Source organism: Arvicanthis niloticus, chromosome 3, assembly GCF_011762505.2.
Source record: "Arvicanthis niloticus isolate mArvNil1 chromosome 3, mArvNil1.pat.X, whole genome shotgun sequence".
In the NCBI taxonomy this organism is placed as follows: domain Eukaryota; kingdom Metazoa; phylum Chordata; class Mammalia; order Rodentia; family Muridae; genus Arvicanthis; species Arvicanthis niloticus.
Genome location: NC_047660.1, coordinates 45,387,889 through 45,532,067, shown reverse-complemented (window position 1 = coordinate 45,532,067; position 144,179 = coordinate 45,387,889). Strand labels below are relative to the sequence as shown.

The 144,179-nt window shown below is 40.8% G+C and overlaps 1 protein-coding gene across 1 annotated transcript; it reads left to right on the top strand.

The window, feature by feature from the left end:
- The first annotated feature begins 72,627 nt into the window (after positions 1-72,627).
- Positions 72,628-137,876, top strand: Htr2a (5-hydroxytryptamine receptor 2A). The gene is made up of 3 exons (XM_034497059.1): positions 72,628-74,149; positions 76,785-76,985; positions 134,006-137,876. The coding sequence occupies exons 1-3, from the start codon at positions 73,738-73,740 to the stop codon at positions 134,806-134,808; spliced, it is 1,416 nt and encodes a 471-aa protein (XP_034352950.1). The 5' UTR covers positions 72,628-73,737; the 3' UTR covers positions 134,809-137,876.
- Positions 137,877-144,179: the final 6,303 nt, after the last annotated feature.

Sequence of the window (144,179 nt, the reverse complement as noted above, 5' to 3'; positions counted from 1 at the left end):
AGACTCACTGCTACTTTCCATATCTATTTTTTTAATTTTTAAATATTTGTTAATATTGCACATGTCCATAGAAATACACATGCTATGGCACATTTGAGGAGGTCAGAGGACAAATCATGGAGTCGGTTCTCTCCTTCCATCACATGAGTACCAGGAACTGCAATCAGGTCATCTTGCTTGAGGGCAAGCACCTTTTTCCCACTGAGCTATGTCACCAGCCTCAATATATATTTGGGGGCAAAATAATATTTTACATGGGGAAGATGAAGATAAAGACAGCTTAACTTTCAAATCTCCTTAATTCCTGTCATTAAAAGAAAAAAAAAAAAAGGCAGATAGGCAACCAGAAGAACAAGCTAAAACAGACTGTCAGCATCCTCATCCACCTTCAGAGACAAGTTCATGTACCCCAAAGGTGGATGAAGCTCTAGTGACTACAACATGCATAGCATCTATACCAGGGGAAGCACAGTGAGGCACAAAGCATGCAGTAGTTCTAAGACTTCTAAAAGAGTCCATAGGAAAGTACTGAAAATCTCATAGGGGCAATGTGACAAGAGAACCCACTGGGTGGGGATTTGCATAGTCACTCTGGAGCAAGTGCTGAAGAGGCCTAAGGGATCTATGTTCCCAAGACACTGGAGACTCTATAGCTTCTTTCCTGGATGAAGTCTGACCCTGTGGGCAAAATGCCAGGGATGAAATTCAAATTGACAGGACAAGGACATGTAAAAAATAAAAGTGCAGGGCCATATCAATTTGGGATTATTAGGAATGACAACGGAGCAGAAAAAAATCATAGAAAGTAAACCATCACACTTTTAACGCTATATGAAACAGTAGAATTGGCTTTGGGTTATGAAGCAGACACATCTTAATCCCCTCCTCATTAAGAATAGTCTTACATAGAAATACAGATAAGAAATAAGCCGTCCTCACATCAAGTTAATGTTTCTAAAATGGAAAGAATTGAGCAATTTGCCGAATCATGGGGTGAAGGTCAACATGACCAGAAATCGGGTTTTGAGCACTTGTCAGGTGATCTGGGGAGCATGGGAAGATGCTAGACTGACAGACTCTGAGACCACAGAAACAGTTCTGTTAGCTTCATACAGTGGTTTGCACAGCCACAAAAGTTAACATTTATTCTGACGTTTGGAGTCAGTCCTAGAAAGACCAGACCTACTTTCCCCCATTTTAGAATGGGAGTGTGTAGACCACAAGGCTTCTTTGTGATCAAATCATTTGAATTGCTAGAAAGTGCATGCCAGAGCATCATGCTCATAAAAAAAAAAAAAATGTATAAGAACTATTTTGAAATAAGTTAAGCATGTTATAAAGATGATGAGAAACAAAACATGAAAGAGAAATATCAATCAGAACAAGAACTCAGAAATGAGTGTGAAATAGCACGGCTAGGCTGACACTAGAAACCTGAGCCCCTTTCAAAGGAATGTGCTCCTTCCTACACACAATCTGTCACAGGACCATAAGGGACAATCAGATCTAGAGGAAATTCCACTGACTAGTGTCATTATTATCTAAATTGCTTGACAAGAAGTCATTTTTTTAATCTAGTATGTATACACACAAATTTAAGTCAATGGAACCTCATTATCTTTGATGCACTGTATTAAAACTCTAGAAACCTTTAATTAAAGGAGAGGTTGGAACACCCAGCAAATGTCTGTGTGACCTCCCTACCTCCACACATACTAAGAGCTCTTAAATTTTTGATTTACCTTCATATTTCCTATGTTTAATGCCAAGATTGCATGATGCATGTTAAATTTTTGTGCAAAGCATGCAATTCTCTAATTTTATGATTCCAGGGTTTTTTTCTTTAAAAAGCAGCCAGAAATTGCCACAGGCACAGATTTCAGCAGCCTGAAAATTGTGTTCAAGAGGAACGCTACTTTTATCAAATAAAGACATAAGTCATTAACCAAATTGTATTTTATGTCAAGCCAAGAATTTGAAGGGGGATAAAACAAAATCAAAATGACTCTTTCATCTTAGGACTGTCTCCATTATGGAATTTAACAAGATTTGGGTGTGTTGGGCTTTTTATTTGAGGCTTGTTTGGGTATATTTTTATCATTTTAAGAGCTGAAGGTTTACTAAATAATCAACTCTGTAGTTTCTTTTATGTATAGGGTCATCTTTCCCAAGGATGTATACATAGTAGGTGTTTGAAGTAGTGAAGATTTATGGACAGTTATTGTCAACAGCTCATACCTCCTGAAGTATCCCATCACTAGTTGGTTTCTGTTGTTTTCATTGTACTTGAAGGATATGAATAGACCATACATTCATTCATAGGAAGTACTACATCACAAGAATTATAGAAAGAAAGTCAATAAAAAGTCACAAAACCTTGGATGACTCAGTAATGGGTGAAATGTGAAACTGGTTCCTAGCTTTTTCATTCTACATTTGCTCTGGAGATTTTCTGTAGACTGCCAGCAGGAGCCTCTCCACACACCCCACCTCCAGTCCCTCTGTATTTCCCAGTGTATTGGTTCAGAGCCCTAGAGCCCCTAGCTATTTCCTACCCTACCCTCTATCTGGGCCTTTCCTTTCAGCCCTCAATTCCTTTCTTTCTTTCTTTTTCTTTTTTTTTTTTTTTTACTTTTCTTTTTTATTGAATATTTTATTTATTTACATTTCATATGTTAAAACCCCTTTCCCCATTCCTCCCCAGACACTCCATCCCATCCCCCTTCCTCCTGCTTCTATGAGGGTTTGCTCCCACCCACCCACCCCCACCTCCCCACCCTCGAATTCCTCCACACTGGGGCATTCAGCCTTCATGGGACCAAAGACCTCCTCTCCTACCCATGCCTGACAAGGCCATTCTCCCCTACATATACAGTTGGAGCCATGGGTTCCTCCTTACATGCTCCCAGGCTGGTGGTTTAGACCCAGGGAGCTCTAGTTGGTTGGTATTGTTGCTCTTCCCATGGGGCCACAAACCCCTTCAGCTCCTTCAATCTTGTCTCTAACTCCTCCATTGTAAACTCCCTGATCAGTTTAATGGTTAGCTGTGAGCATCTGCGTCTGTATATGTCAGGCTCTGGCAGAGCCTCTCAGGAGACAGCTATATCAGGCTCCTGTCAGCATGCACTTCCTGACATCCACAACAGAGGCTGCTTTTGGTGAGTGCACGAGGAATGGATGGATATCCAGGTGGGGCAGTCTCTGGATGGCCCCTCCTTCAGTCTCTGCTCCACACTTTGTCTCCATATTTGCTGCCATGAGTATTTTGTTACTCCTTCTCAGAAGGACCAAAGCACCCACACTTTGGTCTTCCTTCTTCATGAGCTTCATGTGGTCTGTGAGTTGTATGTTGGGTATTGTGAGCTTTTGGGCTAATATCCACTTATCAGTGAGTACATACTATGTGTGCTCTTTTGTGATTGGGTTACCTCACTCAGGATGATATTTTCTAGTTCCATCCATTTGCCTAAAAATTTCATGAAGTCATTGTTTTTAATAGCTGAGTAATACTCCATTCCTCTCTGTCAGCTGCCTTTACTCAGAAACCTTTCTACCAGGGACCCTCAGTGGTCACACTGGGCTGAGACACAGGTAGGTAATTTTCACTATCTTTCCTCTCCCAAATTCTAATCTCTCGAGACTAAGTCTTAGTCCTGCTGTAGCCTGCCTGTAGGAGCCCCTTCCCACCTCCACCTTCAGTCACCTGTGGTGACTCCATATTTTAGTACAGACCCTGGCTCCCCTGGCTTTTTCCTTCTGCCCCTCTCAGCATTTTCTTCTAGTTCATCTCCCTTTCTTTGTGTCACTTGTTGACCTACAGAAGCACTCTCTACCAGGGATTCTACAGTCACCACACTTGACTAGGAACCAGTGTGGGCAACATCAACCAAAGAACAGAACAAATAAATAAAACCAAGACCAGATATACACACTAAGAAACACCATAACTTCAAATACCAAGAACGCAAACAAGAAAACGCAAACATGAATATTCAAGACAACAGGCCTCCTCCTGAGATGAGCAATCCTACTGCAAATATGCATTAGTAACTGCAATATAGCTGAAGCACAAGACAATAATTTAAAATTACAATTGTGAATGTGCTCAAGGCATTTAAGGAGGATATAAATAAAAGTTTGATGAAGAAAGTGAAAACATGAACAGTAGAAAGAAATAATGAAAGATTTTCAAAATACAAAAGTAAAAACAGAATAAAGAAAACTCAAACAAATAAAAATGGAAGTGGAAAACTTAGGATATACAAAAATTAATTTTTTAAAAAAGTCAGAGAATTATCTCACCAACATATTACAAGACATGACAAGGATAATTTCAAGTCTTGAAGACAAGCTAAAAAAAAAAATAGATAGCTCAGTCAAAGAAAATGTTATTCTAAAAAAAAATTCCAGGTACAAAACATTCAGGATGTCTGTGATACAATGAAAAGAACAAATGTATGAATAACAGGTATAGAAAAGGGAGAAACAATTCAAGTAAAAAGCACAGAAAATGTATTTGAAAAAAATCATAGAAAAAAATGTCTTCTACCTAAAGAAGGAGATATTTATCAAGATATAAGAAGCATCCAGAACACCAAACAGACAGAACCAAAAAGGAAAATTCCTCATAACACAAAATAATCAGAACAACAACAACAAAAAAAGGCGTATTAAAATCTCTAAGGGTAAAGACTAAATCCCATATAAAAGCAGGCCCATTAGAATAACAACTATCTTTTAGTTGGAGACTCTTAAAGCCAAAGGGGCCTATTCAATGTCTTATAAACTCTGAGAAACTACAGATGACATCTGAGACTACTATAGCCAGCAAAACTATCAATCAAAATCAATGTAGAAAGAAAAACTTTCTCCCTATAAAGCTAAATTTAAGCAATATCTGTCTACCAATCCAGATTTATAGAAGGTACTAGAAGGCCGGGCGGTGGTGGTGCACGCCTTTAATCCCAGCACTTGGGAGGCAGAGGCAGGCAGATCTCTGAGTTCGAGGCCAGCCTGGTCTACAGAGTGAGTTCCAGGACAGCCAGGACTACACAGAGAAACCCTGTCTCGAAAAACCAAAAAAAAAAAAAAAAAAAAAAAAAAAAAAAAAAAAAAAGAAAGAAAGAAAGAAAGAAGGTACTAGAAGGAAAACTTTTCAGTCTAAAGAGGTTCTGATACAGACTCAATAATTCAAAAGCAGGAAAAAAAAAAAAAGAGGTAAAAACTCACACCATAACAACAAAGTAACAGGAATCAACTAGTAAACACTACTCACTCATTACTTGTCTCAATTACCTAAGAAAAAGACACATATTAACGATTTGTTTTAGAAAATTTGATTTCCCTTTTTTTTCTTTTATAGGATATTTTCTTTATTTACATTTCAAATGTTATCCCCACTTCTGTTCTCCTTTTTGGAAGCCCCCTATCCCATCACCTCCTCCCCCTGCCTCTATGAGGATGCTCATCCCTGCCTTCCTGGAATTCTCTTACACTAGGGCACTGAACCCCCACAGGACCAGGGGCCGCTCCTCCCACTGATGTCCACATACCGGCTGGAGCCCTATATGTGTACTCTTTGGTTGGTGGTCCAGTCTCCAGGGAGCTCTAGGAGGTCTGACCAGTTGACATTGTCATCCCCCCCCCCCATGGGGCTACAAAACCCCTCAGTTCCTTCAGTCCCTTCTCCAACTCCTCCATCAGGGACCCTGTGCTCAGCCACTTGTTAGGCTCTGGCAGAGCCTCTCAGGAGATATCCATATCAGGCTCCTGTCAGCAAGCATTTCCTTGCATCCACAATAGTGTCTGGGTTTGGTAACTGTATATGGAATGGATCCCCAGATGGGGCAGTCTCTGGATGGCCTTTTCTTCAGTCTCTGCCCCACACGTTGTCTCCATATTTCCTCCTGTGAGAATTTTGTTCCCCCTTCTAAAAGCACTGAAGCAGCCACACTTTGGATTTTACCTTTCTCCTGTATCCACAAAACACATCTCACCCCCAAGGATAGACATATGTTCAAAAATTACAATGAAAATGACTATTCCAAGCAAAATTACCCAAGAAGCAAGCAGGTAGAGCTATTTTAATATCTGGCAAAATAGACTTCAAACCAAAACTAATCAGAAAAGATAGGAAAGGACATGACATACACATTAAAGGAATAATCCATCAAGAGGATATTGTGATTCTAAAGATTAACTCACCAAGCATAAGGAACACAAGTTCATTTTAAAAAATCTACTACAGTTAATATCATATACTGTTCTTCACACAATATAGTGGATGACTCCAATACCCCATTTTTGCCAATATATAGGTCATCCAGACAAAAAGTAAACAGTGATATGCTGGAATTAAATATCAACCCAACTCAAATGGACTTAGCAGACATCTACAAAATATTCCACCCAAACACTAAAGAATATACTTGTTCCTCAACAACTCATAGAACTTGCTCCATATTCGATCACATGCCTGGGAATATAGTAAATTTCAGTAGATATAAGAAAATTGAAATTACATCCTGAGTCCTATCTGACTACCGTGGTTTAAAGCAGGGTGCCAACAGCAATCGAAACAGCAGAGATCTTACAAACTCATGGAAAATGAACAACTCACTAACGAGCAACAAATGAGTCAAAAGACAAAAAGCAAGAAGGAATTTAAAACGTTTCAGAATTGAATAAAAATGAAAACATGCCATACCCACACCCATGGGACAAAACAGACAGTTCTAAGAGGCAGGATCATAGAAGTGCTTACCTCTCATATCAGTAACTTAACAACATATCTCACAGATATAAAATAACAAGAAGTAACAACCAAAAGGAGCCAATGGCAAGAAATAAACAAACTCAGGCCTGGAATCAACACAGTAGAAATACACAAATACAATGAAGAAATGGAATGAAGAGTTGATTCCCTTTGGAAACCAATATGATTCATAAATCCTTAGCCAAAGTAGCAAAGAGACAGAGAGAACAGTTCAAATTAATAACATTAGAGATGAAATGGGGTAAGTTACAAAAGAATCCAAAGAAATTCAGAGAATCATAAGGATATACTTTAAAAATCTGTGTTCTACTCAACTGGGAAACCTAAAAGAAATGGATGAAATTCTTGATATATGAGACCTATAAAATACAAACCAAGATCAGATAAACAAGTTAAACAGAGCCATAACACCTAATAAAATATAAATAGTAATTAAAATTATGCCAACCAAAAAAAGCCCAGGACCACATAGACTCAACTCCGAATTCTACCAGATCTTCAAAGAATTAACTTTAATACTTCTCAAATTATTCCCAAAAAAGAAACTGAATGAACATTTTCTAACTTGTTTTACAAAGCCACTATCACCCTTATATCAAAACAACAAATTCAACAAGATTATAGACCAATATTTTAATAAACATAGATGCAAAAATTATCATTAAAATACTTGCAAAGAAAAATCAAGAATACATAAAAATATTACCTACCAAGATCAAGTGGCTTCATGTCAGAGATGCAGTTACGGTTCAATATATGAAAAACAAAAAACATAATCCATAATTTATTCACAGACTGACAGACAAACTACAGGATCATCTCATTGGAAGAAGAAAGGGCCTTTGACAAAATCAAACACATCTTCATAATAAAAGTACCTGAGAGACTGGATTGCAAGATAAATACCTCAATATAACAAAAGTAATATACAGCAAGCCAACATCCATCTAAACAGAAAGAAACTCAAAAAATTCCTACTAATATCAGAAGCAAGACAAGGATGTCTACTCTCTCCATACCTATTCAATGTACTTGAAGTCTTAGTTAAAGCAATGAGAAAAATCAATGGGATACAAATTGGAAAGGAAGAAGTCAAAGTATCCTTTGCAGATGATACAATTTAATACATAAATGACCCTAAAAGCTCTACCAGGAAACTTCTGCAAATGATAAATACTTGCAACATAATAGCAGGCTACAAAATTAACATTCAAGATTAGTATTTTTTAACATACAAATGAAATAAATGAAAAAGATATCAGGGCAACAATGCATGTCAGAATAACTTCAATGATATACATCTTGAAACAACTCTAAACAAGCTAGTGACAAACCTGTATCATAAAAACTTAAAAGACTGAAGAAAGAAACTGAAGATGACAGCAGAAGGTAGAAAGCTTTCCCATGTTCATGGATCAGTAGGATTAATATAATAAAAATGTCCACACTGCCAAAAAGTATCTATAGATTCACCATAATCTCCATAGAAATTTCAACACAATTCTTCACAGAAATTGAAAAAACAACTGTCAACTTCACATGGAATCACAAAAAAAGTCAGGTTAGCTAAAACAGTCCTGAGTCCTAAATACTAGTACTACTACTAATAATAATAATTAATAATAATAATAAAAACATTGTTGGAGGTTCACAAGGATCACTATTCTTGATCTCAAATTGTACAAAGCTTAACAATTTTTTTTAAATCATGGTATTGGCATAAAAGTAGAAACGCCAATCAACTGACTCAAACTGAATGCCCAGAGATAGCTCCACACATCTATGAACTCCTGAATTTGGACAAAGAAGTCAAAAAATACATACTGTGGAAAACACAACAAATGGTGCTGGTCATGCTGGATGGCTCCATGTAGAAGAATGCAAATGGATTCATACTTATCACACCACAGGAAACTCAACTCCAAATGGATCAAGAACTTCAGTGTAAGACTAATCAGTCTGAATCTGGTATAGGAGCAAGCAGGGGATAGGCTTTAACTCATTGATCCAGAAAAGGATTCCTGAACTAAGATCAACAATTAATAAGCAGAACTTCATGAAGCTGAAACATTTCTGTAGTACAAAAGTCACCATCATTTGGACAAAACAGCAGACTAAAGAATGAAAAGATCTTTGCCAATTATTCATTCAACAGAGGTTAATATCTAAAATATATAAAGAATGAAAAAAGCAGTACTTCCAGAGAACAAACAACTCATTTTAAAATTGTGGCACAAAACTAAGCAGAAAGTTCTCAAAAGATAAAACACAAATGGTTGTGCAGCACTTGAAAAATGTTCAACATTCTTTCTTACTTTTGGGGAAAATGCATACCAAAATGACTTATACTTATATTTCATCTTATACCAGTCAGTATGGCCAAGATCAATAAAACAAATGACAGCTTATGAAGGCAAGAATATACATTATGGAAAACCCATGCATCCTTTGCTGGTGGAAATGTAAACTTATACAACCACTCTGAAAATCAGTGTGGTGGTTCCTCAGGAAGTTGAGACTCAATCTACCATAATTTTCAGCTATACCACACTTGGGCATATATCCAAAAGGACTCCACACCCTACTGTGGAGGCACTTGTTCATCTGTATTCATTGCTGTACTATTCATAATATTCGGAAAGTGGAAACAGCCTAGCTGCCAATCATGGATAATGGATATGCCCATAATGGATAATGAAAATGTGTTAAATGGAATATTATTCAGCTGTTAAGAAAATGAACTTTGCAGTTAAATTGATGGATCTAGGGAAAGAATTATCCCTGGTAAGGTAACTCAAAAACAAAACGATTAACATTATATGGTTTCTCTTATATGTTCATGTCAGCTTTTAAGATTTCAAAATATGTGCTACAATAGGAATAACTGCACAGGTTAAATACCTACAGAGGAGCCAAAGGGGAGGAGAGACTCTCGCAAGGGAACAGGAATAGAATATAGTGTTATGGGGAGGGTGCTTGGAGAAAGGGGTAAAAGGTGAATTTGGGGAGGGACAACTCACACTAAAACCCATTTGAGAAAGTCTCCAAATAATAGGGGAGACAATGTCTCAACTAGAAGTCTTTTGCTGCCATGTAAAATTTTCAGTACCAGGAATGGGTGCATCTTGTTGAATCACTAGCCCACAAGGCTTCATGGAAATGCCCAAACATCACAGGCTATTGCAAAACCTATTCCCAAGGCTATTAGCTGCTCTTCACAACCTGGTGGTAAGGCCTATGATAAAGACAACATTATCAATATCAGCCAGATACAAATCCTGAGACATAAAACACTAACCTGCCTACAAGATACATTGTTGTAGTACTGGCAAAAATGTTATGAGAGAGAGTACACAACCACTCCATGAGATGGACTCCATACCTGACACTGCTGAAGTAGCTGAGAGCCTGAGACTAAATAGGTCATGGACTTAGGGGAAACTTAACACTACTGTCCTGCTAAAGGACCACAGTAATAAAAATGACTCCTAATGACATGCTGCTGTACCCACAGATCAGTGCCAGGCTCATCCCACATAAGAGTGACCCACAACTGGACAACGTGCAGAGCAGAGAGGTGAAGTGTTCAGTCCTAAATGGGATGTCTTCATCGAATCCCACCCCTCAGGGGTCATGCAAAGAGGAGGCAGAAAGATTGTAAGAAGTGATGGGTGCTTTCAAGGAGCGAGTGTCTCCTAGGCACAACAGGATTCACTTATGAACTCACAGAGACTGTGGAAACACTCGAGACCTGCACAAGTTCAAGCTAGATGGGGGTCGCAGTGCTGAGAAGGGGAAATTACACTGGTTCCTACCCCATGAAGCTATCCATAATTATTAACTGCTGACAAAGGAAAAATCAGTTTTCTCCAAATGAGCGTTTGACCCACACTCAAGGGCTATCCATGCCTAGGAGTAGATGTCCAGCACCAAATGAACTCAGTGGTGTTTGCGTTGCTCTATTCTTTGATTTTGTTGTTGTTGTTGTTATTGTTGTTCTTTTTGTTGCTTTTTGGTTTTTTTTGTTTTTGTTTTGTTTTGTTTTGTTTTGTTTTGTTTTGTTTTGTTTTGTTTTTGAGACAGAGTTTCTCTGTGTAGCCCTGGCTGCCCTGGAACTCACTCTGTAGACCAGGCTGGCCTCGAACTCAGAAATCTGCCTGCCTCTGTCTCCCAAGTGCTGGGATTAAAGGCGTGCGCCACCACCACACGGCTTTGTTGTTGCTTTTACTAGTCTTTTACTTATTTGTTCTGATTTTCATACTTGCGTTTGTGGGTTCTTTTGGGGTGTTTTTTTTTTGTTTGTTTGTTTGTTTGTTTTGTTTTACAAGGAGTTTTGTTTTATTTTTGCTTCTTTTTCTGGAGGATTTGTTTGGTTTGTTTTTTGAGAGAGAAAGACATAAAGTTGGGAGGGTAGGGATGCAGGGAGGATCTGAGAGAATCTGGGGGAGGGCAGAATGACTAAAATACATCGTATGAATTTTCTAAAATAAAAATAAATAATAGGTCCTGAAGAAAGGCTTATTTTTGAAATGGACAGTGCTTTGTAATATCTCAGAAGTTAAACTCCATCTCAGTGTCATAATGCACATTTTAAAATAGACTATGCATCAGGACACTTCAGCACAAAGATATTTCTAATAGCAGCACTCAGATATTTGGAGTCAGGGTTTCACTCCTACAATGGACCCCAGAAGAGACTGTTAACTCTGGCCTTGCTCAGGGTACCAGGTACCTCTGGAAAGATTTTTAAAGACCCAACCTCTCTTCTGTTCTGTCTCTTTCAGAAGGATTGTATTAGTGGGAAATTTTAAATCATTCATGAAGGGAAATACATCATAAATTGCGGGACAGTTCTGAGTCACTGTACATTACAAGTCTCTTTGACTCTAAAATTCAATCTCCTTTTTACGCGTTCGTAACAGGTTCTGTCACTTTTCAATTTAAAAAGCAGTTCTTAATTCTTTCCAGTTCTTCATTTGTTTCATTCTTAAGTCAGTGTCTCTTCTATTTTGCTGTATAATATGGGATGTGAAATCTAGATCTCTATCTAGCTTTTCTCTATTTTTAAAAGCCAATATATTTTACAACACGAATGAAAAATGAATCATTAGCGTAAATGTGGAAAACTGAGGCCAGCAGTCATTGCTGGCTCAGTCTGGGACCCTCAGCACTTCTTAGAATAATGTCAAATAGCAGTGACTTCCTCCCTTTTAACAATTGTACTAAGCAAGCACACACTTTGAACAATCAAACCTCTGAGAGACTATCAGGGACCCTGTGTCTTGGTCAAAGAGAGTCCACTCCCTTGACCATAGGTGTGGATCCTGTCCCCACAGATTTCTCTTCTGATCAACTGACCAGTTCATAATTCTCTGCCACTAACTGAGTATCCAAAATTCATACTGAAACTCTGACAGAAGTTCCTGGAGTTAGCAAACACACAAATTAAGGGTTCTGTCAGTCAAGAATCTCATCACTTCAGATATTACTTGCAAAAGGTGACCAGACTACTCAAAGGCTGCTCAGAAAGCTACAAATGTAACATCTTCCCATCAGAGAAGAGGGAAGGAGTCCACAGGACTCAAGTAGGTGACTCACTTAATATTACTTCTTTATTATAAAGGACAACTTACAGAGATGCATAGGGCAAGGCATGGAAGAAAATACAACTTGCCGAGTATTGCCACTATAACTTCAACATATACACCTCTTGGAAGCTTCTCCTACCTGTGCTTTCACCCCAAGGTATGTGGAGGTCTCACTACATGGGCAAGATTACTTACAATCATTGATCACTGATGACAGAACTCAACACCCATCTACTCTCACCTCCATGGAGGTTGAAGTGTTGAACTTTAAACTCCAAACTTCTAATCAAACACCCTCAAGTAGAGATATTTCAGCTTAAAACAGAAGCTACCTAAAGCTCTGTCAGAGAAATCACCTTATCAATGTAAACTTAGTATGTATTAAAAGAGTATATTATGAATAACAAAAGATACTCTACAATAAAAGATAATATGCCTTAAGTGGGTCAAAGTCCAAGTCAACGGATGATATATTGCAACCTTGTGCTCTTAGCACCAACATGGCCTAAGATTATACATAGCTCCTTAATATTGCTCATTAGAGCCCCATTATATACTACCCTGGATCCCTATGTGGCCTTTTTAAGTAGAATTTTCCCTGAAAGATCCTCAAAGAAACCCTACATCATTTTCCGCATCTCCTGTCATCTCAGAAAACTATATAAACAAGATTTATAAATTGACTACATGTTGCCTTTCAAAAACATTTTCCCTATCTTTGGATACCCTTCTCTTTAGGATACTCATAAGGCAGCCCACACACTTAACATGTCATGTTTTTCAGATAGGTAAAATAAGTATTTACTATATGGCATGCATTATACCCACTGTTTATTAATTAAAACATAAAATTATGTAAGACATGTATATAGGGAATGTCATGACTGAGAGACTAGAAAGGCAATGAGTCTCCAATGAAAGCTTAGTCCAGAAAGCCCCTTCAAGGGAAATCTTGGCTTAAGACAGGAGCCAAACTCAGCCTCTATCTAAAACCCTTTCTTCTTCACTGAAAAGTGGCTCTTGCTGCTTCCTATGATACAACTTGACAGTATATTTATAGTTTTTCTTTATCCTGTACCCATGAAGAAAAGGCTTGCAATTAGTCACTGGCTAAGCAATGGCCTGACAGGCTAAAAGCCAAATGAAGCCCCTCTGGGGAGGATATGGTTTCTTTATAAGACATAGGTAGCCCTATTAGAATACAGATTTTGGGAAGGGTACCATGATTACATATTCACATGATAAATAAAATGTGTGAAAATAGCAGTAATCAAATATGTTTGTCACACCCAAAGAGATAAGTCAAAGTTCCATCCAAAGTCCAGCTCTGTAACACCCAGACTGCCTGAAGCTACCTATCATAGACTACCCAACTTGGAACTGAAGAAGGGTTTACCATTCTCAGAGTGTATTTCATGAGCCAGGCCTTTCTAGACATCAACCAAAACAAAAGCTAAACAAGAGACCCAGATCTCTTTCCCACTATACTAGTCATAGACTTCAAAGCTCACTAAACCAGGAGGAGCCCTCAAAGACAAAAAAGGAAAACAAAGAATGAGGTATGCAGAACAAAGGATCAGATAGGTGGCAGCTGCCACAACTGGTTCCATTTCCATGCCGGAATACCCTCGGGTACCTCTCTTTGTGATACAGCCCAAGGTTCCGTATCCTAGATGAGGAGTCCAAGGTCAAATAAGGGCCTCTCCCTAACTCCACAGAGACCCTGTATATGCTCCATCTGTAGCCAACAAAGACACTGTCATAACTGTCAAACCCCCTCACCCATCAGCTGGCATGTGCCCATTTTGCACACTCAAAAGTGACTCTAGAATCAAGGCTGTCCCTCATTTTCTCAAATGGGAAAGTTACCCCATTACCAAAAGTCCCAAGGACACTCTACCCATGGGGCTCAACAGTTACCTGAGACTCTTCCTGGTTTACGAAGATTCCATGGAGAATGGAGCCATGCCCAGCTCAGAGGGCAGCCAGGGAATCTGTTCAGGCTCCTGTATTTCCTGTCTCTATGGAAGAATCCTAGGTTAGATGTTTAGGAACTATCATTTAATATTTAATCAATACAGAGGCTACTTACTCTGCTTTAATCAGCTTCCCTAAACTCACCTTTTGGTTCTCAATTCTCCTTGTTGGGTGTCAGGATCGACAGGTGATGCTACAAAGTTGCTTCACATCCTTCTAGATGCCTTACAAAACATATCTGTACCTTCATTCTTAGTGTTACCTAGATGTCTGACTCCACTTCTAGGAAAAGATAACTTACCAGAACTAATTCCGAACATTTCTGTTCAAATCACAAGCTTACCATCCCTATAAGCACTCCTTGATTCCCACATTCACGTATGCTAGAGTCTAGGATAAGCCCTTCTACTACCCAACAAGTTTCCCCTGAAATCTGGCATTTTCTTTCCTGTATGGTCTGCAAGCCCTGTAAAAATGTTCTCAAAAACATTTTTTTAATAAAAATCTGGTAGCAGCTCCTTTCTCAGGTACTCCAAATATTGGGAGCTTCACTTATGGAACTTCAGTGAGTTCTTTGTGAGATGAAAGCTGGGTTATTATCTAACCACAGAAGGAAAGGGGGACCAAAGAAAACTATTGTTTATGAAATTTCTCTGTACCCTCTGAGACCTTTTCAGTCTAACTAGAAAAAGTGTCTATAAAGACAATGAATGGGAAGATGTGAGGGAAATCTGCCAGTCTCCCAGTGGCAAAGTGCCTCATCTCAGGGTGGACCAGAAGAATTGAGGAGTTTGGTGTAGCCCTCTGGTTTTACATGGCAGACTATTGAACAGGATCAAGAAATTGACTACTGAATTTGGGGATAGTCCTCTGCCTATAAATAAAGATGGTCCAAAATCTGCAGAAGCATCCACAATTGTGAGGAAGGGTAAAAAGAGCCAGTCAGATGTTAACAAGGCCCCTTGTTAACCCAGGGATCCCAACAGACCTGGATAACACTTTTTTCAGGGGCACTCTTGAGGTCTTGTGTCATTCCCTGAGTGTCAAGCCTGAGGCACATTTCAGGGCATCCAAGGTCCTATACTGAAAGCCATTCTTTCAGGTAGCTCTTTGACTAGACTCTGCCCAGTTTGTCACATGTCTAGGACTAACCATCAAAATCTCAATGATTATCAAGTTCATTATAGCCTTAAAACAGATCCCTCCTCACCCAAGCAAAATAGCTTACCCCTTACCCCTAAAAGTTGGGTCTGACACAAAGTTCTCCCTGGTCTAGCCTCACCACGTTCTAACAACATGCACCACAGTTAAGCATCGGTACCTTTCTCCCTGAGTCTGCTCCTCCCGTGGTTCCTCATTCCTCTACCAGCACAAGCTTCACCAAGCTTCTATACTGTTTTAGTCACTGGTATATTGCTGTGAAAAGGCAACATGATCACAACAACCCTTACAAAAGAAAACATCTGACTGTGGCTGGCTTGCATGGTAGGAAGTCTAGTGGCACAGGCAGACGTGGTCCTGAATGAAGAGTTGAGAGTGCTACATACATACAGATCCATAGGTAGCAGGGAGAGAGAGCCACTGGGCCTAGCTTGAGCTTTTGAAACCTCAAAGCCCACCCCCAGTGACACATTTCCTCAAGGCCACACCTCCTAATCTGTTCAATGGTCCCACTCCATATGGGGAGTTAGTGTCTAACCTACGGGAGCCTTTCTCATTGAAACCACCGCACACATTTGTCGAACCTGTGTATGATCTCTGCTTGATGCACAAGAAGATTTCCTGGTCTTCACGACTCAGACACAGAGACCCAACTTTATTTAAGTTCCCCCTATGAGCTTAACATACTCATAATCCTTCCTTCTTAGTGTCTACCTACCACTTGAGATCTCTAGCTCCAAACTTCAAGAATTCCTCCTTGACCCATTTCTCCATAGTGATTCATGGCTGCTCCAACGTTTGCTTGTAGAGACTAAATGGTAAATTATCTGTGATAGTCATAAACCACTCATTTGACAATCAGTTTTGCTTATTTGCTTCCAATTCCTTCTCTCCTGTTCTTCATTCTTCCCCCCCCCCCTTTTTTCCTACCAGTTCCTACAAAGAGAAGATCATAGACAAACACACTTCTTTTCAGTGACAGCTTCAGAAAACATTGTTGAGGAAGGTTCACTGGAGATATGGACAAGAGTTTCAGAAAACAGCCTCTTCCAGCTCACAACGGATGTGAAATCTTAGGAGGTCACATATCCTCCAGGGCTTTGCACAGGAAGAACCATACTTCACAGTACAATATGAAGTTACCAGTTCCACTTGAAATCAAGACAATACATATCTTCTGGTTTTCTTTTTCCTTCTTGCAATTTCCAAGAATGCTGTTTCTTTGTGTTTCTACGAAGCAAAGAAATTAAATCACCAGAGTACGGCTAGGCCTTGAATGTTCCCCCAGGTCAATTCACCAAACACATTTGTTTCGACACTCACAGAGTCTTTAATAAGACGTACTTCTAATTGATTTGTGTGGCCTGGGGACAATGTGAAAGAGAATGTTTCTGTTTACCCTGGACTAATAGCAGCAACCTTTCCTATGATAAATAGCCAATATTCTGTTCCTCTGCCCACATGACTCACTTAGAAATGTCAGCCTTCCATTATTAATGCGGCCTCTTTATCCATCATCTTCTTGGATGACACCTAAAGAGAAGGCAGCACTTTTAAGTGTGTTTATGCATCCAGGCTGGATAATGAGCCAGGTAGCTGTTCCTCCCGAGTCCTGTCAAAAATGCAACATTGAAAAAGATATAGGTGAAAAAGTGTTAGTTAAAGGAGTCTTGTCACATAAGAACAAAACAAAATACTAATCAGCAGAAAGAGTGAAAAACGACGATAGCCTCCAATTTAGAAAGTAAACCCATGGTGCTTAAATGCCAAGTGGAGCGTAATTGGAAGACGCAGCACAGCGCTTGGTAATCCTCCGGTGTTGGTGTTTCATTTCCTCCGGTGTTGGTGTTGCATTTCCCCAGCAAGCCTTTGCCTTTCCGCATCCCTGCTTCTTCCCCGCCTTAAACAGAGGCTGGCAAACTCTTCTCCACAGGCCAGCCACCTGTTTTCCAAAACAAATGCTCCTTCATTTATATACTACCAACACCTGCTCTCAAACTGAAACAGGAGAGTTGAGTAATTTCATCAGAAACCATAAAACCCACAATTGTAAAATATTTACTATCTGGATCTTCATGGGGGAAAAAAAAAAGCCAGCCTGTGATTTATATTTTAAGCCAGTTTCTAATTGTAGGCGGCTTATCGTAAACATACTTCTTGCTGTCGCCACCATTCAATTTAATTAGAAAACATGGACAGAATGTATGTGGAAACTATTGGATGATTCTGAAGAATGAATGACGGCAGAAAAATTAGGAATAAAGAATCCAACTCTCCTACCCCTCCCTTTCTCTCTCCCTCCCTCCCTCCCTCCCTCCCTCCCTCCCCTCCCCTCCTTGTATGTCAGCCTGGCTTCAAACTTCCAGTGATCCTCCTGCATCAGCCTCCTGGATACATGCAGAGGTTACATGTACAACATGCCTAGAGGTTCCAGGGCTGATTTTACTGTTTTTTCCTCTCTATTAGGACGAAGTAGGCTCAGATACTTTGGTCATTCTGATGAGCCTTTAGAAACAGTGATCACAGGAGTGTTCACGTATTTGAGTTTAATGCCTTGATTTTTCTTTGACTATTTGTGTTTATTGTATTGCTTGTTCCTTGACTATTTGCATCTATTGTATTGCTAGTTCCTCAACCTAGAGCTGACCTTAATACATGCATGTAATCAAAATGGTATAAAAGCATAATGGAGGAAAGGGGATGGGACAGGGTCTAGGGAGGGGAAATGGGGAAAGCAGATGACATCTATATTGTAAATAGATAAAATATCCAATTAAAAAAAAAGAAAAAAAAAGAATTCCTATTATTTAACCCAACACAGGGTTACTGCTGCAGAAGCCCAGAGCACAGCAGGCTGTCAAAGCTTTGTGTTTCTAGTCAAAGGGGAAAAGGAGAAATAAAGGGACCCAAAGAAATTTGTAAGGAACTGAAGAGTTTGTAGAGATAGAGAAACCTGTAAAAGCCACCTCTACATTGTTATTAAATTTTGAATTTACCTGTGTGATCCAAGCATGTGAACAAGATCTTAATCAGAACTTACTAGTACTTAAAATTCGGGAAGTAAACTGCTATTTCCTATGCATTAAAATCAACTCAAAATTTGTCAAGATTTACAACCAGCTCAAGACTCCGATTCCTACAGGAAAACATAGAATGGAAGTCCCTGATATTAACATTGAAAGCTCCGTGATACTGGCAATGATTGCATAATTGTGACATAAAAAAACTACATAGGTCAAACTGAAAAGCTTCTTAAAAACAAAACAAAAAATAATCAATAGAGTGAAAATCAGTACAGCAAATGGGTAAAGCATTTGTAAACTCTGCATCTTATAAAAGGTTAATAGTCCATTTAAAAAGGGTTACTAGTCAAAATACAAAAGGAACTCCTACTCCAAAGCAAGAAGATCAATAACCCTTATATATACTTAAATGAGCCAAGAACTTGAATAGACACTGCTCTAACGAAGTCATTCAAAAGACCTAATAGTATATTCATTGAGGAAATGTGAATTAAGATCATAATGGGGTCAATAGCATAGACCATATCTCTAGCAAGAAGAAAATGTCACCAAACAGATACAGGAGGCTTATAGATTCCCAACTAGGCAAGAAAAAAAAAACACAAGCATATCATACTTGTTAAAGATACTAAATATACAGAACAAAGAAAAACTACTGGAAGCTGAAATAGAAAAATATGCTAGACAGTGGTGGCGCACGCCTTTAATCCCAGCACTTGGGAGGCAGAGGCAGGCAGATTTCTGAGTTCGAGGCCAGCCAGAGATACACAGAGAAACCCTGTCTCGAAAACAAACAAACAAAACCACAAAAAAAAAAGAAAGAAAAAGAAAAAATATAAATTAAACATAAAGTAAAGTATCATAAATAACATCTGATTTCTCAGTGAAAACTCTGAAATCCAGAAGAACCTGGAGCAATACACTCGACATTCTAAAAGGCTACAACTGCCAACTTAGACTGCTGTACCTAGTATCTGACCAATACAGATGAGGGTGCACACAGCCAACCATTGGACTGAACACAGGGTCCCCAATGAAGGAGTTAAGGGAAGGACTGGAGGAGCTGAAGGGGTTTGCAACCCCATAGGAAGATCAATAATATCAACCAACCAGACCCCCGCCCCCCCAGAGCTCCCAGGGACTAAACCACCAACCAAAGAGTACACATGGAGCGACTCATGGCTCCAGCCGCATATGTAGCAGAGGATGGCCTTGTTGGACATCAATGGGAGGAGAGGCCTTTGGTCCTGGGAAGGTTGGATTTCCCAATGTAGGGGAATGCCAGGGCAGGGAGGTGGAAGTGGGTGGATGGGTGGAAAAGCACCCTCATGGAGGAATGGGGAAGGGGAAGGGACAGGGAGTTTGTGGAGGGGAAACTGGGACAAAGAATAACATTTAAAATGTAAATAAATTTTAAAAAACAATTAAAAATAAAACCTTAACAGAATCCTAGAAGCAATACTCAAACTGAAGAGAGGAATAAGCACAGCCAAGGGACTCTAGAAATAAAACATATGAAGCCATAATTTAATGAAAATAAACCACAGCTAAGAACACAAGCCAGCCAAAAATCCAAACAAGGTGTTTCATTAATATAAATGGCCTCAATGCTCCAATCAGAATTCCTAGACTAGCCGAATGGATTAAGAAACAAAACCATCCATCTGCTGTCTACCAAGAGCTAATCTTAGCTTTAGGCACCACCTTAAAGTGAAAGGATGGAAAGAGGTAGTCCAAGAAAATGGGATGATAAAGGAAGCAGGCATTGCCTTCCTGCCACCTGACTAAATAGACTTAGATTAAACCTAATTAGAAGAGACAAAGGGCATACTGCGTTCTAATCAAGGGAGCCATTAATAAGGAAACTATCCCAATACTAAACATAGGGGCACCACACTCCTCCACCTAATTTCATGAAACGCTTTGTAACAGAATTAAAGACTTAGACGAACACTAATCCAACAGTTGTGGGTGATTTCAACAACCAGCTTTCTCCAATAGACATCTAGACAAAAGAAATAAGCAGAAACCTGAGACTTAAGTAACATCGTACATCAAATGGACCTAATAATTATGTGCAGAATAGCCTACCCAGGCACCAAAGAATATACATTAGACTCAACAGCACATGGAAGCTTCTCTAAATTAGACCATACTCTGGATTAAGAAACAATCCTTAATAAATACTGTAAATGAAGATCGTCACAGAAAGCCCAAACTGGACACAACGCAGAAACCAATGGATTGTGGGAAGCCTAGCTCCAATGGATACGCCTACATCACTGCTCTTGGGGCTATATCTCAGGTAACATCAGGGAAGAGCCAGGAAGTCTACTGGGAAAAAGTCCTCCAAGAAGTGGCTACAAAAATAAGACCAGAACAATGACAATACCAACAAATGTCTATGGGGTTTCACCACTAAACAAAGAACTTAAGCACCATTCAGACCTTAAAACCCAGCACAGAGATATCAGCACCTGAAACAATAAAAACAAAGAGCCAGTCCACCTACAAAAATGGGAACAAAAGCTAAGCCAGTGGTTCTGGAATGTGGCTGAGAACATCTCTGAATGAAATGTCCCTAAATGTACTAACCTCAGTTTTTGGATTCTGTAGTTCTTCTTATTATTAACTGAAATTTGCCAACCAGGCTAGGGACTGCATGATTTGGGAAAATTCTGCATGCAGCTGATGGCCAGCAATAAAGATTTCTATTTGGGTTTAATAGTGACCATGTGGCAATCTCTAGTGTGCTTGCCTCACAAGAAGAGGTCAACAGGAATCCAGAATCAAGACACCTACCCAACAAAGATAGTACCAGATATTATCACCTAGAATTTCAATCATCCCAAACCCAGATGCCTAGACACTAGAATAAAAACATAATCAGTATCAACCAGGACAAAATATCTCCACTAGAGCCCAGCAACCCTACTATAGTAGACTCTGATAGATGCAACATAGCTGGAGCACAGGATTCAGAATACCCTGCATGAAGATGATAAAGGTCTTTAAAGAGGAAATTACTAAATCCTTCCTCTATGAAATAAGGGATCTATGGAAACCTCAAAAGCAGTAGGAAGAAATGAATAAAATGATTCAATACCTAAAAGTGGAAATAGAAGCAATGAATCAAACCTAAACTGAGGTAAATCTTGAGCAGGAACCTCATAGGCAAACATCACCAATAAACTACAAGAAATGGAAAACAGAATCTCAAGCATTTAAGACCCCAGTCAAGGAAAAAAATATTAAATCTCCAGTCACAAAACATCCTAAGTGAGGTAGGTAACCCAGACCCAGAAAGTTAAATGTGGTAGTTATTTGCTCATATGTGGATATTAACAGTTAAGTCAGTTATGAGCAAGTTTCAATCCATAGAAAGACAGGGGCTACATATAGAGCAAGGGATTAGAAGGGACAGATAGAGCTCCCTGGGAAGGGGATAGTTATGAATAAATAGGTGGGGGGATGAAACATGAGCATCAGTTGGAGAGAAGAGGATGATAAGGGAGGGAATATGGGACAGAAAGCTAAAACTGAGGGCCAATTTAGACAGAACGAAAACTTAATACATTAGAAGTTTCTTAAAATATATACATAGATGAAGGTGATCTAAATGAAATGGCCAAATAATGTGAGAGACAGAACCTCAACTGGGCATCTCTCGTCAGCAAATGAAGCTTCCAGTATTAGAAACAGGTTATATCTTAGCCAAAGGCATCCCATGGGAAATCTGCAGACAAGCCAGGATGTTGCTTCCCACAAACTGAAAGCAGGACCCTATTGCTAAAGATAATACCTACATAATTCATTGGATGTGGGGAGCTGGAGCCTACCTAGAACTTTTACTTTTACTGGTTAGTGTCCTTGGTACTATAAGGTATGCTGCATGCAAACAAAGGAAAAACATAAACACCATCCCTTCTACAATGCAGTAGTGGCAGAAAACTTGTGGGAGTAACCAAACAATACCTCAATCACTTAAAGTCCACTCCACACAATGTAATAACCCATATCAAACACTATTTGTGTGATCATGAACTTGAGACTGGGTAGCAAAGGGTAAAATACAATACTGTTCTACTAAAGTAGTGTAGCAATAAAATATCTCCCAATGACATTCTGCTATACTTATAGATTAGTACTTCGCTCAGCCATCTTCAGAGAAGCTTCCTTCCGTAGCAGATGGAACAAATACAGAGACCCACAGCTAGACAATAAGCAGAGCATGAAAGACCTTGGGACACTCTACCCTAAATGATGTGTCTCTATCAAATCTCTCCCCACAGGGCTCAGGGAACCCTATGAAAGAGGAGGAAGAAAGATTATAAAAACCAGAAGGGATGGAGGACAGCAAGGCAATAAGGCCTTCTAAAGGAAACAGGACCAGTACAGGATACACTCTGAGGAGGCATGCACAGGGCCTGCATGGGCTTGCACCAGATGGGGCCCTAGAGCTAAAAGGAGAAGTAGACAATGCCCTCAACCCTAACCCGGAAACAATCTCAAATTGACAACCTCTTTCTCCAAGAGAGTCTCACTGGGGAAACAAACTATTCTTAAGTGCAGGCCACAGGCCCAGGAGTAAAAGACTAACACGAAAACAAACGCAATGGGATCTTTCAAGGTTCCTTGTCTCATCGTGTCACGTCAGGGCTTTTTGGTTTTAATATATATTTTTTATTTTCCCTTTTTTTAACCATACAGGTCCATATATATATATATATATATATATATATATATATTATGGATTCCAGTGTTGTGTTTTTATGAGATTCTTGAATCTGAGAATGAATGGGTCTCTTTATTTCTATTTCTTGTGCCTTTTTTTAGACTCTTCTTTCTGTTTGTGTGTTTTGTCCTATAACAATGTGTCCTGTTTTGTTTTATATAATTATATTATTTGTACTTATTATATTGTATTATTATATTATCATTTACAAACCTGCTTGTTTTCTAGTGAGAGGCAAAAAGGTATGGATCTGGATAAAAGGGGATGCGGAGAGGAACTAGGAGATGCAGAGGGAGAGGAGACTGAAGACAAAACACGTGAAATGAAAAGAAATCTATTTTCAGTAAAAGAAAAAATTAACTACACCATTAAAAAAAATTACTCACCAAAGGAATTGGAATCAGGGGTTGCTGATGAGATTGAGGGCCAGGAGGACCTACAAGGACTTTAGCTGTTATGAAAATGTGATCTACCTTTTGTAAAGCCTCTTCAAAAGAATAAAAGGGACAAAAGTCTTTATACACACACACACACACACACACACACACACACACACATAAAAATAGAATGTATAAGAAGAACAAAATAGAAATTTTACACCTGAAAGAAGTCTTTCAGTGTGGGCTGTGTTATCCAATCACCATGGGTCGCATAGTTTAAAGAAGAGATTTCTGCTTCTTCTAGCTCTAGAGACAAAGATATCCACAGCCAGAGAACTAATGGGCAGACGCAATGTCTGGCAAGACACAGTTCCACCTCAGTGTCAACACCTTTAACTGTCTATTCCCATAGCAAATGAGAAGCTCCTGGCCCTTTGGATGGCAAGTAATTTGGGATAAGTCTGAGCCATCTAAAGCTTCCTGGGTTATGGATCTCTGCCTTTCCATTGTATCTACACCAGGAGGGGAGTGAGGTTCACTTCCTTCTTCTTATCCTCTTACTTGTAAGGGCCCAAGACCTAATAACACACCAAGGTCCTCCTTCCAAATGTCACCACATTGAAGCTTTCTCTTCAGCACATGAACTCTTGGGTGACACAAACATCCAGTCCATAGTGAGTGTTGTAATGAAAATGAAAAGAAATTCCAGACAAAGTGCTCATGGTTGGAATTCTTTAAGAGGTACCAAGGCAGAATTTTTATATACAGTTACTAAAACAGTATAATTCATCATTTCTGAGCTTTATATTAAACAAACATTTTCTAGTATTCCATTACTGTCCTTTTAAATTGCCTCAAAGACATATTTATTAACCACAAAAAAAGTTATTCGTTGCGTAGTATGGTTATGTTCTGGGCTTGTCTGCTTGCTTTCTTTAAACAAAATGAGTATCACCAAACTCAGCCCACCACCGTAGATAAAGAAACTTTCTGAAACACACGTCTCTAATTTAATTTCCCGTATGCACTGGGGCAGTATGTACCAGTCGGGAGAAGTTCATCAAAGGCAATCAAGAGGGTAGAAGCACTCATCAAAGAGTTAGTTTGCCTGACCAAAACAATATTTTAACACCCATGAATATTGTTAATTGTAAAAGAGAAAACAAAGGAAACACATCCTTGGAAGTAAACAGAACATAAATCTATTCTGAAAGTTGCTGACTAAAAACAAGGAATCCAAAGTTAAATGGCCATCCAGACTCCTCTTCTAAGTAGTTCAAGGCCTACTCAATGTTGGAAATCTTTACAATCAAACATGTATGAGCTAATCCATGGAAGAAGAAGAGTAGATTAGAAATGAGTGATTAAGAAGCCCCTAAGTGAAATCATTGATTCAGGTACCAAATAACAACAGCTCACTTGACAAGAGAGTAATGGGGAGGTTGAGAGAGGAGATATTTAATGTTCAGTGTCCTAAGGACTAAAACAACACCAGAATAAAATCAATTATTAATGTTCATATCCAATTATTAATGTTCATATCCAAGAACTCTCTCTCTTTCTCTCTTTCTCTCTCTCTCTGTCTCTCTCTCTGTCTGTCTCTCTCTCTCTCTCTCTCTCTCTCTCTCTCTCTCTCTCTCTCTCTCTCTCTTTCACACACACACACACATTATAAAATTTTACAAGGCCGGGCAGTGGTGGCGCACCCCTTTAATCCCAGCACTTGGGAGGCAGAGGCAGGTGGATTTCTGAGTTCAAGGCCAGCCTAGTCTACAGAATGAGTTCCAGGACAGCCAAGGCTACACAGAGAGACCCTATCTCAATAAAAAATAAATAAATAAATAAATAAATAAATAAATAACACAAAGATATCACAAGAAAGTAAGGAAAACCTACTAAAATTAGTACCTTCTACAGGTTTCCACACAAATGCTTCAGTATGTTAAAATGTCATTTAAAACAGGGGAGGAAGACAGTAAAGATAAAAGAATCTTAGGAAATACAGCTACAGAACCAGGGTGAAAGAATTGTTTGGTTTCTGACTTGAAAGATAAAGAGAGACAGGAGACAACTCTTTGAAATTATTAGGTATTATTAACTAATTATCTGTCATTTTGTTGAGTATTATAATGTCTTTGTAGTCACTGAAAAAGCAACATCACTACTAGATATCCACAATGGCATTGAACATATAAAATGACATGATGCCTCAGATTTTTTTGAACACTTCCAAACTTATAAATATGAGAAAATCCTGACATGAAAATCCTAATGTTGAGTATGTAAAACTGATTTTAGATTTCTCTACTCCTGTGTCACTCATAATACAGTCTAACATGTAGTCTAGCCTAATACTTTAGTCTATATATGTAAAATGTATAGATTCTATCACTGTCACAAATACATATTTTTTAAACATTCCATTAAAAATGTCATAAAAAATATTACATAATCTGTCAGCTAAATTCCAAATGAAATTATGTGTAAGAAATGGGAAAAGGATTTGAGCTTGTTTATAATTTCTCTCAAATGTATAATTGCCTTTTTAATGTGGATATTATGAGAAGGATCAGTTTTTAGGTACATGATCTGAATTGTTAACATGTGTCTACTGTGCAGGCTGGAGAGATGGCTCAGCAGTGAAGAGCACAGGGTGCTCTTGCAAAAGACCCATCTTCTTTCTTTTCACCCATGTGGTGTCTCATAACCATCTCTAACCCTAGTTCCAAGGATGCAATAACCTCTGCAAGTCACCAGGCGTGCACGTGGTATCTGAGCAAAGAGCAGACAGATATGCATAATTCTCCTTAAAGTCACCTTTACTTATAGTCTTAAATGCCAATGTTTATTATAAGGTACAGCCATTATGTCTCTTAAAATCAAGCTGCAGTTCCTCACTGCTGATGCAAAGAGCAAGGGGAAAGGGAGAAGAAGGTCATCAGTTTCTTAACCACCTCTTATCCAGAAATTGGCCTTTCTACTCGTACAACTGCTTCCTGTCACATTCTGTTCCTCTTGCAGTCTAGTCTTGGCTAGAGCACAGGATCTTTCTTCCTCATCTCCAAGAAAAACTGAGGCAAGGCTAAAAAATTTGCCCAAGAGTTTAAAACATTGGGAACAAGAAGAAAATACACAGAGAGGATCATCTCGGAGGCCAGAACCAGCAGCAGCAGCTGTAGTATCTGTCAGAAATCAAACACAAACACAAAATTCCTGGCACCAACTCCAACATTACTGAGTCAGAACAAGCCTGGTATAAGGCCCAGAACCCACATTTTAATCCCTTTTAATTGCTAAATAATTTTAAATTCTAAACTTGAGAATCTTCAGATCCTAATTCATTTGGTTTATGAAAATTGTTCCCAAACTGGATAAGATACTAGTATCATGGAAGGAAGTGGTTTAAAGAAAACGACTAGATGTAATTTTTATTTGCTTTTATTAAAAATTTTCAGGTAATATATTTTAATAATGTTTCCCCTCCCCCAACTCCTCCTGGATCATCACCACCTCACCTCCCATCCAATTTTATGTTTCTCTTCCTCTTTCTCTCTCTGACACTATAACAATCGAAGAAATGAAAATAAAAATAGGGGTGGGGGAGCCAATAAGACAAAATATAGCAAAACCAAACAAAATGTCCACAAGAAATACCATTGAGTTTATTTATTTATTTTTTTGTTTTGGCCAACTAATCTGGCATGGGACCTGCCCTGGAGTGTCACTGATATACTCAATCACACTCCATTGGGGAAGGCTGATTTTTTTTCTTTTGCCAGCAGGTATCAGCAGTCAATAGCATCTAGGTTAAGGTGGGATCCCGTGCCTTCTTCCCACTCTCAGTGATAGAATTCCATCTGGCTTGAACAGTCTGTAGCTCATGACTGCTGCTACAGTCTCTGAGTTCTTAAAGTGTAAGAGCCCTATGGGTCTGGAAGTCAGCCATCACCTGTGTCTCTTACAGTCCTCTGCATGGGCGTTTGATGAAAGCATCCCATTTAGGACCAAGTTCCCCAAAGGATCTGTTAGCACATGGCCCAGCGGCGGGTCTCTGTGTTATCTCCCATCTACTACAAGAAGAAGCTTCTCTGATATGGGGTTGAGTGATGTGGGCACTGATCTATCTCATTAGGAATTATCATTTGTTTCTACATCCCTTTTTGCAGAATTATGATATTAGATTTTCCCTGAAGCCCATGATCTACTAGTCTCTCTGGTTCTTGGATACGTTAGCAGCATCAAGTATGGGTTCTATCTCATAGAGTGAGCATTAAGTCTCATAACCTTTGTGGCACTATTGCACCAGCGTATCTTGTAGGCCCATTGCTGCTGTAGGTCTCAGTGTTTGTAGCCAGGTTGATGAGTACCTTTTTCCTCTGGTAGCAAGCAGAGTAGCTTCCAGTACCATGAATTCTAGTCACTAGAAGTGAAGCTTCTAGTTAGGCAGGAGCTTGACTTCTCTGTGTTTCCTGATATAAATAAGGCCCCCAGCAAGAAGGCCTTACCATCAGGTTGTGGAGAGCAACTATCAGCTTAATGATAGACTGTGATGTTTGAGAGGTGCCATGGGACCCCTTTGTCCAATAACTCAAAGAGGTAACCTATTCCTGCCACTGGGTGTCTTACTTGGTGGCTCTTAAAAAAAAATAAGATTCAAACAAACAAATTCTATATCTCATAAGTATGTAAACGAACTAGTAGCTTTTAATCTCAGATATTTTGATGTATAGTCTCACATACCCAGGCAGCTGGATTTTATAAGAACCCCTTGATGATGCTCAGCTCCAGGCTAAGAACCAATGTTCAATGTAGGTTAAGTGCAAGATTCCTCACATTTATCTTCATCCAGGGGCTTTCTAACCCACCTCATGTCTGTTTCCATGTGGTATGAATTGTTTTTCCCTGAACACACTGGGAATTCCTACAAATATGCCTTGAAGTAATAAAATCCAAGAAAAGAAAGAGGATAACAGACTCTTTCATTTATTACTCAGTGTATTCCTTCCAACCTTTTATTTTCAGTTTGATAATCCTTCTCTCCTGCAGTGGGCATTCACCAGAACTATCCCTGGCCTTCCACCCACAGGGAGTGACATCAGTAAAGAACTCAACCCACCACAACGTAGATACTTTGATATCTGAACATGAGCTACCAACTTAAGAAACTGACCAAAAAAAAAAAAAAAAAAAAAAAAAAAAAAAACATTTCATTCTCTCTACAGACAGCAAAATAATGCATGTATCTGCACACCCCCTAGCATAAAATTAGCTAATGGTGTGTGTATATAGTACACACATATGAACTATTTAGTAGTTTGTAGTGGACTGACTAAGAATATGTGGTTGTGTAACACCTTAGATACAGGTTCTGAGCTTTCTGAGGTCCTTGGGTTCAGAAGAAGAAATCAGTTGTTAACTAATGTCATCATCGTTGACTCCTAATAGAGAGAGAACAGCACATTAAGAAATGTTTAGATTTGGTGGCCAGAGGGTAGAGCTCTTTGGGAATAATGAGGAGCCTTTAGAAGATGGCACCTCCCTGGAGGAAGTGGGTCACTGAATGTAGACATTAAGGCTTTTTAGATCAATCCTACTTCCTGTTCATTCTCTGACGTGGATGTCATGTGACCAGCTGGCTTCCCATTCTTACTGTCATGCCTGCCCTGTCATACTGTACTATTTCCTCTTACCTTAGAATTACTATTGCTGTCTCTGTGGAAAAACACTGAAACAGATGGCTATACGCTATTGTAAACAGGCAGCTTTAGTGGAAATTTACCAACCTGAGTAGTCATAGACCTTGTAGATGGGTAGCCTTGGTGGATAGTACCAACTTAGATAAGGACAAGTGAATCATAGGCAGAGTCATAGTGACCTGTCCCCTGAACCTTCACCCAGCTGATACCCTGTTCTGGAAGATATCTGTACTCCCCCTGAACACCTACTCTCCTGTGTCATTCCCTTCCCCACATCCTGCCTTTTTGTGTTTATAACCCCTGTGTGCAAAAGTAAAAATTACGATTTCATAAAGAAAAAAAAAAGAAAGCATGATAGAAAGAACATTTGCACTCACCATGCAATTACTTTCACTTTGTATATTATAGATGCTTTCCATGTTTAAAGATAAAATCAGATTTCAATTAGAAAATAAAAAGAATTACTATTGCTGTGATGAAACCCTGACCAAAACAACTTGGAAAGGAAAGGGTTTATTCAGCATATGTTATACACCACATTTCATCATCAAAGGACAGCAGGACAGGAACTCAAGCAGGACAGCAGCCTGTATGCAGGAGCACAGGCCATGGAGGGGTGCTGCTTACTGGCTTGCTCCCCATGGCTTGCTCAGTCTGCTTTCTGATAGAAAGGAGGACCATCAGCCTAGGGATAGTACTACCCACAATGGGCTGAGCCTCACCCACCAATCACTAATTTAAAAAATGCCTTACAGCCAAGTCTTATGGAAGCATTTTCTCATTCGAGGTCTCTCCTTTCAGATAACTCTCGATTCCATCAAGTTGACACAAAACTATCCAGCATACCTCTTAAAGTGTAAGCCAAGATAAATGTTTTCTCTATTTACAACAAGTGAATTATGGTCAGGACTTTATACCTTCATCTGCACCCAGATCCTCTGCTTATGAACTGCATCAATTTTAACAGGTATTTACTCTTTTTGAGCTTTTAGAATCTTATGTATAAAACATTCATGGTGCATGGTGACAATGGCTGTCCCGAAGGACTTTGGGAGGATGTGTGTATGTGGTATATTGACAAAGTAGTTGCTTAGAGTAAGATGTGTGGTCAACATGGGTAGTTACTACCATTTCTTCCAGAATACATGCCCTGTCATTCATGCTTCTAATGGCCTGACCATTTCATCTTCCTGGGATGCCTGTATGTCCTGTCAATGTGGTTTGTTCATTCATCCTTCCTGGGATGCCTGTATGTCCTGTCAATGTGGTTTGTTCAGTCATCTAGCAATTATTAAATACCTTTTATGCATTGGTCCTTTCTTAGGCATGAGGATAGAATAATAAACAAAACATATAATTCCTTCAAGAAAATATAACTCACTGATAAATGCCTTAATGAACAGGTATAGAATGAAATTAAAATGTATAAGGAGAGATATCTAATCTTAGAGATGTAATATCATACATATTCACTAGTCAGGTGACCTTGGACAGGCTATTTCAGCATCTGTGTTTCTGTGTTACCTAGCACATAATGTTGTCCAAAAATTTAAATGCTTTGAAATCAAGATAGTATATGGATCCTGGAAAGAACATAAGAGATCTCTAACCTATCGAAAACTCTTTTTAGGGTTATTGTCTACAAATATTCTCCTACTCTCATTGTTGGGCAATTGTGAGGCAGTCAGGTAGAAGAAATAGTTCAGAAAGCTAAGACTCCAGTGTATTGGACTATACACACATCCCTTTTCTAACAATGCACTTGGCAGCCCAGGGTCCTCATCTGTATGTGTTTTACACAAACACACACACACACACCCCACTAAAACAATGGGGTAATGGTCTCCTCTCAGAATCACCATCACGAACTCTCCTTTCCTAGATAGTATCTATTCAAAACATTCCTGGATAGCAGGGTACTGGAGTGAAGGACTAGTTTGAGGTACATGTATAATAAGTCTATGTTCTCCAAGTGAGAACTTTTGGGAGAATTTGCCTATGCGTAATTGGAAGTGTAAATCAAATGCATGATGGGAAGGAGTAAATGCAGTAGAAAAAAAAAGATTATACAATTTAAACTTGTTAATCAAAATAGAGAACTACCCAAATTACCCCCCTCAGTTACCAACCCCTCTTTTTTCAAGATTCCATAACAAAAAAACCCAAACAATAATCACTAAGTACTCTCAGATACCCATTGCTGAATAGAGATATATCTGACCTGCATCTCTTGCAGTCTGTGTGACCTTCTTTTTTAATTCTTTGAGTAAGATGCCAGAAACCTGCATACACTCCATTTAGACAGTGACCACAGGTAATGTTGGTAGATTATGTGTTGGTTGAGAGAACAAAATGTTCACATGCTGCAAGACAGATATATCAGACTTGCCTCAGTTTTACTCAGCTTAACATGACATTTATTTGCCATGAAACCTAATATCTTCATCTGACTTCCAGATAGTAACTGATATTGTACTTTCCCAGCATTTTCTCTAAAAGTTTCAAAAGGAAGCCAATTTAGCCAATAAAATAGATGTGATTCTTAAATAGCCTTTCTAAGCAAGGTCTTGCTTGATCATTAATTTAGTCTCTTTCCATAACAAACCATATTGTTTTTTATTATGAAATGATAGCAATGCTTACTTTATTTTACATATGGATATTATTATTATATTCACTTTATAGAAGAAACACTTCATGGGCTAGAATGTCTACATCCATGGCTAGACATAGGCTCCAAACTCAACTATATTTATGTTTTCTTTCATTGAACAATTCCAAACTTATAAAGCCTATGATTAACATTATTTTTAAAAAATGTATAAATGCAAAAAGGAAAAGGGGGCTTGGGATAGGGGTTTCCTAAGGGGGGTGGGGGGGAATGGGGAAAGGGGATGCCATCTGAAGTGTAAATAAAATATCTAATAAAAAAATTAAAAAAAAAAAAGAAGAAAGAAAACGACTTACATTTAGGTCTTATGGAGGCATTTTCTCAATTGAGATTCCCTTCTTTCAGAAAAGCCTAGTTTGTGTCAAGGTGACTTAAAACTATCTAGCACACTGACCTCTTGCCGACTTGACCTACGAACATATCACTGTTAAGCCATCTTTTCTTTCCTATTCATCCCCAAGATCACACATTAATAACATCACAATATAAAATATTTTACAAACTTGAAAATTCCTAGTCTTTAAAAATTTGAACATCCTTAAGTTGAATCATTTTAATAATCCAAAGTTTCTTTTAAAACCTAAAATCTCTTTAAAAATTAAGTCTCCAAGCTGTGTGATCCTGTAAAATGAAAAAAAAATAAGCTGAAGACGTCCTTACCTCAAGAGGAAAACACCAGGGCACAGTCACAATCAGATCAAAGCAATGTTCAATATCTAGAATTTACTCAGGATCTTCTGGGCTCCTCCTCAGGGCTTGGGTCACTTCCCCAGCTCAACCCTCTGTAGCACACACAGATTGTTTTCTAGGCACAGACTGGCTCCATTTCTACTGCTGCTATTCTTGGTGGTCATCCCATGGTACTTGCATCTCTAAAACTGCTGGGATACTCCCCTGTAAATGAGCTACATTTTTACCAATAGCCTTTCCTGGACTTTCTTCATGGTGCTAATCTCAATAACTTACTCATGCCTTCAAAACCAGTACAGCTGCCCTGATTCTTACACTACCAAGTTCAGCTGCCAGCATAAGACACAACCTTGGTTACCTCTGGAACACAGCATCTATGTGCTGTCTCTCAGGAAAGACTTCCCAGAAGCTTTCTCCTCAGTGATACTGGTTTCTTCTTAATAACAACCAAAACCTTCAGCTCCGACCAGCATCAATTGTCCCAATAAAACAAAGGTTTTATTTTAGCGGAACCAGTTCTTCAGCCCCTGCTGACCAGACACCGCAGATTCTCCACACAAATGACCTGGTAGAGTCTTTGCTCCCTCTGCAACTTCACAAGTCAGGCAGCCACCATCATCACAGCTCTCAGCATCCTCATCTTCCAAGCTCCTACAAAACATTCAATGGCTTTTCTAGCTCAAACTTCCGAAGTTCTTCCACAATCCTCCCAAAAGCAACATGGTCAGGCCGGCCACGGCAATCCCCACTATCCTGCTCCCAACCTGTCTTAGTTGCAATTACTACAAAACATCAGGACCCAAAAGCAACTTGGGGAGGAAGAGGTTTATTGAGCTTAGACTTACTTCCACATCACAGCTCATCAGGATAGCAAACATGTGCCAGGAACCATGCAAAGCCCTCCACACTTGTTATCTCACTTAACTCTAACACTAAAGCCTAAAAAGACTCAGTAATAGAGCTAAATTTCTGCTACATAGCTACATAACTTGAAAGCGTATGTTTTCGGCTTTTAGCCTATTAACTTTCTGTTACTATAGCAAAACAATTGAAATAACTTACAGAGAAGAAAGGTTTGTTTTGGCTAACAATTTGGAAGCATCAATCCTTAACTGATTAGTTCTATTGACAAGGTATTTGGAGAAGCTCAGAAACTGGTGGCAGGAGGCCATCATGAAGGAAGCCCATTCAGTTCACAATTACTAAAGAAGAAGAAAGGGCCAGGTCTGTCATTCTGACATTCATTTCAAGGGCACACCCTCAATGACCTGAAGACATCACACTAAGTTCCTCCTCTTAAATACCCCACCACCTCCCAAAAGTTTGGCTAAGGGGGAGATCAAGCTTTCTCATTAGTCTTTTGGGGATGCTTTTCTAAGCCACAGGCAGCCTACCTGTGCTTCCAGTTGTGGATAGGGCAACATCTGAAAATTCCCTGTGCTGCGTTCTCTTTTCTTGAAACTACATTTACACACGGTCTAAGCTTCTTCTCTGTCCCTAAATATTATATCTCTCCTCTTCAGTGAGTTTTGTCCTCTGAAAGATTCCCAGGCTGTCTCTCAGATTCTTTGTGTTGGGTCTGTCAGTTCTTATTCCTAAGAACATTGTTTTCTATTGTGGATCTGGCCAAGGATCAGTAGGATAGGATCTGGACAGATCTGACTTAGCCAAAAATAAATTTCCAATATCACTGCCAAACATATAAACTAGAACACTCAGAAATTAACTTAATCTCAAGCCATGATGACTCCTGGAATGTCACTTCCAAGTCAGATGGAACTTTTGAGACTAACCATCAGCATTAAAACTGTGAGCAATATGCTATGATGATTAATATTAATATTTAAGTATTCCAGATACAAAGTCAGACGATGGTATAATATGTAAGTCACCATATTGGCAACATCTTAAAGACTCCTTGTGAATCTCTATGTAAGCCAATTTCAACTGGCCCTGATATCTTGGTTGAATCACAGTTCCTAGCACTTTAGCCCAGCAAAGATGGAATTTCCCAAAGAGAAAGCTATTGTAGAATGTGATAGTTTGATTGAGAAATATCCCCCACACACAAGCAGGAGAATTACTCGGTTCTTTATTACCAACTCTGGCAACAAAAGCCCTCGAGACCAACCTAGAGTCAGAGAGGATAGGAGGCTCCATAATCTACCTCACTATGACGTGGGTGGTGGCAAATAACAAATGTGGTCAACTTAGTGACAACTTAAGCTCCCTCAGATTTAATTAATGTGAGACAAACTGTGGCTCAATACTGGAATTCTCCAGCATGCTGGAAGGTAGAAAGATCTGTAAGAAGGAATATAATGGGACCGTCACCATAAAGAATCTAGCCAGTTAACTAATGGGTCATTTTCCCTGGTAGAAAGTTGTGGGTGGGCCATTGGAGTTGCTCAGTGGGCACTGTAATGGTTAGTCATGATTGTCAACTTGATGGGGTGTGGAATTAAGTAAGAGACATGACTCTAAGCAGGTCTATGTGGACATGCCCAGACAGGGTACTGTTCATGTGCTGGATCAAATGAATTCAACCTGACAATACTTATTTACAATCCTTCATTTCTCAAGCATTTTAGAATATTATAGAATATTGGCTCACCCAAGGACATTGGTCTGCTTAAACTGTTCTAAAAGGTCTCAGGGTCAAGGGCATCTAGACTGAGAAAGAAACCACCTGAGAGATTGCCTCAGCTTAACTATGTTTGACCCTGGAGGAGCCAAGGACATGAATGGAAGGGCATAATCAAAGATTCTGTCAAAAAGGAAGTGGGGGGGAGGGGGACACAGTAGACGTTGCACAGTCCTTCACCAAACAATCCCCTTTCCTCCTCCTATTCTCCTGTAAGGTATACATTAAGACTCAGTCATTTGTCTGAGAGCCCAGTGGTTCAGTGTCCAGGGGAACAGCTGAACTCCTTTGGGTAAATCAAGGATTGTAGAAAGATGGTGGACAGGGTGGGTAGATGAGAAAGACAGAGAACAGAGTCCTACAAGAAGCTTTGGCTAGCTGGAGCCATGCTAAGCATGACATGGTTCTCTCATTCAGTTCTCTCTCCCCAAAAAATATACTCATAGGAAACGTGGGATTAAGGGTTATTCTGGGGCTTGGGGGAGGTTGGTGTGAGGAAGTGACAAAGACAGTGCTTTGCTGAAAGACAGCAGCAGGAAGCAGAACAGGGGCCAGCACATCATACTTCCAGAAGCGAGTTTGCAGCAAAAATGGGAGCCACATTCTCTGTTCCCCACCCTCTCTCCTGCCTCCTAACTAACGCAGACTCAAGCTGTGAAACATGTCTCCCTACTACCCGCCTCCGCACACAGCAGATTTCTTTAGCTGGCCTTAAGAAAGGATCTAGACTCTGCCCTGTAGGTCCTGATTCCTCTCCTCGGTGTTTCCTCCAAGCTGTCTATCGATCAATGGCTTTAAACTCCTTACTTCAACAATCTGTCTCTGTCCTTTTCAACCTACACTGAATGACTTTCAGTATGCAACTGACTTCAGGCACATGTATAGGATGGCAGGGGCACTAACAAAGGGGCCTTCGAAAAAAACAAACTCACAATGAAAACCAAAGGGTCTCAAGAGGTGAGCAATTTCTTCAAAAACATCAGAGCTATTGACTTACCTACCAACTGCTGGGTAACAACTATACCCAACACATAGAGGCTTTTAAATGGCTTCTTGATGACTTTTTTTTACTCTTGAACTGTTACTTTTATCTTTTAAGAGAAATTTTTAATGAGATGTTATGAGCAGCCGCGGTTAAAAAGAGAGTGATTGTAGGTCGAACTGTGTGAGCCTTGTCTAGGCTTGAACTCATGGTAATCCTCCTGTGTCCACCTTCTGTGTGCTAGGATTACAGATGTGTACCACTACGCTCAGCCTCTTGGGCATTTCTGTGTGCTCCATGCTCTGCTGCATGTAATCCTTCAGTCTCAGTTAGCTGCTGGTCTGATTCAGTATGAACATCCCAAATGTCTATACTTAGCTTCCTGTGGCTTTGGTGATGGTGTCTAGAAAGCTGAGTGCTGTTGAGCTCTGTTTCTCTACATAGTCTTAAGAGTCTCTCTCTCTCTCTCTCTCTCTCTCTCTCTCTCTCTCTCTCTCTCTCTCTCTCTCTCTCTCTCTCTCTCTCTCTTTCTCTCTCTCTCTCTCTCCAGGGTCCTCCCAGTAGGACAATGAGGCGCTGCATGGTTACACTCAGGCTCCAAGACAAGGTTAGACTGCCTACAGTGGTTCTCAACCTGTGGATCGCAACACCCAAAAGACCATCTGAAAACACAGGTATTTACATCATGATTCGTAAATGTAGCAAAATTACAGTTACGAAGTCACAACGAAAATAATTTTATGGCGGGGGGGAGGGGTCACCACAACATGAGGAACTATATTGAAGGGTCTGTGGCATCAGGAAGGTTGAGAACCACTGATTACAAGAGACAATCAGCAGGAGCTGCAGCCCCCTAGTGGCCAGACCCAGAACTGGCTTAGCATCCCTTCTCAGACTGTATCTGATCAATCCAGTTTCAATGATGTCGTTTTAATTGGCCATGGAAACAGATTTATTCTCAAGGACAATTACTTGTTTTTGAGAAGAAAGATAAACATGTACATACTATTGAAACTGTCCTAGATCCTGGCCACGGAGACCGGTTTTCAGAAAGAGAGGGATTGCAATGGAAAAACGGACATGGAAACTCAGCATGTTGAGAGGAAAAAGACAGTTTGATGTTAAGGCACAGTTTACACTGGGTGGGTTGTCTTGTTACTGCTCCATTTAGAGTTTGGGAGCAATCTGGGTTCTGAGCTTCCATTCTGCATTGCAGTAACAGACAAAGGTTTCCCCACAGGTATGGTGAGGTTGGCAATACTCTCACTTCACATGGCTACCACAGCCTGTGTAAGATCTCTCAAACCCCAAAGTCTCCAGGAGAAAATTCTGGAGCCCTCATAATTCTGTGGGTGAAAACAGAATTGGAGAGTATACATCTCCACTTCTGTTCTGTGGGTACACTCTTCCTCCAGAGAAAAGGTGCCAAGGCTTAGAACCATGTAACCATGTGATCGTCTCTTGTGGAGAAGGCAAAAGGGAAATTAGTCCTTATGTGTATTGTATGTTCACTCCTCTGATGGTGTGTGCATTCCAACACTACCATCCAATGTTGAGGATAAAGAATTTCTATTTTCCTTTAGTTTCAGGAGAAAATATCAGGGTGGGTTGCTAAGATGAACACTGGCACTCTCAGCCAGCAGACACAGCCTGAATGTGTAGTCCCACAGACCCAATTGTTTTATATACATTCAAGCAGTAAGACGGAAATGTGAGCACCAGAAGACAGCAAGCATGACTGTGGAGCCTTTTATTGGATATGGGCAGATAGAGCAATCTGATGGAGAAAAAGTCAGAAAGTTTAGATGCAACCAACATATTTCTTTACTAACTAATCTCCATTTGTGGGCTATCCACCCCCACTCCATGCAGACACGAAAATCCATCAGAAGGCCAACGGTTTTCCTTATGAGCATTGTGTTACATTGTAACTCCTTTAACTCTAACTTTGTTAGCTGTGTGTTCAAAAATTGTGTCAGGACCCTCCAGGCACAGTTAATAGATGCCCAAAGCAAAGAGAAGTGGCTCAGACAATTAGCAACTCCAAGGGAAAATGTTTGTCGAGAATAAACAGTCACAGAACCTGACCGTCGTCGTTCTCTGTCTTGGCACCGGCAGTCTTCTGTCTTTGTTTCTCTTCCTGCATTTGCCCCACTCTTTCTTATTTGGTGCTTCCACATCAGTCTCTAGACAAAAGAGTTCTTCTATCATGTAGCATCTACATTTAAATTTTTGTGTGACTCCCCAGTCTGTCTTCTTACACTCTCTGTGCACAGCTGGACCAGATACAATCATGACAGAGACAGGGCTCTCTCCCTTGGCCTGCACAGGTGCTGGGCTCACCTTACAGGTGTGCAGTAAAAGCGGGTTCATTAGAATGCCTAGACTCAAAGAGAGCAGATGCTTCAAGGAGACCGTGTGGACTGAGCCGGTGGAGCAACGCATGCGCACAGCACACAGCACATCCTGTGTTGGAATAAGCTGGGAGCTCAGCGTTAAAGGAGGTGGTAGGAAAAATACTTTCAAAAACTCTTGACAGTTTAAAGTGGAAAATTTTCTGTCAGTCCAGTCTTTTATCTGTTTTCTTTCATTCTCGTTGGTAACTTTAATCATCCGCGTAGCTAGTTATCTCTTCTGCCTCAGGATTTCCATGGCCCTCTCAATGCATCAATCCTGTCAGCCTGAAGCACTGTCCCCTAACTCAGTCCCCTGCCAGTTATGGCCTGACTTCCCCATCATTCTTCCCAGCAAAAGCCTATGTCCTAGCAGACTCTTCATTCCTTCTCAGCATTCTGTTCTAAATTCATCCCAACCAGAGTTCCAGTCGAGCTTCTCTCAAAATCTTCCATCAACAAGGTCATGGAATAAGCTCTATTTTGCAGATTTTTACAGGCAGTTCACTCTCTTCTCCTTGTTCCTGATAAACGACATTTGGCACATTCCAGCCCTCTTGGAGAATTCTGGCCTCTTGGATTTCTCAATTTCCTAGACTTCTTCCTAACCTCACTATCTGCATCACTTGCTGTCTTCATTTTAACCGCTTTACGTGTCAAGGCATCCGAGGGCTCCATTTTCTTTTCTTCACCCCTTATCCTCCTTAGACAACTTTTTGTTAATCCCTCTGCTCTGAAAAACTATCGAAGGCTCAGCCTCAGCCCCAGTCCCCTTTTGCAAGCACATGCCTCTAATCATTTACTTACTATCCCCATTTAAATATCTTAAAAACCACCCAACTTTGCATGACCAAGATAGAATTTAATACTTGAAATCTTTAAAAATAAAAAATGCTTCTCCACGGTCTTTCACAACTCGATAAATAGAAGTTCTGATTGTTTCTATCAAAAAATTCCAGATGTGTCATCAACTTGTTCTTCTCCTGGCTACAGGTAGAGCCTGGAGTGTTCCCCACAGGTGTTTAAATTGTCACCCTGTGACATTATGGATCCTGGCTCCTTAAATTATCCCTAGACGAAAGCCGAATGGCTCACAAAGCAAGTGATTTTTTTTTTTTTCCTACCTGGTAAGCAGAAGAAATTGAAATGACCCCCAGGTTTGTTCAACTCTGTATTGGTCATTGTTTTTGCTGCTGGGACAAAATGGTGACAAAAACAACTTTAAAAAATAATGTATTTCCGTCCACACTTTGACGGTACCGTCCATCATGGAAGGGGAGGCCTGGCAGCAGGCTCGCGAGGAAGCTGATCACATCGAGCCTGCAGTCAGGGTGCAGAGCAAGGCTTTCTCCTTTGTATTCAGTCTTGGAGCCGAGCCCATGGAATGACTCTGGTCCTGTTCCCCCCACCCCCAGATAATTCCAATCCACTGGAAGTACTTTTGCTTTTTCCAGGAAGGGGTTAAACCACTCTGCTGAATCCCCTTGTCACTTAGCCAAGCTGCAGGCCCTCTATAATCTGCTGCACACCCATTTCTCCAGCCTCATCCACCATGCGCCTTCACCCCAGTCTAGCTACCGAGGCCGTCTGCTGTTCCTTCAGTATCCCATAAACACCTTCGCATTTCCTTTTGACTCTGCCACGAAGAGACTTATTGCGATTCTCGATTCTCGGAGGTTCTTGCCGTCCAAATTAGCTGTTCAGTAAAGCCTTTCTCATGCGTCCTCCGTTCTCCTATCCCTCCCCACCCATCGCCCTCCATTCTCTTTCTTTCTGCCAGTCGCCTCACTAAGAATTCAACATCATTTGGCCAAATCTTTAATATTACTTTGCATATGTGTTTATGAGTTATCTTCCCAAATGGGATAGAAATGCACAGAAGATATTTAACTCCATGCAGCTTACTTCTGTCTCTGCCCAGCACCTGGAGTATGGATAACGGAAGACCCCGAATAAATTGTTAATAAACGAGGAAATGCCAGAGGCATTTAAAAAAAACTAGTGGTGGCATAGGGGATATAAAAAACCTGTCGGAGTAACTAGAAATGTAAACAGGTTACAGAAAAATAACCCTCTGTTCAATCTGAGAGTCTTTATCAGAGACAGAACATCTCTAACCTAATTATGTTCACAGGAATCTGATTTTTTTTAAGTACCGTTAAAAGGCACAGCAAACACTAGAGGGAATGTCAGGCTTCTTGACAAGAAAATGACAGTTGAAAGTTTGTCAGGAATATGTAATGAAGGTCTTATGAGTGAGTTGACTACAATTAATAAATTGTGCCTCAAATTACCATGTAAGCAATGCATATGGAATTTAAATGTTTTCAGTTATCTTTATAAATTCATGTTATTTCTCCTCTCCTTGCTTATTAAGAAAGATTATTGCTCCCCGTTATTTATAATTTAAAATTTGGTCATAAACTCCTGAGAGGCATTCATTCTGTTTTCCCAGCTCCATTCATATTTAATCTGTTCATTCATGTGGTGTTCAAATGACCTGAATACTGTAGAGATAAATCTTTGGCATCTTTGTCTTACAAATGAATCAGAACTAGGAAATAGTTCTTAGAAACTGTGAGAGTCTGTATAATAAACCAGCAACTAGAAGCCCTGCTAGGCAAACTCCCTCTCGAAGGCTCTGTTTCTCCCATGCCAGCCGACTTGGTAAACAGCCACAGCTCAGATGACTTCCCTGTAGACAAGCAACTGGACCGTTCACCCTGCACAGGTTCCTCAGCCTCTGCCCTCCATTCTGAAATGGTCTTCACAAACCTCCAAGGAAACCACTGTACTTTCAGAAATACAGAATAGAGATGTCCTTTATTCTATACCCTCTACTCGTGTGTGTGTGTGTGTGTGTGTGTGTGTGCGCGCGCGTGCGCGTGTGCACGTGCACATGTGCATACATAGGATGTGATAGCTCTGAAAGGTGATGAGAAAGCAAAAAAATTCTGGTTGAGTTGTTTAGCTTAAGGAACAAAACAGTGGTGATTTCTCTTTCTCTAGGGTTTATTTTGGCCTCATATATCTCTGAATGGGTACCTCAGAAGACAGCAACTGGGAAACCCAAGAAAGAATATACAAAACACACACACACACACACACACACAAAAGCATCTTCCTTAAAAAAGGGCCAGCAAAGTCACAGACTAGGTGTGATAGTCAGTGTTTGTCACTTAACTGGATCCGGTACCACCTAGAAATCTAGGTTCCAGGAGCACCTGTAAAGATTGTATTGGTTAGGTTTACTCAGATGGGAAGACCTAAGCAAGGGCAGCACCTTTCCCACGCCTGAGTCCTGGACTACATAAAAAGGAGAAAGCTGGCTTTCACTGCTCTTCTGTCTGAATTGATATGACCAGCTGCTTCAAGCTTCTACAGCCTTAAATTCTTTGCCATGACAGAGTGAACCCTGGAGCTATGAAACCAGAGGAAGCACTTTCTCCTTTAAGTTGATTTGGCCAGGTATTTTATCACAGCAATAAGAAAAATAATTAAAATACTAGGAAAACAAAAAAATCTTAACAACTACTCTTTTCCAGTCAAATACCAGTGAATTAAGCCCACTACCACCACCCAAGTAAATGCCAAATGGAGAACCTATGCTGCTTCCCTCGCTGAGAAAATTGAGGCACCCAAAGTCCTATGAGGGTGGGATCCAAGGTCTACAAGGTTTCCATTATGCTTACCATTGTGAGATGGCAAGTCACCTCATCAGTGTCAGATACAAGGGAGCTCCGGCCTCTACCCAGTGAAGAGCCTGGCTATTTACTTTCCACATGACAATAACAAGGTAGCACATCTTCCCCTGTAGGACAACTTCATAGATGCCAACAATAGGAGACTTAAGTAAAACCTAGAATCTCATAATCAAATATACAAACAATAGGTGTCAATGACAACAAAAGAAAAGCCCTCATCTTCCTACAGGAAGAGCTCAGAGTGATTAGAAAGGAGCAGAAAACAGGAACTGACACCAAGTCAGATATTTAGAATTATGAGCAAAGCTTTTAAAACAGCCAACATATGGATACCATAGAGAGAAAATATAAGCATAAGCACATGAATAAAAAAAATACATCAACTCAAGACAAAGGAGTAGAAGACTTAAAGAGTAAAGCCAAGAGGCAGATGTGGCACACACGTTTTGGGAGGCAAAGGCAGATGAATCTCTGTGTTTCAGGACAGCCTGGTATACAGGGCAAGTTCCAGGACAGCTAGGGCTACACAGAGAAACTCCCTGTCTCAAAAAGGGAGGGAGGGAGGGAGGGAGGGAGGGAGGGAGGGAGGGAGGGAGGGAGGGAGGGAGGGAGGGAAGACCATAAGAAACTCATGCACAAACAAAGGAACCATACACACACACACACATGTCCACATCTCACACACACACACACACACACATGTCCACATCACACACACACACACACACACACACACACACACACACACACGCTTATACAATAAAGGTTACGATCCCAAACCAAATGTATCAGTGAACAATGAAATCCAAATGAGAGCACCAAGATATAGTCCATGTAAAAATGTTCACTTGCTATTTGCAAAGATGAAAAAGCAAGTGAATAGAGGAACCGTAGTGGTTCTAACAGTGCTAGAACACTCAGGAACTATAGTCAAGGAACTTAATCCCTCACCTTATGCAAACACTGCTCAAAGTCTACAGGAAAACAGAAAACTGTGAAACCACCTAAAAAATAGTTGGAAGGTTTGAGGTCTAGGTAGAGGTATGAAAATGCTTTAGCGTGGTGCCAAAATTATGATCTCAAACTTTTTGAATGGTGGGTCCCATCAAAATTATAAATTTTTGTTCTATAAATGAATCCTATATAAAATATAAAAAAGAAACACTACAGTGTGGGGGAAATATATGTAATCTGAAGACAAACCACCATCTAGGGTATAAGTAAGCGATGATCAAAACCCAGTACTTTTAGTGAAATCAAATTTTTAAGTGGGAAAAATACATGAAGACAATTAGTTAACATAATATAGGACAGTGGGTAAACATGGAAGAGGTGGCCAGTACCACTAAGTATTAGGGAACTGGAAATTAATAGCATGAAGAGATGCCATTGCAATCCTGTCGAGCTAAAATGGAAAGCAAAAACAGCAACCAAATGCTGGAGAAATGTGGAGAGGCCACATCTCTTAGCTGGTGCCAGCATGACTCGAAATTATACAGCTGCTATTCACAGAGCTGGAGGCTGCACTCAGCCATTTGTCTCTGGGCATTAATCCCAGAGAAATAAAAACTAACATTCATGCAAATGTCTTTGTATTGGTATTTATGGATCTCTTATCTGTGTCATCAAAATAGTGGGAGCAACCTGTACTGTTTCACTAAGAGAAAAAAAAAGAATTAAATCCTGTAGCACAGCTATGCTACTTAATATAATTCAATTATGTTTTAAAAAACTGTTGATATATATACAAGAAAAATGAAAACATGGCAAAGCTCCAGAGAATCATGGTGAGTGACAAAGTCATTTCCTGCTATTGTGTAGCTACTGTCCTGGCTGCAACTAAGTACCTCCACCCATGCTTACACAAACTAGCATAACTCAGGGATCAAAATGAAATCATTTAAAGAGTGGGTCTATTTGGTAAGAAGAAAGGGTCCTGAGGAAGAAGACCAGAAAAGCATGGGTAAGAGGTAATACTGGGGTAAGGAGAAGGAGGCATCAATGTAAAAGCAATGTGTTCTATTCATATATTAAATTGTCACAAAGAAAAAAATAACCTAAAAGTGATATATATATATATATATATATATATATATATATATATATATCTTTTAAAAATATATAGGACATTATCACAGGTCAATCTCATTTCGGTTTTAGTTCTCTCAAAACACTAACACTCATATAGCAGGACAAAAAGTGTGCAAAAATATTCATATTAATAATTACTGATCATAATTATGAGCAAAACATCTCAGATTAATGTGAATATTTCTCTTCTTGCATTAGGTCAACTCATTTTCAGTGAAAAAGAAATCTATGGAATATTTTTTTGGTAGTTGAATCATCCATCTTAGACCTCTATAACTTTCCTTATATTAGTTTTTGTTCAATACTTAGGAAGACACAGAGTATGTGCATTCTAAGAGGACATTGGTTTTCAAGGAATGCCATGAATTTTCATACCTGGGCTATGTCAAACTGGTTCCTTGGATCCCAGCTCAAGTATATCTTTGTACTCTCAAATACAAAAGAATAAGGTAGTATCTTCTTACAAAACAAAAAATCATTTTATTTAAAAGAAATGCCCTCAAATGTAACTTAGAATGTAACTTCAGTCATTTTACCTTAAACAGAGTGATTTCTGCTGATTTTCCATGGACTCCTGCTCACCGAGGGCCATGAGGCTTTGTGCAGTCTGTGGGTTGACTACAGCTATGACTCCCTCTCTACCCTGTGAGTCTGTGTGTCTATGACTGTTTTGTAGACAGGGCCCTTGAAGAATGCCTGTGTGCTGTGGAGTGGACAGGGCAAGCCCCTCATAGACAAGAGCTGAGTGCTGAGACAGTTGTTGCTGACTGTAGCAACTGGGTATTAAGAGATGGAGTGGGCTGTGTGCACAAATCTGGCCTCATCCATGCGAAGGGAAGTACAGAGTCTAAGAGAAGTAGTTCCCAGCTCTCAACATGATACCGAAGACATGCCGAGAATGCTTGCCCTTTCAGGCAAGTGTCAGGAATTGAGTCTATAGGCAATGAGCAAATCACACTGAAAATCCACCAGGTTTAAAAATTAGAGACATTGAGTTCTGTGCCATCAGAATAAAAGTGTCTTCTGAATGGTAGCATGCCAACTCAATAGCATTACATTATACGAACTATAAGCAAGGCAGAGAGCTTGATCATTCCTTAACAGAAAAAGATGACTGGATCCCAGAAATGTTGTCTCCTGGCAGCTTGGCATTTTTAACTGGGTAAAATAAAAGATCCTTGTCCCTGACATTTTCTACGAACAAGACAAGCTTCCAACCTTCTTCTCCTCTCGTGGAAAGAAGACTGAAGTGGAAGGGACATTTTGACAAGTCTGCATGCTACCTGGAACTGCATTTAATCGTTAAAACAACCTACAAAGTACTGCTATCCCATTTCATATAAGAGTAAACTGAGGCTTAGAATAGTTTGTCCTAGAAGTACATTTTTAGCCACCATCATTATCAAAACCCTCATAGCTCCATTTATTGATGACCCATCACTTGTCAGATACAAAACCTGCCATTTTCTGGATGCTGCATTTAATCGTTAAAACAACCTACAGAGTACTATTATCCCATTTCATGTAAGAGTAAAACTGAGGATTAGAATAGTTTGGCCTATTTTTCAGGCTAATTTTTCAAGGTCTGAAAATCTTCTCATTAAAAAAATACCCAAACTTGCCTGATGTGTCCCTGGAAAATGGAGAAGATGATGGTAAGCTCTAAGAAGCCAGTATTGGAGGGCACACAAGCTTAACTCCTAAGTTTTTGCATTTTATGATTGGTTGCTTGATTGGTTGGTTGGTTGACTGGTTAGTGGCTTGATTTTGGTTTTTTGAGTTTTCCTGTACAACCCTGTCTATCCTGAACTTGCTTTGTAGACCAGGCTGGTCCTAAACTCAGAGATCTGCCTGCTTCTGCTTCCCAAGTCCTGGGATTAAAGATGAGTGCTACCATGCCTGGCAAGTCAGCTTTTCTTCTGCATGATGAGATATATAAAAATTTAAACCACAATTTAAAGAGAAAGGTCTTTCTGGGCTCAAATGTTTCAGTCCCACCTACTGGTTTCTTAGTTTAAGGCCCAAGGTAAGGCAGAAACATCATAGAGACTGTTCACTTAGTTATGGCTGGAAAACAGAAAAAGAACAGGGACAAGATAAACCCATCAAAATCATGCCCTCCATGAACTACTTCCTACTACTAGGCCCTCCCTCCTAATACCCCTGTGTGATCAATGGGTTAAGTATTGCAAAATCAGAGCCCTATGCTTTTGGTAGTACCATGAGCTGAGGACCAAGCTTGACAAACGGGAACCTTTGGGGGTATTTTATATCCAAATCCTGAGGTCTCTGGACTGTTTGATTCCCATTTACTGAGAGGATGGGTTATACTTACAATGAAAAGTGAATTCTTTGATCTGATTAGATACCTGCTGTATAAAAGCATGGAGTCCCTTGAGAGCGGAACACATAGAAAGGAATAAGCAGACACTAGATAGGACTGAACCTGCTTAAAATATGCTATTTTAAGAAATGAAAGGTAAAATAGAAAATACAGAAAATATCAAAAAATAATGTGTTTGTCATAACTCTAAATGGAATGTCTCCAGCAAATCCCTCCCCTTGGAGTCAGAGAGTCCCACAGAAGAGGAGAGATAAAGAGTGTCAGAACCAGAGGGGACCGAGAGCAAGGCCCTCTAAATCAACTGAGCAAAGCTCACATGAGCTCACAGAGACTGAAGCAGTAAGCTAAGGGTGTGCACATGTCTACACTAGATCCTCTGCATGTGTATTGTAGCTTTTAGCTTTGTATTTTTATGGGACCCCTGAGCATGTGAACAAGTAAGTCTCTGGCTCTAGTGCCTTCTCTTGAGGCTATTTTCCTTCTGTTAGTTTTCCTTGACCAACTTTGATATTATTTCTGTTGTCTTATCTTACTCTATTTTATTTTGTTAAAAAAAATAAAATAAATTTTAAAAAGAGGCACTTTGTTTGTGTAATTGATCATAAAGTGCCATAGAGTAATGTATATTTGGGTTTATAAGCTCATCTGTATATAAATTGCAGAAAAGATATTTAAACAATGTTACATTGTTCTGTCATAAAATATCAGGGAGTGTTGACTTCCACTGCATACATGTGTTTACCTGCATGTGTCTGTGTGTGTGTGTGTGTGTGTGTGTGTGTGTGTGTGTGTGTGTGTGTGTGTGTGACATAATTGAAATCTAAAACAAGTCTAAAACAACAGTTACAACACACACAATGGTTATTGGTCAATCAAAAAATTTTCTTATACCAAGACATAACAAAATGTAAAGGTACGGAGCCAAATAAAAGATGACATAATAGGAAAGGACGAGCGGAAGTAAGCACTGAGCTCTAGAACCTGCACTGGACCATGATGCAGTCTTGGGGACATCATTTTACTTTCCAAAGGCATGTGCGTCATAGATTCTACCTCTGTTATACAGAGCTGTCACCAGCACTGTGTGGTGTGAATGTGAAGCACGTGGCTCTATTAGTATTCAAGCATCTCCCCTCCTTGACTCTAAAACAAGATAGGAACGTGTTCCCTACAAAGCCAACTGCTCTATCCTTAATGCTATGAGGGCACAGAAGAACGTATCATCCAATAGGGAAACACTACAATGAAATGCCCATAGCACTTTCAGAATTAGGAAAGCTCCCAGAGTTTTTAAACCTTTCCAAATCTGTGTGCTTTTCTAGGGTGGACAAGCAATGGTGGGTGCCAAATGAATTACCAGACTGCCAAGCATCTCCTGCCACCAATCCATAATGCACAATGTGACATCTCAAAGAAGCCTGACTATGCTGCCATAGTTAACAATGTGGAGCTCCACCCTTGTCTCAATGGGATGTCACTAACCTATGTGTCAATAGGGTGAGTGATGATCAAATTCCAGCAGCCAGATTCAAGTGTGTCAGGAGAAAGGAACTCCTATCAGGTATTGAAGGGTTTCAAGGTGAATGGGACTCAGCAAGAACGTGTTTCCACTCACAAGCATCCCATTATTAGAACTGCAGAAGTAATGGAACATTAACATCCAGAACACAGTGACCAAGAATTTACTAGGTTGACGCTTCTGCCATTACTCCTCATTTCTCCTCCAGGCTCTAGAAGAAACAAGAGCCACAGAAGAATTCAAGGGAAATGAAGGCTGAAATCTGAGACAGGTCTTTATGTCAGTCAAAAGATCATGGATTACAGGAAAAAAATATCACAAGCACATCACTGAAAAAATGAAGCACAGTGATCCTTGTAGCATGCTCTCAGTACTGCCTATGGGCTGCATGACTGCTTCTCTGGTCAAAAACTATGCCGCCTTCCCTGGCTTGTTTAAGGTTTAGAATACTACAGTTGGTATACAATGGCTATAATTTCCTATTATAGGGGAAATTTATCTGGTAATAAAATAAAAACAAGCAGAGTAGAAGAGAAAAGAGTATATGGATAAATAAAATTGTTTTATACTCCGAAATCTTTCTTTATAGTCTTTGGCTGCTGGGGTCAATAGCAAATGATTCTAGAATGGATTATGATCATCCTTAATAGATGATAACAAAATTTAGAGACAGTTATACAATCATGAAAGATGACTATATTACAGGAGAACCTTCTAAACATAAAAAAGAGAGCCACAGCAAGGATCTTACAGATTTCTACTAAGTCTCTAAAAATTCAAATTTCTTGGCATTCTCCAAAAAGTAATCACTTGCCAAAATGGTGTCTGCTCTGTATCTAAGAAATAGCAGAAGAGATCTGTTTATATGTTAATCCTACATGCTACTTCCTGGGAGGAAAAACCAGAACCAGAGAGTTTCTGATTTACTCTAGAGTGACCTTGATTAAAAAAAAAAAAAAGAAAAGAAATACAAAGAATTACAAAATGATAGACAATTATTCTAATCAGGGCTCAGTAATTATTTTTCTGAAAAAAAAAAAAAAAAACCAATAGCACAGAATTGCTTTCACAACACTATGACACTTTTTCTGTGGAAACACGAACACACATCTACTCACCCCAGATAAGGAATCAGTGGTAGACCAAAGGAGAATACCGCCAAAACCAAACTTGGTTACTTGCAGGAATATGGGTGAGAACAGAAATGACTCAAAAGTTTTATACCAAAGCCCACCCCAGCATGAAAGTGGGAAATCTGGCATATGCTACACAGCCTGTAGGCAGATTAATAGTTTGGAGAATGTCCTTTCCAGGCTCTTGAGCTGGTCTCTGTTTTCTTCAGATAGATGTGCTGGTCTGACAATGTACCTCAGAGCCCTTCTCACTTATATATGTTTGGGGAAGAAGGATGTCTAGTAAACCTGCTCAGTTTCAGAGACTTCCTGAAGTTTAACAAGCTTCCCTGTGGGGTGGAATGTTTTACCTCCCTTTAGAACATCCTGTGTTTTAATGAGCTTCCCTCCAATATCCACACAAGATGTGATGATTCAATTATGCCACTGTAGCATGAAACAAATCACGGGTAATATATAAGTGAGTATGTATGGCTGGACTCTAATAAAACATCACATAGAAAATAGACAGCAAGTAGTAGCCTGCAGGCCATCATACGCAGACCCTTGCTATAGAGAATACACATTGATCCTAGTCATAGGAAGGTATCTGCTCTCAAGAGGCTATTGAAGCTGCACACCTGCTCTTTTTTTCTCTTTTTTTTATTTTTTTTAAATTTTTTTATTAGATATTTTATTTACACTTCAAATGCCATCCCCTTTCCCCATTCCCCCCCTTAGAAAACCCCTATCCCATGCCCCCTTTTTCTTTTTGCACATATACATTTTTTTTAAATGTTAATCATAGGCTTTATAAGTTTGGTATTGTTCAATCAGAGGTGTAACCCACTGACCAACCTAGCTATATCAACTATCTTTGACTGGTGGAGATACATGAACATCTGCCTCCCTGTCTCCCCCTTCTTTCTCTCTTTCATCACCTAGCTTCTCCTCTCCTTCTTCTCCTCCTCTTCTTACTCCTTCTCTTCCTCTCGGTACTCCTCCCACCTTAGCTCCTCCTACATATCACCCTTCCTGTTAAAATGAAACTTTTCTCTCAAAATACAATTAGAGCTTAATTATGCCAATTTGTACCTGTGAGGTACAAGATAGTCCTCATACCCAGTCCAACATTTTGTTTACTAACCAGAACCTCTGTCGTCTCTCCTAACTAAAACACTTAGTTCTGAACCTGGTTTTTTCCTTGGCTTTAGGATGAATGTCAGCTGATGACCATCCACTCAAATCTTTTCTCTCAAGGTAAATAGCCAGAATTGGCTATGAGGCTATAAATTTTCAACCCCGTCAGAAATCCAGAATGACTGAGTTAACTATAATTGTGGGAAGCACAAAGCATAGCTTCTAAAACTTAGCCAATTTATAGAGACCTCTGAACACCTGGACACTCCCTATACTACAAAACATTGGAGCATCTGTTCTTCCACCTTCTGGCCGAGGATCATCTGACAGACCTTAGTGCTGCAGAATTATTAAGGGCTGATTACTCTGTCTAGGCAGATATAATCAGTCGACTGTTCTGCAAGTGTGTCCTTTTCTGGACAGTAATTTGTCTGCAGATGGAAAGAAGCAATTCTTGTCTAGTGGCTGTCTCACCACAACTGGAGTAACTCCAAAGATGCTCAATTTCTTCTTAGAATTCAATATAGGAAGCTGTCAGGAGCAGACAGGTCTCTAATCAAAATGAACATTAATACAGAAATGTTTGTCATGTCAATTATGTGGATTTCTGATGTTTTGAAAACCAACTATCCATGTAAGGTAATCTGGACTGTTGCCTGTTAACTCCACTCAGCTATTTCTAAATAAAACATAGAAAACACCCTAACAATAAACTCCAACCCATGAACTTGCTGTAGTCCCTTAACTCACAGGCTGGCCATCTCAAATCAGTTTTAAAAAAGTTAAAGAAGGACTGGGTCTAAGCCTTGTATTCCTAAGTGTGTTATATTGGTACAATGCCTATGAGGGTAACAATATTCATCTCACTCTTATATCAATAAGAGGCTCGTACCAATGAAAACCTTAAAATTTGTAATCAAAGTAAATTGGTGCTGTTTAAGAATTTATATCTTCATCTTGATACTAATTATACAGATTTCTACTAATAGGTTATGGCTATGCAATAAACCCTAGCTAATCCTCTCTATTCCCACAAAACCACTACTTTTCCCTAGAAAGACAGCCCAACATTTACCACCTTGGTCCCCAAGCCCAGGGAATAGGGGCGCTGACTCTTCATTAGCTTCTTCAAGCTGATTATGGGCGTTGAGATATTAGAAGAGGAGTGGGGGGAAGAGCAAATTGATAAGCCTCTGATGCTGTGTCTTCACTGCCTCCAGATGGAATTCCCATGCACACCTGCTCTTAAGTGTCTGATCTCAGTACTTTAAAGCCCATTTCACATTGAATAATTTGTCTGCTAGAACCCAGGACTTTCATTGTTTGTGGGACACTGTCTTCTTTACATTTTTTAAAGACGCTACTTCTTGATGTTTGAACACAGATCTCACTTATTTTCATATACTTTAAAACTACAATATCAAAACCTTAAGACAAATGAAAGAAAGCCTTGATACAAAGTGTAACTCTTAGGGGAAGAACAACTAGTCTAAAAGATGAATTTAAGCATGACTCATTCCAACATAATAACACTTCTAATGTAAAACATGTAAATAGGAACATTATGCTTCTGTCTTCTTTCAGTGGTACCATTTTTTTAAAAAAAAAAAAAAAAAAGGCTGAGAGTTAGAAAGAAAGGCAATCTTCATTTTCAACATTGCTATACAGGACTTCCTGTATAAAGAGCTCCAAGATCAGAGCTGATTGAAGATGAAACTGTCAGCATCCATGTCTCCCCAAGGCCACAGACTGAGAAAAGGAAGGCTGATATCCCCTTTTGTGTAACAGGATGGAGGAGGACTGAGGAAGGCATGAGCTTTCTCCTCCCATTTGAAAGAGAAAAGGCTCTGAAAGGTTATCAATAAGTCTTGGCGAATGACTACAGGACAGCAACCATGTTTGCATCGCTCACAGCCTTCTATCATCAGTGTCTGCTGGCTAGGGAGACTGGAGCCACGGACACGGGTTGGGAGTGGGATAGAGGGAGAGTAAGAGCAAGTGGAGGGGAAGAAGGAAGAGAAAAAGGAAAAAGGAAAAGAGGAGGAGGATGGAGGGAAGAGGAAGAGAGGATAGGAAAGGGGAGAGAGAGAAAAGAAAGGAAGAAGAGGGGAAGGGAGAAAAGAAAGGAAAGGGGGATGAAGAGAAAGACAGAGGGGTAAGAGGGAGAGGAGAAGGGGAGAGAAAGGGGAGAAGGAGAGAAAGGAGAGGGGAGGAAGGAGGAAGAGAGGAATAGGGGGAGACAGTGAGAGATGGGGGAATGATAAGAGGAGAGGTAGATAGAGAGATGGGAGGGCAGAAATGGAGAGAGATGAGGGAGAGACAAGGAATGGAAGGGACAGGGATAGGGAAGGAGGGAGGAGGGAAAGAGAGGGAAAAAGAATGAATATGGACAAATAAGGAATTTGTCTAAACCAGACAAACATCCACTGAATAGGATCATGATCTGTTCTTGTGGAGAAATTTTATAAGTAATAGGAAGAAAACACAATAACAACAACAACAAAAAAAAAGGCTGAATACCAAGAAAATTTTATCCTCTCAAACACAATTCCATGGAGATTAGAATTTTTGATTAAACATTATGATGAGACCATCAAGGCCTTCATGAAGCAATCTCCCATGTAAACAAGGGCTGCAAGCTTGGATCTAAATACAGGATTAAAGAGGGACCTCAGAGGGAAACCTAGACCATCATCTTTCCTAGAATAAGGGAGAGCCATGGAAGCAATTGTGAAGAGAGACAGGACCAGTTACCCGTGTGTCAAAAGGCTACGGAGGCAGGAGGTTTTTCTCAAGTGTAAAGATTGGCATTTAACTCACAAAAGATAGTAATCATTAAAACAGCATCAAGAACAGCCTCTGCCTATCTGCCTATCTGCCTATCTATCTGCCTATCTATCTGCCTATCTGCCTATATCTGCCTATCTGCCTATCTGCCTATCTGCCTATCTGCCTATCTGCCTATCTGCCTATCTGCCTATCTGCCTATCTGCCTATCTGCCTATCTGCCTATCTGCCTATCTGCCTATCTGCCTATCTGCCTATCTGCCTATCTGCCTATCTCAGGTTCAAGATGGGAGAGTCCTGGGTTCCAGTAGACAAATTATTCAATTCGAAGTGGGTTTTAAAGTACTGATATCAGTCCACAATTACAGGTTCCAATGCTATGTTTACTTTTCCCCCATTCCCATGCCTTGGAAAGCAACCCTACTAAGGCATTAGCTGCATCAGTGTGTATACAAACTGAAGAGTCCTGAGGATATGGAGAATCTGACAAGCCTACAGACAGCTAAGTGTGACCAGCAGAGGCCCCTGGTGTGCAAAGGGATGTCAATAAAGTAAAAACAGCTGACAGATGATCTGAGTCTAATCTAGTCTCCAGGTTGGCCTGGATGGTCCTACCTGATACACAGCCGATTCACAGACTCCACTTTGGGATGCAGGAAGAAGATGTCCAGTACTTGCTTCCTTCGTCCCCTGCTTCTTTTTACTACCCCCTCTCTTTTAAACTCTATTTAATAGTAGTTGTCTGTAACGCCATGATACTTGTGTCTTTTTCCTTCCTTTGCATTTTTGTTAACACACTTTTGCAGGATGGAGCAGTATTGTTGTATCTCAAGTTCCTTTCCTTATTATCCTTCTCCAGGCTCATAGTTTTCTTGTTTTATTTACAACCCTGCTGCTTTTTGCTTCCTCTACTTTCCTCACCACCTACCTCTGCCTCATTCACGTCTACTTTTTCACAGACCTAAACACTTTTTAGCTTCCTAGCTCTCAACCTCTGTTCTTCTACTTGCTGTTCTACAGTCATCGGTGGGGCGGTACTTGGCTTCCTTCAATTTCGAGTCTATTTCTGTATCTTTTTTTGGCTGAGTTGTGTCATTCCTCTAGCATTTTTTTTCTCTTCTCTGAGGAGACTGGGGATTGAGATGCTGTGAGTAGGCTGCTCACTATTCTACTCCTGGGTACAAAGTTGGAGGACTGACTCAGTCACCAACCCCCAGGGATACTTATACATCTGTGTTTATTGCCTCACTATTCCCAAATAGGCAGGAAATGGAACCAGCTTAGCTGACTATCAACAAATAAATATCTGAAGAAGGTACAAAACATATGGGCATGCAAAATGAAACTTTAGGCAGCCACAAAGAAACCTGAAATAATAATAGTCACAAGAAAATGGGTATAATTGAAAATCAATATGTTAAATGAAATTACCCAGATTCAAAAATAAATATTGAATGTTATCTCTTGCCTGGATATAAAATGATGCATGTATGTATATATGTTGATGTGATGTAGAGACTCATGAACACATAAAGGGGACTGTGACAATGGAGAAAGTGGTAAGTAGAACGGGCAGTGTGGTAATTTTGCTACAAAAGCGGATGGGCAAAAAAGCAAGGGAAGGGAGCCTGGGCAAGGGGAAGGGAAGGGAAGAAATAAGGACACAATTGAATAAAGTGCTGTTATGGAATCCATTACTCTGTAGGTTCACCTAAAAACTTAATAGGCAAAAAAGAAAAAGAGGCTGTTCACTAAGATAAGCCCCCAATAAAACCAAATGCAGTGCCCAAATTAACAGATGCATTACTCACTATAGAAAAATGCAAGAGAAAGAAAGAACAAATGAATGAAAGAAATGTGATGCTTTCAAGATAACAAAACCCTAAGGGCAAGGGCTGTCTTTGACTCTCTTGCCTGCTTTTGGGACCCTTTTCCTCCTACTGAGATGCCTTGTCCAGGGCTAGCCTTACTGCAGCTTGATAAGCTATGTGTGTTTGATATCCCTGGAGGATCTGCCATTTTCTGAAGGGAAAGGGTGAGGAATGGATGAGGGTAGGAGCTGTGGGGGTGGGAGGGGAGATGAGGGAAGGGAAACTGCAGTCTGGATATAATATATGAGAGAAGAAGAAAAAGATACCAGAACTCCCAGAATTTAGGAGGCAAAGGCATGCAGATCTTTAGTTCAAGGCCAGCCTGGTCTACAGGGTGAGTTCCTGGACTACCAGAGCTATACAAGAAACCCTGTCCTGAAAAAAAAAAAAAAAAAAAAAAAAAAAAAGGTGAGGGGAGAAAAAAGAGAAAAAAAAAACAGAATTCTTGAATTGCTAAGTCTAAAAATTCTGGTTGAAATGTTCAACAGAGAATTCAAAGAGTATTGTTAAAAAATAATGGTTTCTAGAAGGAAATACACAAAAGAATAAGGCAAAAAGCTCAATGTTCTTTGTAAATATGAAAGTCGGAAACAGAAAGAAAAGTCAGTAACACTGATCAGAAGTTTAGTAAGAAAACTGACATCCTAAGAAAACAAATGTTGGAAATTAAAAACTAATAAAGTACAAAGTCAGAATGGAAAGTCTCCCCAAAAGACTAGAGCCAACAGAATGGAGAATGCCAAAGACAGAAGACAAGATTGAAGAACCGCTACATGTGTATAGTGAATAACATACAACCAAGCATGACCACCTAAGAATCCAAAGGACAGAAGGAGATGGGAGAAGCCAAGATTAAAAAAAAAAAATGACAGGGAAATTAGTTCAATGAAATCAGAACAAAACTTTCCCCAGTTCTGTGGAAAGAAATCGTTATCAAGCACAAGAGGCAGTCAGAACTCCAACTTAGAACCTCAACCTCAGTTAGAACATGGCTAGAGAAGGATCTTTCCATGGCATGTTATTGTCAACATGCCAAAGTCAAAACAAAGTGACAGATATAATAAATGCTATAATGTTAAGACACTAACATCCAGCTGCAGTGCTCCATACACATGTAGTCCCAGCATTCGATGATTGGAGGAAGAAGGCTTAGAACTTCAAGGTCAGTCTTGGCTAGACAATAAGTTCATGGCCAATCTGAAATACATGAGATCCTATCTCAAATATGCATACATCAACTTACTAAAGTAAATATATGAAAATAATATCAACTCTCCAATAGATACCCTAATATTCAGAGAAACATGAAATGATATATTTTAGGCTGGGGGTGGAGAAAGGGGAAGATAGAGAGAAGCAAGAGGAATATTTATTCTAAGGACATTTGAAAAACTTATAGAGATATCTTATGTTAACTGAAAATCATATAGAATACATGTGTGTGCATATACACAAATTCTCCCTGAAGTTACACCACTTGTATATGATAAGATTCCCCAAACACCATAGACTATTTAACAAAACTCCCAGTGCCAGGCATAGAAAATCTCCTTTCAAGTTGTTGGTCAGTATAAGAGGCCCCAAAATAATATAAGTTATTGCTGTTGCAGGTAAGACGTTAGTGCTGAAGATATCACACACACCAGACTTAGAGGAATCCATCTTGATATGATCTGACTTGGAAGCTTTCTCGCTAAGAATAGCTCACATAGTGAGAAATGGCTTGCAGAGCATCAGAAGGACCTATGTATACTCCATCAGTCAATAGTCCTATCCAGCTGTAGCTTATGAACCACAACAATGACCAGAGCAACAAGATATTCTGAGAGATGCAATAGTGGTATTTATACCATGGGGATTACTAATGGCCACTTAGTGAGACTTAATGCTGTTCACCAAGATGGAATTTATATTCAGTACTGTAAGCTTAACCAACTACCCATGGCTGATGAGGCCATGGAACCCAGAGGAGAACCCACTACTTCCACTGTCCTAAACCAGTATTAATTGCTAACTCCACTTAAACACTTCCCCTCATATCCACAGGTAAGCGTAGCTCTTGCCTCTCAGGGAAGCTTCTTTATGCAATAGAAAGAAACCATTATATATGTTACAAGCAGTCAAACTGCAGAGAACTAACCAAAGAGGGTCCATCCCCTATCCATGCACATTTACAGCACAGCATCTGTACCAACTGCTAGCAGCAGGATGCTCTCCTCTAACAAATGATGGTGTGAACTGGAAGGTTCAAGGGACATTGAAGGGTGAGGATGGGGTGCATATTATAAAAATACATTGGGTGAAATTCTCAAAGAATTCATAAAAATACATTTAAATCAACAAGCTGTTGGCCAACCTAACCAAAAGTCAGAGAGAAAACACAAATTAATAAAATTGAAGATGGAGAGAGAGAGGGAGAGAGAGAGAGAGAGAGAGAGAGAGAGAGAGAGAGAGAGAGAGAGAGATTGATTTCTACTGGTGCCAATGAAATTTGGGGAATCAATAGAAAATACTCTAGAAGATATTTTTTCTAAAACAGATGAAAAACCTAGCAGAAATAACAAACTCCAAGTGATATGTGACCTACCAAAATTAAATCAAGGGGACAGAAATAACTTAAATAGAAATATAAATAAAAAAAAGAATGCCACTGGAACAATAGCATGAGCCGCCCAAGAAAGAGAATCCATCCCAGGCTGGATGGAGTCACTACTGAATTCTCCCAGAGCCTGCAATAACAATTAGAACCTTGGCTCCTCCGTGTCTCCATAAATAGAAAGTGAAGGGGACATTATCAAACTCACTTCATAGTATTCACCATGTCACCAAAAACAAATAAGGACAACAGAGAGAGAGAGAGAGAGAGAGAGAGAGAGAGAGAGAGAGAGAGAGAGAGAGAGAGAGAGAGAGAGAGAGAGAGAGAAACACACACATGGCAGTGAGGGGGATGTGGATGAGTAAGGGAGAGAGACACAGAGACAGAGAGACAGAGAAGCAGAGAGACCCATATACTAATGAGCCTGATAAACAAAGATTCAAAAATTCTCAATAAAATCCTTGCAAACCTAATCCAAAGGCAGCTTAAAGTGATGAAAGGACCTGAGGAAATGAAGAAGAGAAGGACTATACTTCAGTATAATAAAGAATACATATGGCAAACTTACAGCCACCATTATGCTAAGTGGGGGGAATGGAGAGCATTTCCTCTAAAATCAGAAGTGAAAAAAATAAAAATGGATTTTTCCTGTTCCCCAGCTGTACCACCCCTAGGTATTTACCTGAAGGACTCTAAGCCAATATAGCACAAGACACTTGCATATCAATATTACTGCAGCATTGTTTGCAATAGCTCAGTTATGGAACCAACCTAAGCTGAGCCATAAAGAGAAGAAAATTATGCCATCTACAAGGAAACTAGAAATCATGATGTGCAAAATAAGCCAAATTCAAAGAACAATGTGTTTTCATTATAGTTAGACTCTTGATTTAAATGTACATATACATGCATGTATATGTGACATCAAAGTACAAGAGGGACCATAATAAAGGAAAAATGGTTCTAAGGGAGGGCGCATGGAGGAAGACATGGAGAGAAAAGAAAGATAAATAGCAGAATTTTTTTACATGGACATAATATATTTTCTGATTACATGTACAACATTCATATGCATATATGGGCATGTATATGTATCTGATGTATACGTATATATGGGAGTGATGCACACACAGAAGGGAGACCATGTAAGGGCCAATGGGACAAGAGGGGAGAGGAATTAACAGACACGGTGGTCAGAGAATACAAGCACAGCACAATGACACACATATGAAATGTCATAATGAAACCCATTGGTTTTTATTCTAACCCAAATATTAATGAATTACTTAACAAAATAGAGTTCAAGAACCCTTGAGGAACCTTCAGAAGAAACTGGCATGCTGATGGAAAGGATTTATGGTGTTTTAAGAAAACCTGACAGACAATGAAGATGTGTGTATTATATTTATATTTACTCGGGCAATCAAAACATACAAATTTAAAGTGAAAACAGATCCCTCAAGAACCTGTATCAGTGGTTCTCAACCTTTCCAATGCTATGACCCTTTAATGCAGTTCCTCTTGTTGTGACCCTCAACTGTAAAATTAGTTTTATTGCTACACCGTAATTGTAATTTTGCTAGTTATGAATCAGTGTATATATCTGATATTCGGGCTATCTGGTCGGTGACCCCTGTGAAAGGGTCGACTGATACACCCAAAGGTGTCTCAACCCAGAGGTTTTGAACCACTGATCTAGATGAAAGTTTTAAACACATGACGCATGAGTGGCCTCTTCAAACCAAAACTCCTCCACAGCAATATGAAAGCCCAGTGGATGGTTAATTCAGTAGCTACAGCATCCTTACAGAAATAGAATATGACACAGGGGTTTCAAACTGGTCAAATTTTACTTGTGAATATAGACAACAGAATTTCTAAGTATGGCTACATGATCATTTTTGAAGAAGACACTGGAGAACATTCTTTGATCAGTCATAGGCCACCCCATGGCAAAATATACAGTATTAAGCATCAAAGCGCAGGACAAAGACTAGAGGCAACACGGGGATTCTAATCACAAAGCAGAAGAGCTTTGACATGATGCCTTGCAAATTTGCAAAGACTAATAATGACAGTGTGTCTCTCCCTCTCTTTACAGATATAGTTTAAAGCTGGCTAAGCAAGCACTAAAAGTATGCACACACCTAAGATGCAAAAAGGCTGAAAAAACCTTGCACACATCCCCAGTTCTGTGCAACCCTGCCTGTTAATGTGATCAGAGTGAGTCACAATCTAGGCTGTGGCTGGAGCCATAAATTAGCATTCCATTTGTGAGAGCTACTCAGTGATTTTTGAATTTAGCACTCTTTACAATATTACGGTGTATTTAATTATTGTGTTTAATTAAGTGTTCACTTAATTACTTTAATTATTAAAAGGAACCTGATTAAGTGAATTATAGCATATCCATCAGTAGAATTCTATTGACAATTTGTATTTTTCCAACATTATGAAGACTCGGGTTTTTTATAGCAAGCAATATGGGAAGAGGTTCTTTATCTTTATCAAGAAAGTGTCTGAAAAATGGTCATAAACATGTAGTCAGAATGAGCCCAGGAGAGGACAGTAGAGTTTGGGTGGGGAGTAGAGGTATCCATTAGAAAAAGGAAGAGTGTGTTAGTCTCAAACACTGTAACGTCCAAAAATCCTGCTACATATTATGTCCTAAAAGTTCATACTAAGAATTTTTACATGAATGTATCAATTGAAAAAGAATGAAATTTTGATTTTTCAGTGAAGCAAATCTTAGTAGCCATTTGATTGTTAACAAATTATAAATGTATTAGAGTTGCCCACATTAAAAATAATCCTGTGTTAGATACAAAGAAAATAACAGTGAGCTGCTTGTGGGAACGTACATTAGCATGTAATGTTAAGGGGCTATTTAATAATGTTTGAAATTTGGCACCCGAAATGCAACATTTTGCCTGGTTGTCAAAAAAATTTCAATTAAATAAATTATAAACTATCTATCAGTAAAATTCTATTGCCCATTTGTATTTCTAATTTTATGTGCAATATCCGTATCACATACAAATGATATATATGTTTAATTACTCACAAGCACACACATGGACAAAGAAAATGTCTAGTGGAATATATATATATTATAATTATATATATATATATATAATGGCATTATGTTTAGAAAAGAAATCCTTAATGTCACAACTTCTTATATACATTTTTTGTAATTCAGAATTTAAAAATTAAGATATCAACAATAGGCCGGGCAGTGGTGGCGCACGCCTTTAATCCCAGCACTTGGGAGGCAGAGGCAGGCGGATTTCTGAGTTCGAGGCCAGCCTGGTCTACCGAGTGAGTTCCAGGACAGCCAAGGCTACACAGAGAAACCCTGTCTCGAAAAACCAAAAAAAAAAAAAAAAAAAAAAAAAAAAAAAGATATCAACAATAGTTTTTGCCATTTATTTAGATTCACCAGATCAAGCAATATCAGAGTTGGTAGGGAGCTATAAAAACAAAACTATGTTTATTCTAGAAATGTATCTCCCTGAAAACATCGAAAACACACAATGCCATCTTCTTCAACCCCTCGAACCTGAAGATTCACAACCTCTTGGAGACAAAGTGTATCCATGTGGTTTTGCCAAGAGGATCCCTAAAATAAGTCACCAAACTACAGTCTTGATTCCAGGAACAATGGTCATCTCACAAGAGCAACATAAAAATGGTTCTGGCCACCTAATGGGTACATACTACCAAGGCGTGGGGACAGGTCTACAGCTGACAGGTCGCTTTTCTCAAGGGGTAGAAAAGCCCCCACAGACACATTGTGTGGGACCAAGCAGTAGACGGAAGCACTGCAATTCTCTCCCCCAGATGAGGTCTGAAGCAAGATGGACCTCTTTAGTCTAATGCTCTAGAGAGCTTCAACAGCATCCAAAGATGTGGAAACAATATGGCCTTTGAAGTGGGGATACTAGGCTTTTTAAGATAGATCGAATAATTAACTTTTACAAACAAAGACTATGACTTTTTTACTTCAATGTCACAGAGCCAATCTGCTGCGATTTGGATCTGAACTCTGTCGCTCAAAGGACAATGCTGTAAAGGTTTGGCCCGTAGCTATCCCACTATTGGAAAGTGGTGGGACCTTTGAGAAGTAAGGTTCTTGATGCTGACTGAAGGAGGTTAAGTCAATGGTGACAAGTTCTTAAAACTACTGTAAGCCTTAAAGTTCTCTCCACAACACACTCATACTGTGTGACACTAAGCCACCATGGGCCCAAAGCAGCAGGGCCAAGTGACTCCCCAGTAAATCATCTGAAACTGTGAGCCAAAGTAAACCTTTGCTGCTTCTAAGTCACTTGCCTCTGGTATTTTTGTCGCAGCAAATTAACCCTAGGTCTTAGAAGACAGCTGAAATACAGAAAGAAAACATACTGCCTCATCCTGGAGAGCAGAGCTGAGCTAATTTGAGATGAACAACCGAACAAGAAGAGTAATTTTCTGTGGCCTTAGAAGAAACGAAATTGAAGTAATGTTCTGATCCATTTCAATGGTTTCCAGTACCCCATCTGAGATATTTATAAAACGGCCTGAGGGCCGCATGAATCATCGATATTAGGTAGACAGAAAGAACAGTCATTTGGATTTGAAAAGTAGCTTCATGAAGGTGCAAATTTGACTTTTCTGATATCTTGGTGTCTCTCAGGGAAGGCAATGTTCCATAGTCACAGTGACTTACGGTAGTGAACTCGTTGGAAGACATGGAAACTGAGGATATGGTCTACCCTATTTAACCCTGTAAAATCTGAGTTACAGTCTGAGGCTTCCTTTAATGCACAGTGCACTCCCACTAAAAAAGGAAGCAAAGTTCTAAAATAGGTCAAGGTTATACTTCTGAAAGAAGCAGCCTCCTATGGAAGAAGCAAACAAGTAAGACGACACCTCTCCTCCAAACACAGAGGTGGTCTTTCTCTTTCGGTTTATTTCCTTCTGCCCATAGCCTGCTTCTCTTGTGATGCTGCTTTGATACAGCTGATCTAAAGCCCTCGTGTCACTTGGAGAGGGCTTCAGCCACTACCCTTGATAGCCCCTTAAACAGTAAGTGGAAACCAAGATTGAGCTCAGCAGACAAGTTCAACAAGTGCTTTTGTGAGACAAACAGAAAACAGAACTCACATCTCCTATGGACAACTCTGGCTCACTCTAGACCCTGCTTAGAAGTGAGCAGCAAATCTTACTTCATCATGTATGTATGAGGAATACCCAGCAGTTATTACTCAAACAAAATTGGGCATCTTGGCCAAACATTTTCCTGTAAGAAAGTTTCAAATTTTGAAGAAACAATGGGTATCTTCAAAGAGTGGTGCTTTGGGACTAGCACAGTTCATCTCCTCAAATAGTTTTATTTTTCATGTAAGAAAATAATGAGAGTCTAAGTGGTAATATATTAATTTCTCTCAAACCAAGGTCATGGCTGATAATAAGTTAGATACTTAGGGAAATACACTTACACTACTTTTAGGTCACTCTTGACTGGAGGGGCTACTTAACTCTAGCAGAAGAATGTAGCTAGCAGTCTTACGGTGACCTGAAATAAATATGATGTGTCTCCTAGAACCTAAGGATGACTCAGACAGTGCGGCTGAGTAAAAACTTACTGAAATAAAATTAAGTGTCAAGCAGTGCCTTCCACTAATAGAATGAGTAGTCTTCATTCTACCAACATGGTCTGGCATCTCTGTTTGAGAGAGATGTGTATTCCACATTCTTCCAATGGAGCTGGTTGGTCGTATTTCCCCACAAGTGTTGGCAAGTGACTCAGACAGTTTGAGTAGCCTGTTCTCCTGGATGCCATGAAAGGTTCAGGGGTGGGCATGTGACCCACAGAGGTCCAACCAAGACATTCCCAGTAAATGGTAAGTCAGCAATAAGCTGCTATTCTTTCAGAAGCTGTAATGTTTTGTAGATTCTATTCCTCTACCATAGATTTTTTTTTTACAGAATCTAAAAGCAGTGATGACCCACACCCTTCATTTGTCTCCGAGACATTCATTATTTATTTATTCTTTATTGCTTCTTTATTTAAATTTGTATGCAGTGTGTGTGTGTGTGTGTGTGTGTGTGTGTGTGTGTGTGTGTGTCTACATGCACGTTCACCTAAAGGAGTTTATCTGCACCAAGTTAGTACAGATACCCCTGAAGACAGAGGGCATCAGGTCACCTGGAACTGGAGTTATGAAACATTGTGAGCCATATAGGTGCTAGAAACCAAACTCAGGTTTATGCTTTGGTTCATTCTTTAAAAACCCTAGAGGGTCCACTTATTTATCACCACCTAGCCAGACTGACCTGATGATCAGCAACCTTACAAGCCTCATGTCCTACCTCGACATCTCCAAGAAATAATCTTGCACCAACTAGCCTTGGGAAAGCATGGGCATAAATTTTTCTCCAACCTACTTTAATAAGGGTTCAAACTCTACTCTAGCCCACTACACTACCAGAGGTAGTAGAAGAGAAAAGTTATTAGGACATGGGGGAAGTAGACCTGTTTAGAAATAGTTCTTTGTGGGCAAGTTCAATCGTTGTTATTAGGATATCAGCAGTTCAGTACAGTAGCAAACACCAACGAACCAGCAGCTGCATTCCAGTCCTCTCAGCACATGCATGGCACCATGCATGAACCAGCAGCTGCAGCTCAATCCTAAAGAAACTGCAAGGTTCCCTAACTGGACCAAGGACATCAAAGTGGCAAGAAGTAACAGCAACCTCACAAGAAGTTCTTTGGCAAGTTTCTCTCTGGCATCACCACAAGTTGAGCTCAGCAACACAATGTAAGGTGAACCAATACATATATGTCGTTAATGAAGAATAGAGAGTCAGAGCAAAGCAAACCATTGCTCCAGGTCCCACTGTCTGTCAGATCATAGTTATATTCCTTCATCGAATGTCCTTTCACATGTCTGCTTTAGCAAAACATCCCTTCACCTGTGTGCCCCAGCGAAACATCATTTGACATAACTGACTTTCCAAAGAAACCAGAAGTTTCCACCTCAGGGAAGCCCACATTTGATTCCTTTTGCTTGCAAAACTCTGAATCCAGTATCCTTTGACTTCACCACAGATGCAACCTTCATGGAAGATGGTCTCGGACCATCTTACCAAAAATCATTCATCACCCTTAGCACTTGATCACATCAGCCTGTTAACTACCTTCACAGAATGTATGAACTATGTGAAAACATTTATCCACTGCTTTGCCAAACTATAACTGTTGGGAGCCGACTTTTAGCAGAAAGTGGCTATCAGCTTTGCAGCCATCTCAAGCCATATACCCTGACATGAGACTTGTTTTTCAACAGCCTACAACAGCTGAAGCACACTCTGATATCCCACATATTTTGTTTTGCTGTTTACTGCCCCCAGCTGCAAGGCGCACGTGGTATCCATGCCTGCAAGGCATGCAGTTCATGTGCTATCCACATGCTATTCACGCCATACATGCCTGTAAGGCTTACGTCATATCAACACCTACAAGGCACGTGGCAAAAGCCTATGAATACCCCAGATTTCCCTTCAGAGACAAGAGAATATGGGAGACAATAAAGGAGACAGACAATAAAGGAGAGAGACACACAATAAACGAGACTTGAGACTTGATCAGAACCTCTGTCTTGTCTCCATTCTTCACGTCTCTCCCCCTTCTTCCTCTCTCTCTCTCTCTCTCTCTCTCTCTCTCTCTCTCTCTCTCTCTCTCTCTCTCTCTCTCTCTCTCTCTCTCTCGACCCTGACCCGCAGACCAGAGTGGCAGCTTGGGCCTGGAAACAGTGGCTGCCAAGCGTGGAGTGGAGAGGACCGCAACATATAACATCAAGCTAATGAAGAAATGGAAACCTCTTTTACCATCGCTATCATCAGCACCCACCTGTCCTATCTTCCTGGTTCTATGTTTTTACATGTTTTCAACCCCTTGTCATCACCCAGGAATTTTGTCATAAGAAGAATCTCCTAACACCATTTCAGTATCCACTGCCCATCTCCTTACTTACTCCATGATTGCCTCGAATGTCTGATCCTCATTGCCTTTGCCTCCCGATGCTAAGGAAACACGTAAGTTCTATCATACCTAACATCCCTTCACTCACCTCTGTGTCCTCGGCTGTGCTCTCCAGATATCTTCCATATGACTGTCTTCCATGTTACTCATTGCCAATCCTTCCATCCCTTCCATTTTTTTTTTTTTCTTGAAACCACCCAGGTGAATTTCTGCTCTAAACACTCCACTAGAACAAGGTCACACTGATCGCTGCCTTTCTCACACATTCGTTGGTATTCCATCCTCATGGTTTTGAACTCATCATGAGCAGTTTACCTCATTGTAAACTATCATTGTAAACTGAGAGCTATCTAAACTCAATCTACTTAACTGACTTCTTTGCCTCTCTCTGACTCCGAATACTGGAAAAATCCAGAGCTCAGACCTCAGCCATTTTCCCTCCTCTGTCTCTAGATTCATCTATGATCTCACCCAGTGTCATACTTCAAATGTCATCAATGTGTCACTGATTGCCAAATTTATTTCTTCTCCTCAAGTCCAATAGCCATCCATGCTACAGTCAAGTATTTGAGCTAAAAGCTGGTTACCTTTATGGGTTTACTTAGCACCTGGAACAGTGATCGACACGATATTCAACAGTTATCTAGTTAATAACATTGTAAAATAAATATTCAGTAAGAAAAAGTCAAAGCTTAACAATCATTCACTACTTTCAAACATTTGCTTCTTTTGATAAAGGCAATGGCAGTTGTACATTCCAGACACATAGAGGTCAAGAGTTAGCTTGTATGTTGGAACTTGCAGAGACTGAGGTACCATGCACAGGACCTACACCACATGGGCTCCTAGAGCTGAAAAGGAAAAGTGAACACATGCCCCTAGCCATAAACCAGAAGCAATCTGCAATTAAGAACCAGCTACAAATAGGAAATTAGTTTTCTACAAGGAAGTCTCACTGGAAAAACAAACAACTCTTAAGGGTAGGCTCCATGCCCAGCAACAGAGGCCAACACAAATCGAGCTCAATGGCATTTTTGGAGGTCCTCTGTCTTACAATGTTAAATCAGGGCTTTTTATCCTTAACTTTACAGGTGCTTTGCGTATATATGTTATGACTCCAGTTTGGGGTTTTTATGGGATTCCTCTTTGTGCACGTGTGTGTGTTTCTATCTGTGTGCAAGTGTGTGTGTTTCTATGTGTTTCTTGCGCTTTGTCTTTGGCTCTTTTCCTTGTTTGCTTGTTCAGTCATATTCTGGTTTGTTTATTCTTTATTTATCCTATTTTATTATTCCTTAGATGACTGTTTGTTTTCTAATGAGAGACACAAAGGTTGTGGATCCAGATGAGAGGAGAAGTGGAGGGGAACAAGGAGATGTTATGAGAAGAGAGACCATAATCAGAATATATAAAATGAAAAAAAAAAGTCTATTTTCAACCAAAGAAAAAATAAAAAGAGGGCTAGCTTGTGACAAACCTGAGAATTACAGTATCCAGGGGGAAATGATAGATTAAATTCCACAAGCAAATGAACAAACAAACAAAATCTCCCGTGAATAGTGGTTTTCATCCTTAGACCAGTAGTAAAATCTATGTCCCAGAAATCTCAGGGACAGATCCCCAAGGAAGGACACGGAGTAAAAGAATTCCATGCTGCCAATTCAGGACAAAATTAGATTTAGTTCATTAAATAGAGACTAATGTTGGCACCATCTTGAAAAGGTAAAATTTTTAAAGGACAAACAGAATATAGATCCAATCTATATCCATGTATAAACTCTTGAAGTTTTACTGGATTACCACCTGTTTTTTAAATTGGTTCTGGAGTGATGGCTCAGTGGTTAAGATCACTTGCTAAGCAAACATGAGCACCTCAATTTAGATTGCCAACACACATATAAAAGTTAGGCATAGCCACATGGACCTTTAGTCCTGTTGCTGGTATGAGATGGAACAGGTGACCCATTGGAGCCTTCTGGTCAACCAGCTGACCAAGAAACAGTGAGCTCCAGGTGTAGTAGGAGACCCTATCTTAAGAGAATAGGGAAGAGAATGACAGAGTAGACACCAGCTGTCCTCCTTTGATCTCACCACACCCATCACCCTCTGTCTCTTCATCTCTGTCTCTGTCTCTGTCTCTGTCTCTGTCTCTGTCTCTGTCTCTCTCTCTCTCTCTCTCTCTCTCACACACACACACACAGTTTTACAGTAGCAAACTGTATAGAACTCACAGACATTCTATGGAGTAAAAAGAAACCAGATGTCTCTGGCTTAAGCAGAGGTCAACAATGGGTATGAAGAAACTTTCAAAAGTGGTGGAAATATGGAAATTGTAGGTTTGCTGATTTGGGTGATGGTTGTGTGGGTGTATACATTTTTCAAAACTCAGTAAATTACATATTTAAGGTCTTTATATTTTGATGAATGCAAAATATAACTCAATTCTTTGAAAGAAAATAAAATTGACCTACAGTGAATGTTTTGGAAGAAGAGAGAAAAGAGATAAGTAGAAGCAAATTTCCTTATTACAGGATCTCCCACAGCCTTTAAAATGCTAATGCACACAGTGTATTTTTAAGAGAAGACTATAAAGATGCAATGTGTTCTAGATTTATTTACTCGCAGAACTTTTTCCTCACATATTTTAACGTCTATAACGCATTAATATTTCAGGAACCAAGTGACTATAGAATGGAAAAAAAAGAAGTTCTGCAAGGGCTTCCAATGCTACTCCAGCAATTTTTTAAAGCAACTTTAAGCAACCATTTTCTGTTGGCTTGTTCAAAATAAATAAGTTATAAAAGGCACCACATATGTAAGGCCCAATCATTTTAGAATTCTGCCTCAAATAATAAATTGGTTTGAGCTGTTGACCTTAAATTCTTCTGACAATAATAAGGTGGCCATTGTCCATTGGTAACTGGAAGTTTATGCCAAAGAAGCATTCACTAACTTAAGCAACCATTCTGTTTCTGCTCTCTGTAGGACAGATTCATCCAGGGGTGGACACTAAATAAATAAACATTGAAACAGGAGTTGGGAAAGTTAAGTCATATGCTGAGTTCCCCAGGAAGCCAAATCAGGCAGGTTTGTGTGGGAGGGTTTACTGGAGAGGGCTTACAGAGATCAGCTCCTGTAGGGGAGCAGAAGATGGGGAAGGGTAGGGCTTACAGGAGAAGGGGGAGGGGTGGGGATTACAGAGGAGAGAAGGGACTTACAGGAGAGGGTGGAAGGGAGGGGCTTACAGGGGAGATGCTTATGACTCGTGCAACAAGCAAATATGGAGACAAAGCATGAAGAAACTGAAGGAGGGGCCGTCCAGAGACTGCTCCACCTGGGTATCCATCCATGTGCAGTCACCAAAGGTAGACACTGATGTGGATGCCAGGAAGTGCAGGTTGACAGGAGTCTGATATAGCTGTCTCCTTAGAGGACTTACAGAGATCAGAGGAGATCTGCCAGAGCCTGAAATATACAGAGGCTGATGCTCACAGCTAACCATTGAGCTGATCATGGGGTTCCCAGTGGAGGAGTTAGAGAGAAGACTAAAGGAGCTGAAAGAATTTTCAGCACCATGGAGCAACAATACCAACCAACCAGAGCTCCCAGGGTCTAAAGCACCAGCCTGGGAGCACATAAGGAGGGACCCATGGCCCCAGCTGTATATGTAAGGGAGGATGACAGTGTCAGGCATAGGTGGAAGAGGAAGTCCTTGGTCCAGTGAAGGCTGGATGCCCCAGTGTGGGGGAAATCGTGGGTGGGGAGGTGGGAGTGGGAGGGTGGGTGGGGGCATATCCTCATAGAAGCAGAAGGAGACGGGATGAGATAGGGGGTTCCTGGGGGGGGATGGGAATTACATCTGAAATGTAAATAAAATATTCAATAATTTTTTTTAAAAAAGAATATACTATGAAAGAAAATGACTCATGCAACAAAAGTCTCAGCATATCTAGTGAGAAGCTCATCTAAGGAGGCCACTGACAGCTATCCAGCCTTCAGACAAAGAGAAGGTCATCATATCAGAACTACCTCCCAGCCCCCACCCACCCCCCCAAAAAAAGTAGTATTGTCACACATCAAGGGGCCACTTTGGCTGAGGGTAATTTTCATAGTTGAGAGCCATCTGCTAATACTTTCCACAGTAACAAGACTCAACACAAGAGTCCAGCAGGGGGTGCTGGACAGCACATTCCAGTGTCCTCCACAGCCACCAACACACTGTAAACTCAAAAGGACAATCTAACTTAGCATCAGCAGGGTTGAATATTATCAAAGCGTGTCTCATTTATACATATATTAAAATGTCACAATAAAGTCTTGTTATTATCTACAATATATTAGCAACACATGTTCCTACACAATCTGACTCACACTCTATTTTCAGTAGTCAATGCTCTAACTAGTTTGTGTCTATATTGTTTTGTCCATTAAACTGCAAAAACTGCAAGTAACCCTTTTTTACATTTCAGTTTTGCCCAGGCTGACCTTGAACCTGCCACACTACTTCCCAAGCCCCCTAAATAACTGAGATCACAGGCCTGTGCTATCTTCAGAAAACAATAGACATTGACTAACACTTTTATTTCCTGTGTATCTAAATAGAAAAAATCACGCAGCCAACCATGAACAAGACACACACACACCTCTTGCCTTTATGTGGCTTGAACTCAATGTGATTAGCATCCAAATGAAAAACTGCAGAGGATGCTGAAGTCTTTGCCTCCACTGGGGAAGGATAGTACCCAGCAAGCTCTCTGAAAGAAAATTCAATAACAGCAGTAAGACTAAAAACATGTGGACTAATAATATGCAAGGCAAATCTATAAATTTACTTAGCTCTGAGATTAACTCTCTGAAGTAGGTGCAGGGCTAATCCTATTCTTTTTCATCCAGATGAGGACACCAAGTGTGGAGATTAAAGAGTTTAATCAAAGTCACAGAGGTAGCAAGTGGCAAACCTGGGATTCTCAACTTAGGAGCTGCACCCTGGAAATTCACAAGGAGAATACAGAAAGTCAGGCAGTGAGAGCAGTCCAGACTCCAGTCTCAAGGAATAACAGGCATAAATATGAAAAATGTCAGAAACACGAAGATTCAGGCTGTAGCCAGGCTGCCCATGGGAAAGCTATGAGAGTCTAGGCCTGAACATGGGAACCCCAAGGAATGAGCAGCCTAAGAAAGGAGTTGTGTATCCCTCAAAGAAGAGATAAGAAACATAGGCCAGAGAGTAGTCATGTGTTTTTCCTTCAATGGATAATAATTTTAATAGGAATAAAATGGCCAGTGTGAAATGTAGAGCATCCTATAAGCCAGGCGTGGGCTAAATATTTCTGCATGTCGTCTGATACCTCACTGTGATCCAGAGATGAAGCTGATACCACCCCGGGAGGTGAGAGCACTGGGCTCTAAAGGTAGCTGAGTTAGGTTGTATGTTACAAAGCTGGATTCTGAACCAAAGGACAATGACTCTCATATCTACTCTGAACACACACACACACACACACACACACACACACACACACCACACACACACACACACACACACACACACACACACACACACACGGCATGCACTGCACTCACAAGACCAGCAGCCTAGTCACAGGTAGGGGATCTGGGAAAGAATGTGCCATCCCAGGAAGAGCAGAAGGGCTCCCCACTGTGGGCTGAGTAGAGGAGAGCTGAGAACTTTGGGATGGGAGGGAATGCTGGGAACCTAGGACCGGTGGGCTGTGTGATTTATTCCATGAGCCAGGAGGACATGTGTCAATAAACCCTCAGAGAGAGGGTCAGAATGGAAGGTCTCCTGGGTCACAGACAAAAGAATCTAGAAGGCAACTGGACATGTAGCTCACTGCCATGAGAATTGGCAACACACTGAAAGGACAAGAGTGGCTGAACTGGAAGTGTAAACGAGGAAAGAAGAATGGGATGGTCAGACCCCCCCCCCCAAAGCCCCTGGGGTCCAGGAAATAATCCATTTTAGTGTAAAAGAGAAAAGAAGAATGGTATGGTCAGAACCCCCCCCCCCAAAGCCCCTGGGGTCCAGGAAATAGTCCATTTTCTTATCTATCGTGAGTACATCTATCTTCCTTTAAGGACCATGTGGGAGAGGGCCTCTTTTGCATGTGAGTCACCTTATCACTAAGGTCACTTCTGGAAAAAAAAATTAAAATAAAACAAAACCCTTCACTTTCTAACATGAAGCTTTCAATTACTTCTTGGAGACATTTTTCAGATGAAGAAAAGTAAGCCAGTTACATACATACATACATACATACATACATACATACATACACACACACACACACACAACAATAGTATGTGTGCTTAAATGCATTTAACTAACTAAAAATTGTTCTGACAGTTTATCAGTTATTGCCACAGACTTCCTGACTCCTCCGAATGCATGTCGCCACAGTCAGCCATCCCTCCTGGACACATCACCACTGGCTTGGATAGAAGTGCTGGATGCTCCCAGATCCCAGAACATGCCGTTTTCTAGCCTTATTTATCTTCTCACTCTTCACCCCTCATCCTAAAATTTGACCGCCATGTAGCCCACCTGCCTGCTGTCCGCTGAGCTGTCTCCTTAGTCTCTCTTCCCATTTTAAGGAAGGTTCCCAATTAACCTGTAGCAGAAAGAAGAATTAGGGGCGCGCGGGGGAGGGGGCTGTTTGGTCCGCCTTTCCTGGCTGTCGCCACCTTGCAGGTTATGACACAGTGACAGAGGGAGGTCTGAGGAAGGAGGCAACCAGGAGCTGCTTATTCTTCTGGAAACCCGGTGAGCCTCTTGATACAGACAGCGTTTCCTACTTTCCCTGCGGCTCTTTTGTGTGACTTTGAAAGGGGCTCCCTGGTGACTGATTCCTTTCGGTGCGCTCGCCTCAGCGAGCAGCCAGGCTCTGGGAGGGAGGACCCAAGCTCAGCAGTGGCAGAGGCAGCCAGCACAGACCTCAACCGCGCTGGAACCGGCATGCGGTTTTTGAAGTCAGCAGAAACAGAAATCAAATTACTATCATCTTATGCTGCTGGAAGCTCAAAAAGAGGGGATTCCACACTGGCTCAGTCACCATGCGACAGGCAAGTCACAGGATAGCGGACCCTGGCGACAAGGAGTGTAAGTTCCTGGGCTGCTGCTGTCTTTTACTGCTGGATTTTCTTTCTGCTTAAAGTCACGCTTGGCCACGATGCCGTCATTGCCGTGAGAATTCCCGATGTGGAAAGTTCTCTGCTGCGCTTCGGGATGCGTTTTCCTTTCATTAACTAAGCCAGAAACACAAGCTGAAATTCCTGACCACCGCTGCGGCGATTCTGAGACTAAGAAGGGTTAACCCAAATATATTCAGTTATGATGGCATTAACACTGCGTAGGTTTTTAATTGACTTCCTTAATTAATACAGAGGGCACCCGGCCCTCCCTCCTCATTGTGGAGCTCGTGCTGTTTTAACTTTGTGATGGCTGAACTCTTGGAAGCAGCATATCCAACCCGAGAATTAGCTGAAAGATTCTCACCGGATACAAAACTTTTCTTCCTTAACCAGGAACACGTTTGTGTCCCCAAATGCTCAAACCTGCTTTTTTCACCTTTGCTACCGTGAGAATTTACAGCTCAGCCGTGGACTCTCCCTAGCACTGTGAAGGGAGGCGTAATCAAGAGCCATCACACATCTGTAACTCTTACTATGGAAGAGGAGAAGGCAGCCAGAGGAGCCACACATGGTCTCCGCTTCAGCACGTCCTAGAGCCAGGACATGAAGATGAATGGTGAGCCCAGGCTATGACTTGCTAGTCTCTCCACACTTCATCTGCTACAACTTCCGGCTTAGACATGGAAATTCTTTGTGAAGACAATATCTCTCTGAGCTCAATTCCAAACTCTTTAATGCAATTAGGTGATGATTCGAGGCTCTACCATAATGACTTCAACTCCAGAGATGCTAACACTTCAGATGCATCGAACTGGACAATTGATGCTGAAAACAGGACCAACCTCTCCTGCGAAGGGTACCTCCCACCGACATGCCTCTCCATTCTTCATCTCCAGGGAAAAAACTGGTCTGCTTTATTGACAGCTGTCGTGATTATTCTCACCATTGCTGGGAACATACTGGTCATCATGGCAGTGTCCCTAGAGAAAAAACTGCAGAATGCCACCAACTATTTCCTGATGTCACTTGCCATAGCTGATATGCTGCTGGGTTTCCTTGTCATGCCCGTGTCCATGTTAACCATCCTGTATGGTGAGTGGTGTTAGCATGTCAGCCGTCCCCACTGTAGTCCCAAAGAGCTTTTATGCATGCTGTTAGTGGAGGAACTGGGGCTCGGGAGAGAAATAGACAGGAAGCTTGTTTTAGTCTTAAAATTCTATTTTCCTTGAGAAAAAAAAATCAGACAGCCTAGTGCTTGATCATTGGTGAGTTGTGTACCTTAGAATGGATACATTTTGTAGAGAAATTATTATCTGTATCCCAATACTGTGTGAGCATAATGTAAGTGTCGTTCTGTGGCCATGTGATTTTTTTTTTTTCAATTTTTGCTTTTATTTGCCAGCCTTGGGACAGAACAGTTTTATCTTTCTCACCCGGTTCTCAGCACTTCTAATGGAGTGGTAAAACCTTCCCAATTACCTTGGAACATTTGCAGAGAGAGCATTAGTGCCAGAGTGGGTTTAATGTTAAAATATTCAGAGTCTCCATTAGAATAAATGAATTACTCTGGTTTTAAATGCCCCCCCTTCCCTCAGCCCAGAGAAGACAATATGGAAGAAAGCCCTTGAGTTATTCCCTCAATTATTTAAAAATGTATACACATAAACTCCTGTCTGGTTTTGGAGAAGGGTGGGAAACAAACTGAAAGCTCTTAGTCTTGCTTTCCTCTCCACCCAGTGTGACAATGTCAAACTTCTCAGGAAGTCGGCAAACACCGGGACAGCTTTCATAGAGGAGTAGAATGTGATATTCTTTCAAAGTATGACTAATACAGCCAGATCCCTCCTAACAATGAACAAATGAAAGAATATTTGTACTACTGGCACACGCACTCGGCAGTCACCCGAGCTACAGGCAGTTTTAGGGACACCTTTAAAAGGGAATTTTCTGGCCAAGTCCTAGACGCTACAATATAAACATGTCCATCCAGCCCTGAAAAGCTTCAAGGAAGGAGACAAGCTAGAGATAGCAAGCTTCCATTTGCCCCGGCTTGACCGTTCAAATGACACACCCAAATAATTCCATTAAATTTGCTTATCATTTCTCAGCCACTGAAGAGAGGCTCTCACTTCCTAAAACCCTGGCCAACCGTCCCACTATGGGGTGGGAGGGGTGACTCTGCAAGAACCCAAACCACAGCAGGAAGGCAGAGTGACCTGCTGGGCAGCAGGGGTAGCCCTAGCCACGTAGGAAGTGCAGCAGGTCCCTGGACTCAGCTCAGGATACAAGGCTGCCCCCTAGTGACGGCTTCTAGGGATGCAGCCTACACTCATCCAGGGTCTCCTGGACACTTAAACAGGCTGGTCCTAGCACACAAGTCACAAAACTGTCTTGCACAAGTATTCTCTTCTTACCCCTTGGTAAAAAAAAACTTTGTGGGGAGAAGTTTCTTTCCTGAGACTACAACTAGAAGGTTTGGGATTAGACTTAGGTCCAGCATCTTTTTCTTTTCAATATGTCTGGAGGCAGAAAGGTAGAATTAAGACTTGTGGAAAGGGAGTCAGTCTGAGCTCTGTACTACGCTAAAGAAAGTACTGATCTCTAGTCTTCCTTCTCATTCACAGGCAGATGTAATATCATTGCTCCTTCTGTTAGCAGAACAAATTGACAGTTTACCCTAGTGTCTGGTCCTCTCCAAAACACTCAAGGAGGAGCAGGACACTTCATTTATGTCACCAAGGCATCTCCCATCTTCCTAAGGCAGCAGAGAACCTGCAAAGCTTCCTCCATTTGACTCTGGGAAGTTTGAAAATCCTTTGATATTGGGCCCCACCTCTAGCCACCCTCCAAAAAGAATGATTTAACTGGGCCCAAAGTATACTGTTTGATCGTGATACTCAGAGAGACACCATGGGGGGGGGGGGTCACCTTTGCCCTAAGCAACTGCTCACCGAGAGGGCGTGCCAATACCAGCCTCCACAGTATGATTTCTTAAGTTTTTTTGGAAAATGAACATTTTACAACCTGCTCCAGGCTTGCTGGATGAGCATCACCCAGAGGTGGGTCCCCATTTTAAGGTGTCACCTGAGAAAACCAGCTGTCACATGTAGTTTGAGCACTGCCCTAGAACAAAGCTCCAAGGCCAGATACCCTTGATATTCTTCACTATCCTCAATGTTTCTCACGTGCCCCAAATTTAATAACATACTAAAGACTGTGCACCGTAAGTAAAGACATTCAAGAGATTTGAAGACATTTTATCACACCACCACTAATTGCCTGCCTATGTAAGACTGGGCATGTCTAAGGGTGACTAAGATTAGACCAGCCATAGACACCTTAATTCTGAAGAAAATTGTGTGGATAAATATAGGCTGTATGTGACTTGCACATCAATTAAAGGGCTCAGAACATAACTTTGGACATGTTGTTAGATAAAATGGCTTTGCCAGGTAGAGGGGAAGAGAGACTCATTCAAGAGGGAAAAGCAAGTTCCTCCTTCACTAATATAATTCCACAGGCCAGAAACCTGCAACCCTGCGCTCCCCTGTCAGTGCCTTCAGAGTGCACACTTGCTGTTTGTTCAAGTATTGAAAGTCTCTTGTAGTTCCCTTGCTGTCACCTATACCCATCCCCAAGTTGTGAACAGGTGTCCTGGGGTATAGCTTGCACGCTGCAGAAAGCATGAAGCTAGCTACTCGCTGATGCTAAACTTCTGCCCCCACAGGGTACCGGTGGCCTTTGCCTAGCAAGCTCTGTGCGGTCTGGATTTACCTGGATGTGCTCTTCTCCACGGCATCTATCATGCACCTCTGTGCCATCTCCCTGGACCGCTATGTCGCCATCCAGAATCCCATTCACCATAGCCGCTTCAATTCCAGAACCAAAGCCTTCCTGAAAATCATTGCTGTGTGGACCATATCTGTAGGTAAGCTGGACCATCTGACAGGATTACATTTGAAACTAGAGTCTGTCCTTTCCCGGGAGACATGTTCCATTTGGTTGCTCTGAAACCTGACCCTCTGAGTCTGTTGTCTCATGTGTTGCCAGGTATGTCTCAACTTCATGATTGTTGGAGTTGTTTTAGGAAAGGAGAATCTGTGGATGCCAATGACTGACAGCATCTTTTGGTATTGTTTTGCACACATAAGAAAAAGCACACTAGCAGAGCCTGAGGCAGGAATGCCTGTGTTCTCTCTCACATCCAAGCTCAGTACTCTAAGCCTTGGGTCTCCCAGAAACCTGAGTTTTGTCATTACTGGACTGTGATTGCTAAGACATACGGCACTTGTTCCAGACAGCGTAGGCCTTGAAGGAGGATCCAGAAAGGGGCAGAAGCTGAGGACAGAGGGAAATGGCTTACAGGCTGGGCATTGCAGCTTCCTGGTATCTCTGTGGCATCCACACCAAAGGATTTCAACCCACTTTAGTTAGGCCCGATTACACACACTCACCTCTTGCTAGTATTGATCTTCTGTCACCATAATAGGATCAAAAGGGGCAGCTCTCAGGCAGCAAAGTCAATTTCACCTGTCACCTCAAAATACTTAGTTTGTAATCAAAGATTCCCTGAGACCTGCTGTCAAGTCTCAAAGCTTCTCAGACAGAAATGCTGTATCTGCTAAAGCCCTTGGGAGATGGTATCTACCTCCAGGGAAGACAGCAGGATTTGATGGTAGGTTAAAATTCCAGAACTCATTTGATGCCACTCACCACTTTGTAATTTAAAATCCCTATTAATGGGTCAAATAGATGCCTTAACATTAGAGCCCTTGCAAAGGATCTGCTTGTATTTCCAGCACCTACAATGGCTGCTCACCAGTTCCAAGAGATTCACCATCCTCTACTGGCCTTTTAGGGCATCAGGAACACACAAGTGTGCAAACATACAGGCAGGCACAACACCCATAACACATATAATAAAAGCAACTTTTAAAATATCTATCAGCAAGCACAGTTTATGCTCATTGGTTTCTCTCCTGCTAACAACAGGAGTTAATGTGACATCATCTCCACTCTGTAGATGAGGGAACCAGTGTTCTAAGAGGGAAATGAGGGGTATGTGTGCAGCGAGCGTGAGCACAGTGAGCGCCCTCTGGCTCTGCTTGGTAACAAGGACGAGTTGTGTGTTACACAGTATCTTTGTACACTTTTGGAAACCCTCATCTGGTTTTCATCTTGAGCCTTACGTTATCTCTAGAGGTCAGCAGCACAGACAATACCATTATGTTCGTTTGATAAGTTGGGGAACCTTGGGAAATAGGACTTGTGGTTTCCTGGGTCACAGAACTATAGGCTTCTGGTGTGGAGCCCTTGTCTTTCTGCTGAGTGTACCACACCTTTCTTAGCTGACAGTTTCTGCTGCAAGAAAATGCTGTTGGCGTTAATCTGTGCAACCCAGGACTTGCCCCACCTAGAACAGCGGCCAGTAGGTGTCCATCCAAGCTCCCTGTAACCACTCCGGAGACCCTTAAGTTTAAATGGCTGCATGTTCCTGAGAGAGGTCTGTGGTTGGGAACCATGAGCCAGATTATCAGAGAAGGAAACAAGAGCAGAGGGTCAGGCCCAATTCATGCAGCAAAGTACACTGGCTTCACTGCTTTCACTGCATAGACTATGTGCCAAGCAGAAACTGAAATGACCATCACCTTTTTTTTCTGCATGTTGTGTATGTGAGTGAGTGTGTGTGTGTGTGTGTGTGTGTGTGTGTGTGTGTGTGTGTGTGTATGAATAGAGGTTCATGTGTCTGCACATTCAAAGTGGTGGCCAAAGGTGGATGTCAAGTATCTACTTTATCTGTACTTTATGAAGCAGGATCTCCCACTGAACCCAGAGCTTGTCAATTTGACTAGTCTAGCCAGCTACTTTGCTCCAGGGATCCTGTCTCTGCCTCCTGAGGGCTAGGGTTACAGGAAGCCCATCACATGTATGTGATTTCTGGGAATCTAACTCTGACTCTCACATTGTACAGCAAGGACTTGAACCACTGAGCATCTGTCCAGTCCCAGAGTCTGTTATCTTATCCTTGCCAAAACAACTCCCCATCTCTGTCCACCTTCATAATGACGCCATTAACAAAAGTTAGAGATTCTGAGCATTGTACAGACCCAGTCATGTATGAAGCACCTTGCAGATAAGCCCCTTATATAGGATAGCAGCACTTGGAGTTGAGAGTCACCTCGGGCCAGCCCAGCTCTAACGTCTGTATTTTATCTACTACCTAATAAGGCAGTCTGCCCTAGCTCTTTCTGGCCGTCATCCCAGGAGGAAGACAGGTTGGAATGGGTGTTAGGGATGCTGACCAATGGACATCGTTAAAAAATGTTGTTCAGAAATTATCATCTCTCTGTCCTGTGAATAGACTAGAGTAAACCAGATGACTAGTGTGTGTTCAAATGTCTCTCCCAGTATGGTAGAAGACATTTAAATCTAAGAAAACAAGAGGTCACCAACCTTGTGACTACGTGTGAGGTGGCGATCTGAGAAACAATTAGATAAGAAATGCTAAAAATAAAAAGGCAGTTCTACCCTGGGTCCTGAAGAAGCTCAGCTTCTTCCTGACTTAACTTCTCTTGTTTCTGGTTCTACTGTTTTGTTTTGGGTTTGAGGTTTCAGTTTGGTCTGCATGTGGATTTATGTTTGGATCCTTAGTCCAACTGGAATTGTTTCCTGTTGTTTTGTTTTGTTTTGTTTTGTTTTGTTTTGTTTTGTCTTGTTTTTAATCATGTACAGTCAACAAATGAAACTGATTTCTAGACGAACACTGTGGTGATTGAACATAGAAATATTTTGTAAAAGAAATACCACAATTAAATTAGTTAATTCCTCCATCCTCTCACCAAGATGCCTTGTATTTTGCAGTCAAAACACAGAAAAAATTACAAGGATAAAACTCAGAATTAGCAAATGCAGACACCACATCATTCGCCAGGTCCCCTGAACTAACTTAACTCCCCTTCCCTGATCTGTCTCTGGTAATAGAACCATCTTTACCAGAGATGAAATATTCTAAAAAGATGGTTCTACCCTCACTTCTGGTTAACAGAATATTTAAACATGAAATACAGTGAATCAACATTTCCCAGAGTCCCATGCTGAGAGAGGGGAAAGACAGAAGGGAAAGAACTTGCAACTCTGGAAGAGCGTTCACACTAGTCTGATATCTTATCAGGCCACTTTGCAGGACCAACCAGAACCAGACAGACAAGGATACTCAGTGCTGAGTGTACCATGCTTTAACCAAGACTGTTTAATGATACATTTTACCCTCTATTGAAATCTAAAGCTCATGGCAGGAACCCAAAGATGGACTTGGGGGGGGGGATCACTGGACATTGTTGTCCTTCTCAAGGCACTCATATTGACTAAGTTCCCTTCCTCTGCATCACTGGATAGTTCCTTTTAATTGGCATGTCGCTTGTTGGAAGCTGCAGATGCCCAGATTTTTACACTAAAATCCCTGCTAACAGTAAATGTCACCCTACTGTTTCTATAAATTCACCCTGTCTTAGATTCCACGTATCAGTGAGATCATGTGTCCTTATTTTGCTTTCAAGACTTATCCACACTTTTGGAAATGGGCAGATTTCTTTTCTATGGCTGCATAGTACAGAATTCTATTTGTATATGACCTACTTTGCTTTCAATTAACAGTTAAAGATTTTACAGAGTCTATTGTAGAACTTTTTTCTTGATAACTTGATGAATACAGAGCTAAACTTGGATTTATGCAGTTTCTTTTTCTAGCTTCCTTAAGTGAAGTTCAGAGGTTGATATTTTTTCCTTTGAAGTCTTTATGTAAGGAAGGAGTATGTATAAAACTTAGTCCTAACTCACTGGTGCCATTAAATATTTAAATATATATATTGGAAATGCAAAACCTTGAAAACCATTTGCCCTGTGGTCCTTTTGTGTTTGTTCGCATAGGTGAATAAGACCCATTGCAGCTGCCTGTGACCTGAGCGTGTGTTTTCCACATGCAAACTATTCCATTGCCATGTTCTACTTTCTTCACTGCTACACTGCTGCCTGGGTGTGCAGTGCTCACTCCTGAAGATTGCCACACACATGTCAGGCTTTTTGGTTGCTCTCTATTTTTCATTACTCTAGATACTTTACTTTACCTTCATGTAAAACACATGTTTCTATAGTACAGAACCCAAACTGATATGGTGACTCAGACCCATGATGCCAGCTTCTTGAGACTCTGTTGTCAGAAGAGCACAAATTCAAGGCCAACCTGGGCAACTTAGTGAAACTTTGTCATGAAGTAAAAGTTAAAAAAAAAGTCTTAGACTGTAGCTCAATAGTAGAACACCTGCCCAGCATATGTGAGGCTCTGGGTTCAATCCCAGACTAGAAGTAGCTGGAGGCACAAGAATCTGTGACACGGACTGGAGCAAGAAGAAAGTAGTCTTCGAAATAAACAAACAATCCAAGTCCAATAAACAAGTAGATAAACAAACAAACAAACAAATGAAGCAAGCAAGCAAGCAGTCTCTTTCTTCCAGAACTTTCTCCATGGCATTCTGAATCTCTCGATTATTTTAGTTTGTTCTTTGTAAGAGTTCAGCTCTCTGTGTCTACAGAAGCCACTGTTGTCACCCTGGCTTCGTAGAGTGTCTTCGTCTGTATTTTAGTGGTTTTCTTAAGTGCTGCCCAGAAATAGGTTACTTTGGTTTTCATCCTGAACTTGGTTTGTGTAGATTCTTAACTGTGGCATTCAATGTCACCTTGTCATCACTTTGGGAAACTCCATAGCTGTATTATCACACCCTCCCATGCTCCTTGCCCTCGCTCTGTGGCTCCAGCCTGTGGACATGGAACTCTGGCCCACGCTTCTTAGGGCTCAGTTTCCACATTTTCTCCCTCCCTTCTTGCTTCAATCTGTGTAACAGATTCTTGTGCCGCCAGCTACTTCCGATCTACTGCCAAACCTGCCTAGTATATTCTCATATATTGTATTTCAGCTACCAGATTCTTAGGTATTTTTTTTTCTTCTGGTTGATTACTTAGCAGAGTTCAGTTTTCCAAAAATTCTCTACCTTTTCATTTATCAAACATCAATCACTGTTTTCTGGATACCCCTGTCCCATGGCTTTCCCTGGCCTTCCTTGGTTTTTTGGGTTGGTTGTTTTTTTTTTTTTTTTTCTTTGTTTGTTTGTTTGCTTTTGGGGGGTTGGGTTTTTTTTTTTTTTTTTTTTTTGAGTTGCTATACCTAGTAGTAGATTTTTTTTAATTGCTTTATATTATCTTATGTAAAAACCTAGTAGGCAGTAGACTGATATTAGCTTTCACCACAGGGGAATCCATGAGCCTTAGCAGACCTGGTATATGTGTGTGTAATTAGCAGACCTGGTACATGTGTGTGTGATGTGCATGTGTGTGTATGCTCAGGCAGATGCCCCTCAACCCAATCAGACTCTGATTATTTTAAGCAGTGATCTCAGAAACTGACTGATTTCCTGTTGTCACCCTACACTCCTCCTTCCCCTACAGTTCCAGGTGAAAACTTGATGTGTCTTGACTTTAGGAGCTCTTATCTCAGCTTTCATATCCTCAGCCCACAACATGGCTGCAAGCTCACTCGGCCTCTGACAGATCTGTAGGTGCTTGAGAAACGAGGTGGCCCCCATCCCCAGCTGCCCGTGCCTCCCCTTCTGCCCTGGAAGCACTCACAGAGACTATCTGCACACTTGCCTCCCTCTTTGCTCTGTATCAACACCAGCATGCCTCCTTCTGTTTGGTCCTTGCCAGCGTATCTTCCTGTCTCTTCACTTTAACCGTTTGTTTTATTGCCTTATATACGTTTCACAACTTGGAGTTTGAATTTTTTTTCAAAATATGACAGCCAATGCCTTTTAACATTCAACTTTAGCCTGTCCACATTTACCACGTCAGTTGGTGTGATTAGTTTCCTGTTGTCTGTTTTATGTTATATCTGTTTTCCTGTCCTTCTTTCAAGCTGCCCCCTTCCCCTTTTTATTGAACTGCAAATGTTTTTTTCTATTTCCTTTATCCCTTCCCACTTAACTATAATTTCTACTGGATTTTTCTTCTCATTCCTCTCCTGATTAAAATGTTATCCCAGATAAGAATCCCACCCTTTATACTAAGAAACATGGTCTCAATTTCCCTCATCTGCTCTGTATCTCCAGTTCATCATTTTGTTGTTTGTTGGTTTGTTGGTTTGTTTTCCTCAGAATTTTTAGCTCATTTACTGGTGCAGCGGGTCTTTTAACACAGGTCACAAAGTATAGGGATTGCAAAGGAAAAAAAAAAAGAGGTATAGCAAGTTCTGTGGAAAATGTTTGATATGGCTAAAAATCATCATGAGCAAACTCAAAAATACTTATGAGAAATCACAGTCCAAGAAATGTACTTTTTAAGAGGCAAAATACACTTGAATTTTTAAAGGACAAATAATCCAGTAAGAGAAGAAATAAACCAAATAAGAAGGCAATTTTCAGAGATATAATTTGGAATAAACAGTAAGGGCCTGAGAACATTGCTTAGGGGTCACAGAGACATGGCTCCGTGGCAGGAGTGTAGTGCGGCTTCTCACTCTCTGGCCAACCAGCCAGAGTGACCGAAGATGCCCCAGCTCCACCCTTGCACACGCCATGGTGAGTGTTGCACCGTGTGTACACCCACAGTCTCAGTGTGATGTTGTAGGGGATCGTTGTGGACAGTCTAGCCAAGGCTATTAAAAGCAGACACCCGCCCTGTTTGACAGAATTTTTTTTTCCTAGAAAAATAAAAGTAATCATAAGAGTGTTCGGCACCTCTAAGCTGAGATGGGATCGATTGATTTTTCTATTTCAAAACAATTTAGGGCTCTAAAAGTCACTGAGTTAGGACATTGGCTGTTCAAGCAGAGGAGACATGTCTATGAGGTTAAAGGCAGAACTCAGGTGTGGCAACACATATGCTATGAACCGATTCTGATTTTAACAACACTGATGGTGTTAGTCATGATCACAGGAGAGAGCAACCTGAGGAGCTGGTGAAGAACTTCCCATTTACAGAGACTGAAATCCCAAAGATTGGGAGAGCCACCCCTCCTCCTTCAGACACATCATAAAGTTGTAGTCACCATGACCCTTACATCCAAGGTGTTCTAAATAACCAGGAATGAGATGTCACAACTTTATGATGAATCAGAGAAGACTTCCTGGAGGTGGTGGCCAATCTTTGGGGGCTTATATTACAAATGGCAGACTCCACAGCCTGTTTACAGAGCCTTTCGGGTTTCCTTGAACTGGGTAAATCCAATCATTTGCTATTTTCCCCCCTTGCTTACTGCTACCAGTATGGCCATTTTCTTGCTTATCTAGGCTTGCATGAGCTTCTGAGAGAAATGAGCATAGTTACAAATCAATCCTGTGTCTCATCTGTGACATCTCTGAGTAAAGAAGAGACATCGAGTGAATAATCCGGGACTGCCTGTGCACTAGTGTCCTTCTCAAACCCAATTCCCACAGTCGGAGGTAACCATGACCCTGCTCTATTGCATAAAGCGAGTGAACTCTTCCCTTGATTGCCTTGCTGATGCCAATGGCAAAAAAAAATATATATATATGTCACTTAATTCCTTAATTCCCTGACTGTTATTAGCCAAGATAAGCAAGGGATAGGAAGAGAAAAGTTCTGCTTGCACGTTATCATTTGATGACAAGCAGACACGCCCCTTCCAGTCTTTTCTCCATAAATAGTACTTCACTGCAGAAATGCATGTGCAGCTCATGGTGTGATTCTGAAGTGCTTCTAAATAGAAAGATTTGCCCCTCAAGGTTAAGCACGACCACTATTGTCTGTATTATTGTTTCTGTAATAGACAAAGGCAGGCTGGGTGGTGTTTATCCAAGGCCTCCGTCCTCAGGACTTCATGCACAGACTAAACCAGAGCTCAGTTCCCTCTTCTTTATTCAGAAGGAAGGCCTCCCTTCCCAGGATGCTCACACAGGGACAGTGAGAACAATACAGCTCACCAGTTTTAATTCATCATTATTTTCACAGGGGATTCTTAGCGTCTTTTTATACTTAGCCACACGGTGTATACATGCATTCAGATATCATGGCACCCCACAAGTATGGACTTCTGTACCACCTTTACATTCGTTAATGGTTTCAATTTAAAAAGAAAACCGGCAGGTTTTGCCCTTTTATGTTTATGGAACGCTCATAGGGAAGTTGGATCTGAAAATACCTTCAAAACAGTCTTTCCGATAAATGAACATCATTGACAATTCCTAAGACAATGACCAAAAGCAACTGAAGGAACAAAGAGTTCATTTTTTGGCTTAGCTACCAACTGGGGACAGAGTGTTCACATTTTTAAAGCAAACTTCCATAGGCTGTGACCGTAGCTGTATCTCCTAGCACAGCCTAGCCCAGTGTTCACTTTGCAGCTACAATTAGGCACCATTGTTCTCAGCAACTAGTGTCTCTCTGCAGTGCCTCCCTCTCCCCTTGCTTTGCCATCCGCCTCTCAGCAGCCTTCCTCGAGCTCCTCTTCTCTTCAGAGATTAGGTATTGCCCTACTTGGTTCTTCCACTCCCCAGTCTCTTCACCTCTTCCATTTATGTGATAATAATCTATTTCCCTGCGAGGTCACAAGTTCCCAGAGAAGAAGAAATAGGAGGCAATCCAAACAAAAGTAAAGTGTACTTCGTCTTTCTCCCAACCCCTATGATAATAGAAAACGCCTATCCAAGCACTCCTGAGAACTCATTTCTTCAGCCTGACACCGAGACACCTTTAAAAGAAATTGTATTCCTGTGTGCTATTTCAAAGCTATTTTTAGAATGTTTCCCTATACTTCAAGTAATAAAACTAATAGTTATGCAAGAACGGACTTGCTTTATTGTCCTACTTAGCATCAGACTGGTACACTTATTAACAACGCCTAATTAGTAGAGGCTGTAAGAGAGGACCCTCCGTGGGCTTAGCTCTGTTGTGCTCTCTGTTTGCTGGTAAGCTTTCGTTGGAAATTTTGAAATTTCTTCAGAAAGCATTTGGGAATCCTTCCTTTCTAAAGTGGGACTTCCCAGTTTGGAATCAAAGTACTCTCTAAGAGATGTTTCTTCTTCAGTTGGATAAACAGGTGAGGGAAGAATCAGAGAGGAGAGAAATAGTCAAGCAGTCAGACTTCTGTATCTGCTGGGGGCCCCAGTGGGCTTCCCAGACAGGATTTCCATACCTCGAATCTGCTTATGGGATTGTCCACTGCCCACTGTATTTGGTTGCCATAAACCGACCGTGTCTAGGTTACTCCTCTGATACTTGTTTCCTTTATTCAGGGATCGTCACATTCTAAGGAAACTTGCATGCCAAATTACAATTAAATTTCCATGTTTTGAATGCGGAGTCCCCAAGACTTATTTTCTAGGGTCCTTCATCTCCATAGAACCGGTCCTCCTTAGCAGAGGATCCTCTGAAAGGTCACATTAAACAGCACTGCAAGTGAGTGAGCGCCCACAGTGGGCGAGACCGCACAAGCATGTGAGGGGAAACGGAGCAGCTATCAGGTTTGACATGGAAATGCTCACAGACTATTTTAAAACAAAAACCAGCTGTAGGGATGGGACGGTAATGAGGGGACCACAGGGTGGATATGCTCGCAAAATATTGCATCTGTGTATAAAATTGTCACAGCTTAATTTTTAGTAAATAAATAAATATATATATATATATATATATATAAACACACTAAAACGGGGAGAAACAGCTCCCAGCTCAGTGAAGCAGAAAGTCGAATTTGCATTATGGTCGACATAGAGAGAACTCTGGCAGGGTTTGGAGGTCAGGAAAGCTGGCCGGACAGGGAAAAGTTAAACTTGATTCTTGAATGGTGAGTGTAATGCTGGCCAAAGAAATGGAGAGGGGGAGAGAACTTTCAAGAAGAGCGACTGCTGTGGGAGGGAGGCACCTCAAACAAAGAGTTAAGGTTACCAAAAAATAGGTAGAGAGAGAGTGGGCAGCCTTGTCATCTAATGAGATGATCATGTGATTTTTTTTCTTTGCGTTTGTTTATATAGTAGATTAAGTTGATTGGAGGAGTCATCTAATCCTGTAGAGATTTGATGCCTCAAAGAAGGGGGTTATGGGGGTGTGGGAGGGGGCACCCTCTCAGATGCTAAGGGGAGCCGGTGAAGAACTCTGGGGGGGGGGGGCAGGAAGGGACAACATTTGAGATGTAAATAAATAAAATAATTAATTTTTAAAGCTGAAAATAAATAAATAAATTATAATTTAGGGGGAAAGTGAGGCCTTACTATTAGTCAAATTGATATTTTAGGAAAAGCATAAAGATATTCTTCATAAGTGATAAGTACTAACAGAGAAGTAATCATTAACAGTGAAAAAAATTAAATTGTTTATAGGTTTATTTTATTTCACTCCAAGAAAACAAATTTGAAAAGCTCTATAAAATTTTTTAAAAATTCACAAAAAAGAAAAATGAGTTCTCTCCAAAGGAGTCTCACTGGGTATACAAACCACACTTCAGGGCAGGGCCCATGATCAGTACAAAGTGGACTCAATGGTATGGGGTGGGGAGTTAGTCTCATAATGCATTGTCTGGGCATTTGGTGTTTACCTTCCTGGTCTTATATACTATGGGTTCTGATTTTGTGTTTTTATGGGATTCCTGGGCATGTAAATGTGTGTGTCTCTAAATCTATATGTTTCTTGTGTTTTTCTTTGGCTTCCCCCCCCCCGTTTGTTTTGTTCTATTTTGTTTCGTTTCTTTTTATTGTATCTTATTTTAGTTTTATTAATTTTTGTTAGATATTTGTGTTTTCTAATGAGAGAGAGAAAGGAAAGTAGGAATTTGGATGGGTGAGGAGAATCTGAAAGAGTTGGGGGAGGAAGAACTATAATCAGAATATATGGTATGCAAAAAAAAGGGACTTTCTTAGAGACCCTTAAAGAAGTCTTTTATAACTCCAGTATTCTCTAGTCCTCTGCCATGGGTACCAGTGGTTGGTTACACAAACCCAGTTATCTAAAACCCGAATATTGTTCCCCTGGCACACACAGGCCCAACTTGCCAGAGTTGTCCTTCTCGGGTATCAACCATTTGCTATTTTTATATCCCAGTTCCAGGATTAACCCTGGCTCATACCAGTCACATTGTAAATTCCTACTTGATGACATCTAGAGAGCGAAATATTTTTATCAGAAAACTTGCAGAATTCTTCTGGACAGGCTGTTCTAGGAAAACAGCAGATGAACAGTTTCACTGGTCTATGATAAACCTTTATTGCTTTTCATAAGGAGGCAATTTTCTGAGACATTCTAGGTCCCTGGTTTAGAGCCTCTGTCATTTGTATTACTATAAGAAGTATAAATTACAATGGCGTATTTTTTAAAGTGCCATCTTGGGAGTGAATTTTCAAATTTACCTGTCTCATTTATTATTAACACCTGGCTCCAGTCCTTAGGTCCTTTGGCTGTGGTGAGGTAGAGAAATGTTAAGAACCTTGTTGCCTAACACATTAAAACATGTCCTTGAGAACTTTTAGAGTCAAAAAACTATTCATGCTTGCCGTTCTTGCTATTGTCAAATTGTGGGTGTGTGGGTGTGTGCGCGTGCCTGCGTGTGTCTGTGTGTGTGTGTGTGTGTGTGTGTGTGTGTGTGTGTGTGTGTGTGTGTGATGTATAAGTGTGTGTGGATGAAGTCATATTATGAGGATCTGGAGTACTGACTGGTCCTTGCCCTCCACATTTCTTGAGACAGGTTTCTTGTTCATTATTAAGTACATCCGGCCAGCTGGCCAGTGAGTGCCTAGGGAAGCTTCTGTCTCCACCTCTCACTCTCAATTAAGAGTGCTGGGCTTACAGACAGGATTACAATGTCCAGCTCTGTATGCAGCCTGGGGATCCAAACTCAAGTTCTCATATCATGTGGCAAGCATTTTACCCACTGAGCCATCTTCTAGGCCCCATTCTTGACATATTAGAGTCTCTTTAAAATATGAATTGTTTTGTGTTCTTCACTGCCTTCTGTAGAGCAGACTCACTATGATACCTTTTCAACCCTTGCTGTTTTTCAAAGTCCCAAATCAGCTGCTCTTAAAGATTCGTGTGGATAGTTACGTTTAACAGGGCACATTCCCAAGTGAAATACATCACCAGGTTCATCAGCATCACCAGTGTGATACAGGAGCCAAAGGACTGTCTTCTATCTACTTTCTAATAGGTCAGTTCATCCATCTGTCATTGGTAAACATGCTTACTAAAATTTTGCTTCATCTGAAGAGAGATATTCAAGCATGTCTTATAGAGAAAGATCTCCAGTTACCAGGTGTGCAGGAAGCATGGAAAAGTCATGCCTAGTGCTTTTATCTTAGATACAGTATTCTATATCTGGCCAATAGTATTCAATATCTGGCCACATCTCTGCCTGCCCACCTCCACACACACACACACACACACACACACACACCACATCACATTTAATGTTGGAGGCTTCTTTAGTTAACCAAAGATCCTTTGTTGTTGTTGTTGTTGTTGTTGTTGTTGTTGTTGTTTAATGGTTTATTGAGTCTACTGCCACAGGGCAGTGAGCTAAGTCCCTATCAACCATAGTTCTACCAAAGAGCCTTTGTATTCTCCACTATCCCTAATTCCCTAAAGCATCTCTGCCCCAGTTTCTCAGTCATTCTAGCCCACCTTCACACTGAAGATGTATACACAGTGCTGTTGGGTGTTGAATGTTAATGACAAAACCAGCAAACTTACCTACCCATCAATATCTGTTTAATAGATAGGTTTCCTAGATACACTCAAACATAGTAGGTTTGTCAATTGGCTTCCCTAAAAACTATGCATCACGGGCCTGAGCCAGACAGGAAGAAACAGAAGTATATACACATACGTATTTAACCACAAACGGGGGCACGTTTATGCTGCTGAATAAATGACAAATGAGGAAAGAAAGGAGCGAAAATAAAGAGGGCCAACCAAGAGCTGGAAGAAGGGAGAGTATGTTTCCCCAGAGGCCCTTGTGTGTTTCCCTGATAAGGAAGTTGTTTCGGCAGTCCAATGTCTGCCTATGCCTGCCTGAGTGCATATGGGACCTTACTTGGAAAAGTACAACAAATGAGTCTGGATGAACATCTCCATGGTGGCTTTTCCAGTATTTTCACAGATTTAATGTTGGTTTCCTTGGAGATAGTTCTGGCAAAGCTAGCTGCAGACCGAAGCCAAGAATGAAAAATCATATAGCACAAGGATTTTGCACTGAGACTGCAAGGTGCATGCTGTCACTTTCCCTGCACCGTCTCTCTCTTACACTCAGGAAAGCCACATATTAATTCCACTGAAAACTGTCTTCGTTGTGTTAATGTTATATCTCCAACCATTTTGTCAGAGTGGGAGCAATCGCAGGGACGGTGTGCACAGGGAATGCTCTTTAGGGGGGTGAAGTTAGATTCCAGTTACAGTCTTCATAGCTCCTTCCCTCAAGCCCTTTCCATGGTTGATATGTAGCCATACTCACTCACCTGCCTGCTTTAAAATATTTTCTCTATTAAGTTTGGATAAACCAATTTAAAAGAAAGACTCAATGGGAGTCTATGATTGAATCGCAAATGAATTCTTGCTGATGATCCAGACAAGTCTGAGTGGAACATTCATGTAAAACTGATGGCCCCTGAGGACCTCTGCACCTCTGGGTGAAAACATTTATCTTTTCAAAGTATGACTTTTCTGAAGAGTGCATAGCTATTACTGGAAAATGCATTTTCTTAAAGGCCATTCCCAGAGAATCTGATTCAATATGAGCTGAGGAGCAGCCGAGCTAGAATAGACCCAGAGGCATGCCTCAAACATTTGGTTAGAGATTTAGGCAGGCTTTGCAGGAGCCACATACTATGTACACTTCTGTCTAAACTCACATGGTTTCTGTTCAGTCCATGTGTTTGTAATATAAGCACCAGCAGCAGCAATACACATAGTGGACAACTTAACCATGCCATAGAGCAGAATAGAGTTTTAGGCTCTCAGAGCAAGAGGTGTTATCAAAAATTGGGGATAGGGAACTTCTCTGGTCAGAGTTGCCACATATTAGTAGAAAACAGGGTCCTCTGTTGGGGTTTTTAGTCTTTTAAACTTTTAGTCTTTTTAGTCTTGTTAATGAAATAATTTAAGAACAGGCTCAGAAGAAAGCTTTAGAACAAGGTTACTACAGTTTAAGAGGGAAACCAAAGCAAGCAAACTGTTGATCTCAGCAGCTGTCCAGCAGACCAAGGTGGGTAAGAGGAAAAAAGAAAGAAAGCCATGCACTTTGAATTAGGCATGGAGGTTCAGGGACAGAGAAAGGATGTGCCAGGTACCAGGAAAGTCATACTTAAGGCTCTAGCTAGCATAAGAGAGGAAGAAAGAAAGAAAGAAAGAAAGAAAGAAAGAAAGAAAGAAAGAAGAAGGAGGAAGGAAGGAAGGAAGGAAGGAAGGAAGGAAGGAAGGAAGGAAGGAAAGAAGGAGGAGGGAGGGAAGAAAGAAAGGGAGGAACATAGAAAGGAAGGAAGGGAAGGGAAGGGAAGGGAAGGGAAGGGAAGGGAAGGGAAGGGAAGGGAAGGGAAGAGAAGGAACGGAACGGAACGGAACGGAAAGGAAAGGAAAGGAAAGGAAAGGAAAGGAAAGGAAAGGAAAGGAAAGGAAAGGAAAGGAAAGTTACTCTAGGGCCCAAAGGCATGGTAGAACCTTATAGTAGCCCTATAACAACCTCACTAGCAGGTGAGATTTCTGGGAAGGAAAAGTGCATTTCCTCATTAAGGTAATAACTATTCCTCACTTCTCTTTAGCATAGTCTTTAGATAGATCCATATTCCTAAGGGATGTCCGTTGGCCAGGTGACTGATTTCTGGGGTATAAGGTCTCTACCCAAGCCAGAGTTTCCATTCTCTTGACTATAAGGAAAGCATCTTCTCTTCATGGGCCTTCACTACTACTGTAACAAAAATACATCTCACTGGGTTTCTCTCTTTGACCCAAGAAGCACTTAATCAATACTACAGATGTTCCGTGGTAAGTCCATCAAGATTTTTTCAAGTAGGTGTGCTGGCCTTTACATTTTAGAATTTCCTCTCATGTTATCTTTGATCTGAAGTCTGTGCTAAGGAGAGGACTTCATTCCAAGTTAATGAGAAGATTAAAATGTGTCTTCTCTCATCATAAATGGCACGAGAATGTTTTAAAGATGACCCTGTCCATTAATAATTGCACTTCCAGACTGTAATAGAAAAACAAAAAGAAAAGTCAAAGGATTTTCCTGGTCTGTTCTGAAATGGCTCAGAACACCACAAGTCTTACAGGGAATTTGTCTCAAATGAAATTACATTTTGATAATCCTTTCCTGTTACCATCCTAGCTGTAAGGTTTCTACACCTAAAACTGTCAGCAAACTTCATAAAGGGATTTTTGGGCCAACAGCATAGGATCTGAGGCACAGGGTCCATGAAATTTTCAGAGCCGTGCGTGAAGGTGCTTGGGTGTCAGGATCACAGAAGGACACTAAAGCCCCTCGGTGGTCTGACCAGCTCAGCTTTGCCTTTGGCCATCTAACTGTAGAGTTTACAAACACACGATTATTTTCAAGTGGGATTAGTTCCTGGTTGGATACACTGAGTTGTAGAAAATCCTACTGAATAAGTGATGCTAAGAGTTCATTTATAAGATGATTTTCTTGGTTTTCTCTTCTTTTCGAAACTAGTCAAATGCAAAGCAGAAAATTGATTCTTCAACAACCTCCGCAGGCTCATCAAACTGAAACAAACAGGAGAGTGATGGCCTTAGACCAGGAAAAGCCTGAAGGGCCAGAGGGGTTCTATTCTGCCCAAACCTCCTGGTCCAGATGAACCTGGAGAGCAGCCCCAGCACATCCACATTGATTTCCTTCTATTTCATGTGGTATTTTTGGAGTTAAGATTGACCCAAATAATATATGTGTGAGGAACATGTTTTTCTGGGGCAGATATAAGGAATCCAAACCAGGCTGTATTCATAGGACCATATTTAGCTTCTCTTTCAAAGTCAAAGAATAGATAAGTTGAAATCATTCCTATAATATGAGAAGGCACAAGTTAACCAGTTTGGTTAGTTTAATCTGTGTGCGCACGCATGCACACACACACACACACACACACACTCATCATGTGTAGGGATGCATGTATGTATACAGGTGTTTGTGAGCGCCGGAAGACAACCGTGGGTATTATTCTCCAGAAGCTAAGCATCTTGTCTCTTGAACAGAGACATGAGGATCAAACATAGATCCTTACACACTGCCAACTTTACTGACCGAGCTAGTTTAGTAAGGTTTAAAATAAGCTGGTATCGCTCAATGACAATTGTCTCCAAGCACCAAGTTCATCCAGTCCTGTGTCTTTAACAGTGATGTAACAGTGATGTGGAATTTGTGAACAGATCAGGGGTCACACTACTGTGGTAAGAAGGGGACTGAGACTTGGGAGACCTGGGCTTCTGCAGGCTACCAAAGCCCTGAGCTCATTTCCAGCTCTGTAATATTAGCTATACAAACTGAGTCTTGAAGTTTTACCAGTGAGAATATTTAGGGAGCTCTCAAAAAAAAAAAAAAAAATACATGATGTGGAATTTTTAAAATCGGTAACTAAACCATTGGCTCAATTCCAGTGTCACCACCTCAGTTGGACGTGATCTGCAGTTTACATTGTCAGTGCAGCTCTAGGATAGAGGAAATCTATCCCAAACCCACCAAGTTATTTAGTTGGGTACTGAGTCATTATTGAGCTTCAGGGTACTAAGTCAACCTTCTCTTCGTTTTCTCCTTTGTAAAAACTGAATAATACAACAGCACTTGAAATATTTTAATCTTAGCACAGCTATTTCCCTTTTATGTTTTGTCTGTCACATGTAGTATAGCTTAAAGTTGCAAGAACATTGTCTGCTGGTCTATGCTCTGACCCTTCTATGTTAATCTTGTATTGCTAACACCTTCGTTTCTCTCCTAGAGTTCATAATGAGCCCAAAACTACAAATTCTTCCCTCATGTAGATCTAGCATGGTGTATTAACTGTTGTTTCCAATCCACTTCCAGTCAACCAGCAAAAGTGAAATAAAGTGATGTATTCACACAGCAGTTTTGGTCTGTTTTCAGCCCACTCCCACCTCTCAGACGTCTACATTTGTCTTTTTAGTTTTGCCTGCTTGTCATTAGCTCAGGTGGATTTGTTTGGGTTGCAATGCATTTTATCTCTTGTATATAACGAATTTAGAATTCCCATTTTTCAAAACCACAGATAAAGATGTATGTATCTCATAAACGAATCTCATAGTGAAATAACCAACACTGATTTGCTATTTTAACCATGCTTAAGTGTGCCATTGAATGTCACTCATGGCCAAGATCACCTGTCACCATCACCATTTCTAAACCTTCATCTTCTAAACATCTTCTGACTCTCCATTAATCACTAATCTTTTCTTCTCTCCACCCAAGCTCCCAGGCTGTCCTTAACCTACTTTCCAATGCTTTGTCTATTCTAAGCATTTTATGTAAGCGGGATTGTACAATGTTTGCCCTTTCAGTATTCAGCTATTTCCATTCCCCTTAGGTTACCATTTAACTGCTAAATAATATTCTGTGTAGGTGCAACATCTTGCTTACTGATGAATGGGTAGTTGAGCTGCGTCTGCCCTTTGTTGTGAGGGGCATTGCAGTGAATGTTTGCAAACAAATACCTATTCAGATTCTTGCTTCTAAAACTTAGGTTTGTACCCATGAGTGGAATTAACGGGCCCTTTAATAGATTTAGGTTTAGTCTCTGTGTTTTGCTTTGGTTTTGGTTTTTTGAGGAATTGCCAATTATATCTTTTTGGGTTCCCATTGTCAATGTCCAACGCTTCTCTTTATCTCCAATCCCTCACCTAAACTCCTGCTCCTGCATCTGCTTGTTTTTGTTCTGACCACTGAATTACATGTGGACTGTTATGCCCTTGTGGTACTAATTTGCATTTCCCTACTAATTAATGTAATTAGTGTTATTCCACACATTTATTAGCCACTTTCATCTCTTCTCTGTGGAAATATCTGAGTCCTTTGCCTGTCTTTACTTGGTGACTTTATCTTGGCGAGTTTTCGATGCTCTTTGTCTAGCCTGGAAATGTAATTTGATCTGATATGATTGACAAATATTTCCCGTCATTCTACACATCATTCCATAAACACTTTTAATGTTCTTGACAATGTCTTTTGATATAGAAAGGGTTCTACTTTTGATGAGGTTAATATGTCTATTTCTGGTTTTCATGTTTAAACTTTTTAATTGAAAATAAAGATTTCTTTATACAATACATTCTGATGATATGTTCCCTTCCCTTATCTCCTCCCAGATCTTCCCCTACCTTCCTCATCTTCCAAATCTACACTTTCTCTCTGTGTTAAGAAAACAAACAGGCAAATAGAATAAGGCAAACAAATAAGAATAAAAGAGAAAAAAAAACAGAGAAACGTGATCCTTGTCTCATCCCTGATATTAGTGGACATACTTTCAGTGCTTCTCCACTTAAGTTGTTGGCTGTAGGTTTGCTGTAAAGTGCCTTGTTATGTTTAGATATGTCCCTCATATCCCTAATCTTTCCAGGACTTTTATCATGAAGAGGTGTTGGATTTTGTCAAGGGCCTTTTCTAAATCTAATGAGAATATCATGTAGCTTTTGTCTTTGTTTATATGGTAAATTACACTGATTGATTTTCAGATGTTGAATTATCCCTGTATTTCTGGGATGAAGCCCACTTGATCGTAGTGACTGATCTTTTTGATATGTTACTGATTCAATTTGCAAGAATTTTATTGATAATTTTTGTATCCATATTCACGAGGGAACTTAGTGTGTAATTTGCTTTCCGTGTTGGGTTTTTGTGTGATTTAGGTATCAGGGTAATTGTTGCTTCAAAAAAAGGATTAGGCAATGTCCCTTCTGTTTCTATTTCATAGAATAATTTGAGACATTTTGACATTCACTCTTTGAAGTCTGGTAGAATTCTGCTCTGAATCTAGGTGTGTTTCCATCTAGGCCATTTTCAATTTCTGGTTGTTCTAAATAGCACAGCACTGCGCATGCTTTAGCAAGTGTCTCTGTAGTCAGGTATAGAGTACTTTGGGTATATACTCAAGAGTGGTATAGTTGGATTTTGATACAGATTATTTCCAGCTTCCTGAGGAACAACCACACTGATTTCCATAGTCACATGTATAAGTTTGCACTTACATGTACAAAATCTGGAATTTGTTTTTTGAAGAGGGAGTTGGGAGACTTTTAGTTACTCTTTCTATTTCACTAGAGGTTATATGTCTGTTTAAATTGTTTATCTGATCTTTATTTAACTTTGGTAAGTAGTACCTATCAAGAAAAATTATCTATTTCTTTTAGATTTCCCAATTTGATTATGGGGTTTTTGTTATTGTTGTTGTTGTTTAACAGACATTTATTATCCTAGTTGAATAACCTATATACACAATTACTTGTTTTGCTGAATAGAAAACAATTTTAGGTCTCAATACTTTGAGTCTAGTATTTTCTGGAAATCAAATCATCCTTTTAACATCTCAAGAAAAAAAATAGGTTTAAGAAAAGCATCCATTAAATTTTGATATCAAGCCAGCTTGTCAAGACAGCAAACCCAGATCTGTGACAGGGGCAATAATGTCTATTTCTTTCACACTCAAACTCACAGTGGGAAACTAGTCCAGGGCATAGTACAACAGAAATAAAATAATGTGTTTGTATGTGTGGCCTTTGTGAAATGTCAAGAAAGTCCAGGTAATGCCAAGGACCAGCAACCCCTTTACAGCTCTAGTTTTAGTTACTTGGATCTTCTGTGTTTTTCAGTTATTTTGGTTAAGAGTTTGCCAATCTTTTTGCTTTTCTCAAAGAATTAATTTTTTGCTGCATTAATTCTTTGTATTGTTTTATTGTTTCTTGTTCGTATTTTTATTGATCTCAGCCCTGAGTTTGATTACTGTTTTTTGCCATGTGTTCCTTTTGGGTTTGACTTCTTCTTTATTCTAAAGTGTTCAGGTGTGTTGTTAAGTTACTAATCTGAGATCTCCCTAATTCATTTTTTTAATGTAGTCACTTGGTATGACAAACCTGCATCTTAGAACCACCTTTATTATATCCCATAGGTTAGGTTGAGGTGTGCTGTGTTTTCATTTTTGTTCAGTTCTAAAATGTATTTAACTCCTTATTAATTTCTGTCTTAACGCATTTTTTATTTAATAGTTTCCATGAGTTTGTAAGCTTTCTGTTGCTTCTATTGTTGCTGATATCAAGCTTTAATCATCCATGGTACTCAGGATATACGCTGTTATTTCAATTTTCTTATATTTTTGAGACTTGTCCTAGTCACTTTTGGAGAAAATTCCATGAGCTTCTGATTTTAAAAAGTATAATTGTTTGAGTTTGGGTGAAATGTTCTGTAAATATCTGCTAGGTCCATTTGATTTATGCAATTATTTAACTCCATCACTTCTTTATTTAGTTTTTGTCTAGATAACCTGTCTATTGGTTGACAGTCCAGTATTGACATCACCCACTATCATTGTGTGAAGGTCGATCTGTAGTTGAGCTATAGTAGTGTTTCTTATGTAAAGTTGGACACCCTTGTTTGGTGAATAGACGTTAAGAATTGCAATATCCTCTTGATAGATTTGGTTTTCCTTTAGTGTAATGTCCTCTCCTATCTTGTCTCCGCTGGGTGGGTGTTCCATTCCTTGGATTCCCTTGCTTTTCCCAGATCACAGGAAAGTGTGATGACTATAGGCGGCCTGGTAGAGAGTGATCCTGCAGGTCAAGAAGTAGCAGAGAGCAATAGAGGAAAGCTGGGGGGAAAGGCTGAGGGGACTTCCGGAAAGAGCTAAGGGATCTTGTTCACACCTGGAGGCGGGGTCCCCAAGAAGATGGAGGTTTGATAGGAAGAATCCCTGCAAGTAGGGTACAGTAAGACAAAGAATTGTCTAGAGAGATGGGAACAGTTGGGCTGGGAATCTTGCATCTGAACCAAGAGCTGAAATTTCCAATAGATGGAGTTAAGCTAGGAAGAGGGACATGACACGTATAAGAAAGTTTTTGCCTGCCTGGGGTTGAACAAGATGACCATAAATGAGAGCAGTAAGGATAGTGTAATTCACCTACCTCAATCCCTGCCAAGTATGACCACTGCGGAAGGTCAGAACAAGAATCCCCTACCTGGGCTCCCAGGTAGACAACATCGCAAGGTATTGGCAGATGACCCAAAGGAAGAAAATGTTCTAGAGAAGGTGCTCAGAGGATCCACAGGAAGGGAGGAGATCTAAGTCCACTGCAAGGTTACCAGGAGTCTCCAAGGAATGGAGGGAGAGTGTGAAGGCAAGACTGGCTAGTGAGTGTGCTAAGGATGAGTCTGAAGAGATCGTAGTGAGTGGAAGAAAAGAGAGTGGAAATCACTTACTTGAATTCAAGTCCAGTGTGGCCACTGGGATCTCAGGTAGCAAGTTCTTCTATGTATTAGAAGCTGTCACAAGAGGATGAACGAAGGGAGAAAAAGCAAGGTTGGTAGAGCCCCCCCCAGAATGGGAAATGCATGTACTTCTACTTTTGCTCTTGGGGTCTCATTGACTTTGTTGCTTCAATTTCCCTTTTTCTCTCTTTAGACTCTCTAAAGCCAATTTGCCATGATACACTCAAGCACTGTGGTGCTGTCTTTTAGTTAAGTAATATATCAAGGAATTAAAACTAGGGGGCTTTCAAAAGGTTTTATTTTTCTACCACTTCTTTAAAGAATTTGCCTTGTTTTGATAGTCTCCTATGTGCCAATAGCATTTTTAAAAAAAAGTTTGCTTACTGTCTTAGTGAGTGTTCTATTGCTGTGAAGAGACACTATGACCAGGGCAACTCTCATCAAGGAAAGCATTTAATTGAGGCTTACTTACAGTTTCAGAGCTTTAGTTCATTGTCATCATGACAGGGAACATGGCCACATGCAGTCAGACATGGTGCTGAAGAAGTAGCTGACAGTTCTACATCCAGATCCATAGGCAATAGAAAGAGAGCCTCTGGGCCTGGCTGGGGCTTCTGAAACCCAACAGCCCAACTCCAGAGACACACTTCCTCCAACAAAGCCAAGTCTCCTAATTCTTTCAAATAGTGCCACTCCCTGGTGACCAGGAATTCAAATCTATCAGCCTATGGGGGCCATTCTTATTCAAAACTACCACACTTACTTTTAGAAATAGTGAGCTTTCAGTAGCTGGTAAATGTAGATATGTTTATAGCTCACTCTCCTGTGTGCTTCTGGAGACAGAACATAGACCCTCAAACAGTGAGGCAAGTGAACTGTGCCTGTTTTGCACTCATGCTTATTCAAAGATGAGTATATGCCCAGATAGCACCTGAAAATAAACCATAGCCACGCCATACACAGGATAAAACAGGAACTCAGTGAGACCTACAGAATTTCAAATTGACTCCCAATGAAGAGCTTCTTGCCAAGATCTGGAAGTAGTCATTATCTGTTTGTAGGGTGCAAGTCCCCTCGTTTTAAAGAAAATAATATCACCAGTGATATTTTCTGGACTCTGGATGGCCCTAACCCTGACATTTACTTTTGATCATATGGAGGAGTCTTGGAAACCATTATCTTGATGCTGTATTTGTTCTTGTCCATGCCTTTACCCTCCAGGACCTTGTATAAATGTTAAGGCTCAGCTCCCAGCCTGCCCCAGGGCTTTGCTGTCCATTTCACATCCAGATCACCTGCCCTGCTCAGCCTGACTCTGACCCTGCTCTGGCAGCTCACAAAAGCAGGGATGCTAAGCGCTCCGGTCATTCAAATATCCAGTGCTCCCTAAGGCCTGGCCTTTTAAGGAAAACATTCCCATATCTGAAGAATGATACACGTGGGGTAAATGCTTGAAAATGGAAACAGAAGTTGTTACAGTGGCCTAATGCATTCATTCTATATTTCCAATTGCCTAAAGAAACCTGCTACTTAAGAACCACCTCTTTAAGCACAGTGAAACCACGAGGTTCTGGTTTTCCCTAGGATAGTGAGTTGCTGTGCTTCCCTGATCTTTTCTGAGGATGTTTGAAGAATTAATAGGTTAAAATAAATTATTGAAACTTAGTTATGCTGTGACAACTGTAGGTGGAAGCATTGTTTCCCTAATTGGTTCTTGATTGTGTCAATAAAGACCGAGGAAGCCAATCGCTGAGCCAAGGGGAAGAGGTGGGATTTCCAGGTCCCAGGAGGAAGAGGAAGGGATGAAGAGCGAAAGGAGAGAGTAGGCGGTAGATCAGAAAAAGCAGCAAACATGTAGGTCTCAGGGCACCTATAGTTTATAGCCTCAGCCATGAGAAGAGGCCAAGGAAGATGGAGCAGGATATTCTTCACCACGCTATTGAGTTATATGACTAGTTTTAAAATACTAAGGCTGTGTGGTGTTTTCCATCCATGGCAACTAAGGTGGGCAGGAGAAAGGGCCCAGCCGGGGCGGTCTTTAGTGGCTTGGCAGAGGTCGAGGGACAGAGCTCTTGAGAAAGAGCGAGTGTATTTTTAAAATTACACACAACAGACAACAATTGAGCCATCATTTCCATTGTACTTTACAATCTGGATACTCATTACTCAAAGAGTTCAATATGTTAGGTTTGTAAGGTTTGTTTTTTTTTTTTAAATCATTACTCCTTAAATTGTCTTATATCTTATCCTTGAAAATCTAATTCACATAGATATCCAGAGCAAAGGTTTCCAGATATTTTTAAAGTATATTCCACTAGTCAACTGGTGAGTTAGCCTGTCGCTCTTTCATGGCTAGTGACAGAGACAGGACTCTTGGGTCAGAGATTCATCTAGTAATAGCACTGTAGTCAGTTGCTCCCACTAGCCACCCGAGTCTTTCTGCCCACTGCTATAAACACTTGACAACACTAGCAAGAGCAGTGGTTTTCAACCACCCTAATGATGTGACCACTTAAAATCAGTTTCTAGTGACCCACAACCATAAAATTATTTTCATTGCTACTTCAGAACTGTATTTTTTACTATGGTTGTGAATTATAAATATCTGTGTTTTCTGATGGTCTTAGGTGACCCCTGTGAAAGGGTCTTTCAACATCCCCTCCCCCACCAAAGGGTCATTGGACCTCAAAAAGGTCATGAGCCACAAGTTGAGAACCATTGCCTTAGAGAAAAGAAAGCTAAGTTTAAGGAAACTAGCTCTTTCATAATTAACAATAAGCAAATGTGCCCTTTGCTCCAGGTACAGACACTATCTGTGTTTCAACCTATTCTTCAAACATCCTCAGAAAAGATTGAGGACGCATAGCATCTGGCTGTCCCAGGGATAAGTGGCTCCTAGTGGTTTCATGTTCCATTTCCCATGTCTGCATACCTAGCCATTTCTTAATATTGAGATAAATCCCCAATGATAAATGGAGTCAGATTCAAGTTGAAAATACCCATTTCTTGAGACAGATTGTTTGACGTTTCACAGTTGGCCTTTTCTTAAAGCTTTTAGATGTGAAGTATTTAGAGCTAGGTATATGGCAGAGTATGTACCTAGAACGTTCAAAGCTCTAGTTTTAATACCCAGTAATAGACACACAGAGAGACACACATACATATACACAGACACAGACAGACACACATGAGAAAGAGACAGACAGACAGACAGACAGACAGACAGAGGGTAAGAGGGAGAGAAAAGGGAAAGGGAGATGGAGGGAAGAGGGAGGAGGAGGGAAAGGGAGGAGAGACAGAGGTAGATACAGAAAGAGTTAGTTTTAAATTATTTGGCATCTAGCACAGTTAGACACTTCCAGGGTAGTTGTCACTGTCACCAGTGAGACTGACAAACACATTGTACTTTCAGGTTCCCCTCTCCTGTTCTGAACCAAGCCTGCATTACTTGAAGAACTTGACCATATAGGGTTATATTAATTTCTTTCCAACCTTTGCTCTGAGAGATTTACCCTGATTCCGCTGCAGAAATTATATTCTCTCACACCCATTTTCTGCAGATTATTTTTCTCCCTTGTGCGTTACTTTCTAATATGTTTACAAAGTACTTATTATGTTTTCTTTTTAGTTCCCCGAGTAGAAACATAATTTCTATGAGGTAACTGTTCACGGATGATTCTAGTCCCCAAGGAAATAATACCTGGTCTGTCACTGGTCATCAAAATGTGTTAAATGAGGGTGCTAAGGCTCAAGGAGATTATGTACCTGGTTATGCTTTCATAACCAACACCGGGCAGCAGAGCTCAAGGACTTATCTTCTGACTTCAAGATGACCAGGCTTTCACTGTGCAAAGCTTATCACTATGACCAAACTCTCCCTGCCCTCAGACAGAGTTGATGACACAGCCCCCAGGCAGGTGTCAGTCAGAGACTGTGAAGGCAGGCTGCAGCTTTACAGTGGTAAGAATCCTCTCTCAGAGGGTGTGTCTGCAAGGGCCCGCCTCCTGAGTTAATGACACAGATTCCTCCTTCTGAACCCTGTAACAGCGAACTGTCAGAAGTCTAATCTCTCTAAGTCAGGACTGCCAGTGGTAATAGACACTTTCTACCGAATTTTAATCTACAAAGCCATTTCTAAGACTCTCACAAATGAATCCTCTTAGGATTCCCGGGATGTGGGCAAGATAACGATAGCAGAACTTGAAAATAATGGAATATGTGAAAGCAAAACAGCAGAAAGTTCTCAGGAGACGGCTTGCACAGAGCCCAGGAGAGCTTAGCTCACCCCTGCAGGAGCAGCCTTCAGGGGCTCTAGTCCTGGGCAGCCCCCATCACAGTGGATGATGGGCAGCACCAACACATGTAACTCATTCACGTTTAATGGCACAGGTGCTGTAAAACTGTTCCCTAGCAAATAGCCCCCCAATTTTTCCCTTGAATCATCTAATTCTGTGCTGCTCAAGGGAGTAGACACTAGGTATAATATTGTGACATAAATTTAAGCTGATTAAAAACTTGTTTTTTTTAATTAAAACTTTAACATTCTCTAGTCACAGTGGCTACATGCAGCGGTGAATTGCCACACACACACACACACACACACACACACACACACACACGGCTGGCAGCTACTGCAAGGAACAACCTAGGTTTATAACACTTCCCTTACTTCTGAAGGTTCAAGAAAAGTCAGGGATGGGCAGGGGGAGCATACTGTAATCCCAGCATTTAGAGGGCCGAGGTGGAAGATTTCATGTTTGAGGTCAGATGTTCTTAGGACCTAGCATGACTCTGTCTAAAGGAATGAATAAGCAAAGTGTTATATGTCATTGTCACTTTAGGTATGGAATGAACATAAAGGGCTGGTTTGGACCCAGTCTCGACCTGATGCAGCCATAATTCCAGCAGCACAATGAGTTACTAGGAATGAGGTGTAGCATCGCCCAGTGTTTCTGCTCTTTCTGTGAACTGTACGCCATTGTTTCAACTTAGCCTGCCTTTTGGGACCATGACATGTCTTATTTTCTGTCTTACACTCGCTGATCTTGAACTGCCAACAGCTGAGCCTCTCTCCTCTCCACAGTGGTTGTAATCAGTCCCCTTTCTCTCAGCAGCCTGACACTTCCCAGCCTCCCAGAGCTCAAATAACCAGCCTTGTTCTTTATCTCACTCTTGGAGAGTATCTTAATATTAGCCCTCTATATTTAAATTCAAGTTTCAGTACATTATTAAAGACAAGGTCAGAACAGGATGGGGAGAACAGTAGAGCATGTGTCCCAGTGAGCCTTAAGAGAAATGGTTTGACACCAACCATTAATCCACAGACACTAAAAGTCTTCACATCTACAAGGGTGAGGTCTTAAGGGCATGGAGACGCATCAATATGATCAATATAAGGTCATATAGGGGAGACTGCAAACAAAATCATCTTCAAACCTAGAAAGTTTCTTCTTGAGAATAGTCCAGAAAACAGTGCTTTTGTTGGGCACATGTTATCAGGACCAATGCACTCAGGTGTAGATAAAAGATTACAAAGATAGGAAGAAATATCTTTTTTTTTTTTTTTTTTTTTTTTTTTTTGGAGAGTCTGAACGTGCAACCCATGACACATTTTCAGGATAAAAACTAGCTAGTCCTCAAAAGAGATGATGGACAGCACCGTCTGTCACACATGGTCCCTTTTAGATTCTCCTGGAAACCAGAGTGGCCATCTGTATCAACTAATTGGCTTCATGCTAGGGAACAAGACATCTTAATGACAAAAGGTAGTTTTGTAAGTTGGAGGGAGGCACCTCTAAAAAACTGGACTCCCCCCCCACCCACCCACCCTTTCATGAGATAGAGGAACACTGTCCTTTTGGTGATTGCATGTCAAAAACTAGCTCACTGGCCCTTAGGAAAAGATAGTCAGAAATTCTAAGACCCACAGAGGTTTTTCGAAAGATTATGTCTCCAAGAGCAAAGAAGCAATTTATAATCACAAGTGTACAAAAAAAAACGTGGTCAGCAAAAGGGCAGGCATGTGGCTTGCTTTGCTTTACATCCATATTCGTACGGGCAATCTTTACAAAATACATTCATTCAAAGCTTTATACAGCCATTTATAGCACTACCTTGTTTGACTAACCTGAGAAAATCAACCTTAAATTATTCTAAATAACAGATGGCCTTAGAGATTTCACACCTTCAAATCCACGTGGGAACTAGTTTGCCAAAAGGAACATCAATGGGTAGAGGTCATTGGGATGTCTTCTATGATGACTGAGCTGAGCCATTTTTAATTAGTGGCTGACATCATTAGAAGTAATGGGCAAGGGCCTGCAAATAGTCTCTCCATTCAATTACTTTCCCCAAAGCTCACTTTATGCTATTTTTCTTTAAATTTTTCATTTTACAGGTGGCACAAATGTACTTTTATATGTTCTGAAGTGGTAATTAATATTTAAATAAATCCATACAAATCAGACAACTTAATTGTTCTTAGATTCATTGCCCTGCTTTCGGTTTTTGCCTCCTTCATTGAGTTACTAGAAGATGCTACACATAGCAACTCTCTTGCAGACTTCTGCTAGAGCTTAGGGAAGCTCCCTTTCACATGGTTTGGAAATATAATTTCAATCCTTATTAAGATTCTGATGTGAAAAACTAACCCCATCGTTCACGTCAAGGACCAGTTGGCTACCGTTCCTGTATTATTCACCTATTTCATTCTTCAGTGATCAGAGCAGTGCCAAGATCTTTAATAGCCATACAAAGCAGACAATTAGACAGCTGGGTATGGTGGTACATGTCTGTAATACCCGCACTCAGGAAACAGGGCAGGAGGAATGCTGCCCAGTTTAAGGTCTATCTGGTTTAAAGAGTGAGGTTCAGGTCAGCCAAAACTAGATAGTAAAACTCTGTGTTAAAAAAAATGTATATACACATATACCATATATAATATATATAATATTAATATATACATGTATATGGTACACATGTACACTTAACCCATTAATTTGGAATTGAATACATATATAGCAGCTAGGTCATTATTTTAAACAACTAAGTTTTCAGAGATAGGAGTTGGAAGTGTATTCTTCTAAAGCTTTCTATTGTTTAAAGTGTAATCTTTCCTCGCCCTTAGGACAGTTTAAAGGGTCTTCTAGAGGTCTTCCCCCTATTCTTTTCCCTGTCACTGTACCCCTCTTCCTCAAATCCCTCCTTTAAGGCGGGCAGGAACTGTCCCCAGTTAGCAAGTATTGCTGTTTAAGGGGTTCAAATTTACTTCCTGACCACACCCTCCATCCACTTCCTTTCCTGTTCTTCCTTCCGGCCTGGGTTCCCAGTTTATACACTGGTATATTATAACACTGGATCTATTTATTAGAAACTAGAAGATGTTTTTCAAGTTAACCAAAACAACGTGAGTTATACTTTGTGTCCAACGGTTCATTTGATATGTGAACTGTGGTGTGTAGAAAAATTAAAGATTCCAAAAAGCCACATAAGTACAAGCTCATGGTGGAGCGGAGCTGGAATGTCATGGGCCCAAGAGCCTACTTCTCATTAGGCTCCTCAGGAGCTGTTCATTGCCAGCTCTGATGGACCTATCATCCCACAATAATCAGGTAGATCTTTTTCAAATGAACCAACCAAGAATGGAACCAACTAATGTAGCTTCTACCAACACAAAGGCTTACAGTGCCTCCAGACAGGATCTGAAGCCTAGAGCAGAGACTTCTCTTGTAAAGTGTCTTCCTTCATGGCCTCCCTTTGCTCTGATACACGATAAAACTCCATGCAACTGTTGTCACATTGCAACACTGTACTTGGGGTGACCAGAATCTGTGTCCCCAGGCCATGATCATTTGGCTCTAGGATAAACTACTTTACTCCTGTTAAGGGAGATCTGAGGTTTTGCATCAGCCTGTTTGTTATCACACAAGCAAGAGTCACTGTTTTTCCTGTCTCCAAGGTTCCTTGTTGGGAGACTATGTTCCCAAAGCCCCTTTCATCTGTCTCAAAAAGAATTATGTTACAATTTTTTTCTGCCAAATAAATTTACTTTTTTCTTTGTTTTTATTAAATTTGATATTATGGGAGCTGGAGAGATTGCCTAGTGATTAAGAGAACTGGTTGCTCTTCTAGAGGACCCGAGTTCGACTCCCACCTACACAGTGACTCACAGCCAATTTCAGTTCCAGGGAATCTGATCTCTCTGGCCTCCACTAGCACCAGGCATATGAATGGTACACAGACATACATTCAGCCCAAACACCCAAACACATAAAATGATTTTAAAATTAAAATAATCAACTTGATAATACAACATAGCATAAAATCCCCTAATGACACACCCATTAGCACACTTATTGCAGGCCCACAATCTGCATGGTGATCATCTTTGTAATCTTACGTTGTGAGAACTACAGAGAAAGTACTCTGTATTTAAAGAGATATACAGAAAAATGGATTTTTAAAGGAGCTAGTGGCTTTAAAGTATAATGTGTCTAAAATTGCATCTGCATTTCCTATATGCTGTACCCTTTGATCAAGGTCAAGTATATTTACAGATGATACTGCACTTGTGTAACTATAATTGATCAGCACCAGCCAGGAATCCAGTCATATCTGGTATTTTGCATGCTTAAGCAGAGGTCATTTTGAGGTCCACAGCTAATTTCTTGTGTAGGAAATCATCCACAATCTAGGCCACTGACTCAGGGAGACAAGCTTAGCAAGACACAGTCCACTTCTGCCTTCCAGATAAACAAAGTACTTGCTCCTGTGTGCATCACTGGGCTCCAGTGCAATAGACAGGCATAAAAATCCCTAAGCTGGAGCATCAGTGAGCTACAAAGTCTGGGGAGTGGAAATTGGCTAAGCCAGAGCTGATTCCTCTCACTTCAGACCATAAGACAGGCAAGGTGGCTTCTGCCAACCTGATGAGTACTATTTTCCCTCATCTAGATGATAATTACAAAAATAATCCACCCCACATGATTCAGCCTGGACAAGACTTCCCTTCAAGCTGAACCCCCACATGCTAAGAGCAAAAGGGCTGTAAGTTACTGTCTCCCCTGGATGCTTGTGTGCTTTCACGGAGAAGACAGAAAGGCCAAGTGCTCTGTGGGCCTGAAGAAATGCATGTGTAGTGGGAAAGTTTAGCAAGGTTGGGGGAAACATCTGAGCTAGAACAGGCCTTTCCAGTGTCCCACAAGTTGTCACAGAAGAAAAGATACTCTGGTACACATTTGCTGGTTCTGCCCAGAAAAGGGGAAAGAGCAGGTTGTGTTCTGTGGATCAAATATTTAAAGGTGATGAAAATTTAACGCTTCTGAAGAGAGTTTTTGACAAGCTCAACAAGGCTAACCTGTGAATACCTTTGAAAAAAGCTAAGAAGAGCATGTCTTTTATCCATCAACTCAGGCCTCCAGATTTCAGAAATGCCAAGAGCTGACATGATTGTTAGGATTTCAGCTTGCTTTTCCTCCCATCTTGTTCTGGGGTTTCCCCTTATGTTCCCTCCTAAGCCGGGATGCTTTCAATTTATCAGTTCAGTGTCTCATTAGCTATTAGAAAATAACTGAAGCTTTTGCAAAGGATGCCTTCTTATTTTCCCTCTTAGTCTGCCTCCCATTCCTGCTTCCAACCAGAACATCTGGAGAGTCTAATTTTAAGTAATCAACCTTTTCAGGCTGGTGATTAAAAGATATATATCTAAGTTTGCATTTCATTTGTAGAATTCTGCCTGAGGAGCATTTGTTTTTCATCAAGCTTTGGGCTTTTCATTAGTTCCTTCCTCACCTTCTCCCTGGGGTCAGCCTGCCTGAATAAGTAGCTCTCTTTCACCCCAGTCTCATGCTTTCTCTGCAATATAGAACCATTAGCAAATAATAATATCCCATCAGGTTTCATTATTTTCATAATGGGCTCTGTCAAGGTCAGCCACTGATAGCTCTTAATGACCACTCTGTTGATAAATAGGGGGTAACTGTAGTAACATTCATTTTAAGCAAATAAAATAGATTCTGATTAAGACTCCATTCTACCCAGTCGGAGTCCAATTAAGACAGCTAAAGAAGAAGGTTCATTCAAGATTCTCCACTTAAGAATATACTGAATAATCAACACCGTTCAAGTTAGACTCCTTTCAGTAAGCCTTAATTTTCTTTGAAAGCATTAAAGCATTGTCTTCCATTCAAAATAGAATAAATGCAATTATTCTCCAGTCCCTCCCCCATCCCTTTCTCCAGAGCCTGTATATACTGCCTGTCACAATCATATACACAGACCTACCCATCTATCTGCAGTAACTCTTGGTATGGTGTTCCTTTAACATAAATGAATTTGTTCATTGTTAATACTAGGAATCCTCTCTTGATCTAATTGCTATGGAATTTTCCATGCATTACATAGCAAACCAAATGAAAGGTAGTCAGGGATGGTGGTCAAAATATGAGCATGCACAACACAGAAACCGGCTTGACCAAATGTCAGTTTTAGTACCAGGGCAAGAGCCTGCTTGACCCGGTTGTTAAACTTCAAGTGGTGGGTTATTGGAAAAAAGAACTGAAGACTCCCGGGAGAGAGCGAGAGAGCTGTGGACCAGTAATGGGGAAGGATCCCAGGGCTCTGAGCACTGGCTAGTAAGGAAAACAAAAGGCATTGAGCTGTTAACCATCAGTGTGGTCCAAAAGTGGTGTTGGTTTAAAAGAGCCTGCCAAGAGGGATCTCCAAGAGTCAGTATTTACAGAAAAGTGATTTCACAGCAGACACAATGCTGCTATTGGTTATGTGCAGGTCAAGAAGCCAAACAACTCCCCACCTACCCCACCCACGACCTTAAGTGGTAGGAGAGAAAGACAATGAGCAGGTAAACAAACAGTGGCAGGGGCAGGTTCTGTGAATGAGGAGGTTCTGGTGCCACAGCTTCAGTGGTGTAACATAGTTAGAGATCTTTCTAGAAAGGCTTTGCTGGCCATTTTCATGTCCACTGACTCTTGGGTGAAGAGGAAGAGGAGGAGGAGGGGGAAGAGGAGGGGAGAGGAGGGGGAGGAGGAAGAGGAGCCATCACCACATAAGGCATCTCAAGAACTTGAGCAAACTTCAAAGTACTGCTGTAGATAAGCACCAGATTCTTTTGAGTTACTGAACAGTGTCCTGCAAATGCTAAATCCTAGAGGGATTTCATCAGTTTCATCAATGTTGAATATGAAAGTGCTACTGCTTTCTAAAAACAAAACATTTCACAAATGCAGGATTAATCCCTAAGCCATAATACTATATGGGAGAAGGATGATAAGTGACATCACATTCCTTGGTACAGATCAAAGTGATTGATCGTTGTTTCTTGTAGGGACACAAATTCTACTGTTCCAGAGACTAATGACATTAGACTGAAATGAAAACCCAAGGTTTATGATCAACCTGTCATTATGTTTGCACCTAAAGTTTCCTAGCCGCAAGCTGGTGGTGCCCATCCGACACAGTGGCCAAAGCAGAGCCCAGACACTGCCTTTGCCACCTTCCCCCATACCTACTTGAATGCTGCGATTCTCATTTCTCCTACACACATCTTTCTCAAACTCATTCCTCCCTCTCCATCCCCTGGCCTTCAGCCCAGGTTGGAACTGATCATCTTTTGAATTCACTCATACTATATTCTCTCTCTCTCTCTCTCTCTCTCTCTCTCTCTCTCTCTCTCTCTCTCTCTCTCTCTCTCGTTTGAAGTCTTTGGCTCTTCCTAAAACTCCAGACACTGTGATGTACAAGGCCAATCAGGAACGCCCGTCCTTGAGTCTGTTCCCCTCTGTACCAATCCCAGCTCCTCATAGCTCTTACTCTCTTTCATCAACACACTTATTCCTAGGGTGCTCCTACTAGCATTTATCCTTTAAGACTCATCTGAGCATGCTCTTCTTAAAGGCCCAAGAGATGACTGAGGGAAAGGGCTATTCTAGATGAATTCCTAGCACCTTCTTGCTCTGGACTCAGCGAGAATATGTGCTGGCTAGTGTTATGTCATCTTGACACAATCTAGAGTTATCTGAAAAGACGGACCCTTAATTGAAAAAAAAAGCCTCTGTAAGATTTAGCAGTGAGGCATTTTCTTAATAAATAATCAATGGAGGAAGCCCCAGCCCACTGTGGGTGGGGCCATCCTGGGCAGGTAGACCTGGATTCTATAAGAAATCAGACTGAGCAAGCCATGGGGAGCAAGCCAGTAAGCAGAACCCCTCCATGGCCCCTGCATCAGCTCCTGACTCCCTGTTTGAGTTCCTGTCCTGACTTCCTTCAATGATGAACAATATTGAAGTGTAAGCCAAATAAATCCTTTCCTTCCTAAGTTGCTTTGGTCATGGTGTTTCGTCACAGCAATAGAAACCCTGACTAAGACAACATATATCAACTCTACATTTTACTTCCAACACAGGATGTACAATATGAAGCCATTACTTTCCCTTTAAAACTTGTTTCTTCCTTCACAAATTCTTATGCCAGAAACCCCCAGTCTTCTCCTTAGTGCGTATTCCTAGTTAGTTACTAAGTCCTGCCAATTCCATCTGTCCCCCAGTATCTTAGGAATCCTCGTCTTCCTGTCCCCAATACTGCTGTCACCGCCCACCGTGTTTGCTCTGGCATCCTCTCTGCCTGTCTAGCCCAAATCCATCCTCCACACAGCCAGGCCATTCACCACATCATTTCTGTTCTCTGCCTGAAATCAGTTGTGAGCTACCCATTGCCCCCAGGATAAAGTTAAATTTTCTCTAAATGGCTTGCAAACCCCTTCAAGATGCGCCTCTCACATCTCCGTCTGAGCCCAGCCCTGTCTCTTGAGCACCCTTACCTCATATTGAATTACTTTCTGTTCTGATTATGTGCTGAGCTTTCTTGCCTCTGGGGCATTTATCCAATTTGTCTGGATAAAGTCTTGGTGTTTTTTGAAGGCTTGCTTGGCTATCACTTTCCACAGAAATCTTTCCTAATCAGTTCTCAAATCCGAGTCAAGTGCCCCTCCCTGCATTACAGGGTCTGAATATTGGAGTATATCTCCCCATCTGTGTACTGAAATCTAATCACCAATGTACTGGTGAAAGCTGATAAATCCTGGGGGCAGATCTCTCATGATGGGGTTGGCACCTTTGGACAAGGGACTCTGGAGAGCAGCTTTGGCCCTTCTGCCATTTGAAGATCCCATGAATATAGTTTTGTGTATATATAGGGAAGACACCCAATTACTGTTGCCTCTAATTTAGATTTTCTAGCCTTAAGAATTGTAAGAAATAAATGTGTGTGATTTATAAATGACATTGTTGGTGGTATTTTGTTATAGCAACCTGTTGGGTCTTAGATGCCAGTGTGCCTCATACCTTGCACTGACTTCTTGCTAGTATTTATTGTAGTGATATAAGTGCTGCCTTCTGACCTGTAAGATGTTTAGTGATAGGGACCATTGCTGTTTTGGACAAAGGTTATATTTCTCAGGATTGAACCTCATGTCTGGCACACTTTCAGAAAAATATACCCTTCCATGAATCAGTTATGAACTGAGTAACCGTATGTCTCTTAATCTAAGTTACAATGAATATAATCCAAGTGTGAAATCATACATAACCACCACCCTCGATTGCATCAGTGACCTGTTCAGTGACCTGTTCAGCCTAGAATGTTGTTCAAGAAGCCTCATGAGTCTTGCAGAATTCACTGCCACAAACTTGAAGGTCTGTTCTGTGTCTGTCTTCGGGTTTTATTGATGTGAAGAGACACCATGGCAACAGCAACTCTTATAAAGAAAGACATTGAATTGTGACTGGCTTACAATTCAGAGCTTCAGTCCATTATCATCATGGCAAGAAGCATGGCAGCGTGCATGCAGACATGGTGCTGGAGGTGCTGAGAGTTCTACATCTGGATCTGCAGCCAAAAGGAATTGATCGAGACTGGACCTGACTTGTGCAGTTGAAACTTCAAAGTTCACCCCAGTAACACACTTACTCCAACAAGGCCACACCTAGTCCAACAAGGCTACACCTCCTAATAGTGCCAATCCCTATGAGTCTATATGGGCCATTTTCATTCAAACTACCACAGGGTCCATGTCCATTTCAAAGACCTGTACCCCTTGGGAGCAATTGAGCCTCACAGCCATCTTTAAAGCTCTCTTGCTATTTGAAATCTTGCTGTGTTTTCTGTCTCTTGAATTTCTGAAGCTTATGGCATTTCCAGTAATATTTCTTAAATAATGTCCCTTCCCACCTTCCTTTGTTAGGAAATTATGAAAGTAATTAGATTTATTGAAGTTTCATTGGAAAGATGGAATTCTGTGCCTAAGCTTTGACTTTGTCTTTTCAAAATGTCTTTTCAAAATTAGTTTGATTATAAATCTATGAGGGACTGATGCCTTGCTTTTATTTTAATGAGTTTCTATAGAGAAAATTTTCAATTGTGTACTCTCAAAAGGGATGAGGCAGTACTGGCAGTGGCCCAAGAATGTCTTGAATCTTGTTCTCAGCCCACTGCTAAATTGCTCGGTTTTCTAAGACAAAGCACAGGAGGGGACTGCTTTCATTTACCCCTTTGTTCTCAGCTCACATGATGTCATCATTTCACCCTATTGGATTCGAGGGAGCAGGTCCCTTGAAAGAAGGTCTGGGTGAGAGCAGGTAGAATCAGAAGGCAGCATACATTCTAGCATCCAGTGCCATTTCAGACCTTTGGTACCTCTTACTTTTGGAGAGCCTACTTACATCAATAGATAGATAGATAGATAGATAGATAGATAGATAGATAGATAGATAGATAGATAGAGATAGATACTAATGTTCTGCACTAAATAACTTAAATGGTCAACTATTAGGCATGTCCAATGGATAGAAACATTTTAACAAATTTAAATGTATTAATTCTGAGATTGCAAATTGTTGTATTTTGGATAATATTTTTATCCAGGTCTTAAAATTCTCATAGATTCCACCTGCCTGCCTGCCACCTTCATTAGGGAGGTGAATGTGGGGGTTCTGCCTCTGTTTACATTTTTGTTGGCTACATGGAATGAAGGGCATTCTAAAAGCATTAAAAAAATAAAAATTAAAAAAAAGTCTCCATTTGGGTATTCCTTCCCCCATTTTCCCACTCCCCAGGGAGCTGCAAACTGAAAGAAACATGATCATACCTGGTTCCAAAGAGATGTCTTCAAAGACTTCTTTGCTAAAAGACATACTAGGTTAAGTCCAGTGAAATTTCTGTTTTGGAAGCTCAGAATGGTTATCAGACTTTCTGTATTTTAGTCTATATTTGAGTAGGTGCCCCTGAGTTTGACCAATCTACAGCACCCCTTCTGAATGACAGTGAAGGGGTGTGTCAACTTCCTGGGTTTTCGGCAGCAATGGTTCTCAACTCCCTCTGGAGATCAGGAGACTAGGATCAAGGCAGCAGCCAGGATACTTCCCTCTGGGGTCCTTTCTACACCATTGTCTTAGATTCTGGGAGTATGGTAATGATTCTTGGTGTCCTTGTCCTTTGGTTTTTAGAGAGTCATCGAATCTCTGTCTTCACTTCCATAAAGCATTAGCCCGCCACCCCCCCCCCCCCCCCGTGCAGATCTTCCTCCTAAACAACCCCCTTTTATGAGGTCATTAGTAAGACTAGATTGGGGCCACCCTCATGACCTGACTTTATCTTGGTCATCTGCAAATAGTCTACTTCCAATTAAGATCACACTTGCTCCTGGACTTGGAGGAGGCTGTAGAAAACGTGCCAACTCCAGCCAGGAACAGAGCTTTAAAGATTGATCATCTGGCCACAAGCTGTTGCTGCCATGAACGTGATAACAATGTTAATTATATTACTCCTGTTCTAGTTTGCTTTTGGTCCTGTAATGAAGCACCTTGGCCAAAAGCAACTTATGAGAAAAGGGTTTTTTTTGGCTTACAGCAGTCCATCACTGAGGAAAGTCAAGGTAGGAACTGGAACACAGGCCATAGAGGAATGTGATCGTAGGATCCCTCAGCCTTTCTACCTCTTGTTTCTACCTGTACAACCCAGGACTACCTGCCCATGGCTAGCACTTCCCATTTGGAAAGCTGGGGCCCCTTCCAAATCAATCATTAATCAAGAAACTGCCCACAGACCAATCTGATGGAGGCGATTACTCAATAGAGGCTCCCTCTTCCCAAGTATGTCAAGCTGATAACCAAGAGCCCCATGTCCCTGTGCACTGGAGTCTTTCTTGACTCAGGTTCATAGTCCTGTGGATCATAAAGGCCTGGGGCAACTTTTAATCTAGAAAGAACTGGTCCTGGAATGATAGTATTTCCTTCAGTATCACCCCCCCCCAACCACTCTTAGATGGCTTTCCTATGACAGTCCCAAACTTGTCCAACCTAAAAATGAACTGTTTGGATGGGCTAATAAAGCCATTTCTGACCATGTTTACAAAAACATCTTACAGGGGAGGAGCAGGAGGCATGGCTCAGGGAAGAGAGGAATTCATAAGCCCATAATGGGATTAAGAGGTGCTCATGTCCACAACCATCTGCCTGAGTCAGGCTAGTTTCCCCTTCTCTCAGGATCACAAGAGAGAAGCCTGGAGAGATGGCTTAGCAGCTAAGAGCACTGCTTCTCTTCCGGAGGACCTAGGTTCAGTACCCAAAACCTACATGGTGACACAGAACTATCTGTAACTTCAGTTCCAGGAGGGTAGAATGTCCTCGTCTGGCCTCCACAGGTATTAGACACATAGGTGGTATGCAGATGTGCTGACAAGCACTTATACACATAAATAAATAGGTAAGTAAGTAAATAAATAAATAAATAAATAGCTAAGAGGGCCCCGTCTTGCTCTGAAGGTACACTAGCTGGGACTACAGACTATTCCTCCCAATCAGAGAAAGAGGATAGACTCAGAGTCAAATAAGATCTAAATGTCTACACACCAGATCACTCATTCATCTATAGGAACCATAGGCAGCCCAAAGCAGAGGACTACTGAGAAAGTCACAAGGTAGACAGTGCCCTAGTATAGGGTCCACACTGCCTGGCCAGGGGCTGCCCAACCTTTGCCCAAAGAAGAGAGAAGAGTGGTGGCCCAGTGTCTTCTCTAGTCTGGGAGGAATAGGGAGCACATGCAGACCACATGGGACTCACCTAGGGGCTCCGTGAGACGCACCTGTGCCCATGCTCTCAGGCTTACCTAAAATGCAAAGTCAGACTCCATATGGATCAGCCAGATGTTTGGGTTTGTTTAAGTTGGCTATTGGTCCCAATGTGTATCCAATAACCAATACCAGTGCGGAGAGGAACAAGAGCCATTTGCTGGTCTCTGAGCTTTCTCTCCTGCTTCTAAGCATGAGGTTGGAGGATTTTGAGGTAGAGTGATAGCCCATGCAGATGTACACGGAGGTATCTAGGCAGGATATGGGCACATGATACCTTTTAGCGTGACCTCCATGGAAGCCAGTTTTCCTACTTCAAACCACAGGAGAGACACAAGCTAGGCCTATGCACTTGCTCCATCTGCAAAGCCAGGCAGGACTAAGTGGGCCTCTAGTTGCTTTGATCAAATCAATATTCCTGCCTCCTGCTTCCACTTCTAAAGACTTCTATAATTATATTGAGCCCACCTGTGTGGTCCAAGCTGTATAGCCTGTTTTTAATATCAACTGATCTGGATGCTTTAATCCTGATTGTCACTTTAACTCCTCTAGGACATAGCCATACATTCCAGGAGCCTGGTGAGGGCATCTTTAGAACACCATTATTCTGCCTACCACAGAGTGCATCAGGTACAAATGTTTAATGAGCTGCAGAAAACTAAACAACTTCTTGTTATTCTCACAAAATCTAAAAGTTAGCTTGCACACCATAGAGAAGTTGGCAACTTGATCAGCTGGATCTACACACACAACACAACACACCACACACACACACACATGCTGCACACCATACAGAAGTTGGCAACTTGATCAGCTGGATCTACACACACAACACACCACACACACACACACACACACACACATACACACACACACACACACACACACATGCTGCACACCATACAGAAGTTGGCAACTTGATCAGCTGGATCTACACACACACAACACACCACACACACACACATGCACACATACAACCTACTACCCATACACACACATACATGAAATCACCACATACACACACAGAAAACAACACAAACACACAACACACCTCTCATGCACAGACATACACACAAAAAAATCACATACACACACAGCACACCTCACATGCACACACACACACACACATACATATCACATCTTCCCATAGTACTGCTATAAAGATGATCTCATTATTCTAAACCTACCCCAGTAAAATGGAAAACTATAGCAACTTTCTGGAAGTTTCTGTTTCTATCCTATATAGATTTTCCATGTTGCAGAGTCCTTCCTGCCTGACAGATTCTAATAAGTGCTTTGGTGTTAACCCGTAAGAGCTACCCAGCAAATGAACTTCTGAGATGTCAGGGTGCCATGTTTCCCCAGTAGCTTTTATCACCTTTCTTCTGCATCTCCTCATAAAGGGTCTGACTAATTGCTTCTGATTGTCACTTCTATTCTTTACAGTGTTTCCTAATTATAAAGTACTTTCCTGTTCTCAAGAAAGCGCTGTCAAAAAAAAAAAAAAAAAAAAAAAAAAAAAGCAGAACAGGGAAGCTGGGATCCTGTTTTACCAACAGGCGTGAACATGTGTGCACACATATGCAACACATTCACTGTTCATCTAGCCCCAGTGATCCAGAACGTCTCATGTGTTAGAGTACTGGCAGAACCCACCCCTTCTAAACTTCAACACACAAATGTACATGTCTGCATTCATTTTTAAGGGTATCTGCTCTCCATGGCCCCAACCCCGACATCCTCCATAGGTTAAGTTGGGAAAGAATCAATGTCAGTACAGGTCTAAGGCACCACTTCCCAAGAATTCAATGACAGAACTTAAACATTATAAGAAACAGTGGAAGAGATGGTTATTTAAACAATGTTGGCCTGCAACTTGTGCGCTAAAGGCTTATAGCAAAAGGCAATCATCCCTTCACGCTAAGGTCCAGAAGCTACCCCACACCGCCTTCATTTTTATGTCTCCTCTGGGAAGCATTGACCTGCTTTCACCTCAACTGCATCTTAATGGCTCTAAATCTGGGGTGATCTCCCATGTGCCATAATCACACGAGAAACCGTGTGTGCTCAAAAAACATTGCACAGGGCACAACATGACTTCTAGGCTCCTGCAACCTGGGGATTCAGGACCCAAGATGTTGAGGCCCACACTCTGCCTCAACACTTTTCCTCAACACTTTTGGGGCTAAGTGCTCTGGTCAAGAGAGAGTGTGGCTCTTGGGGCAAGAGACGCGAAGAATGGAGACAAGACAGGATGTGATTCAGTCTCTTCTATTTTCTCAAGTCTCCCTTCAAGTCTCTCTTATTGAAGGGAATTCTGAGGTATTTATATACACAAGCAGAAGAACACAGGTGAAAACATTTTACCACGTGCACCATACAGCTGAGGTCACTAAACAGCAAAACAAGCTATGTGGGATAAACAATATATTTATCAGAGTGTGCTTCAGCTGTTATAGGCTTTTGACAACCAAGTCTTTCATCAGGCTATATGGTTCCAGATGGCTGCAAAGTTGATCTAGCCGCTTTCTGCTTAAGTCAGCTCCCAACACCAAGAGGCAGGCCTGGCCACCTCAACTCTTCAAAGGGAGAGAACTTGGCCCCTGAACCTGCACGTCTAATGTCTAAATTGTTATAGTGGGGCCACACAGCGTAAAAGAACAACGACTACAAAGCCATATTGAGTATGGGTCAAAATTCTAGTTCTAGTTCTGCCACTCACTGTGTGACCTTGGGTAAGTTGATTAACCTCTCCATTTTCTTACCAGCAAATAGAGAAAATGCAACTGCACAGGGTTGCTATGAGGAAAAAGGGAACTAATTTGCAAAAAGCACTTAGAGTGAGTCTGGAACATAGTAAGCTTTATATAATATTTGCTGCTAATCTGATTTTTTATTAATTTTTGGTTATATAAAATACTGTTTTGTTAACACACACATACATATATATATATACATATACATCATATACATATATTCACCCCCATTACCCTGTCTTTTGTCCCTAAGTAATCCTCATTCTGCTTTTAAGTGGGTATGTGGTTGTTGTGACCACCCCATGACAAGTTCTCCCAGTGCAGTGTTAGGTCAGAAGCATTAAGAGAATTTTATCAGCTGGAACATAATGGACAACACAAATTAGAGGAGTCTCTAATAGAGAGATTAGGTAGAGGATTATCAAATTAATATCTTTACCTGCATCTTCTATGAAGCCTAGGCTGCCAGAACTATTAACCCTCAAAGAACCTGTATTTGGGCAGTCTCTTAGGTCTATCACTAAGATAATGAGAAAGTCTACCATTAAGTCATAACTGCTTTGCTTTGTTTTTTTGGTCAGTTATTCCAGAAACTTTATTTAAGCACTGTGTGCTAGGCATGACCTTAGGAAGAATCTCAGCTCCAAGGAAGCTCGCATTCATGAAGACAGATGCCCACCAAGCAAACAAACAGACCAATAAAGTGGCCTCAGAATGTGGTGAATGCTTAAGAGCAGCCAGAAACTAGGAACAGGTGGTGATTTGAGCCAGTTCAGACTAAGTGGTCAGGAGGGAACCTCTAACGAGAGGGTATTTTATGAGGATAGGCAATTGTAAGGACACGGCTATGTGAGTGTCAATGGAGAAAGTGTCCTGGCAGTGGGACCAGTAAGACCCACAACCATAAAGAGGTAAGCAGTTTATGGGGCTGAAGAACAGAGAAGCCAACTGAGAACCTCTAGTATCCTACAGAAGAAGGCAGTGAGTGGTGGAAAGGAAGAAGGCCAGTACACACCGTGGATGCCCAAGGATGCACAGACAGGACTTGAAGCGATAAGAACAGTGGGGAAGATCAAACACGAGTCCCAAAGGCTTGCAGTGCAGGCCTGGCAATGGGAATAGAAAGGTAGACTTGGCCATTAAGTATACCACAGAGTAGAATGTGTGTGAGTTCCTACCATTATTAGGATGTTCATTTTCATAATGAAAATGTTTTCCCTACGTTCTTGAGCTGAGTATATACGCAGAGCAGTGCTATTTCCTGGGCTAAGGGGAGCAGGTGATGGCACGCAGCCCATAACACTGCTATAGATTGTACAAAAGTAGGAGATGCAAAACTACTGCCAAGGAGGCCAAGCAGACTGCTCGCTCTGTGCATCTTCCTGACTGTGACAGTGCCCTCCTCTTGGGGTGGAGGTTTGATTTGTTGCTGTTTTCGAACTCTTCTTTCTGCTCCTTGGCCCATGTTTAAGTAATGTGAAATCTGGGATAATTTCCATATGTATCTCAGTGCTCCCACAAGTGAATGCACTTAATCCTCAGAACCCAGAAGCATTGGCTATAAAATGAGAGTCATGAAAATGCTAATAAACCTCAAGTTGTCAAGGGATCTATGAAAACTCCTTCCAATTGGCCTATAAACACAACAGCCTAGTTAAACCAGACAAGACTAGCATCCACCAGGTCAAGGTCCTAGAGCATTTGAATTATGGGAAAATAAAATAGATCAGATCTAGCTTGCATTCCTAACTCATCCATGTGTTAGCTCTAAGCCATGGACTATATTGGTACCTGGTTTTTCTTCATAAAATGGGAAGAATACCTCCTCCTACCCCATCAGCTCCTCGTTGGGTAGACCATCTGTGATGACCTATGCAGAGATAGACACCTTGCAGATCATTTCTCCCTGCCTGTTACCTGTGACTGTATGTTTGCACGAAGCATTGAGTACAAAGGAAAGGCATTTCATTGGATGATCATTAAACTCTATTGAGCTCTTTACAGAAAAGCTATACTCCGTCTTCTTGGTAACAACCAGATAAACTCCATCAAAGGTGCTTTTTAACTTGAAGCCAGTACCTCTCTCTGCAAGCCTAATGGCATACTTGGACTTGAGAAGCTACAGCATACACAAGTAGGGATTAGAGGGCCCAGGAAAGTTTCTCTGGTATAGGAAAAAAAAAAGAAATCTTCCTCCAAATCCCTGAGCTAACATGTCAGAGGTAGAAGACAGAGGTGATAAACTCTTTGCTGGGCAGCAGCTTTCCTGTTACTCAACGCATGGCAAATAGAACTTGAGAAAAAGCAAAACTCAGAGTTCTTCATCCTGAGCTTCCCTGGATTTAAAATGTGAGGGTCTGAGCTAATTAGACAGGTGTTGAAAGATGAAGTCATAAAGAAACTTCCTGAATGCTAGGAGCTCAAGCACAACTAAGACAGAAGGGAAACACTGAAGTGTAGCTGGGGTTAAAAGATGAAGTTGCTAGTTAGGGACTTTTTGTGCCCTAAGAAGACACTGTCAAATTGAGAATTTACATAGCGGTGTAAAAGTGGTGTTTTCTGTGCCCAAGGGCATGAATCTGAAATAAAGTGGAGAACAAGCCCAGCTGATCTCAGGATTTAGGAACCAAATAAAAAGCCACTTTGAGCCTTGTGGTAGAAATGGTGTCAGTTTATCAGTACAGGGACAATGACCCCAAGAGTAAGGCCAAGGTGAAAAGCCCACGAGGGATGTGAATTAAAAAGAACTCAAGAGAATGCTCTAAAGCTCTAAGCCTGCCAAGCTAATAACCAAATGGAAAGTGTATCTAGCCCACAGACACATTTTGTGTTGCTTGTACGATCTGTCTCAGTTTTCCTATTAATTGAATCTGATTGCACAGATATTATCATTTACCAGGCACTGGTCTCCCAACCATCCTCCACCTACCTCAGAGCTCAGGTACACTACTGAATTATAAACACTGGCTCTGGAAGCATCTGAGTTCGTGGTTGTTATTGAGGGGTTATTGAGGAGTCCATGTTTCCAGATTGGCTGGTGTGTGTGTGTGTGTGTGTGTGTGTGTGTGTGTGTGTGTGTCTTGTGTGTGGGGGGTCTTGTGTATATCTGTGTGTATCTGTGTCTGTGTGTATCTCTCTCTCTCTCTCTCTCTCTCTCTCTCTCTCTCTCTCTCTCTCTCGTACCTGTGTGTGTGCGTTTGTGTGTGTATCCAGGTATGTGTGCCATGTGAACATAGGGAAGAGAGAGGAAGACCCTGGGCATCTTACTTTATTATCTCCTGCCTTACTCCCTTGACACAAGGTCTCTCTCACTGAGCCTGATGCTAGGCTGCTGACCATAGGGCCCCAATGATCTTGTCTCCATCCTAAACATTGTGCCAATGTTACAGGCATGCACGACCAAGTTTTATAGGTATGAACTAAGGATTTGAATTGAAGTCTTCATCCAGAAAGTGTTCTTACCCACTAAGCCATCCCCCATGACATCCCTGCTGGAGTCTCTCATTGAACCTGGAGCTCATAGATTCATCCAGGATTGCTGTCCAATGAGTTCCAGGGATCTTTTCATCTCTGCCCCCACCTTCCAGTTCTGAGGTTACAGTCTGTGCCACTGTGCCTAGTTTTTTGTTTTGTTTTGTTGTGTTGTGTTGTGTTGTGTTGACAGACCACCATCAGTTTCTCCTCCCTCCTCTCCTTCCAGCTCTTCCTCCTCACAACTCTACAGCCCCCCATCCACTCCTACTTCATTTCTCTTCAGAAAAGGTCCAGCCTCAGTGGATAGCCACCAGCCATGCCATATCAAATTGCAGTAAGACCAGGCACCTTTTCTTCTAAGGCTAGACAAGACAACCCAGTTGGGAGAAAGGGTCCCAAAGACAGGCAATCTCATCAGAGACAGCTCCTGCTCCCACTGTTGGGAGTCCCACAAGAAGGTCAAGCTACACAACTCTAACATATGTGGGAGTGTCTAGTACCTGTTTTCCTGTTCGGGCTCTGGGGATCTTAACTCAGGCCCTTGTGCTTGTAAGGTAGGTGATTTACCAACTTAGCCATCTTGCTAGCCCTATTTTTTTTAAAAAAAAAAATATTAAATACTTGACCCTATTCTAACTTTAAAAGTCTCAGAAAAACAGTAAAGCCCAACAAACATGGGAAATGGTGGGGGTGAACAACAAAAATTTGAGCACCAGCCCTTCTGAAATAAGCCATTACAGTGGCTACAAATCATACTTCATGTTGAGTAAGGTGGGTGCCAGCCCCTGCACCCCAGAACTATGGCTCTTTCAGCATGACTTCAACATTTAGAGAAGGTTCGTGAGAACTCCAAAGCTTCTCAGAACTCTGGTTGCCAACTTTTCCTAAGACCTAGGCTTGGAGCCATTAGGACCACCCTGGTCAAGTATGGTCTTGGGAAGGTGTGAAGTGAACAAGTGATTTGAAGCAGTTGCCTAGGGTTGGAAGGCTCACACTTGGTACCAGGTACTGTTTCACACATCTAAGGCACCTATTGCCAGGGACTAAACACCTGAGACCCAAATAAAGAAGGGGCACTTCCACGAGCAGTAAATGTTCTTCACCTACCAATTGCATCTACTGTATAATTTTACTTCTGAGATTTTAGCCAGGAGCCCAGCCATCTCCCACATCCTTTGATGTGCTCAGTATCACTTTATTAAACTGTTTCTGCTGCACCAGCCAGAATCTATTACCATTTCTTAAATCCAAACACTTTGGCTAGCAATGAAGTGAATGAAGACCTTTCATTGGGAGCTTGTTTGGGAGGGTCCCTCATGCTAATTTCCACGAACATTAATGCCAACCAAGGAATCCCACTTGTCAGAAGGCCCCTCAGAGAAAGGCCACAGTGGGCATCTCTTTTATCCTTGCTCTGCAAATCTGACTCATAGTGAGTTATCTTAGTCATATCCAATGTTTGCACCTATTATTTAGTGTTGGTGGCTGACTCTGTTGCTCCCACCCCAGAGAATAATATGTACAGCACTTCTGTTACTTGCCATTCAAGAATACAGTCTTGCTCTGAAGGGCCCCATCTTGGGTAGTTAATGGTTTGATGTTAATAGAAGCCTGTGTGCAGAGGAGTTAAGCCATGCACACATCTCCAAACTAAGTTATAAAAATGATAACATTTCTGTTGAAACCAAACAAGGGCGACTGGAGGTTTGGGCTACAGCAGGGATTTCAGGCAGAATGAAGAACTTTGAGCATTAAGGGAGCTTACAGAGCATTCTTGTCTTTGCCAGCTGTTAGACAGTACCACAATTGGCACTGATGGTACAGCGAGTCTCCTTTCTATTCCTGATGACAATTCTCATTTTATAGAAGAAACTCAGAGAAGTGAAGAGGTTCACTTCAAATAACAGGAAAGCCAAACTGGACTTTTCTGACATAAGCTAACTGTTTTTCTCTCTTATACTAGTGACCTTCACAGGTACTGTGTGTTCAGGAATCCCAAGGACACTCTTAGGAAATCCAAAGGGGTCAATGGTATCTTCAAGATGGTGGTTGCCTTCTTCCCGGCTCATCCTCTTATAAGAACAGGGAGCAGTTTCCAGATACAAGGATTAGTGATACACAAAGACTGAAGCTGACAGATGGAGCCCTGACAATCCACCATGTTCTATGAAGTCAGTCGGTAGACAGATTTTCAATTATAAAACAGTGCCACTTCACATGTTGAGGGGGAAATACAGGGGGTTTTGTTTAAAATATACTAATTGTGCTAATATGTAATAGTTTATTATTAAATGAATCAATAAAAACAGCTTTTAAAGCTCTCTTTTGGATTTCTGAAGCAATAGATACTTAAAACTCTCCAAAACAAAAGCTTGCTGGGCCCTTTAATGATTTCTAAGTGTGTAAGCAAGTATTGAGACCAAATATTCCAGAACGGCTAAGGCACTTCCGGCGAACTTTATAGTACCATTCAACAACAGTGTCAAAGGTCAAGGTGAGTGCAGATTCCTCTGGATGCATCATTGTTTTAGCAGTGTGATGCTGGTGGTACCCTCACACTGTCTGCTCTCCCCTCGCCCTCCCACAACCTTCTTTGGGACTGATGACAGAGAAAGGTCTCGGATTATCAAGTAACTCGTCATAGTAAAGCATCCTCTTCCTCTTGAATCCCTAAGTATCTCATTCAGTGGGGACTCAGTTAAACATTTGATTGATGAATAAATGACCAAAACTGATTGCTGACCCAGATGGAGGACCCATTCAGTGTCTATAAGAAATAAGACACATGCACGGAGCTCAGTTCGTCTCTCATCGGGGATGTATTTGGTGAGCATTGGCAGGGCCTTGAATTTGGCTCCCTCACAAAAAAGAAAACAGAAACAAAACAAAGGAAATGTGTGCACATGCTTCTGAGCTTGCAGTGGCACAGTAAACTGGAGATTGCCTTAGCCCACAGGGAGGCCAGGTACACCTATGCCAAGATGCACAGGGCCAGGTACTTGCTTCCTGGGATGCACTAGGCCACGTGTCCCTCAGCCAGGATGCACAAAGACCCCATCCTGGATGGTGCCTTGGTTCAGGATCCCATCCAGATGTTGCTCAGCCACAGGGACAACTCAGCAGCTGTTTCCTACATGACTCTCCCAGAAGTATGAACTCGCTCTGGCCGCCCCACTCCACCTTCACTCAGCTGCGTTTATCCTTGTCTTCTGTTTTGCCTCTTGATCTCATTTCCTCCTGCACTGCCTCCTTAATAAATCATGTATGCACATTTAATTTTCACTATAAGATCCCGGGCTTCCTGAAGCTTCGCATATGCCCTTTGTATTACCTACAGAATTTCACCCCGACCGACCGTGAAGTGAATTGTAATTGCTTTCATTTAAATAAATCTTGGAAGTTTACAAAAATAATTCTAAACCAATGTATCACTACTTCCTCATCAAAGTCCTACATGAAGATGAGGGTAGATCTCTCTCCTTAATATCATCCCTTACCTGGAAGGCTGAATCATTAAAATGCCACAGCCTGAGGTCACCCAGCTAGAGATGAGTAGTCAGGAGACAAACTTCTGTTTTAAATACTGTCTTTAAATACAGTCTTCTGTTTTAAAGACTCTCTTTCCCCACTATACGACTCTCTGGTTTCCCACTAATAAATTTATCTGAGAAACAGCTTTAAGCAAAATAACGAGCCAGGAATCAGACTAGTAAGGAAGAAAGCTGAGACTCCTGATTCCCACATGGTTTTGCCTAAGCCCGTCCCCACCACTCCCTGTGGTTTTAGCTGTTCAAGTAGTCTGTTCTGTGCTGCCCCATCTTGTGGGTAGCTCTTCTGTCTCACATAAATGTCCACTTTGCTTTCTTCTGCCTTTTGTGACTAATTAACACCTCATTACTCTGTTTTCCCAGCAGCAATGAAGGGAAACACTATGAAATTATTTAGTTATTCCAAGATGTGTCTATAAAATGTGTTATAATTCCCAGCCCATCTCCCTCCACCCCACCCCCACTTCTAGCGCTTGATCCCCAGTTCCATGGGCTTTTACCTGAGGTCTGAACTTATAATAAGTGTTTTAAGAAAAAGTATCCCTGCTATTAATAAGATTACCATCCCACAAGTGTAATGATATTTCTAGAATTTAAAAAATAAAATGCTAAAGTATTGGAAACACCATGTAAATGTTTAGTGAGTCAACAAGGAGTGCAGAGATAGGAGGGCATCCTTGTTAGAGAGAGAATGATTTGGAAAGTTTTCACAAAGGACCTGCCTTAGGAAATGCCTTGAAAGAAATGGAGGCGGCAGCTTGGAAACAATGTCTCCATCTGCAGCCCAAAGGCATACTTGGTAATCACTCAAAATAACATGAGATCTTTCTACGCAAATGGAGCCATGAGACAGGTTGCCCACCCTCAGATGCCCAACTGGCTGCCTTACCCAAGCCCTGCTCATCAGGAATCCTGGAACCACAAACAGCGGTTTGTGAAGCATTGAAAGAACTGGATCAGAAGGGAAATGAGCTGTGCATCTCTGTATCCCGTTACTATTTACAGTGCCCCTGGATGCTCTAGACTTTTAATAACATACCAGCATATATTCATCATCTTACTCTCAGCCTAATGTCCTAAACTATTCCCTCTGGCTTCTCTTTCATGGCAGCCAAGGTCCACGTGGACCCACCTCTAATCTCTGCCATTTGAATTTGGGTTAAAGCCAACCCTCCGGTCTATTCTAGATACGCAAAAAGGGACACTGCATACAAACAACAAAAAAGGGACACTGCATACATCAACCAAGTCATTGGGAGGAGACACTTGTGAAATGAGGCAAAGTTTTATAACATCTCAAATCAATATGCAAAGAACTGAAAAGGCAAGCCATGTGCAAGGCTATTCTGGGTAGCTCAAGATATAAAGAAGAGTCAGAGAGAAAAGGCTATACAATTATATGAAATTTTAAGAATGATGAATAGTTACATGAAGACAAAATTGCAAAGACCTCCTAGGGTGAGCTGAATCGTTGGTGACTGCCTGAGCAGTAGGAACATTGTGGGCTCTTTAGTGTGGTATGGTTAATCCAGTGTGTTAACCCACAGAGAGATTTGACTTCCCATAGACATGGGTTGTATGAACACATAGCTGCTACACTCTCACTTTCCAGACACTAGGACTCTTTCTACACATACCTTGTACACAAGAGTTTCCCAAACTAGACGTATCACATGCAAAACTTATTCAAGAAACCTGTCCACAATAGGAATTCAGGGAAGCTACAATTTTAAAAAAAACAGGGTTCAATAATGTGACCAGGCGTGATCTTTGTCTAAATAAACTGTTGCTTATAAGCATCTGGATAAATACTCAGCTGAGAATAAGAACACTTAGTAATGCTGGATAAGTATATGATTATTTAAAAAAAGTGCATTATCTAAACTTTTGAGTTTTATTATTAATGCTTTGTTAGAAAATCATAACGTGCCAGGCGGTGGTGGTGAACGCCTTTAATCCCAGCACTTGGGAGGCAGAGGCAGGTGGATTTCTGAGTTCGAGGTCAGCCTGGTCTACAGAGTGAGTTCCAGGACAGCCAGGGCTACACAGAGAAACCCTGTCTCGAAAAAAAACAAAAAAAGAAAAAGAAAGAAAGAAAGAAAGAAAGAAAGAAAGAAAGAAAGAAAGAAAGAGAAAAGAAAAGAAAAAGAAAATCATAACGTGAAGATTTTAAGTTGTCTTTCTAATTTCTAGCCTTAAAAATATAATGTCTCACTGGAGAAAACTTATTTTGAGATTAAGAATGACTATTCAAATTTCAGAGAATCATGGAAGAGGGGTGTGTGTGTGTGTGTGTGTGTGTGTGACATAAACTGAGTTTTGAGACATGTATATGATATAGGATAATTAAACCAGATTAATTTACATAGCCATCACCCAAAGTTCCTTCATTATTTGTGGTTTCAACAGCAAAACAAGGTTATAATTTGTCTCAGGGACACTGAGATAGCTCGGCAGGCATAAGTGCTTGCAGAATAAGCCTGAGACCTAAGCTCAGTCCCCAAAACTGACTGTGGGAGGAGAGAACCAACACAATTGTTCTCTGATTGCCACACACATGACATGGCCTATGTGTCCTCCCCACAGAAATAGTGGATGATTTTTTCAAATAATAACTTTCAGTGATTTCAACTATAGGATATGATTCAGACACTTGTATTCTCAAAGGGCAAAAATGGCACATGTAAATAAAGCTTCCCCGGAACAAGAAACCTGCAGTTGGGTGTTGAAGTGACTGCCAACAACCTTCATCTCCAAGTCAGAATTCAACCTATCTTTCAATGGGAGACCATCACAGATTTAAGCCCAACCTCTTCTCTACAGTGAGGTCAGCAGAGCTGGGAGCCACTGAGCCCATAATCTATGATGAGGCAGCGAGGCCACCAGCCTCTGCGCTGCATATTTCAGCCTAACCCTCAGAGGTCGTTGGCATGGCATGGTTTTTGTTTCAATGTCAGGACGGAGCCTGGTCATTCATATCTCTTAAAGTCTGTAAATTGCTCTTGGAGTGAGGCACAGGCACCAAAATTTTTAAAAGCTTCCTGGGTTACTATAACCTGCAACCAGAGTTAAGAGCAACCATTACACGTGGCAGAGTGCAAGTGGGGATTTTTCATTGTCTTTCTAATTTCTAGCCTTAAAAACGTAATGTCTCGCTGGAGAAAACTTAATTTGAGATTAAGAATGACGATTCAAATTTCAGAGAATCATTGGAGAGGGGTGTGTGTGTGTGTGTGTGTATGAATGTATGTATAATATGTGTATATGCATGTACATATATGTAGCCATGTGAATCTGTATACAGGCGTGAATGTGGAACTATAGTATTAGTAAAATTCAGAGGTAATTAACAAGGTTGATTGGTAAAAGTTTTCAGATAACCTAGTGAAAGTTCTATATTTTTCATAGACTGTGTATAAATATGCATCTATGTCAGTTAAAGGCTTAGGGAACTTTCTGAAACCAACATTAATAAGCTCAGATATAGCCGTAATTTTATAACTACTATAAAAAGAATATGCAATCAGTTTTTTAAATATCAGCCATAAAAATTAAGAAACTAGTGTGTCTTAGTTTTGTCCCTAAATTTCTGTGCAATCCTACATAAGTTTCATAAGCTTGCTAGGGCCAATTTTCATCTCCATATGGTGAAATTCGTATCAGCCCTTAGGGTAGTCTGGGTAATGTTTATTCAATCTGTAAAAAACATTCTCAGTGTAGAATGAATGCATGCGTGTAACATGTCTTGAAATGTTGCCATGTATTGGAGCTGGCAGATTGATGAGTGCCATTTCCAGGTCCAGTTTTCCCATGTATCTTTTACTTCTCTTTCCCTGCAGCATGAAGATTAACCTGCAGCACTGACTTATACGCCGCTCTCTGTCAAACTGCTAGCAGCTCCCCTCTTACACTGTTCTTTAAGGGAAACGCTCAAATGCAAAGGAGAGGTGACAAGCTGAGGGAAATTGAAATCTGTGACTCAAAGCTTTCCTCAGGGTCCTGAAATACGTTTCCATCTTCCCCGCTCTCTATCTACTGAAAGCCTCCCCTTCCCCGTATACCAACTCTCAGTGTTTCATTTCCTGTGAGACCCTTGCTACCTAATACTTCAAACTTCTTGACTCAAAAGGCAAGTACTTGCCATAAAAAAAAAAAAAAAACCATTAGTGCCAAGATCCTAAATCATGAAAGAGTAGGATTACAAGGAGAGCCTGTCTGTCATAGCTGGTAATTCAGAATCAAGATCCTTTAGCCCATGGTAAGATGCTAACTAGATTGGCGAATTTTATGGGCAAAGCAAGCAGAGAGCTGAGCTCAAAGGGAACGCCCACTGAAACCTTTGTGCTCTTAGTGTCAGTGATTCCCCCTTGTTCACGTCACTGTCTGAATTCTAATGCAGAGGAATAAGAAATGTGCACAGAAGTTCTAATTCCTTTAGTGCATTTTGATTGCTGTTTCCTACTCCTCAGGGAACAAAAATTATTAAACAAAATGCAGAGTAACGTAGTTCAAGCCACAGTCTGTTTGTTCATAAAGCAAAATGCTTAATACGCAGAAATCTCAAGTGAGGGAAGATGTCAGGTCTCCAAAAGCCACTATTATCAAAGAAAGAAAATGAATGCCCTTGAGATGACTGCGGCCATACTCTTGGCTATCAGCCAGTGCTCTTCATTTCTCTTGGCAGGAGGATGCTTCTAAGCCCCTCACTGCACACACAAAGCCTATGTGGATGCCTTTGTTTTTTGGCAAAAGTTTCTTCCCCTTTCTAGAGTGCTGCTTTGCCTTTCTGACCAGTATTTTTACAAATATTTTCTGGCCACACTCAGGAAGAAACACTGAAAACAAATGGTATGTAGCAGTAGCCGGGATGGTTTTATTAGCCATTTAAAGACCCGTGAACTTGATTCTTTCCAATCCAAATCAAGGTGTCCTCTCGGAGCACAAAACAATCCTGCCTATGACCTGCTAGTATATATATCCTCTTGTCAGGCAAGCCTTTTCCCCAGACATCTTAGAGGGAGAATCTGTGTTCCGTGTGAGTGGTTCTATCACGGCTACCGAAATCAAAATATCCCACAGGGAGTTTATAGTGTGTGTGTTTTCCCAACCCAAGACACAGTTACGAAGTCCAAATGATTGAATGATTGGGTATTTTTGCCTATCTTACATTCTGGTCCAGTGAAAATGGCCACTCATTACCAGGTCATAAATAACAGGCAAAAAAAAAAAAAAAAAAAGGCTTTCAAGGTAGGAACTTCCTTTATATTAATCAAGAAAATGAATGCCCAAGAGTTTAATAACAAAATCATACACCTCTCTGGACAGTTGATATTTTGTTTATATGCATCATGACTAATAGTAATGGCTGTAATCCATCATATTAGAAAAGTAATCAACAGTGCTAGCCGTACCAAATTAAAATTGATTGAGACCTCCCATGACCCTGGCAGAAGCTAATAATTACATCATCATTACATAGCCAATAGTGAACAATCAAAACACTATGTTGCTTCTTATGGTTTATGAACTCTATTATATAAAGGCTAGCATAGAAAAACTGAGCAAAAATAGATTAGGACAAAATAACATTGATAATCAGTTTTCTGAATAATTCCACACACAAAAATTATTCTCACCTGCTTTGCCGTTTGTTATTCTATCTCACTTGTTTCAGGCACCATGCTGGTGTTCTGCATATTTGATCCATTTTATCTTTACTTCATCCACAAAGTCATGTTGGCACCAGCCTCATCTCATAGAAGAACTGAACATCACCCCAGGAGCCCAGACCCATAGCCATAACTCACATCTAAGGCCATCTGAAATAGATGTTCGGTGTACCCCTTCTGACCAAGTACGCAGGGAGCCTATATAATAAGACTGGTTGGATATAAGAACCATCTCTCGAAGATGTAAGTTCAAATATTGGCAGAAAAAGAAAGCACTCTTCTTAGAAATCAGAGGCTATCTTTTATGGTTAATTTTCTAAAGTTCCTGAAATTTGATGAGGTATCAGAGAGTCTCAGAGGATGGCTCCTTTATGGTCACAGCTTTTAGCTTAGAAGGTATTCTCAGCAATGTGTCAGGTACACACAGGAATAATGTCATTTATGTTTACCTTCCAAAAAAAATAATAAAACACCAAGAACTGGGATGACCTTGCATAGACAAGAGACAAATATTATCCTTTTGAATTATGGTCGAATGGCACTCAGAAAGACACGTGTCAGGCTGGGTAAGCAACTCGGGGCAAAGTACATTCCAGGCAAGCATGAGGACCCAAGTTTGAATCCTAAGCACTCATGAAAAGACTTGGGCATGGCGGCAAGAGGGAGAGGCAGGACAAAGACAGACAGATCTGGGGGCCCACTGGCCATCCAGTCTAGCTGAAATGGTTCTGAAAGAAGCCCTGTCTCAAAATAAAAGGTGGAGAGGTGGTTGAAGATTTTAGTCTCTGACTCCCACATGGGCCTAGATAATGGCCGTGCACAGTCATGCACGCGCGCGCGCGCGCGCGCGCGCACACACACACTTACACACAAGCATGTGCGCGCACATACACACAAACACATAGGCCTGGGAGCAGAGAGACATTCTTGTCAAATATTACACTAAGCTCCAGCTGTTGTCCCTTCTACGAGCTGGATGTTAGGACAGTCACCCCTGAGTTTGCAGACAGTCAAACTCTGTTCTAACCATGAAGAATTTGGCTATTTTTTTTTCTTCTTGTTTTTGTTGCTGCCAACGATGCACACTGTTTGTGCTACACATCCTCAAAGGAAACTACTTTCCTGCTGGGTGGCAAGGCAAGGGTTAAACGGCAGCCCCTGACTCTGGGATGAGCAAGACTGAAAGGAACATCTTGGGCTACAGAGTGGCTGGAAGTACAACCAAAGGAGCTCTGTCACGCAACTCAGGAAACCGGAAATACAGGCCAATGTGGACAGGAAATAGCTTTTCTCCGAGCGTCTTTTGATGAAAGAAGCAAGCTTGAACTAAGCTGTACAGTTGTTTCTTCTCCTTTCTCAGCCACCAGATTCTGCCTCTGTTGCAGAAAAAATAACAGAATAAGAAGTATACCGTGATTGTTTTAGCCTAACCAGACTCCCTCAAACCTCCATAGCTCCTAAAAGGGAATAAAACCCGACATCGTGGTCAAGCTAAACTTCACTTAGTAGGGTCCAGTCACCACGGAGAGAAATTAGCATGATTAGAGCCAACTGTGTCATTTCTTCACTGCTATACGCCTCTGTCTGAGGCACGTACCTGGAGGCCTGTTAGAGATTCCACAATCTGAATATACAGCAACTGGTCATCTGTAAACTCATATTGCCATGTACTATAGCATTCTGAATCTAACTCATATATTAGACCATAAAGGTCTGCAGCCGCCTTGTTTTTGGCAATTCATCCTTCTGGATGTTCTGCTATCAAAATATATGACTTCTATGGAACAATGGAAGTCTGAACACAAATTCTGTATTTCATGATAAAAAGGAAGCACTAAACTCCCCTTTAGGAGAAAGCCTGTATGTGACTGTGGGTTTCTCTGAAAGTGTGTCACTTTTAGATCTACATAATAAGATGTATACATGTTTACTCATATGATACCTGAGGTTTGCTTCAAAATAAGGAGGGTCCCAGGTAAGGACCCTGGAAGACACAATATTTGTCTTGAATTTACAATCGTAAAAGCTAAGAGACTGCCTTGGGGTGCCATTTGCCTATGTTCTTTTGGGGGGGCTGCAGATGTTAAAATTTCTCTGTAATAAAAACCTTTTAAAACTAACCCAAGTTCATTTGAGCTACTTGAAATTAATATTGGAAAATGTTTTTAAAACATAGTTTAATGTATGTCCAACTTTAAAGCTGGCCATGGTGGCTCATAACTGAAGAGGCTGAAGCAGACTCAATCAAAGGTTTTATAATAAATATTAAATGAGCTAGGAAGAACTTAAACTGCACATAAAGTTCTGTGCAAACAAAAGTAGCCCAGGCACCTTGGTGGTGAGAATAAATGCAATTTTCCTTTACTCGCTCTTACTTTTTTATATTTTTCAAATTTGCTAGAAAGCAAATATGTTAGGCTTCTAAGTTTACAAAAGAAGTAAGAAATGCTGATAGCATAGTGTGAAGTGGAAAGCTTAAAAAGTAAAATGTAGATAAAGTAGAACCTTGTCCCGTTGCCCAGTGCATGCATGGGTACGTGTGTGCGAGAGTGTGTTCCTGCATGCATCGTGTCTGTGATACTTGCTCAAACAGCATTCAAGTGTCCTTGCCATTAGTCTGTTGATCTCTAGATGATGGTGTTAGTGATCATTTTTATTTGCTTCATTTTGCCTCTGCATGTGTTTTCTCCAGTTAATCAGTAAAATATAATCAGAAAAATATAGAATAAGAATTAACCCAACTTTCATTGCAGTAATATATACACTCTTAAAGTGAGCAGGCATCAGTTCCTTGACCAGCCAGTGTTTCATGGTGAGGCTCTCACCTTCATATACTCAGTCCCCTGATGATCTGTCTCACTTTCTGTCCTCTTCCAGGTATATCCATGCCAATCCCCGTCTTTGGACTACAGGATGATTCGAAGGTCTTTAAGGAGGGGAGCTGCCTGCTCGCCGATGACAACTTTGTCCTCATCGGCTCTTTTGTGGCATTTTTCATCCCCCTAACCATCATGGTGATCACCTACTTCCTGACTATCAAGTCACTTCAGAAAGAAGCCACCCTGTGTGTGAGTGATCTCAGCACTCGAGCCAAACTAGCCTCCTTCAGCTTCCTCCCTCAGAGTTCTCTGTCGTCGGAAAAGCTCTTCCAACGGTCCATCCACAGGGAGCCAGGCTCCTACGCAGGCCGAAGGACGATGCAGTCCATCAGCAATGAGCAAAAAGCCTGCAAGGTGCTGGGCATCGTGTTCTTCCTGTTTGTTGTAATGTGGTGCCCATTCTTCATCACCAACATTATGGCTGTCATCTGCAAAGAATCGTGCAATGAAAATGTCATCGGAGGCCTGCTCAATGTGTTTGTCTGGATTGGTTATCTCTCCTCAGCTGTCAATCCACTGGTATATACATTGTTCAATAAAACTTATAGGTCTGCCTTCTCACGGTACATTCAGTGTCAGTACAAGGAAAACAGAAAGCCACTGCAGTTAATTTTAGTGAACACTATACCAACATTGGCCTACAAGTCTAGTCAGCTCCAGGTGGGACAAAAAAAGAACTCGCAGGAAGATGCTGAGAAAACAGTTAATGACTGCTCCATGGTTACACTAGGGAAGCAGCACTCAGAAGAGACTTGTGCAGATAATATTGAAACTGTGAATGAAAAGGTTAGCTGTGTGTGATGAACAGGATGCTGGGACAATTGCCCAAGGCATGTGATCAAGTTTATACCCATGTGTGTAGGGGCGGGTATAAGGAAGCTGGGACAAATTAGACTACTCCAGTGGACCAACTATAATGTCCTGACAGCATCTGAGCTAGGAGTGTTACTATGCTTTTACCATTGCAAATGAGATCTCTAAAATCATTGGCCTTTATTGTACAATTGTAATGAGGCAAAAAAAAATCCATCTAATTAACTTCTATTGCCAAATAGAGACCTGGCTGCCATGTTGTTGATGGGTAGAATGGGAGTGAGTTGGTGACCTATTATTGTATATAAAAATAGCTAGAAATACTGAAAATAATGAATAGTCTCTTTAAAAATAATGTTTCAAATTCACCACGACATATATTTTGAAAAGAAAAATAGACAGTATTATGACATTTGTATTGCTAATATAATTCATTGAAATACTTGACAATATTTTTCATTCTTGATTTTTCATAGATGCCATTTTGAAATGTTCACAAGACCGCTGGCATTTGCTGCATTTGTCATTAATTCTCAGATGTGGAAGGGTTTTAAATGTTATTCAATAACACGCTGCTTTCTCTTCTACTTCTTGGGCTTTACCTGAATTTGCAATGTGGTCTTGTTTTGTATATTTTTTTCTTCTCTATAAACTGTCAAAGAATAATTCTACTTTTCCAAGTACAGTTCTAGAACTCGCTTCAAAGAAACAGCATCCTGAAGGTATTTGGTAACTCACTAGGGAACGACTGTATTGCGCATGCACCCTTTGAGCAGTGACCAGTACAAAGAATTGTCTGTCACAGCTGAACAATAAACTCAGGTTTCTCGCTGTTAGCAGTAGCTTCTTAGGCTATTTCTGTAAAAATCAAGTGACTTTCATATTGACAGTTATCAGGTAAAACTGGTGTTTTCAAAGAGCTGGGGATGTAGCTCCATTGATAAAAGTGTTTGCCTAGCATGCAGGAAATCCTAGCGTGGATGCCCAGCATTGCATAACCAGGCACCATGGTGCATGGCTGTAATCTTAGCACTTGGGAAGTGCAGGCAAGAGGATCAGGATTCAGTCATTCTCAGCTATTTATCTAGTATGAGGCCAACGTGGACTGCATGAGACCCTGTCTCCAAACTAAATAAATAAATATAGGGTTTTAAAAAAATGATACTTTTAGATTAATGTATTTATATTATTTATAAAAACAGGTTAGCTTGATTCCACAGTGATCTCTTGACTGTATCTTATGAGTGGAGCAGTTTCTTAGTTATTAAGGATATAAAAATAAATATATAAGATTTTTGCATTAAAAACAACTTAATTGGTTGTTATCGAAAAAGTATATAGATTCATTTTGAGAATCAACCAGTTCAATTTCTTTCTTACCTGATTCAGAAAAGGGTTTGTATCAACTCTTGAGGATTTTTTTTCAGTGTTTCTCATTGGTTATAGATATTTGCCAAGCAAACAAGGAAATAAAAAAAAATATCAATTGAATCAAGGATTGCACGATGCATAAACATAAACACCACAAATTGGATCCAATTCATAATTACCAAGATTTAAAGCAATATTTTTTGTTCCTTCCCTCAACTACATTCATTTTGCTCTGACAGACACTAGCTTCTAATTAAAAAGCAAATATCAGATACCATAATGTTGTGTAGAAATGGCTACTGCAGACTAACAAAGGCCAGCTATAGTAAATCCACCATGACACTGTGATACACAGGGGAAGTGCACATTACTGTTGAAACAGATGATAGATACAGGGTTAAATGCTGTAGCATTCTTACTGGATACAAAGATGCTTTGCTGCAAGCCCTTGGGAAGTGTTACAAGTTTCGGAATTAAAGAGTGTAGAAAGTTCCGTTATATAAGTTGGAAATTAAGGTTTTCCTAAATATGTCTTTACAGACACTTTGAATGATGGTCATTGCTTCAGACCTAAAATTTATAATATGTCACTAGTCCCAAGGTGGTATTTGAAAGAAGTTAGTCCTTAATGATTAGACCATCTGACTAATAAAACCAGAAATGTTAAGATATTTGCTCTAATGTGTTTTGCCTTAGTTTAAAACTCTACACATGCCAATGCGTATTAGGGAAAAGATTACAGATTCTATCCCATAAGCTTAATCTTCATCAGAATGAACATAAGCCTTGCTGAAAGGTGTCTTTTGACTACACATATATTACCAGTGTATATGTGGCTTTTCTCTCTGTGTAAGTATCTCTTCAAAGTGTATATAAGAAAATGTGTGCCTGTATATATGTACAGACATGTTCCCGTGCACTTTATTCAATATTTATATATTTATATGAAGAAAAGCAAGTGGTGAAAACATACACATGTGCATGTTTGAATCATGTTGATCTGAATGTGAATTCATGTTCTAATATTCCTATGACCTTCCATGACTGCCAAAGGAGGTTACTGTGTAACAGAGATACACTTTAAATAAACTGGAAGTTGCTTTAAATGTAAGGAAAGATTTTAACACAATTCTATCAGGGTGTTGAAAACAATAGTCTGTATTCAGTTTATTAATCTGAAGTTGAATGGTAACTTTAAGCCTCTCTTTAGGCTGGTTCTTCTTGACGTCTATGACTTCTTAGATACACTCCTCTATCCAATAGGGGAGAAAAATTAACCGTTGAATGATTTATGGATCCACAGTGAAAGGATTCACTTCTAGCCAATACTATTAAAAGAGTCTTCATTCGTCTTTAAGTTGATTGATAAGAGTCTTCTAAACTTAAGGGATTCAACGCCACAATTAAGAAAAACTCAGTTAAAGCTTACTTACTCTATTGGGTCACAGCGCCATCTCATGGTCAGTTTTGAAAAATGCTACCGTAGTCCAGTCAAATCGCTACCGGGCTGCTTTTAGCAAAAGGGTTCTTCTCCCATTTTGTGCACTGATGAAACATATTTATAAAGTGTTAAGTTATTCTGTGCCATATGTAACAAATACAGTGAAGATTTATTTTATGTACTGATTTTAATCTATTCTAAAATATTTCAAGAATGAATGATTAATTGCAAATAAAGTACACTTAAAAAAAAAAAATGGTGACTCCAGAGCTGTGTTTGCTAGAAGGAACTGCCCCAAACCTCCCGAGTCTTCAAGTGGAGGACAGTGGGAAAGCAATAGCCTGTGTTTCTGGCTTCAGCCATCTCACAAAGCTAGAGCCCACTTCATCAGTTTAATGGTCATGCATCAGCTTCCAGTCCTATAGGTTCTTTGTGTCCTACTGATAAAATCAAGAAACATACAGACACACACACAGATGTGCCTATGCATTACCATACATGCACAAACACACACACACACTCCTGCCCAGGAGCCATAGTTAAATAGGGATATGTAGCATCATTAAATGGGCCAGAAAGTCACATGATTCATCATTTCACCATAAGCAGGGCTTTATGGTGCATGCCTGTAATCCCCAGCATCAGGAGGGGTGGATGAGGAGGGGGGAGTGATGCCTATAGATTACAAGGCTAACCTGGGTTACAGGATACCTTGTTTCCAAAAAAATTTAAATGAAGAAAGTGTAGAAATAATTATAAGCAGGGAGAGTAGGTTTATTCCAGGTCGTTATACCTCATGTATTGAACACCTACCGACTGTAGTCAGGTGTTAAGCTGGATTCCTTCACAATGAGCCTAAAGGGAGGAATAGTTTGTTTTGAAGATGAAAAAAACTGAGATTCAGTTTGTGACATGTCAAAAGCCACACCACTAACAAGAAATGTAGCAGTTCAAGCCAGGGGCATGTGATTCCAACCCCTAAGTGCTTCATCCAAGGAGGAAGGACATTTCAGAACTCAAACATTCCAGTTTCCATCTTTGCGTCTTGTATACACTGCCTATTAACTTAAGTCGTCCTAAACACCCTGTACCTCATTGTAATGTCTCTAGGATGCACCTGTTTAGGTCCTGCCCAGGCTAACTGACAGAGATGGCTACGGCAGATCAGAGCTGTCACTGATAGCCTGCAACACACTGGAAATCTTAGAACTGGGTTTGTTTGCTTTAGCTTTGGTTTTTGTTTTCATTCTTATGATACTAAGAATTCGATCTAGGATCTTACACTGCTAGGTAGCCATTCTGCCACTCAGCTGTATCCCTGGTCTTCTTTTTAAAAGTCTTCTTTCCTTTTGAAAGAGGGTTTTAAGTTACCCAGGCTGGCCTTAAACCTACTCCATAGCTCAGGAAGGGTCTCAATTTGTGACTTCCCTCTGAAATCGTGATTCAGAATTTTCTGTGTTTTTGAATGCTTCTGACTTTAAAAACATATTTTACTTTTCTAAGACAATGAAGAGGTTTCTTCATCGGGCTCCCAAGAGTGCTCCCATCTAAAGTGACCCACCTTGTGCCCCACTTATCAGACGGTCCCCAGATTTATGGTCACATGCAGTGTGTGCTAGCAAACCAGATTCAGCCACGCATCCTTGATAAGTCAACTGAAAGAACAAAATCAATAGTGAAAAACAATACAGGAGGATTTATTCTATGTTGCCTCATTGGGAAGAGGGATGAAGAGATTCAGAGGGCACGAGATAGAGAAGCAGTCCTGAAAAGGTGAGGTCCTGCTCATCACTGTCTCAGCTCTAGGCCCTCCTGCAAAGTTAGGATCTCCCTGCATCCTCCTCTAACAAGTTGTAAGTCTTTCCCCGAGGCATAAGTTTCTTTTCTGGCTGACAAAACTCCTTTGCTTGTCCCCAGGACAAGAGAAATGTCTTCTCCCAGCAAGAGATTCCTGGAGAAATTCTGTTTAGTGAGGGATCCATTCCTTTCAATAGTCTGATGATCAAAGAGGAAGACACACGTGTCTCTTTTGATTGTATTTGTTCCTGCTGGGCAGACAGACTTTGATAAGTAACTGAAGCTAATAAGGCCATGGGAAAGACTGACATCTCTTCAACTGTCCACCCTTAACATAATCCAAAAGGCAGAAACCAGAGACAAACAGTTTAGGCACCAAAAGCAACAATGAGAAAGAAATCTGGGGACCAGTAATGTTTTCATCTGGTGTCCCTCAAAGGGTCTACAGAAAAACAAGTACCTACAGAGCCTCCAAAATTCATATAGATTTTTACAATTTAACATTGCAAAGGCTTTTAAGATAGATTCTCCTAAATGAATACTGTATTCATATCTTTTCTAGCCCTACTTCTATCCCCTCCAGCTCTTCCTATGGGTCCCACTCCCTCTCAAAGTCATGACCTCTCTAATTATTATTGAGATACACACACATAACATACACCAACATCAAAGTCCATGTATTGTTGCTCAATGGAAAATGAATATGTAAAAGGCTTACCTCCTGGGATTGGATAACCTATCAGGGGGCACATCCCTTGAGAAGACTGATTCTCCCTCTTTCCACAGCCACAGATCACCTGTAGTTCATCTAGAGGTGGGTCCCTCTGAGATTTTCCCCATCCACATTGGCATGTCAACAGTTGGCATGCAAGTATTGTTTAGTGTGTTATGAGATAATGCCTTCTACATATGACAGAGAAGCTGCCCCTGCTCCTGCGAAATCCATAAGATCCATAAGATCACCCAACATTGAGTTTTAATTCATAATAATGACTTGGAAAGAATCCATAACTTTTAAGATTTTATTGTAAATGGAGAAAATTAGGAACCCGATTACTAAATTCTTCCTTATGTTTTATGGCTTTTGGGTATTTGTCCCTGTGAGTACACAATTAATAGTTACATCACTTTTTGTTGTTTTCTGATTATTTGCATAGAGTGTGCAAAAAACAAACAGTCTCTTCTGAACAACTGTAATAATATATGCACAAAAGCTCTGACCTTCCTTTTCATAATATAATTTTTATTCAATTTGGTTTGGGGGGTTCATACTTGAATATAATACATCCTGGTGACTCTTACTTCTGACTCAGTCTTCTTTCCCTCCCCTCCCCCTTCCCCTGACAAACCCCTCTTACCTTTAAGCTCTTTCCCACATTCATGTATGTCTTTTGCTTTGTTTTATGATGCACTGATTTTAACAGGACCATTTGTGTGAACGTGGGTTTTGAACGGTCTGTTAGAGCTGGGTGGATTCATCCACGGGCACAGCTCAGAAGACAATGGTCCACTCTTGTCCATAAACTACAGGTAGCCAATAGTTCAGCAGAGGAACAGGCTCTGGGGGCTCCTTCCTGACTCGTGATGGACTGGTGACAGGCCTAGTGTCGTGCAAGTCCAGCGGAGGCAGCCTCAGGTGCTGCGGGATCCTGATTGCAATGGCTGCCATGCCTAGAAGATAGCATTTCAAAGCTCCTGGCTCTTACAGTTTTTTCTTCTCCTTTTCCTCAGTGTTCCTCTAGTCTTACTAGGGATGGTTAAGAAAAAAAGTTGTGTTGAAGGTCAAGCTCAGCCACTGCTCACTCTCAGCAGCCAGAGCAGCTCCGGTCCCTGCATTCACTTCTGCTCACTGGAAAGAAAAGTGTCTCTGATTAAGGCTAAGATTAGCATTTGTCTATGGGTATAATTTACTGTAAAAGTAAATATTTAGAAGGCAGTTTAAGTCCATGTCAATCTAGCTACACAACAGGAAGTTTCCACCTAGGGCCGAAGACCTGCTGTCTTGGGTTTTTTACTGAGATTCCGTTGCCAGGCATGAATTCCCTCCTGTGGAGTGGACCTCAAATCTAATCAGAGACTGTTAACACAAAAACAGAGCTTTCTTTTGTGAAGGGAAAAAGAAATAGTTTATTCTGAGGCTAATCAAATATGAACGACTATGGGCTGGGAACACTCATTTAGATTACCCAAAATTTCATGTTCCAACATGGAAACATACAGTAGTAAAACACAAAAAAGAGGTAAATCAAGGCAATTAAAAAATACATTGGTGAAAACAATTAAGTAGGTGGTTACTTAATTAAACAGTGGAGAAATCTCAGCTATAGACTTCATTGCTATCCAGTGGTACTCTTAGTCTTCTTGTGAGTAGAAACTGAGGTTTTGTAAAGTTAGTGCATTCCAAATGTCTTATCTGTTAGTTGTAGACACAGACCTATTTAGAGGACTAGATGGCCCAAGATAAATGCTGTCGGTTCTGGACCTCTCCACAATCATTGAAATGCTAGGCAGTTAATCATTCCTGCAGAGGTGCAGTTGAAGGCTCAGTTTCTTTCTAGAGTGTTCCATTTACCCCTCCATAACAGTCATGCCCCTTTTGCACCAGTAAGCACATACTGTCTGGCACGTTGGCATTGCAATTCATAGAGTTTGCAGCTGGTTAAGACTCTTAATGCCTTTTTTTCCTCTGTATTAATCAGGATTCCCTAGAGGGGGAAAACTGATAGAACACACACACACGTGAATGTATATACATATATGTCAATATATGTATATATGAATATATATGTATGTGTATGTGTGAATATTTATATGTTCATGGTATTTATTAGAGTACCCTAGTCCAAGAAGCCAGTAGTTGCTTTGTCCATGAGGCTGGATATCTCAGCTGGTCTTCAGTATGCCTCAGATCCAAATAAGTGGGCTTCCAATGAAACAAAACTGAGGGTGAACAGGCAAAGAGTAAAAACTTCTTTCATCCTTGTTCTTTACATAGGCTGCCACCAGAAGGTATGGCCCAGAATTAGGGTGGGTCCTCTGATCTTAAGTGAGATGGATTTAAAGCCTTCCTACCTGTAAGATCCAGTTAAATAAAAACCCCTCCCAGGTGTGGCCAGCCACTTGGGTTCTCTTTAATTGCATATTTAGTCAATTTGACAACCAAGAATAACCATTCTACTCTCCCAGCATCCTGTGAGGCACCTTCTAGGACTATGAAAGCCAGGTAGCAGAGGTAAAACTTCCATCTCAATTCCAGCTTGACTTCTCCCCATGTTCCATTGAAGGTATGTGGTGTCTTCAGCAAGAGGGTTTATCAACTAGTACTGGTACGCACTCAAGAGAATTGTAAGAGCCTTACAATTTAACACCAGTATGTTCCCATGAACCAGCACATCATACAAAGTCTTTCTGCTTACTTAGAACTTCCTTCATGTGGCCCAGGTACAGCTGAAGACAGACAGAAAACTCAGGTCTGGTCTGCTGCTCTTATCTGACTTTGGGAAACTGTTTCCTTTATCTAGAAAGTAGACCAAAGACCTGGAGATAATTGCTGAGGAGCCTGTTCTAGTTCTCATCTTATCTGAATGTTGGAAATCCCAGTCCTTCAGAAATCGATGAACCAAGGCAAAGAACATTCTGGAACTCTTAAATTCTATAGATGAATTTCACATAAATAGTAGCAAACATTTGTAACAGTAATCCAGAGATAAATCATCAATGATCTAAGGAATTTGTAAGCTATGACACCAAAAGTGAGATACAAACATAAATGATTCCTGCTGAGGCGTTTTCTCAGTCAGACCCTCTTTTGAACAGTTTCATAGCTGCTATAAGATAAACAGTTGCTCATTTTAGTGGTCTCCTAGTTTCTTAAAGAGAAATTGAACCTATTATTTGAGATTCACTTCCCTGAAGGGTTAAAAATTGAAAGCCCAAATAGATTTAGAACTCATGGTAACAAATATCCATTTATTTATTTATTTATTTATTTATTTATTCATTCATTCATTCATTCATTCATTTTTTAGTTATTTAAAGCTAGATTCTTGTTGAAAGGGAGCCAAGGTCATTTAGGTCTTTATTTATAATTAAAATTATGAGATCTTCAGATGGTGTTTATCCTGACTCCTAGAGAACAGCACAATATGTACTTCCTGTCCCACATTTCTTTCTGATATTGAAAAGTAATGTATGCCATTACTCATCATGTCTGAGTTAAGGTGACTCTGAGAACAGAGCCAAGAGTGAGTGAGTTTCTGATTACCAATGGGCAAGATGACAAGAGGAAGAAAATACAGTAGACAGGGAAGAAGGAATGTGATATTGTGGGGGCTGGGCATGTTGCTGCCCACCGGAGCTGTGTTGGACGCCTCGTTTATTCTCTCAGCAGGCTTGTTCATGAAAGCCCCAGTGTGTACATTCTACACAATTCTTCCCCATTGCATGTGAGAAGTCTGAGGATAGCAGTGAGGTCATGTACAGGAGATTATTCAATGAACTTACAAAATATGTATTCATTTATTCAGCCCTTCAACTGGGTCACGAATTAACCCAATTAATATGCAGCTAGCTTAAATGATGTAGCCAATGGTAATGCCTGAATTGTGCATATGACAAGATGACCATTGAAGAAATGCCACCACCCTGGGGCTGTTTTAGCCACCCTAGATATTGCCGAAAAGCAGTTATATGTAGCAGTGACAAAAGTCTTCAGATTGTTGTAGAATTCATAAAGGTATTTTAAACAAAA

Bases quoted from the DNA above. Each gene is read 5' to 3' on its own strand.
- Htr2a (XM_034497059.1), top strand. From the start codon at position 73,738: ATGGAAATTCTTTGTGAAGACAATATCTCTCTGAGCTCAATTCCAAAC. The intron at 74,150-76,784 runs GTGAGTGGTGTT...CTGCCCCCACAG, and splicing joins CATGTTAACCATCCTGTATG to GGTACCGGTGGCCTTTGCCT. The intron at 76,986-134,005 runs GTAAGCTGGACC...GTCCTCTTCCAG, and splicing joins TGTGTGGACCATATCTGTAG to GTATATCCATGCCAATCCCC.